Source organism: Amblyomma americanum, chromosome 3 (genome assembly GCF_052857255.1).
Source record: "Amblyomma americanum isolate KBUSLIRL-KWMA chromosome 3, ASM5285725v1, whole genome shotgun sequence".
Classification (NCBI taxonomy): Eukaryota; Metazoa; Arthropoda; class Arachnida; order Ixodida; family Ixodidae; genus Amblyomma; species Amblyomma americanum.
In genome coordinates this window covers 123,790,700-123,895,557 of record NC_135499.1, presented here as the reverse complement: position 1 = coordinate 123,895,557, position 104,858 = coordinate 123,790,700, and the positions used below count along the sequence as shown (strand labels likewise).

Here is a 104,858-nt window from a genome sequence, read left to right as displayed (position 1 = left end):
GTGCTCATATTTTTAACGAGTTTACATCTACTTTTGCTCCGAGCATAAAGTTCTCAAAGGATCAGTGTTTTATCATATCTTATATTGAGACAGTATTGGGAAAACGATATTTTGCGATTTCGAATTTTTTGTGAGTCTTCGATGACCGCTCCGACCAAGAAAATAAAAAACTTGGGTGTCTTCTTAACCACATTATATACAGAATGTAAGAGCATTTATGTTGCCTGCTAACGTGCATACATTAAGTGGCTTATGTTGTTGCGATGTTTCTTGCACAATTATTGCACAAAGAACCATACACCATTTTAAGCATGCAATGTAGATCGCGGGAGTATTTGTGGATATTTTACTGCGGCATCAGGAGAAAGCTGTTATACGTTTGAGGAAAACGGGAAGAGTAGCTTTTTTGTTTTTTAAAACGAGGCATACTTACGTTTTCTATGGAGAGTTGAACAAATTATGGATATGTTTTGCACAGCGCAGTTATTCGATTATATAGTTTTACGACCATAGTTTGTTCTTGCTTTAACCCCGGCAATAAAATAGTGCGTAAGCTGTACGCCACATCTATGTTTAAATATTTGTTTCATAAAGCGGCATAATAATGTGTAAAATCGGTGTGGCTAAGCAATGTTATTGAGCCGTGGAAATGGTTTTATGTTCAAAGATTCGTACAGGGTTGTTTTCTAAAGAGGGTTGATTGAAAAAAACATCACTTTGAAGCTCTTAGTTGTAACGCATAAAGACATTTATAGTCTACCTTGTTGCACGTTCCCCAGACTAGCATGTCAGGAGAGAGTGGATAAATGAGAAATACTATTGTTTCCTATCATCCAACGGCAAAAAATCTTTTAGTCTGTATATCATGCCAAGAGCTCCTGATAACTTCATTCCGATGCGACTTAAGTGCTGAGACCAAAATTCTCGATGTGCACAGTCCAAAGACTTCCAAAATTTTGAATGTTTGGAGGGTTTGTCGAACTTCCAAACTTTCGGGGTTCTCAGATATTTAATTTCGCGGTGGCTTAAGATTTGTCCACAGGTGTTCACGTGGTGTTCAGTTATTACACTCTCAATGGCATTCATAGATAACCGGGAGTCTTCAAAGCACTACTCGCGCTTTGGTGCAGCGGTTAAGAGCTGCGCCACTGCCCCGGATGGCGGCTGTTTAAAACTCAGACACCGGTGGAAGTTGAGACCCAGGTTGGCCTTACCGAGTTCCCGTAAAGCCCATGCGCAGCGTCGTAGTGGGCAGGTGACAAACGCATTGAATTCATTTGAAGTAATTGCATTGCCACGTTTAACGGAGTCAGGTAGCTCACAACCCGGAGGACAGGTTGCCACGTGCCATGGCTGCTAGTTTGTGATGACATCACAAGGTCGCATCACCTGTCTCGGCAAATCATTTGGAATTGGGGATTTTGCGGTGCTGTCTCATTGGTTACTTTTCGGTCACGTGACCATGATAACGCCAGCTCCCAGTTGACCGATCAGGGAATTTCAATTTTGGCGGTACTCTCTGATTGGCCAACGGGAGTCACATAACTCCATATCACCAATCAGCGAATTTTGCTACGAATAAACCGTAAACTGCGTCACCCAACCTAAATAATATTGTTAAACCAAACATTTAGGATTCAAAGTCGATCAGAAAGTCTTAAGAATAAAACGTTGTCTTTCACAATTGTGTGGACTGTGCTGTCTCTTCGTTTTTGCACTTGTTTTTCCTTCTGCGTTTTCATTTTTGCAATCGACATTTCGTGCTCGTCCGACTACACACGATAACAGAGTTTAATAACAAAGCAAACGTGAGAGCAGCATCTTATAAAATCAAATACGATATCTGTACGCCCCCACGTGGTCAATCGAAAGACTAGAGTAGTTGCTTTTTCACAAGTCAATAGCCGCTAGATTCTGCTATGCGCACACAACTATGAATAACGGCATGGTATGCGAGGAGCAGATGGATTGCTGTTGGGTAAAAGTAAATATTTTTCTCTATGCCCACCTCACATAGAGATCTTTCATGGAGGCCACGGACACGGCAACAGAAGTAATTTCCAGCTGGGATGCCTTCTCCTCGAGAGCTCTGACGGCTTCACGCACGGCTCTGAGTTCACGAGTCTCCAAGGAAACAGTCAGTTCGCCGCGTTCGTAGTATTCGGCGAATGATTCAGGCGCGGAGCCTTCCACGGCATTGAGCAGCTTGTCGAACGGAAATGCGTTGCGATCAACGCCAATGCGCAACTTGAAGCCTGCGTCTGCAGAATACACCACGTGGTTATGTGAAGCTTGTCAAGTTTAACTGACGCGTTTAAGAAGACACTGAGGCCAACTCCATTTATCGTTTGTTCTTAGTATAAATCTAGCCTGGCTGTCTTTCTCGTTATTTATTTATTTGGCACTTGCATCGCCTTTCGGCATTACAGCAGGGGGGCACTTTCACATTCACAAAACAAGAGATCATGCACTTAACGCGTGAAAAAAGGCTTCATTTGGTACATTACCAATATGTGGCGGCAAGGCATTCCATTCTCAAGCTGTACGCAGAAAAAACGAGTATCTGTGTACGTCACCTTTAAAAGGAAATTCATAAAGCTTTAAATTGTGGTCCCTTCGCTTTGAGACATAGAAAGGCGGATTCAAATATTTCGTTCCGTCTGTACGTCTATACGTTCATGTTTTTGCCGGTAGCAAGAGACGCGCTGCTTGCCGAGAAAACTGAACTTCAATATTTTGCTGACACTCAATTCAAGCCCGCGAAGCCGAGACAAAGTGTACCTCCTCCGTATAAACATGTCGAAGTGAACGGCGATGCAAAAATACCCTCAAGAGAAGTTTACACCGGCCACTAGGAGTAGATAACACAAAAAAAAAATTTGTGGGTAAAAACGGTTTTAACGCGCCGGAGTTTACTTATTTAAACACCCGGTGGCAGCTACGCTTGTTTTTAATTGTTTTAAACTTTTTATATATTACAAATGCTCCATTTTCAATACAATTACAGTCTTGCCACTAGAATACGGTAGTCTATATACGCAACGCATCTTTAGTTGGCCTTTAGTGCCTCTTTATTGTGAAGGCTGCTGCTGAATAGTGACACCTGCTGAATGCGCAGAACTTGCATTAGAATGGTTAAAGTTACTTTCTGAAAAATAAACCATGTTAGGCTTAGGGCTTGAAAATTTTTAGCTCCTTCGTGCACCCAAAAGCAAATATGGCTTTTGTGCAACCACGTTATTTTAACTTAAGTAAACACTGAAAAACTTCTCCTTTTTCATCCCTTCTTTTGACTTGTGACTGCACTTGGTGGCATCGTCCAGCATCCGCGAAGACAAAACCTAGGTACCTAATTTCTAAAAAAAATTAGTATTTTTTAACAACAAACATTATATGCAGTGAATTTCTTTATAAAGAATACCAACTTAACTGCAAGCGGGTAATGAACACTGAAGCGGAATATAACCAGAGCTTGAGATGCTCTCTGATATTGCTCTGAAGTTTTTCACAGTGGTTGCTGAAAAATAGTTAGAATTCAGGTGTAAACTTTTCAAAATGTAAAAAAAAAAAACAACAAATGAGCGCTGCTTCTAGAAAATTATCTGATTTTAACGAATATTTCGATGGTTTGCATCTATTTACAAGCCTCAGCTGCCGGCAAGTTGAAATTTCGCGGCTGCCTATCGCCCTCCTAAACTTGATTTTTTTCTGACACAGCTTCGGTGAACATCAGTAAGTTTTACAGACGCCCTTACAATGCATTTGTAGACAAAAAGAAAAAAAACAAGCTTTTGTTCACCATTTCTTCGCAAGACATTATTCTTGTTTCATACTTAGACCAAACAATAAACCATGCGTACAGAACGTTTCACCCTCAGCAGCTTGCATTGCTGAAACAAAATTAATTAGTTCGTGAACTGAGTAACCTAATAAAAGTTTTATATATGCAGTGAACTGCAAGGTTGCATCATCACTCCGCTTTTATTTAAGCTCATCATGTGGAGGTTATGCAAATGAGCTGCATGATATGTCCTAAGTTTCTAGAAAGAAGGGCTCTCATACCAAACAACACCATTTTCTGCTCAAAATGCTGTATATGTCATGAGGAAAGCAATGCATCTCGAACCCTTCGCATTTGTGATGATTCTTGCTGTTATTCAAGCGCTATGAAACAGAAACGTAGGAAAGAATACTGCTGAAAGGCAATACGTCTGGAAAGCTACAATCTTAGTGCCTCCATAGGTCGTATTTGCCATATCAGACTGAGACACGTCGCTAGCTGCGAAAACAACAGGACCAGAGTTCTCACCGGCACTCTTTGTTCGAACCCCATTGGCTGCCCGCACTAACTTGAACTACGACAGCAGCGAATATTAAGCTGATTCGCCGATAGGAACACGTTTTTTTCCTGTCCCTGTCACAGCTTCCAACAGTTTTTATCGCGCTATTTCAGACGTAAGAGACCAGCACGCGTTATTCATGGAAAGAACAAGCTATACGCACTAAAGGTGTTCTTGAGGAAGGTGGGTGAACCATCGCAAACCACCTTTCCTTGGGATAGGACAATTATTCTGTCGGCAAGGCAATCAGTTTCGGCAATTTCGTGCGAAGATATGATAACGGTTCGCTTTCGAGCGATGCTTGAAATAATGTCCCATATGTTTCGCCTCGTTTCGGTGTCCATTCCAGTTATCGGCTCGTCAAGAAACAAGATCTGTTTGGATAAATAAAGCAATAACAACGAAAGGTTAAAACACATGGGCCTAGGTTAACTGCGTATGAGGCAGACAAGGTTTTCTGAAGATGAGGCGCAAAAAAGACAGCACACAGACAAAGAAAAGCACGAGACAGGTGCTACTTGCATTTGTTTATTGAAGAAAGACCGGCTTATTATATAGCCAAGAGGAAGGCGTTGTGGAAGCGAAGACATTGAGGGAACCTTATTGGAGGCATTTGACGCCGGCAAAGTGCTCAAGAACTTTACGTACGTTGACGATTTTTGTAGCGATAGCTACATTACGGCAGCAGTTCGAGCCTTCAGCGTGGCGGCGCCTTGGCAGTGGCAGGGCTACCACCTGTGGCTGCGCTACCACCCTGTCGCTGCAATACCACCCTGTGGCTGCGTATCACATGGTTGGTCACGTGGTGCGGAGCAGCTTCCGGCGGAGAGGTGCTGTGGCTTATCACGTGGTTCGTCACCTGGCTGGTCATGTGACCAGTCACGTGGTGCGGAGCAGCTGCTGCTGCTGGCGGCGCGGAGCTCCGGCGAAACCGAGCTGCCACAGCCGTGCGCATGCGCCGTGTCAAGTGGGACGAAGATGAAGAAGGGACGCCCAGCGAAATAGAGTGGCGAAAGACTGACTTTGCAATTCAACTGAGCAAGCTCCACTCGACCAGCTGTAGCTCTCGCGTTACTCCAGGTTTAACCAGAGCTCAACCACCGCTAATTTTTTTAGATAAGTTTCGAAAGGGTTGATTCACTTTTGTACCTTCCATTGTAGTATCCTTGTCCTCATACATGGCATTTGTCTGTAGTTTGTCGTATTGCTTTTGTTTTTCTATTTTTTCTCCCCTTTCACCATGCCTTCCTCTTGGCTATATAATAATCCGGTCTTGAATTTGATAAACAGTTTCAAGTAGCGCCTGTCTCGCGTTATCTTTTGTAGGTGCGTTGTCTTTTGTGCGCCTCATCTACTCAAGCTATGCACCAACTTGCCCCAGAACGTGTTCCACTGCAAGGTTTACTGAGAGTGCAGCCATTTCATGATTGTCTATTTCGTTAGAATCCAACATCCTCTTTCAAAAGAGGATTGGGAAACGTAACCAGTTCGGGTGAATACATCTACAAAGTTTCTGCAGAGCTCAAGCGTCCCACATACCAGTGATTTCATTCCGTCTTTTGCACAGTACTGCCTAGCGGCGACGTTTGTGTTTTTTTCCCCGGAACTGCGTATCCACTGCACATGCCGTATCGTAAAGCACAGCCAAGGATCATAATTCTCAGATATGAAACACAATATATAAAATGAAAAAACCGTAAAAATAACATCAAGCGTTGTTGACTTTGCAATCAGCATTGAATTTGGTTCGCTGGAATCAACAAGGCAAGGGCAATATTTCCAACTTCCGAACTGCGTAGAATATACATGGTTCGTTAGCTAAATAATTGCAGGATTGCTGTAAACGTGGCTGTGCACATGGCCTAATGTATATTTTGTTTTGGTTTCTCGAAGAAGGCCTCAAAGAGCAACGTTCATAAAAACAACACGCTGGTGGCCGAAGGCCATCGGCGTAACGAGCATAGTATCTCATAATGATTTATTATATGTAAAGACAGCATTGTAATAGTCATTATAGATCTATAGTCAGTCCATTGATCAGCCTAATATACGAATACAGCTCAGGACAGAAAAGAAATAGAAAACGCTTCATACTGGCGTCGTTCGTCCATGTTGCAGCAATAAATATTATCTTACTTTTTACATCGTAACAGTTACACTATTGTCGGTAGCAAGGCCTAATTATCACAGGTTTGTATCTGCTATTGATGCCGCGAAACAATACAGTGGTAAATTAAAATGGCTATTATTATGTGAAAGCAATATATGGCGTATCGGCAACGAAACAGAGCGACGGCGTTGACCAGCTGCAGTGGTCCCAATAATCCCAGATGGGGTCCTCATGGTGTGAAAGAAAAATAAAATTTGTTCCTTCTTCGAAAAGGGAAGAGGAATTGAACGCAGGCCTTTCAGAAGACGAGGTAAGCACGCAACCGGTAGGCCACAAAGACACGTTGCTTTTCGGAAAACAAGGATAAACCGAATATATGCATTTACTTACGACTGAAAGCTGATTAGTAGGTGTGTCATTAGAAAGGACACAAAAAAATAATAATGAAAAGAAAACTTCGCTTTCGCATTCAAAGCCGTAAGTACTCTTAATGTCCTCCGTATTTTTTTTTTGTTCCCTGAGGCAATTCTGATCTAAGACCTTGAAAGAGAAGCTAAACATATCTGAAAATCCAAACATGGACAGCCAGTATATGCGACACAACACAGCCAGTATCGCACATCCATTCTGCCCCGGTAATTATATTTCGTTGGCCAACGATGGTCACTCGCTTCTCTCTCAAGCTGCTGCCGAAACATTCGCACACTTATAAAAGATTTCTCTCACTCTCGCGCACTTTCCGAAAGTAACCAGGTTGCCAATGGCTGATGATTTTTATGAAAAGGACGAGAAATAAAGATATGACTAGGCAGAGGATTTACATGAGGTTGCGTTATAACTGCAATGGCGATGCTCAGTCGGCGCTTCGAGCCATGGGTCAGGGCCGCAGGGAAACTTGCAGCTTTTTCCTGGAGTTGTGTGCTTTCCAGGCAATTCTGGATCCACTCCTGAATGTTGCGGAGAGAGCCGCCTCGAATCTTCAAAGCATGTGGACGCAATGAGAGCAAAATAAGCTACATCATATATCAGGCACAACTTTTAAATACGCAGGACATCGTTTCGAACTGTTCTTGTTAGAGAAGCTTCAAATTTAACTTTTCAAAGTGAAATAAAGAATATTCGCTTTCACACAATATATAATTACTGGGTGCTAAGTCCACAGTGTGGTGCGATAAAATTACCAGAGCAAAAATATACAATTTTTTGGCCAGCTATTGCTGTCTTTAGGACAGGTTTTATTTTTTAGTCTTTTTTTTTTGACGGAACCATGCAGCGCAGTAAAGGGAAACCTAATTAAAATTGGGTGATAGAATGATTGGGCGTTCTTAACAATCTCCACACGTTTATCAGTCAGACCTATGGAAAAGTAGTTTCAAGCCACACAAATTTCATCACCATTTCTAATCGGCACTTTCTGTATTAAAGACGAATTTTTTCCTTTACATTCAATTTCAATCCGTGCCACCGTAAAAGCTAGATCGCTCTACATGAAAATTATCACTTTAAAATGAACATAATCACCACAAATAATTTCATGACTTTAAAATCTATTTTAAACGTTTCATCCAAAATGCTTTCTTTATATTCTGAACGAGTTTGGGAGGAGAGAAGAGCAGACGCAAGTGGAAGTTTTTGGTGTGTTTTAAGCCCACGCTAAACGGTTCAAAAAAAGTTGCAGTTTCCGTTAGTCAAGATTGAGATTCCAAGTTTAGAGTATTGATGTCCTTACCTACACTTCTCTGCATCAACAGAAATTCCTAGATACACAGGACAAGCCTCGCGGTTGAAGCAACGTTACAACACAATTGTAGCGAAGTCAGAGCGAAATAAAGGGCGGCAATTTTGCTGCCCAACTACTTTCACTTTTCTGTTGGTGGTATAAACGAATAGAAAAGCAGGCTTCATGGTGCAGGTCATCGCACTCACAAGTGCGAAGTACGCCAGATGCTCCCACACTGTGAGGTCTTCAAAGAGGTGGTTGTCCTGGTGGCACATCGAAATGTTCACGGTCTGTTCCTGGTCTGCCTGCCCACTTGGGTGGCTTATTTCAACTCTGCCTTTCGTAGGTGCCTGCAAACCTGTATTATGACAGTAAAATCAACGTGCTGCGCCTCTCTGCTTATTTTACGACATGCATTTTTATCGCGTATTGTGTCGTCAACGTGATTTCTTTCGGTCCAGTCGTTCAGTGCGTATGTGACTGCACCTAGGCACCTGATCCCAGCCATTATTTCTTAAAACGACAGAAAGGTGGGCGAGTTGGTTGCGACTCATAGTATAACAGCGTAGAATACGAGGCCTAATGGCAGTGCCCGGCAGTGCAGCGGAGGCGGCAGTCGAATGCAAGAAAGAGAGAGCGAAGAAGCTTCTCTGTAAAGGACGGTGTTAAAATGGCAGATTGTGCCAAAGGTACTGTCTACCAGATACCCCTTTCTTGCGGTGGCTACTACGTTGGACAGACGGGACGTTGTTTAAACATCCGCCTTATGGAACACAACAAATTTTCAGATAGCGCTGCGGGATCTATTCTACCTATTCATTATCGCCAGCGAAATCACACACCTAACGCTCTTTTTCAAGAAACGTCAGTCGCTTTCACACATAGCGATAAGACGGTAAGGGAGATAGTCGAGGCTTACAATATTGGTTAGGGTGGTTCCTGGTGTGTCAGCAAATTGTCGTTATCACTCAGCGCTCGTGTTGTCTCGTTTTTCGTTTGTCCTCGTCTTCCGCGCTGTTACACTGTGGATGGCATTATTTCTTTTTATTTGCGCTGTCTCGCTTGTGATGATACGTCACGGCAACTACTCATGTCGAAAATGTACAATTTGATTTTCTCTGCCGTTTTTAACAACTAAGAAAAATGGCACAAAAGAATATGTATTACCTGAGAGAATTTTCAGGAGAGTAGTCTTGCCCGCTCCGGCTGAACCGGCCACCACCGTGACTTGAAAGGCGTACACGTTCAGGTCGATTCCATTCAGTACAGCCTTTCCACCAAGTTTCTGCGAAGGGCGTTGGAAGCAACTGTTAACTGCATACGAGTGTAATAACGGGCCGCTGGCCAAACCTCACAGCGATTGTTATTATCAGCCCTATCCTGGAATGCGAGAGGCCACAGAACGGAGAACACGCTACAGCTTTCGAAGAGGGCTCATGACAGAGTGGCTTATGCCACGTGCGGCTTTACTGCAGTATGATCTTTCAAAGCGAGAGCGTTAGTACCTCAATGTCGGAAAAAATTATCCGGTGTCGGAGCTGGCGACCGTCTGAAGCCTCGCAGCCGGAGCAGCTGGCCGCTGCGGTAACCTAGGTGGGCTGCCTAGGTCACGTGACCTTGTGGCGTCTTCACAACATGATCACCGGATTGTGAGCAAACTGAACATCATGGCAGATGGCAGTAATTAATGATTAGTCACGAGTAGTTGCTCGTGAGGAGCAACCCTGGTCTCACAAGCCCCGCTGGTGGCAGCACCTGTTATTGCAGGGCAGCCCCGCATGTGTTAAGTGCTGCACCACTGCGCCAGGAGTGGCATGACGACTCCCAGCTATCTATGAACGTAAAGTGAAGAATTAACAATTCCCCACATTTGGGATTAGCTCATTGACCCTATTGTGCCATAACCTTAAGGCGGAGATTAAGTGTCCTCTGCAGTTATATAATACTTTGCACGCCCTTGTGCCCAGCGCTATAGCCCCATTTTATAGCGATAGCGTTAAAGGCCCTGTTACACAAAAAATCCGGCATTGGCGTTATCGCCATTGTGAGCGACAAATAACGAGATTGACTCTGGCACGTGGTGCCCAGAGAGCAACCTAGGAGGCAGGTGGGACACCTGGGTCGCATGGTCTTGTGGCGTCTTCCCAACCTGCCCACCGCGGATGTGGTAGTTAAATTAATGATTGGCCGCTCGAGAAAAGCAACCTGATTCGCACAAGGCCCACTGCTGGGAGCACCTGCCATTGCAGCGCAGTGTCGCATTCCCTAGCAGCTGCACCGCTGCGCCAGGAGGGGTATGAGAACTCACAAGGGTCAATGAATGCAAAGTAAAAAGTGACCTTCTGGATAAAGGGGAATTAAACAATTACGCTATCGCGTCATACCCTTAAGGGCCGAGCCTAAGAGTCCCCTGCTATTTATGAAGCGTAAACCAGCCGCGTCTCCAGCTCTACTTTACATTCAAGGCAGCAGTAAACCATGATACTGTTATTGATCTGCTCAGCAGTTTTGTCTAAGGATGAGAGAATGCGTGCAAAGTAATTGTGCATAGCATATTATTTTAGAGACCACTGCTTAGACGCACCTTAGGCAAATTCATGTTTTTCTGTGGACAGAGTAGCCACTTTTAATAATGCCAGCAGGATGTCTGCCGTCCCGCTCAGATTAATAACTTTCTTCATTAACCTCTCTGCAAAACGTGGACGACAGCTTTACGTCTCTTTGAGAGACAACTGATGCAGCTTCAATATATTCTTGGAAGGCTACTAGGAAGAACGCAGAAAACCATACTCGCTTGACTCCGCTGTTTATATGCCTATCTTATTCGATGTTAACCCTTTCTGTGCCTTTTTCAGGGAGGTAGGGCTATGTGGATATGAATGAACGAGTTTTCTTTGTGTGCCTATTTTCTGACATTGCTTAGGTGTGTAAAATATAAACAAAGAATGAGAGTTGGCGCTAATTAATGTTTAGTCGGCGACTTCAAGAGAAGAACGAGTCGGGTCGCGAGGGCACACAGTACCCTGCTTCAGAGAGCAACGTGATCTACTTGTAAGCTGCCACCGGCACAAGCGTAAAGCAATGCGATCCTTAAAGGGCAACTGCATAGCTTTAAGAAATCAAGGAGTTGAAAGGAATGGAATGTTTGAGACTTGCAGGTAATACATGCGAAGTCCTTCTCGGCTAGCATTTGAAATGCTTACGTAACAGACGATTAAAATTCCGACGGGCTTCAAGCTTCTCCACAACGCACAAGACAAAGTGTGTGTGTGTGTGCGGGGGGGGGGGGGGGGGATGATGAAGTCATCGACAGTACCGATACATTGCCAATGCATGAACGCTTGCTTTGAAGGAACAAACCCAACGCCACGGAAGGCAAAGCCCGCCGAGCGCTGTTTTGCAGAGTTAGCACAGCGGGTTGTGGATGACGGTTGCGGAAATTTGAAACCTTACCTTATGTGACGTAACACCGAGCTTCTCCGTACTCCTCCAGTACTGTGAGAAGCCTAAAATTTAATCTTAGATTACGCTATTATTTTATCTGAAAGCGCAAAAACACTTGTCATGGCTTACACCGACAGCCTATATAGATTTGAATCTTTGAATATCACATATTTCTCAAGTAGTGGTAAAGCTCCCCTTTAATGTACTCAAGACGGTAGCTGCTCACTAAGCTCGGTTTCAGGTGCCTATAAGCAGAAAGGTTCACTGGTGTTTTTTTTTCTTTTAAGAGAGTATATGGAGCATAATAAAACAAAAGATCGTAAGCAGGATTTGTTCTAGAGAGGAACGTGTCGGCGACATGGGCTGATTTTTTTTTGTCTGGCAACATGACGCTTTCCTCCTAACATAGAGTTTTTAATTCTTCCGGTATAGTTTCTCTGCAATAAACGTAAATGAACTCACGCTGCTCCTTTAACCACAAAAATCGGTCATGAGAATTCATCACTGATGAGAATCATCGACGAATATATCGCGGAAAACGACAAATTTCGAAGCCGAAAATATTCGTGCCGACCTATACCGGTGAAATGTCGCGCATATTCCCTGCACTCGACCAAGGCTGGAGTGAAAAGCAATAGGGCCGTGATGCCGCAGTAAGGAGCACGTTGAGCTCCATCACGGCCATGTTTTTTTTTTGTTTATTGAGCACAACGTCCAGCGCTTCCTCTGTTCTTTGGATGCGGACTAGCGGAGCTTCTGCTGTAAATATATTTGCATTCAACGTGAGACTTATGGGTGGAATGATTGTCATAATTATATAGAGGCAAACATTCTTATGATCAAAGTTCGTAAATCATGAAAAATAATGCGTGAATCGCGATAAGAGCGGCTTCACACCTGCTGCGTGTTACGTGAACCCATCAGCATCTGAGGGCAATGCTGCTATGAGTCTGTAACGGAGTTCTTGAAATGACGGCTGTTTTAAGATGAAAGCAAATTGTATCCCACTTTATATTTAAAGCACACTAGTGCTAACAACGCGAATTAACAAGCTCAATAGGTGGGGTCAAAACAATGAAATACGCCCACGGTGTTCATGAAATTCGAATAGGTATATATGCGTCACCGATTACTTAGCAAGCTATACATTTTTGTTTACTCACTAATCATAGTGTGCGAAAAGAAATAAAGAGCAAGCGGCAAGCATGGCAGCGCATACAGATTGCGATACAAGGAACCGTCTCAAAGAAGCAAACAAAACAAGCAAGCATAATGAATAAATTCATATCCTTAGAAAAACAAGTTAACAAATGAAACGCGGAATTTTTAATACGAGCGTTCGAAATGACACTCCCGATTCATGAAGCCAACCATTAGGGTGCTGAGAAATAATCTAAACCAGCTGTGATTCTTTCGCAAGTATATACATCCCATTACAATAGAGCTTTTGAGTCGCGGCTCCATCAAAATTGGTCGTTGCAGCAGGAGATCGAATTCGTAGCCGCTAGCAGCGGATTCCCATTGCGTTTAGAAATCGCCGATAGTGAATCTGCTTTTTGTAGTTTAGATAACATAATTACAATATTTTAAAGGAAACCTCATAGAGGATATTACCTGAATAATACCTCTGGCTGCAATGATTCGTCGTAGGTTAGGAGGCTCCGGCTCAAAGAAAGGCGAATCATTCTTCTCCGCTTTATCCCCAGCATCGGTTTCAATCCGAAATGGAATCCAGTAGTGTGGCTTCAGATGAAAAATGTGGTTTGTACTATGAGTTCGTGCACTCACACAATTCAGATAATAGCGACATATTCGATAATCACATTTGTCCTTTAGAATGCTGCACCATGCAAGTAGTAAATAATGAGGTTAGTACATCGCTGACTGCCATCGCAAACAAGTTAAAAAGCGCTGAATTCCATGACAGTACGCGCATTTAAACACGTGATATGTGCTAACCGTGCATTTGACGGAAGACATTTAATGTTTCTGATAAAGAAGCATATGGCAACATCATACCATCTCCACATTTCGTGGTTAAGTAACGAGTTTATTTACCTAATATCCGTCACAATCATTGAGTGGTAGAGATAGTGATCAAAAGAAAACCCCCCCTTAGACCCTCTGAAGCGAATTGGCAATAGAGGGGAAGCGTCATCACCGTCGCCTCGGTTGTCGGTGAACAGGTGAACTTCACAAATCAGGCACAGGGCACCGTTCTTCAGGTGCCTTTTGTGATGTCCTCGCCATCTGAGGGCTTACTCCAAGAAATATAGTGAACCAACCGGACGGAATGGCCACTTTTGGCGACAGTCTCTAATTCAGAGGCTGACAAAGAGAATGGCTTAAAATGATGCATAATAATGGACCTCCTTGTCTTTGCATTACAGGCCTGCAAAATACGATATAGCATTGCTTAAAAATAGAGAGGGACGTCAGTATTATCTTCGGTATCGCTATCCACTGGTTTCAAGGTCACAGTCACTGCGGACAGCGTTTTGCATTCAGAAGTTTTATCACTGTTGAAAGCACGCATGAACAGTATCAATATGCCCTAGGTTTTTGTTTGTATATTTAAGAGCGAAGGAAGAGGCATTCGCCTGCATAGGTGAGCGATCTGAGGGAAGAAAAGCGCAGCAGGGATGGCAGAGTCGAGTGGCCAGATGAACGGGAAAATTTGCAGATATAAAGAGCATCCAGCTGGTTTAACATGTCATGTTTGGCATCCTGACTTTGTGGGGGGGGGGGGGGCGTAGACGTAACATCGAAGGAACGTTTATTCCTGTGATTTGGCAGCTCAGGTTACTTACTGACCGCGATAAGCCCGTACCGGCGGTCTTTTCATGCCAGCACGGGCTACCTGATGAGCGATAGACGAACAGTGCGCATGCGCATACAGCACTAGATAATACACGTGCAGGTGGTTTCGCGCGCACAGAGCAGAAGACAGGGTTAATTGAAGGTCAGTAGTAGAGGCCTTTGTCCTGCAGGGGACATGGTTGGCAGTATGATGATGAAGTATGCGTGAAAGGGGACTCACCGAAAGGAAAAATAAAGGATGATGTGGTGTAGTAGTCGCCCAAGGCAGTACATGGGGTAGGTACCAGATGAGAGCCACCGCAAGAAAATTGGCAAACAACATTGCTAACCATAACTCTAGAAGGGTGACATTATCGAGGTCTAAAGCTTTCTTTACTGCAATTTCCCAATCAATCTTTCCTGAAAAATAAATAAAGGAGAGTTAAAGGAGCGAGCATAGATCTCAAAACGATGCGTTTTGATAATATGTAAACAAGCAGTGCGTGAATGCAAGGAAGAATTAATAAGAGAACCATCTTCGAGGCACGTAATAGAGGCAGGAACCTCTACCTTTCTACATCCTCTCTTTTCAAACGCTGTCTTCGCTACAAAGCTAGCGGAAGAGCTTCATATATGCACGTCCGTACAGCATGACGCCGAGGTCACAAATTACAGGGAATGACGGTGTCCACACTTACTACCGCCACTCTGAGTGCCACAAACCATGAACCACTACTTGTATTGCCTCTATAACTAAAAAAATTCATTTATAGCGGGAGAGTAAAGTTTCTGGGGCTAGGAGAAAGAACGAGCTTCGGCACTGGAGTAGACTCCCGCTCGTTAATAAAATACCAAAATTTTCAGACTAGCAAGTTTCCAGATTACTTAAATAGATACGGTACTTGCACTACAGTACGCAAAAATTCTATTCAAACGTAAATTACCAGTGTGCTCTTGGCACAGACATTTGGACTGGAAATTACAATTAGCAATTTGTACCCCACAATCAGTAATAGGCATACCAATTTTTAGAATTTTGAAAACACGATTTCTGTCGTCGCTGTGGCTCAATAAAATTTGGCTATTTCGACTAGTTACTTGAGCAGGAGGGGCTGCTTTGCCTGTATGGTTCTCAAACGAGTGTATTTTGGCACGATGTAGCCAAAATTAGTTGAGTGACAGCGGCGAGAGTAATCAGGCTTTAGAAATTCGAAAAACTGATATCGATATTTCTGACGGTCGGTCACAAGTCGTTAATTGCGATCATGTGCCAGACTATTGGTAATAGTTAAAAACTTAACTGTTAGAATTTTAACCACTGTACTTGCTAGTATGCTTCCCCTGTTTTTGAAGTCAGCCAAAGCTGGTATTATTATGCCGCACTAAGCTTCACCTCACCTCAAAAATTCTATTTTCAAAAATGAGTGATCGGCTTCCATAAAACAGCTCGTATATCGGTCAGGCATCGCACGCTTACTTTTCTAATCAGAATAAGGATCGACACGAACGGCATGCATGAAAATTTCCGCCATTGCAATGCGTCTTGAAGAACAGGTGGTTCTTACCACTGAAGTCCTTGAATACGCCGATGATTTTCATAGCCATAGTGGCGGCTATGTTTGGGTAGAAGCACAGGCGCAGCTTCGATAATCTACTGGTACGAAGGTACGAACCGAGCGAGTCGAATAGAAAGTCCATTCCTTCCCAAGATGGCAGAAGAGTGAAGACAAGAAAGCCGACCATTTCTGACCACATGACTGAAAGCGAAAAACAAAATTAGCAAAAAATGAGACGTGTTCCCCCAAAAAGCGGTTTTCCCTCCTCGGCTACTCCAATTTGCATTCAGTTATTGACTATAAAAAGCTGGTGCATGGAAATGAAAGCTCGGCATGCCCTCCAACCTAAAACCGCAATACTTTTCGATGTAAGTTCGCACAGCGGCGATGCATTTCAACCGCCGTTGAATTGGCAGCTGCATCCGACTCTTGTGGAAAACGAGCTCGACTGTTGACGTCACCAACGGAACATTGCATTGGTGACCATTCTGTTGTACGCAAATCACGCAGCGTCTACATGTTCCCCTCACCTTGGGGAAACTGGCAGAAGCTGTGCGCCGCGATGTCTTAACAAGGTAGGTGAGATAAAACAGCGCTCTCGTATTTCTACAGCGATCTACATGGACTAGCGTACACCTGGCGGATGTGCATTGCAGCTGCTCGGGTCTGTATCGTAAAGCGACCTGACAGAAGAAAAAATGCTTTTATTGAACGACATCCTTTTAGAGCGCAAATATTAAGTGCGCGTTCGTGGGTTGAGCCGCGTCGCCGTCGCCATCGCCGTCGGTGTAACTGATCGCGAGAGGAGCGAGGGGAGCGAGATCGGTTGTGCCAAGAGAACGACCACCGCTTGTTCATAGATGGCGCCAGAAAGAAGGAAGACGGCGCCAGAGTGGTGCGCGCCGTTCGCGCCGTCGTCCTTCACCACTGCATGTGGGCAGGTAGATGGCTAGGCTATGGAGGTTAGTATGCGGCAGCACGCGCACCCACGCGCAGCCTCCTCGCAGTCGCACCACACTATGCTCCGTTGGCGGACGGTGCTTTGAAATGTGCTGCAGGCGATAAATTGTCCGCGTCCGCCACGCCGCTCATAACGTTGCCTGCCTAGTAAAATTATGAAACATGCATTGAGGGAGCAGGCTGAACATATCTCCATCTGTTTATCTGACCAGAAAGGCACCTTCATAACAATCAGAGACTGGGAGAGGAATGTTACTTAAAGAAAGAGTGTCCGCGGAAAATAAAGAGTGATTTGTAACTGCACATACATTCACGTGTGTCTCAAATTCTCTGCCTCAATATATCCCAAAATCAAAACACTTAAAGAACTACTCTCAAATTTCGCATTAAGGAGTAGCGTAATCGTCCTTTGAATTTTTTAATGCAATGAAATATTAAAAAACGGCTGAATGGCAAACATGAAATTTTCCGGTTTATCACCGTGCATGCGGGTGAAAGCTTGGGCGTTAAAAACGGTCTGCTTGAGGCTGTGCTGCATACTCTCCCCGAACACTGCTACAAGCAACATTTAAAATTTACTAGCGCACAACACACAAAAGAGCCTCGTAGAACTGAAACACCTCGCTGAGTGTAAACAAGCGACAATATAGTATATGAATATACTGACAGAACACAACGTCTCGCACAGTGAGATAGATTGTACTTGCTTTCGTGTCAGTTTTATTCATACACAGTCAACACGATTCTCCCATTAAGTGCGAACGCCATGCATTGTGACAAAAGAACAAGCAAATAAAATAAAAAAATCTGCAGCCCCAATGAAGTGTTGGATGACCGCCAGCGCCAAAGCGTTGACCTATGCTTTAGCTGCCATAGACTTTGAGTTTCGACTAGACTGAGTGTGTGAGCCACGTCTTCTTGGGTATCAAGCACCAGGTTACAAATATCCCAGTTGCATTCCGACTGTCTACTCTGTCCTTACCGCGCACACGCACACACATGTATTACAAAACCGCCGCGGCGGCCCGCCTCTACTTCGTAAAGGTGCATTTAGAGCAGCCTGTGAACATACTCCGCGCCATTTCATGCACAAAGTATTTTTAATCATCTGAGACATGTTTCCCACCCAAGCATAGCGATGGGTCCGTGAGCTGTCTCGTACGCAACGAAGGCGTTGTAACATGAAGTTCGAAGAGGAAAGAGGATCGTGAAAGTGAAAACCGGCGCGGAACGTTACACTGGTTGGTGATACCGTAGTGACTACACAAGTGACGTCATGGCAACGCTCAACGCTGATTTATTAGCCTCATCGCAGGTTTTTCTCATTGCACTGGTCATGCCGGACGCCCCTCTTACGTTGCCAGAAGAACGACCATGCGTGCCAATGCGATACGTAGGGTCGCACGTGGAAGCGCAGACGTGCATGACACATGTCTATCCTGCGCGCCTACTACCTCCGCCGTTCCACTACTTAAAATTACTGCACACTCAGATTGGCGTTAGCAATTTTCCCTACGCCAGCTATCGCTGGTCCTCGGACTAGCGCAGGGTTAGGTGTCCGGCGAACTTTTTTCCCCTTGGGCAGCAGGCAATAGCCAATGGAAGGCGGAGGCTTCCGTCCCGTGTCCAGGCATCACGCAGCACTTCCTCGTCTGCTCTGTTCTGCCTCACCGCGCCTACAGGAGATGTCCTCAGCTGTCTGTGCTGCCTGCAGCCCCTGGACGTCTCGTGTTTGAAGCACAGGGATGAAGCACAAGCGTGTCTGTGGTGTCACGTGACTAAAGGAAAACTCGTTGCGCTGGGGCGCAGCAACACGGTCGGGCGGATTTTTAAGAAACGCCGACACTTATCCTGAACAACGATGCAGTGCAGCGAATAAACTATTAGCAAACACTCCTAATGTATGTTGGCAAGCCCACACATTTCGGAGCGTATGAAGGACGAGGTATACTGGGAGAACATATACCTAGCGGCACAGCTGCAGACACAAGGAAGGCCAGCAGCGTGTGCGACGTGGAGAAGGCGAGGAAAGTCACAAGCACCAGGCCCACCTCCGAGGCGTCGAAGTATTGACGATGGGTGTCCCCAATTTGAGCGGTGAGCATTACACAGACCACGCAGACACTTTCGACGATAGCGAGTGCCAAGGCAGACAAGAAATGGCCTTTCCAGAAGGCGCCCAGGGTGAGACCGACGGCGATTTGTCTGTCCTGAAGGAAACACACGGCAAAACAAAAATGACAATTCGGACAAATGCCGAGTTATACAGCCAACAAAACTGTGACTGTTAAATGATTTTGTTATACAGTTGAGGTGGTGTCTTTTCTAAGGACATACTCCGCTTTCAAACGAGTTTAGAACCGAATCGAGTGCGTTGACAATGCACTGTGGACAGCATAAACCTCAATGGAGGAGCTTCGTATGTGTCATGTTTGATCTTTGCACTGTTTGTGCTACTGAGGTCGTTGGATGATCAGCTATCTACATTCTGCGCGACTCCTATTGCCAGCGCGAAGGTCTTCTGCACGAAGGCAGAAACGCTCAAGACGTGCATTGTTTCTATGGCTATTTAAGGCTCCTGTACTATCACAGCCATAGGCTTGAAGCCTATTCCGATGGCGAATTAGTTCATTGTAGACGCAGGTTTACACAAGGAACTCAATTGGTCACTAGGATGCTATGGTAGAATGCCCTAGTACGGCTACTGGTTGCACTTCGACAGCCCCCGAACATTCTCTGTGGGCAATAACCATCATTGTGCCGTGACCCCAGTGGATCGGACTAGGAATCTCCCTGAGGGCACCGTGTGCGTTCTGGGCCACCGCTGTTGCTGTAATTTCGCTGTGGGAGAGTGGCGTTTTATACACTCACACGGAGCCCACACATCAGGCGTGTGCGACTGCTGCTCAGAAAATAGCGATTCCAATTTAAGCTCCAAATGCTACAAATACTGTGGTTACTACTATAGCGGCTGTTGGTTGAGAGACGTTGTAAGAGATGAAAAGCGTCTGTGCCGTAGTGCCTCAAAGGAACACTCGAGACAACGGCATGAATTTTTTCTCCTGCTTAAAAGACGATTCGATGGCTCTTCCCGGCTATGTGGAGGTTAGTTCGCCAGCAAAAGACGCTTTTTTTTCTGGACACGCGATTCAAACTCGCTACGTGAAGACGAAGAAGGGCTCCCTGATTACAGTAAAAAATTAGAAATCAGTGCGGATATCCGCACTGGAAGAATGCGAAAGCGTTGACGCCTCCTCGACACTGGTCGCCTTTCAAATCTGGCGCCATGGTAGTTTTTTCGCTCACTTGATTCAGCATCCTGCTCTCAGCGACACTTCTTACGTTTTCGTTTCGCATGTGGCCCAGAGGTGGACGTCAAATCTCCACTATCCGACGCCGCAGGCATGTTACTCATGACGGCACACTACCATACAACGCACAATTATCGCCGCGTCGCCCAGCATACGGACAGCACGTGCGGGAGCGGGCGGCGAGATAGCGACTGGCGTAAGAGCGGCGCGCGGAAGCGGAAGCGGAAAAGAGCGGAAAACTCATTACACAATTTTTTTTTTGCTGTGCCGTCCCTAGGGGCTTCCGAAGTGGAGTCGCTCGGTGCCTCTGCATAGGCCTCCGAGGTCACGGTAGTGCGACAAGCTACGGCGGTCTCTCCTCTCTGCCACCGATGTCATCACATCGACAATTCGATATTACATCATAACGTTAAGTAATCAATCTTTAATTAAGTCATTAATTTGCCTTTATTCATTTGCTCAAACAGAGCCGCACAAGTCGATTTGTAATAGTGCGCACTCATCATAGCAGCTTCTAAAGCCACCTAACCATGGTGGCTTGCGTGAGAGCCGACGAAGTGTCCGCCTCAGGCGAAATGCACGTTCTCGTGTCTCTCCTTTGCCAGCTGGGGATACGATGCCCGCATTTGGCAAATGGCAGGGTTAATTGGAGAGGAATGGGAGAGGTCTTTGCCCTTAGATGCGCGTAATGGTGCTGCTTCTGCTGCTGCTGCTGATGATGATAATGATTATTATGATGATGATGATTTTGAAGCAACACATGTAGTTTTCAAGCCTCGGTTAATGCAGACTTTACTGTGCTCAGAGTACGAGATGCTGAGTTTAAAAGACAAGGTCATTGGAGTCTTTCGGGTGTCTCACCTTAAGGCCGGTAGCCAGTTCACTGGACACCTCGTGTATTCTCAGTACGAAAGGAGCCGAGAAAGCCAGGGTCACGATGACGTAGAATGCGTTCCGATACCTTACCGCTTCCGATATGGGCAACGGGTCGGGAAGCTGGCGTGCGAAGACGTGGTAGAGCTGAGAATAATTCGAGAGGACAGCATTACATGTTCCGTTCGCATGGTTTCGCTCTTGTCGCCGACATTGGAGCGCAATAGTTTACAGGCGTTAGGCACAGGTACCTCGAGAGTTACTTTCTTCCTGCATTAAGAAACAAACTTGTCTTGACTTCTTCACTTAACTGGGAGAAATATGAGCATGATTCGTTCAATAGGAAACTGAATAAAATAAACAACCCCCTAGTGTAATCATTGGTTGCAAAATGATACGCGTTCCCTGCAACATTGCTTGAACCTGTGGGTTTTCTCTTTGTAAGTTTTGAGCGTGCACCAAGGTAAGGTAATTTTTTTTTGCGGCTTTCTTTCAGTATTTCTTGATCCTGCAGGTGAACGATATGGACGAAAGAAAGTAGCAAGTTTAAAATTATACATGGACATGCCAGTAATCCTCGAATCCAGACAATTATCACGCCGCAAAAAACAAAATTACCTTATTTATAGGACGGATTTGGCATACATCATTCCGCGATAAGCTAACTGAATTTTTGAAGGTTCGTCTTTTCAAAATAACAGTTAAGATTTGCTATAAGAACCATTGGACGTTGCATAATAACCTCGATAGGAATGTTCATTTCTGAAGCAAAATCAGTAGCCGTAGTGTGAAGATCTACCTCATCTTTGTAACTGCAGTTTGACGACAATCCTCTATGCACCAGTATTCGCTTCGAATAAATACCAAAGAGGCAGTTGCTAACTGCATGACCGCAGTCCGAGCCCCAAAAGCAGTGGCACAACAAACGGTTCATATGACAATCGTTGATTTCAAGTGACCAACCTAAACATTGACATTGGCGTATCGCTATGCAGCGCAGGAAAATACAATGACAACAGTGGTTCTTATAGTGGTGTACAGGAGCATAAAAGTATAATATTGCTACGTAACGGTAAAAGCATTTATTATAAGTATAGCTCAAGCAAAATAACTGTTGTAAAAGGGTTCCACTATGTAATTACTAAACTATGACAACATATTAGGTTGATCCATGGGAACAAACAATAAAGTCTCAAATTATTATTCAGGGCAAAGTGCGCTACACCCATGACCTCACTATGTACAGATATATTGATACGTGGAATGGGAATGCTCACAGGTACATCGGTGCTCATGTTTCTTTGCAGGTTTATATGCGCCGTGTCCAGCGCCTGTTGAAAGAGGAACGCCGCGTCTGAAATGGAAGAAAAGTCGAGATGCGTTGTGCAGCCAACATATATTCACGACGACCCTCGTATCGTGTATATATACAGTCTCACTAAACTCTAAAGGAAAGCAGCTCAGTCCTCGAACTGACCAAGGGTGACTTTGAAGTTAGCAGGGGTTGTCAACCTTATAAACGGGGCAGGGCCTGTTGTCCGTTGCAATGTCACTGAAATGCTGAACCGCACGGCTGGCAGGTTCAGAACGCAGTAACAAATACAATTTTTAGGATGTTCCTAGCACAAATTTGTACAATGGGAAAGTTTTTTTTTTTCAGCCACCGCGATGGCTGAGTGGCTATGGTGCTCGGCTGCTGGCCCGAAAGACGAGGGTTCGACCCCGGCCGCGGCGGTCGAATTTCGATGGAGGCGAAATTCTGGAGGCCCATGTACTGTGCGATGTCAGTGCACGTTAAAGAACCCCAGGTGGTCGAAATTCCCGGAGCCCTTCGCTACGGCGTCTCTCAGAGCTTGAGTCGCTTAGAGATGTTAAACCACCATAAACCAAACCAAACCATCTTTTTTTCCTGTTTAACTGTTCAAAAGGGAAGAGGAGAGGACCAAAAAGAGGTAGGTTAAAGAAGGGCTAAAGATGAGAGGGGAATAGCGACAGGTCAGCGGAGGGCGAGGGTAATGGAAAGTTTCTGCCACACTCTGATTCGTCGGCGGGATCACAGTTCTTGTGAAGTCACCGTGTTTGGATTTCAGCCTTCAAAGCTGAATCCTGTCGTCTCAGTCTTCCTTTCGCTGTGTCATCCTTGGCCGCACGTGGTCGGCTGCAGCCATGGCGGGTGCGGGGTGCGGCACTAGAGCGTTGGCTCAGCGTCGGCCCCGCGCGAAATGTACCGTTTCAAAAAAAAAAATGAGTTCTCGCTTTAAAGAAATGCTTGGACCACGAAGGGAAGTTATTTGCTGCTCAAAAGTTGCGTTCTAACTGAATTCACGCTGTTTGTAATTGTTTCATCGCGACCGTATTGGTTATTTCAGGCCAGAAATATTTTAAACATTCTCTATTTTATGAGCTATAAGCCTGTACAAAAACTTTTCCACACTGCTCTGCAGCTTTTAAACATAATTTTAATTCCCAAATATCTGGTATTTATTTTCCAGTGTAATGAGCGAATTTCAAATAAAATGTTTTTTGTTAGCCTGTGCAATCCTTCGAGCTTCCATAATCCCTATTAAAAGTATTCAGAAATTTAAACTGCTTCTTTAAAAAAAAAAACATTGCTAACTGCATCTTTTACAGTTTTTATCGAAATATGGGATTTCCGTCAAGTCGTCAAGTAGATTTAAAGAAAAGTAAGCCGGTAAATGTATTATCCAAATGTTGCGAACATGCGTGATTTTTTCAGCCAAAATCTGTCATGGTCGAGAAAACGCTAGAACAGTTTGTGTAGAATGACCAATATATTAGCAAGCAAAGAAAGGCTACAAAAGAGCCTGCACAGCGTGTGGCTACTATTTCACCGTTAATAGAACAACTTTTGCATCGAGAAACCATTATTACGACTGTTGAATTGGGCAGCGCTAAAGAGGAAAATTATATTGGTACAACAGACAGAGAAACAAAGAGATCGACCTGTGTTCGTCTCCAAAAAAGTGTCCTCTTAGCGCTGTCCAATTCGACAAGTTGAATCAACTCGCCCCAATCTTTGCTATTTTGACTAATACGGCTGCTTATATTGTCCTATCGCTCGTGTTTATCGCCAAGCACATCTAAACTGAACATTGCTTTTGAAATATTCATTCTCAAAATTCATCATTTTATCCACTATATATGCGAGGAAGGACTTGGGGGTTCTTACCGAGTACCTTCTTGTCGAAGAACATCTGCTCCATGAGCGGCATTCGACCTAGCGGAAATTTCTCTGGTATAAACTCGATGTCGGGCACAAACGAGAGCAGGCTGTATTTCAGGCTCGCGCCACCTGACGCGTCCTGGAACAGGATGCACGGTAGGCGTGATTCGCCCGAAGAAGCCGCCTCGCACGCTTCCAACACGGCAAATTTGTCCACTTTCCCGATGTAGAAGTCATCTGGACGCTGTGCCGCTTTCAATAGTTCTGTGGAAGTGTTGGTCGCTTGCGCACCTAGAAAATGTATAAGTGGAATATTCAATAGAGGTTTAGTTTATTTGTGTTGCAATTTTCCTGAGTTCTTTTTAAAACTTCAGGCAAATAAAGCACAAAATCTACTAAGGTAGGCGCAGGAATAGAAGGTTGTAGAATGAACGTGCAAAGATTTTTACTGTACATATTTCTTGGCGACGACGGCTAAGTGCGTATTGTTCCAGCACCACTGTGCGCACACTACTTCTAGAACTCAACTTCTACCGCACCATGTGCATTGTCGCTCTCATTGGGCGACATATTACGTCTAGAAGTATACTTGGTCGATCAGGCAGCGTATACAGGAGAGTGGTCATTGCAGGTATGCGAATTTATAAGCGTACACCCCGGTGTTGGACAAAACGATGACGATGACGATGAATATTTATGGCGGAAGGGCAAATCAGGCCAAACAGCACCATGGCACAAGGTTTTCTCTTTTACTCAAGGTGGAGTCAATGACTCATTTCCCAGGCTTTTCACGCTAAGAAGCCTAGCACCAGGCAGGGGAAAGCTTGTACCCATTGCATCACCGGTGAATACCCGGTGACACTGGATATCGAACCCCGCACCTCTGCGCACCTTTGAGCTGGCGCCTTCCCTTCTCGACGGCGTTTTTCCTCAGCCTGACGTACGGGTCGTCGACGGAGGCGAACGCCCTCCTCACGAGCTCGTCGGAGTAATCAGTGGTAGGTGTGTAGAGTACGCCGTGCACAGAGGCGTATCCCAATGCCAGGCTGGCGGACTCCATCCTCCGGAGGTCAGCGAGAGACCGGGGCTCCGGAACGTCGGCTTCGAGCATCGCGTAGAAGCAGAGGGTCACGAAACCGACCTCCAGCAACGTGAGGAGCCAGTGGCGCCAAATCCGTTGGAGTAGAAGCGTGCGAGACGCCACCGCCGCCACGCTTCTCCAAGACATGGAAAGCAGGGCCGCAGAGACAGCTTTTTGGATAAATTATCGCCACTGCAGAAAAAACATAACCACCATGTGATATTGGGTGCGGGTGCCTTCTTTTACGAGGAAGGTAGATGATAAAATCACAAAACGTGGGCTACGCATACTGTTGAGTATTGTTACCTCGATGCAGAACTCTAAGGAACAGATGTCACAAGATAACCTGTAGGCATTAATGCGCATATTTTATCGCTTCCCTAGCACGTCATTACTCACCAATGTCTACGTGGTGTGTCGTAAGACATGAAGGCTTACAAACTGCCCACCTCATCCAATTTCTGCGTTTTAAACATGTTAAAAATGGCAGTAGCTTGTGAGTGGTCCAGACAATTTTCAAGACAATACGTCGTTATTTTTCTTGAATGATTGAAGCCATTAATAAGTTCTGAAAGACGTCTGGAAGGCAGGTATCTTTTTTATGGTTATCACTCGCAGTGTAACCGCTAGCCTTTGCCTTCTGTTTGCAGTTGTGATATAAGGCATCTACTACAGTTCCCCATAGATGGCAGCACCACATCCACATGCTTCTCCTGGCGCGCGGCAGGCGGCACCCCCTGTCTTGCTTGTGTGGCATAACCGATGACTGTCGTAGCATAGAGAGATAAATACCATTTATCCCCAAGCGTAAAAATCGTACTGCAGAAGTCTACAGAAGTCTTCCTCCGCAGCGTGTCGATCCGACGCCGGGATCCCAAAGGTCATGGAAGCAGACAGAGCTTTACCGATGATTTCACTTGCACTTTACTTTCGGGGTTGCGTAGTGGGGCCTCGCAGGTTTCTATTGTGTGTGCCATCATACAATGCTTTACAAGTCTACACCATGCGTACCATATATGTGCTATCTTACTGCAAAAGCAACATTACGGCTTGAAAACCTTCATGTGTAATTTATAAATAGAACCGGGATAGGAAAAACCACTACCTGCAATTTCCTCCACGAAACTCTTATTTTTTAATAAGCGTGCGGGTCCCGCCGAAAATTTCATGTACTCAGCCTGTAATGCTCTCTGGTTCCTCGATACATCTTGAGACTTTCGTTCTTACTATCCCCGTCGACCGGAAAGTAATACCTCGGGCGACCTTATGGGCTTCCTCATTCCCTATCAGGCCCTGATACGCGGGTGCCCAGATTGGCAAGAGGCGCTCCTGAGGTCCCCGTGTTCCATTTATCATATCTCCGGCTGCTGCCGTAACTATTCCCGATTCGTAATTTGTAATCGCAGTTTTGGAATCGCTGACGACCACCTTGACCCCGGGATGGTCATTCCGGGGTCAAGTGCTATGACAATCTCCTCCGCCTCTATTATCGTGACGCCTGTTAGAAAATAGAGCGACACCGCGGATCCGTCTTCTCCAACCGCAACCCCTGTGCAGGCGTTGCCCGTCTCGTATTCTGCTGCGTATGTAAAGAAATTTCATAAAGAGCGGAGACTATGCGAAATCTGGCCCCCGGAAATGAGCCTAGGCAGAGATTGCACTCTCTCCGATCAATGGCTCCAGCAGCGTAGGAACGAGAAGAACTAGGTGATGGTTATCTGCGCGTGCGAGGGGGAGGCGCCATTGTTTGTGCGCCGACTGCATATTTCTTCGTCTCTTTTGATCTTCGACACGGAGCTCCTGCGGTTTCTGACGGCGGCACGGTGAGAATTTTTTTTTTTTGCCGGACTACGGTAGATTTTAAGCAGTTTAGGCCGACTACACCAGCCGGTGTCTTGATTTGCGCAGTTCGTGATAAGGCGCGGTGCGGACGCTTTCTGGTCTTTCGGAGGTTCTGGCGCAGTTCGGGAGAATCCTGCAGTTTCTTACAATGGGAAAGTGAGAAATATCTTCTTTTTTTGCGAACTCCGCTGTATTTTAAGCAGTTTAGATGAGCACGCCGGCTGAGCCGACCGGTGTAACGAACTGCGCTGTTACAGCTGCGCGTCACAGCTGCCGGAAGGCAGCTGTGACGAAGTAGTCTCGCATTGACTCTTAAACGGGGACGCGACGTTTTCTATCGTGTCTGAAAGTAGCAAGGCCAAAAAATGTTTTGTGTATACATTGCATTGCAAGAAATTTAGACAGAGCACGGCGGCCCTGCCGAAAAATTGAAGGTTTTTGTGGAAAGGAAATGGCGCAGTAATTGTCTCACATATTTCGGCGGGCACCCGAACTGCGCCATATCTCGCCACTGTCATAAAGTACGCAGTTGGCGAAAGCGTGCCTTCTGGCTTGATGCGGGTGTTTTTGCTTTGACTCTTACGGAGACGTGCTGTTTTTTTTTATGGCCCTAATGCATAATTTAATTCATTTGTTGAGGATGGAAGAAAATGCATGGTCAAGTTGAAGAATATGGTCACACGTTTAGAAGATAAGCGTTTCCTTACAGTACTGGAGTGGGCTTTAAAAGACGGTCGGAGAAATGATAACGCATAGGAATAAAATATCTAAAACCAGGAACATTTGCGTCGAAAATTCTGTCGTCTGGGCTATAGCAAATGCGCACTGCTCCCCCGCATTTGTTCTCAGTCCTCACTGCAGCCATTGTGTGAACGCCTGGTTGGGAGTTCTGTTGTGGCCACCCGTGTATCCAATATTTTTGTCGAACAAAACGCGTAGACGACTGTCCATCTAAACCTTAGGGGGCAGAGACTAACGTACGGGGATAGCGAAATGCTTGGAAATCATTGGAAAATGCCTTCATCTTGTAGTATTCTATGTGGCGCATCAATGTTCCGCATGCGACGTGCGTAAACGCATGTCCGTGTTCGTAATTTCCTCGCTTCGCCGCTTTCGCGCATTTCGCCTGTTCGCGCAGTTTGGGCATGATTTATCAGACTGACACCTCCTCCTTATTTACAATTTTTCAGCTGGCGGTTCCCGGTGGGGGCCACAACCACTGCTATGTTCTTGGATGCCGTAACAGCGAACGCAAAAGAAACCCGCAAATACCTTAGTGATGTGCCAAATTGCGACGCCAGCTCTATAGGTTTTTTTTTTGGAGCAAAATAACTGTTCACTTCACAAAGGATCTGGTGTGTTTTCTGGATTACCGCTGTTTTACAAAGGCTGTGGCGTAGCTGCTTTGATAGCCGATTAGGAGCACCCATGATCTAATTTGTTTTCTTTTTCCGTGATCGAAAATAAATAGAAAACCAATAGGAGACCGTACTGGGCAGAAATAATGTGCCATCAGGGCGGTGGGTAGGCGCCGCGCATGATAGCATTCAAATTGCTCGCCTGAAATCGAAACCGGAAGTTGTTCCGAGCTTGTACTACAGCCGCTTGGCGCGCTACAGTCGATGGTACTTTTCGGCCTTGTGGGAGTGTCCGCTCTTTGTGTAATCTCTCTATAGTCGCAGTCTTCTGCAGAAGCCGTGTGTGATGAGTCGTGTGTGCGTCGCGCTGTGCTGTCTAACATTACATAGGCAATTATTCGAAATTAGTCGTCAGCCTTGTGCCTTCGCCCCAGCTACCGAGTCTCACACACTCAGGCCTAGCAGCGAGAGCACCAACCTCGTATCCTTTGTAAAACTGGGCACAGTAGTGGAAGAAGGCCTGAATACCACTGCGGATGCCTGCAAATCACTGTTTTAGGCCAACATTGTCTACGTAAGGTCAACTCAGTTAAAGACACAAGTAGAATGGCGACATGCTTTTGGAGGTGCTTTCTTGTATCGCGCTTCTTCTCGCGCACAAAATCGGTGTCACGTTTATATATGCAACGTTCATTCCGCGTTTGTTTCCTCTGTATTTGTGCAGTAACATGTATGAGAAGTGGTGGTGTGATAATTCCCATACAACGAGAAGCTTTGAAAAGAATGTGCTCTGTGGCCGCTGCCTGACTTACCAGAATTCAGTCTTCGTCTTTTCTTCTAATAGCCCGAGCACGCGCCGAACAGCTGTGGACCGCCACATAGGAGGTAAGGTAAAAAACGAAAGTAGATTTGAAAGAACGAGTGTCCAATTGCACAGTCCATTGGAGTGCGGCGTAATTATAATGCGGCAGATGTTAAAACTCGATAAGACTGTTGGTCGCTTCGCAAGGCTTTATAAAAGGTGGCGCGCAGAGCACACAGGAATGCAGCTCTGCTATTTTCGGGCCCCGAGCCCCATATCTTGTTTACATTGTCATTGGATAGCCGATCGAGTTTCCTTGCAAATGTTTAAATACCGTAAAATACCGAGCATCCGCCAATGATCGAATAAGGCCCACCCTCAATTTTTTCGAGATTTTGAATTTTCTTAAAACACCGAGCAAGCGTCCATGCGATTAAGGCCCGTATCCTGGAGGAGTTCATGAACACGGCAATGACACATCAAGTGCCCATTATTCAGTCTTTGCGACGCTTATCGCTGAGGTAAGGGAGGTGTGTGAACGAGGCCATGACAACATTCATACGATGCGGCTAATTTAAAGGTCAAGCAATTTTCAAAAGAAACCAAAGAAGGGATCCAACATAAGCTTTTGCGGCAAGAAGCCATGAACTTCGTGTCCAGTGCGTGGGCGGCAGTATCGGAAGGTGTGATAAGGGAATAATGGCTGCGGCATTCACACTTTCCTGGACGGCAGCGATGACGGAGAGCTCCATCAGCACCTGTAGCAGGAATGGGATCTCCATCCGTGCGTGAAGATCGCGGCGTCCTTACCGACGTGTGCTTGGACCTCATGATTTATGGGAGTCACAAGAGGGGTTCGACAGATTTAGTGACGAAGATTACCCATGCTTTACTCACCCGATTTTTCATATCTTTTAATAAACTGTTCAAATTCTTCCTCTCGCACATGCTCTGCTTATGCGGCACAAAGCCAACCCCCCCCCCCTCCGCCACCCCTCCGACCCCCCCCCCCCCCCCCCCCCCACGGCGGTGGCCTCCATCTTAATTTTAATGATCGGCCGTCGGACGAAGTAAATGGCCACTTCACGATGTGACCGTTCTGGATCTTCACGCCTGAATCTACGTTAATCGAGTCTGAATCCACGTGAATGTAAATTACAGCACATCCCTAGACAAGGACAGAGAAGAAGAATTTACGAGTTAAAGCGCATCCCAGGACAAGAAGAGAGAACAAGGATTTCTGAGTTAAAGGGCATCACAGGACAAGAGAGAACAAGAATTTCTGAGTTAAAGCGCATCTCAGGACAAGAAGAGAGAACAAGGATTCCTTAATTACAGCACATCCCAGGACAAGGACTGATAAAAAGAACAAGACACGGGCGCCTTTGCCTTTCACCTACATCGAAATGCTGCCGCCGCTGACAACGTTGTAGCAGACCCGCGGCACTGCAGCAATAGGCCGCAGCGTTCATTGGGTGACCAACCTCTCGCAGTAAATCATTAATTTAACCGCCACCTGGCAGAGTGGCCGCATTGTCTATCCAGTGTACGGAGCACAATCAACCTTACAGAGGCCAAGCCGCCCTCTACTTGCCCGATACACCACAGCTTTCGCTCTCTAACCAGGTGCAGCAGTTGTTGAACCGCCGCTAAGTTTTTTGTTCCGCTAAATGTGCGGGATATTATTTAAGCAACTAGCCCAATCCGCTGTAGCATAGAACCCGTTCTCAAGGAAATATGGAAGAATACTAATGTTGGCAGCGACCAAGCGCGGGCTGTTATACTGCCGCCTCAGATAGAATATCAGCCTTTCTGATCATCAGACCAGCCTTCTATTAACGAACCTGCAGCTGAGAGGCATAAGCCATCCCAAGAATCGTCTGGCAATGCCGGAGCAAGATGTTGTCATGTTCTTCCTGGACACCGTATTGTGACGCATGCACTGCGGATCGTTAAATAGTTAGCTTTACTGACAGCTTGGCAGATGTCCACTTACTTTCTTGAGACGAGCCATGTTAATCCTGTAGCACGTATACTACACTACGGCTTTGAACTCTCCGGTCCAGTAGCATGCTAGCGACCATCATCTGGCGCCAGGTAAGCCAGTTCGTTCACGGATACCGCAGTCCTCGCGTACGGTGTTGGAACGCGCTGTATGAAGAAAGCGAGGCGCCTGATTATGCTCAGATAGCGGCTTAGACAAGTCACCTTGGTGGTGTCTTATGCATGGAAATTGCGCGAAGTGCCGGTGTTGAATGGGAAGCTCGCGAACATTCCTTCAAAGGGCGACGTCTTTGTTGTCAACTTCCAGACTGCACTGCAGTCTTTATAAAACCCTTCGTAGAACCACAACAATTAGCATCCGGCCTTGGCCGTATCACTATGACCATGACCCCGCTAAGACCGCAAAGGCATCGTCCCCGTCCGCACGCATAGCCATAATTGGTATCTCTGTTCCTTACTGCCTTTCTTACTTCCTTAATTTGTGGCAGGCAGCCGCCGCGGTGGCTCAGTGGTTATGGCGTTCGGCTGCTGACCCGAACGACGCGGATTCGATCCCGGCCGCGGCGGTCGAATTCAGATGGAGGCAAAATTCTAGAGGCCCATGTACTGTGCGATGTCAGTTAACGTTAAAGAACCACATGAGGTCGAAATTTCCGGAGCCTTCCACTACGGTGTCCCTCATAGCCTGAGTAGCTTTGGGACGTTAAACCCCATAGCCCATAAAAACACTGTGGCAGGCAGAAGCTTCTCGCAGTGTACCACAAGGCTGAGGACTCTAGAAAATTTCTCAGCCAGTTGCATGATGCGAAGTTGCTGTTCGTGCCCGCCAAAGGGGTGAACGTCTTGGAAGGCTGCTTTGGGCTGTCATTGGAGCAGTTTCAAGGCCTGCAAGGCAGATCACTACCGCCAGCAACTGTGAAAACAAAGTAGATCTTTTAGAAATCACGAAATATGAGCGAAGACAGGAACTTTTACTGATATCTAAGTGCTTTAAATTCGACCGACACACTAAACACACCGCGGCGACTGAAGACGCTCCGGAGTTGGACCGCCACCTACTGAATCTATGGGAAGCTTGACGGAGCCTCACTAGACGCTGGAAACGCCAGAAGCATAACCGCTGCCTCCAACTCCGCATAGGCCAGCTAAACAACAAAATTCAAGCCTACGCTATACAGCTGACTAGTAGTAACTGGCGTCAGATTTGCGACAACCTTAACAGCCAATTTCGCAATGCCCCACGCTAGAACCTAATCCGATAACTCATCGACCCTAGTCACACTAAAGGCGAGAACTGCAAGACAATCGGACGGATCCTACATGCTGAACCTGCCACGGACACAGAGACCGTAGACCGAAAGTGGGCTCGATATGCTGGCGACCCCCCTTAGCCCCTAGTTCGCCTCCCCTCCGATTACTCGGAACCAGACAACCCAAAGCTCGACGCTCCCATAAATCAGGTGGAGGTCATCGCAGCGGCCCGATCCTTCAACATGAACACTGCTCCAGGACTGCGATCCGCAACGCGGGAGACGAGTGGATCAGCTAAATGACTCGCTACTTCAATATCTGGGAGGCGGAACTATACCCCTGGAGTGGAAGCACGCAGAAATAATAATTCCCAAACCAAGTGCCCACACATGGACAACTTACGGTTCATTTCGCTCACGTCGTGCGTGGGTGAATGGTTTGAGCAAATCATACATACCCGACTGACAGAGCACTTGGAGCACGGGGAAGTTTTTCCGGACACCATGTTCCGTTTCCGGAAGCATCTCTCTGCACAGGACATCATGCTCCAACTCAAGGAGGATATCAGGAGCCACATCTCATCCAAAAATAAAGGAATTATCCTGGCCGCATACATGAAAGGTGCCTTCGGTAACATCAGTCAGGAGGATATCCTCACCAGCCTCACAGACCTGCGATGCGAAGAGAAAATGTTTCACTACATGCGAAGTTTACTCACTGACCGAACAGCCATTATCAGCGTGGGCGCGCTCAAGTATGACGAACGCCCTCTCCGTGCAAATGCACACCGCAGGGTTCCCCCCTACTGCACAACGTTGTCATGGTCTCCCTCGCCCGCCTGCTTGCCGATCAGCCTTGCATCCACCATGCGCCCTATGCCAACCACATCACGGTCTGGACAACCACTAGTTCTACACGGGAGAAGGAAGTGAAATTACAAGCCATGGACACAAGCGAGGACTTTTCCCAGTGCTTCAGGATGAGCTGCGCTCCTGAAAAAATCAGAATACTTCGCATCCATAAAAATTCCTTCAGAAAGGAGCAAATCAGCCTTCATCTGCAAGGCCAGGAACTCCGAGAGGTCGAGACTATCCACATCCTTGGCATGTGGATTCAGACCCATGGGGAATGCCAATACACCATCGCAGGGCTCACCGGCGCCACAGACCAGATGCGCGGGATGACCTGCCGCATCACCAACCGGTGGGGCGATCTTAAGGAACGGGACACAGTACGCGTGGTTACAGAGCTCATCATTCCACGGTGGACATACAGCCTACCCTTCCCCAACACCACCAGGACGGAAGAGGACAAAATAAAAAAAAATTGCTTGCGGTTTAGCTCTGGTTGACCCTGATCGAAAGCGAAAAGTTGCATCGCCCTGGATACGTTTGTGGTCAGCGACTGGCAGTTTTCATAGATGGCCGCACTGACACACACAAGGTTGTATAGAATTTATTTGTTAACGTCTTGCTTCCTTCTAAGCAACATTAAAGCCGCTCACACAAGGCAGTATACTATATTTAATACAGCTTCGGTGATTTTTACAAATGTATTATAGCTCGTTGTATGCGGAGACATGGAACCAAATTCGGTTCCAAACGACACGCAAACCGTGCAGATATCAAAAAGCCAAATTTAAAAAGAAATCCAAAAGGTCAAAAGTCAAAGTCGAGATAGTTGGTGTAACAGGCGCTGGTGTCGCTGCTGTAGCTGACGTCATGTGAAGAACCTGACTACCACCAGTTCTGCTCATGGTTTGACCTCTACCTACATTCAAGGTGGAACTTGCGGTCCCGCTGACGGCTCGAAAAGCAGGCGTAGTGAAGCTTTTCTGTAGAAACTTAATTTTTTGAGTCAACGCTTCTTGCCATTCGTTACCGGAATCACCTCGCAAAAAGCGTGGCGTCTATAATTGTCCATGACACATTTGTTGATAGCCTGAACTATTTCCCGAGGATGCGAATGGTCATGGAGCTGCACATTTTTAACTGGAAATGACGTGTTTACTTCATGCACTACTTATCTGAATGTTTGCCTGTTATTGTAACAAATAACAGGGTAAGGTCTTAGTGTTCGAATTTCACAACTTTTCCCGTAGATTTTTATTGCACTGAGGTCAAGGAAAGCAGCTGGATAGCTGAGAATAATGGATACGCAAACCTCTACCACAAAAAATATGAAGAAAGGCACTAGAGCGGACGCATGAAACTGTCGCTTATTTGCGCTTAGAAAATTTCTTTTTCCTGCCCGCGATGAACTACACTATAATCGTGAAAGAGTCGCATCTTGTGCAATTCTCAAGACGCTTGGTTTCAGGAGGCGACTTTTACACTGCTACCATATATTGTGTCTGCAGAGAGGTGGGAACAGGCGCAAATAACTAAGTGTCCTGCTGCTTGTGGGCGTTGAAGAAAATGCTTTAATTGATCGTTTCTACATTATACCCTGGTAGCTACTATAGGTTTAAACCTTGATATATGAGGTCAGGTCGGCACCAAGAATTTACGCTTATTGTTGCCAATGGAATATGCCTGATTAGTTACCATAGCATTATGCTGGGTTCTGCGGGTAAGCGTTTTGAAATAAAATACCAGGAAGGAGGGTTTAAAAAGCTTTCATTCAAAAGCATTTTTCTGGGACATTAGTTTCAATGATGTCCTGTCAACGCGTATGCTTCGACCGTTGTTCTAATAAAACACACTTATTATTTGCACGCGCATGTGGTGAAATCTGTAAAAGTATAAGTCAAGAATGCCTTAACAAATTTTCTTCTTGTCTGCCCTTTTCGGAGGCGGGAGAGGTCAATGGTGTCCTATTCTTTAACTTGTTTCGGCCGCATAGGAAAGAGGAAATGATGGCGAATAAAGAACTTACCCCTACTGTAGTTCATAATGCTTCTGAGCAAGGCACTGTAAATTAGAATATATATAAGACGTTGGAACACGAAAATGCGTTACGAAAATTCGCAGAAACGATTCCTTAGTATTAATTTTTGAGCCCTCTTCCAGATTTCTTTGTGTTACGTCAACGTCAAAGGAGGGCGCAACCTATCCGAGACGCGCCAGGCACCCTTTCATAGGCGCCCGTATAAGCATCATGTTCTCAAGTGGATTTAGATGACTCGACGCCAACAGCTTGATCAGCACTGTATTACGGTATGCTCTTTATACACACTCTCATTTAGGGTGCTGGCATAAGTTGCGTAAATATGTCAGCATGAAAACAGGGGAAAACCACGAGAGACAGAGCGAAATAATAATATTCGTGTGCCAAACTCCTCCAGCGCACTTAACCATTGCTTTATCAAGTATCTAAGCTGCGAAGTATTCGAATTATGAAAAAAACTATCATCCTAGCTTGAGATAATCGAAGGCTTACAACACGCCATCTAAGCCCGTGGCATCGCGACCTGGTGCCGCACCGGGAACGACGCAGAGGTAGAACAACGTCTGCAAGCCGCAGTCGACGCGGTCCACCAGTACGCGAAAACCCGAAGCCTGCAATGCGCCCTAAAGAAATCCCAACTGCTCATACTCAAAAACTCGGGACAACCTCTTACCCAAAACATTTCAATCTGCACCGATACACATGAAACCCCAGGCCGTCCGAAATTAAAAACCTTGGCCAGTATATACCACAAGGCAGGCAAAACATCGCGAACATCAAAAATCTCGCAACAACTACGCGGCAGATAACCAGGATGCTCAACCGCATCAGTAATAAACATCACGGCATAAAAAAGGAACGCAGTTCGCCTGGTACTAGCTTTTGTTCTCTAATGAATAATGCATGAGACTGTCTACCTCCGCCTCTCCCAATCAGAAATACCAAAGCTGGAATCACTAATCCAGGTGGCTTACAAGACGACACTGTGTCTCACAAAAACAGCATCAACATTGTGCCTCACGTCTCTCGGTATCCACAACACGCAGCAAGAAATCTGGGAGGCGCAAAAACTGTCACAGCTTAATCTGCTGGCCGTCGCTCAGACAGGACAGACCCTTCTGAGCAAGATACATCTCACAGTGCCCTATGCGGTCGACCAAAGTGCGGAATTTTTTCTATCGATCCGCAAGAACATCTATCGCCATCAGATACCGAGAAATATGCATGTGACATTTAAAGCGGAGCGAAGAAGCGCCAGAGCCAGAAGCCGGCGAAACAAAAATGGAATAGCCGCCCGGACGCACTCTACGTCGATGCAGCTGGTCCACTCCAAGGGCGGACGGCCATCACCATAATGAATCTGGAGGGCAAACTACAACCTTTTTCCGTAAAGTTTCGACCACTGATTTATTTTCTTCTCTAGAAATGAATCCTGAAAACAAATGTTTGTGCATATGTGTAGCGCCATCTTTTCGGGATAACCTGAGCTATTTAAGGTAATTGCTGTGGCAGCCGCTAGATGACAATACAAATAGAAAAATGCGTTGCCGTTAGTCGCCTGCGCTTTCTACTCTGAGTGAATGTGGAGAGATGGACGTCCACCTCGAACAGCGTGTAAACAGGAAATTCCGTGTGAAGCTTGGCAAGACAGCTTACGGCAACGAGACATTATCGCGGGCGCGAGTTTTCGAGTGGCACAAGAGGTTCCTTTCGGGGAGAACGTCGGTGGAAAACGACACAAGGCAGGGGCGCCCTTCAACCTCACGGAATGAATACACCGTGGCTCGGATCAGGGAAATCTTACAGCAAGACCGCACCATTACAGTCCGCATGCTACCAGATGCTCTCGACAATAGTAAGACAAAATGATGCCACCAAATTTTGCTTGAGAACTTTGGGAAACGAAAGCTGCCAGAATTGTGCCGCACTCATTCACACAAGACCAGAAGGACACGCGGGCATCAGTGAGCGCTGATTTGCTCTCTCAGGCATAGAACGATGCTGCATTCGTCGACAGCATCATTGCTGAAGATGAAACAGTGTGTTTACAATACGATTCTCAAACAAAGAGTCAGAGCGCCGAATGGGTGTCCACAAGCTCTCCGGCGTTGAGAAAAGTTCAGCGACATAATACCAAAACAAAGACGATTCTGATAGCTTCTTTCGATGCCAGAGGTGTCATGCACCACGATTTCGTCTCACAACGGCAGACGGTGAATCAGGAGATTTATATTCGCGTGCTCCAACACATGCGTGATGCACTGCGACGCCGTCGCCCTGACTTATGGGCATCTGGACAATGGAGCTTTCTCCACGATAACGCAAGGCCGCACACTGCTCTCAGCGCGACAAAATTTCTCGCCAAGCACAGCATTACTTCTCCATCCGCCATACTCGCCTGACCTCTCCCCATGTGATTTTTTCCTATTTCCTCGTGTGAAGAGAGCCTTAAAGTATTGCTGGATGGGGAGCGTGGAGGCCATTCAAGACGCCACGACAAAGGAGCTGACAGCCCTGCCAAAAGAAGCCTTTTCCAACTGTTTCAAATACCTCAAGAAGCGTTGGAAGCTCTGTATAGACCGCAAAGGAGACTATTTCGAAGGGGGGCTGCACAAATGATTTCAATGTTAAGCGCATTTTCTTAATGGACTCAGTCTCGGAACTTTACGGACAAAGGCTGTAATCAACTGCGCATCAGTACGCACGTGCAACTTCACGCCGAGCAGGCAGCCATTGCGCTAGCGCTAGCTACCAATCCAATTGCGAATGTATTCACAGATTTCCCGAATTCAGGTAGAAATATTAACAAAGGAGTAATCCGTCAATCAGGTCTCACACTTTTTGCAGTTCATCCTCCTAACCAAGCCTCAATGATATGGTTCCCAGGACACAAGGAACACACGAGAGGGAATGATGCCACCCACTGACACGCCCGAGCTCTCTTACACCCTTAGCCGACGAGGCAGAGTAGCAAATTTCACAACCCATAACTTTGCCGAACATATCGGGCCCATGGGCCTACAGAGAGGCCAGACAGGCCCGGCAGAAATACCCGACACCTCACAAAAATTATACAAGGCGCAAGAACACACCCGTCTCGGACTACAAACAGACACTCTCATAAGACCACTTATACTCCACCAATGGCGCCAGCCGCTATACAAACTGAGTGTCCACACTGTGGAGAGATAGCTACCGGCTTTTCACATGGTGGGGGCATGCCAATTCAACCTCGCTATTGAGAGGTTTCGTAATCCAAATCTGGAGGAGTGGGAGGCCATTCTGCACAGCGATGACCCCGACCAGCAACTAGGCCTGGTTCGAAAGGCCCACGCTGCGGCACAGGCCAATGGGGCCGGAAAAGGCGACCATGCATTCAATAAAGTTTTCAATCAGTCCAATTACAGGGTTCCGTGCGCGCTGCCGGGCGCGAGCGAGCGTGGGAGCGTGGCGACGAAGCAGAAGAAGAACACCGACCGCCGGTCTCAAGACGAATTCTGCAGCTCCCATTAAACGGTAAGCAACTGCGTACGCAGTTCTTGAATCTATATAGTGACGTTCGCATGAATTGAGCAGGATCCAGTTGTGCTGGTTTGTCGGGTGGAAAACCCGTTACCGAGTACCCCCACACCTGACACGCCGCCGAGTCAGGTCTGGGGGTCCAAGGGCCGGTTTCAATCAACCGGTCTCCAAGAGATGCGTTAGCTCACAGACCGTCCGTGCCAATAGTACTTAATGCCCTTGTACGCGTGCGAGTAAGATTATCCGTAGGGAAAAGCCGCAGCAGGAGCCGGTTTGCTACTATAGCTTGACCACAATCACGAGGACGCACCAGAAATTAATTAGCCGGTGACAAGTGCGCGTAAACGGGCAGTCCTGGAGTTGGGGTGACCACGGTAATGCACGCCTGACTCTACCCGTTGTTCTCAGCTTCACCTAAGCGAGGCTTATCTTGGCGAAGGTGTTCCTTTGAGTGTGTCCTGTTCTTATATCACTGCTGACATGGCTGACGAATGAAAATTTTCTCCTGCTGTAGCTTCCAGCGCACGAATATTTAGTATTATGGAATGCTTATCCGCGTCGTAAAGCATCCAGGATTAGAACTCACGAGATCAGGATTAAGTTTACGACGAAGGCTACACAGAGTCGACGAGCTCACCCCGGAAGAGAAGATTAAATAGGTTACGTGTCTACTTCTCACCAATCGAAATTTTTTTTTGCGGTGTTCGGCTATAGACAGCTGAAAAGAAAGAAATGTCTGGCAGTTGCTCTTCACTGATTTCTTACCTTCATTACGGCAGGGTGCCCTTTATTGTTCACAAAAATTACGGTGATCAGGGTGCATACAGCTGTTATGTCTTCTTTTATTACCGACAAGTATGGTTGTCTATTGAATCCAAGCAGCAGTGCCTCGCGGGTCGTTCCTCCTCAATGTTTTCTACGGTCAGTTGGACGGATAACCAACACAGAGACGGGCTGCAAGGTAGGAGCGGGCTACACGCTCATCGTACGCGGTGGCGGCATACGCGTCGACGCGCACCTCAAGGGTGTGCGCAAGCCGGAGTCCAACTTTTAATCCCTCCCTTTTCAAAGCACTGGCTTTGCATGGCGCATTGGGCAAAATCACGGCGTCGTCCAAGCGCGACTACTACCTAAATCTCCAGGCCACCAGCACCCGCCACGACGTTTAATAATAACGCGGCGAGCGAGGGAGCGAGTGTGAGTGCGATGGTAGCGAGAAACAGATATCGCACACTACCGTCAGCTGTAAAGTACTTCCGAGTGGCATGAGGTTTTCGCACGACCTCGGCTGTCACTTATAATCGTATCGCCACGAAGATGAATGTTCGATGAGTTTTACAGCGGCAGCTGTAAAAGGCACATTTCCTCGTTCAGCGCCTTTGGCGTAACCTCCCACGTTGATCGGTCAGCATGCAGCGAGGTGGCACTTTCGTCAACGCGACGCGCCAATTTGGGCGCTGCATAGGAGCGTCACGCACTCTTTAGTATACAGGAAGAGATACACTCACACACACGAATTCGGGTCAAGCGCACTTTTTCAGCGGGAAATTATTTGAGCGCAATTTTTCGCAATTGCACCGTAACAGTTAATGTATTTTTCTGCTATTATCAGAATCACACCTCTTTGATTTTCTAGGGCACTGTTTACAACTCGGTGCGAGCGCAGGATGAAGTTTCAAAACCAACATTTGAGGGAATCGGCTTGTATCTGTTTGTTTTTTTGCGCCCACGCAGACGGACATGGGTATCGGCAGTCAGCTGATGGCCGTGCTCTGGAAGGAGCTGTGCTTGCGCGCCATGCTGCGCCAGGGCTGGCTCTCGCTGTCCGAGTGTCTGATGGGGCCGCTCCTTGTGCTCCTGTTCCTGATGACCACGGGAACTCCGTTCGCCGACCGCGTCCGCGACCCGCCGCTCACGGGAGTCCACTTGCTGGACTGGCCGTGCTCCGTGGTCGAGCACCAGGTGGTGTTCCGACGCGTGGCCTACGCGCCCCACGCGCCCTACTCGCAACGCCTCATCGAACAGACCTTCCGCGACTACACACCCGTCGAGGGCCTGGCGGGCTTCCCGGACCCACAGGCAGCCGTCGATTACGCTCACACCGAGGCCAACGAGTCAGCAGCCTTCGACCTAATCATCATCTTTGACAGCTTGCGGCGAGACGTAAGACATCTTTTGCACCAAGCTACTCCATAGGAAAGCAGGCGCGAAAGTTTTTAGCGCGAATGCGTTAAAGGTACCCTTGTACAAAAAATCCGGCGCCGGCGTTGTGGTGTCGCCGTCAGTGTCGGCTTTGTGAGCAAAATATCGCGAGTATGACTCTGGCAGGTGATACCCAGAGAACACCCTAGAAGGCAGGTGGGCCACCTAGGTCACGTGACCTTGCGGCGGCAGCACAGCCTGCCTATCGGAAAGTGAGCAGCCTGCCCACCGTGGCAAGCCTTAGTTAAATTATTGATTGGGATGAGCAACATGGGCCGCACAACGCCCACCGCTGGGAGCACCTGCCATCGCAGGGAAGGTGCGCATCGCTTATCCGCTGCAGCACAGCGCCAGGACGGGCATGAGGACTCCTAGGGATCTATGAGTTTAACGTAGAGAATGACCTTCTGATACATTGGAATTAACCCTCTTCGCTATTGCGTCATACCCTTAAAGCGGAGCTTAAGTGACCCCTCCAATTTTTTCTATTTTTATCATGCCAGCGCTTTCTCTCTCAGACATAGTGCCGAATAAACTTTTCTCTTGGAACAAAATAGAAGTTTTACCACTTGCCGTGTTTACACTTGGATTATTACACTGAAATATTCATTGGCCTTGAATAGACAGCAATCTTAAGTGCCTTCCTCGTCAGTATGAAATACGGAATGTGAGAGGGAGTTATTTTAGCTACAAGAAAAAGTAATAGAAGGTATGGCTAGTGGAGGCCCTTTTAAGAGAGAAGAAACGCAGCGCATGGACAATATACTGCCAGGCATTCATGAACTGCGTATCTTAACAGTACTCTTGACAACTCTTCAGGTTTTCGCGGCTCGAAATATCCCTTTCTTTTGTTAAAAAAATATGCGAGGAGAGCTGAATGCAAGGTGACTTTAAGGCAAGGCAACATGGTGAGTTATTCAATAAATAAAAATCATAAATTAAGGCAACTGGTTCCACTCCCCCGCTATACATTTTACGACGTTCGAAGCGGTGAGGAGAGAAAGATGAGATGACCAATAGAAGGACGCCGTTGAGAGAAGAAAGGCAAGAAGTAGAGGGAGGACATGGAAGGACGTTGTTACGGACAGATTCAAAGAACAAATAAACTCAGCGATGCCGCCCATGGCTCGCTATTCGGAGCTGCGAACGCTATCTGCCGAATGAGCCAGTCTTATCGATTCTGCGTCTTTGTCTCAGTGAACGGCTACAGCTCGTAAGCGATTTGCGCGGTGAGCGGGAGCTCACCCAAGGTTCACTCTACGGGCGGCCGGGGAGTCGAGATAAGAAATCTAAAAACCAGTGCGCGTTGATACCACAGCAGCTGCCCTTTTATTAGCCTTATGTAGTCTTCTGAAGAGAAAGAACAATATATATAGTGAAACAGGAACATAGCCGGAACCGGCAGATCTTTGCTGGATTTAAAGCCAATAGGAAATAAATAAAAATGACGCTCATCGCGCTCGTGTTCGCAAGGCTCATCGTCCACAAGACATAGTCGTGCTCGCCGCCGAGCGAGAAGCCGATTGGCGGAATAGACAGACCAAGGAACAGCGGGTGACGAAGACCTCGCAGCAGCAAGGGCGGCACCCGCGACAACGCATAGGGGGCGTACCGTCAACTTTTTGAACTGCTGTCTCGGACGAGTGAAGGCAGCTCTGTAGTGAGAGTATAAGAAGCGTCAGCGCAAGGCAGCCATCGCCACCGCCGCGTAGCCGTCAGCTCACGCCGATTGTTTAACTGCAATGTTGCCTATTCTATCGTTTTTTAGCGGGCTTTCAAATTTCCAGAATACTTGTGGGGTCAGGTGCTTATCTCTCATTTTGCCTTTTTGGTAAGAGCATAACACGAGGACACCACGACCTTGCGGTGGTTTAAAGCGCCATTTTTCACACAATCCCATTCCGAAATCTTTCTCGTCAGACAGGTCCTCCCATTCTGCCGACTGACGCTACTTGAAGAGAACAGTTACAAAGGATTTTCTGTTGAGCCTAAACTTCGAAGCCTCGGCAAGGAAGAAAAAAATTAATAGGTGGCGAACGCAATCCATGCGGAGGGTAAATCGTTAGCATGTGGGCTCCGATCTGTTCCGCGCTTTGCGTTTAAAAACTGCGTTCATTCCTTTTCTCGAAATGTTGGCAAGCTTCCTGGGACTTCCTCCTTCTTTGTACACATTATGTCGCAAAAATCCCATCTGCATACTGCCTCTCCACCATGCTCCATGTTCGGCAGATGGCGCTCCGTCTCCCATTTTAAGGCGTTATCTTTTTGGGTCAAACCCAAGCAGCACATGCGATAGTGGAAAGAGATGGTTTCACACTGGTTCTTAGTAGGGCCAGCCTTTGCTAATACATTACCAATATTGGGCCGATTATTTCTGCTCCTCGGGAAGTGTCCAGCCTTTGCTCTTGCCTTTTGTCTGACTCGCGTACGAATGAAAGTTAGATAATATAAAAAACACAGCGTGAGAGCCTGACAGTTTAAATCACGGAGACAAAGGCTGCGGCGTTGGCCGAGAGGTTTAAAGCAGGGCCAAGCGAAGCTCATCTGTCCAAATCCCACTAATTATGTATGGTAAAATTTCTTCGGTATCTGCTTTCTAAGAGATATAAGAGGCCGCCGGACAGAATTCGCCGCAATGGGGGTTTAATGCTATGGCATTAAAAAGTTCTCACTATGGTTACTGCTGAGTAACGTGAGGTTCATCAAAGGTTGTGTCGAGGAGCAACCCCTCAGATGGTTTCCGCCGTAAGAGCCTTCCTGTTATGCATTCCCTCGCTATTGCCACTCCCTCCACCCCCTGCTTGGCCTTTAAACACTTTCGGGTTACGCATTCGTTCACTCTCGCTACATTTCATTCATTCATTTTCATTTATTCATAATCTTGCCATACAAATTATCAAAACACTGACTGAACCCATAGCCAGAGGCTAGTGTGGGGTTAAGAAACGAAATACATAATGGCAAAGAAACTGCACTTGTGTAAAATGAAAAGCACAAAATCAAAGGCGAAAGACCAAAATACTGCATACCTTCTCCGCCTTCCAAAGCAGCCATCCACAGCGTAGCTTCCGTGAGCCGCCCTCTGGTTGTGCATTCTTCCGCTTTGACCATGCCCTCCTAATTCTATAGGAGCCCCCATCCGGGTTGTTCCTGTGACAGCCACCCTTCAGCCTTGTATTCCTTCACTGTCCCGTATTCCTTCACTGTCCCCATACCCTGTGGTGATCACGCTGCACTTACGCCTTCTACTTTACAGTCTAGCGCGAATATATCAGCCTGGATATTTCGAAATATTGGATATGTCGAACAGACATATTATCCCCCTTTAAAATTCTGTGTATAAGGATGGGATACTTGTTCAGTATAATGAATTTCAATGCCGCTGGTCGTTCGATATATCAAACAGCGCGACGCACTCCTTCAAGTCAAACTTCTCCTAATGGCTCTTTTCGATCACTTTCAGCTCGTTGAGGCTCGTCAGCTGCGCTGCCTTGGGCACGTGCTGACAGCAATAGCACTGTGAAAGCGCATGCCTTGTTTTCACTTGCGGTGCGGCGAAAGTAGGGTTACTTACAGGTGGCATTCGGTATCTCGTGCTCAATTTCCACGCCAAATAGCCGCCAAGCGATGACGCCAATCTAACAAAAGCCTAGCCGTCCCTCGCGTGGCATGCTTCGATACCGATGGAGCTGCAGAAACCAGCGATGCCTTAATTAACGTGAGAGCGTTCCCATACAAAAAAGTCCAATGTGCGTCTATGGAAAAAGCTTTGTCCGTCTATGGCCTTTTATGAACGTCTATAAGCACCCATAGAGGTGCTTATTGACAGCTATGAAAAATATATGCCACTAAAGCTATAGCTTTGGAACCGTACAACTGTCTTAAGCTCTCTATAGAAAAATATATCAGCCTGTATAGGCAGCTATAGACAGAAATAGGAAAGGTCTATAGCTATTTGGGCCAAAATTCCATAGCCGGCCATAGGACATTTTTGTATGGGTTAGTACCCCCTCATCGGAAAAAGTCCGATGTCAGTGGCGTCGACCGTTTGAAGCGTCGCACCAGGAGCGGCCGGAGCAACTGGCCGCTCCGGCTACCGTGGTGGGCCGCTTACATCACGTGGTCTTGTGGCGTCATCACAACCTTCCCACCGTATTATGAGCAAACTCGCCACCGTGGCAGGTGGCAATTAAATTAAGGGTTGTTCGCCAGAGGTTGCTCGAGAAGAGCAACCTGGGTCTCACAAGCTTCACCGAGCGAACTACGAATGAATGTAATGTCGAGAATTATCACTTCCGCATATATGGGCATCAACTTAATGCGATCGATTCTTACCCTTAAGGCGCAGCTTAAGTGTCCCTTCCAAATTTTTTAATGAGCGATTATTCTATTGATATTGCGCAGGCAACACGATCAAGCACCTCGTGATATGCAGTGGCTAGTACTAAAGCACACACTGCTGCGGCTTCGATGTGATGCATGCTAGGTCTAGCAACCTCTAGCGAGCGACGTGCTGCCAGTATGCATGCGGGCGGCACGTCGCTACAAGAAACGCATCAGTAGCGCGGGTACAATTTATTCTTTCTAAATTCAAAATAAGCTTGTGAACTGCCATTTTTAATATAAAAGTTATTGATATATCAAACTATTTCGCTATTTCCTTCCAGTTCCATATATCTGGGTACGATTGTACTGCTATACTGCTACAGCTACACTAAATCAAGGAAACGTTCCTCAAACAGCTGTAGTTCTGAAGCAAAATGTTCTACGAAGAATGTGGCGGGAACAGAAAAGCGTGTATTCTCAGCTTCTGTTGTGAGCGGGAAAATGCTGCAATACCAGTGGACAGAATGGTGAATACATGCTGCGCTTCCAGGAATCAAAGTCTTCTACAAAAAAAAATTGCTGCTGTTTAACTGCTGGTGAACCTGGTTAGAGAGCGAAAGCTGTGGTGTATCGGGAAAGTAGACGCGGATTCGCGTCTGTAGAGCACGTTCCGCACACTTGATAGGCAGCGCGTTCACCCTACCACCCTGGCACTTCAATCGTTGATTGCGAGAGGTCGGCCACTCGATGAACGCTGCGGCCTATTGCTGCAGTGCCGCGTGTCTGCCACAACGTTGTCAGCGCTAATGTATGCAGCCAACATATCTATCAGCACCGCCACGTACCTCAAAACGCGATTGAGGCGTCCACTGACCCAGGGAGCCAGTCATAAGCCCTTCCTTTCCTCAAAATCTTCACAGTCTAGAACGTTGTCAACGCCAACGCCAATGAACACCATGAACGCCGATAGCCTATAAAAATAGAGCCTAGCGCTCGGTTTCGGCTGCGGCGGCAGCGGCTGAGTGCCGTCATACCTGACACATGGTTTCTCCTCTATTTAAGGTCGAACTCGCGCAGACGGCGCACGACGAAAAAGCTAGAGAGGAGCAGTAAATCATTCGCTTTAAAATGTATCTGCTGAGTTATTGGTTCACTCAGAACAATGAAGGGGTGAACTTAGCTGCGACAGCGGCAAGTGGGGTAGAGAGATAGAGAGCAAACTTTATTGTCAGGAAGAGGGTGACTTTCTTGGGTTACTTCAGCCACTCCAGGTGGCCGGCAGTTTATGTCGGCCGGTGACCTTCTGCGCCTTTGCAGAGGCCCGGCACTGAACGTCCGGGTCCGAACTGGCGAGAACAGCTTCCCATTTTTCAAGCGCGGGAGATGTTAATTTCCCACATATTAGCAGGTTTTCCGAGATAAAAAAAATATTAATGGCTCTCCCGTATACCGCTATCAGCTGGTTTATAATCATGTGGGACGGCGCTTGAGCTGTTGTTTTAAGCCGAATGATGTACGAACGTGAGCAAGCAAGCCCCAGCTGGCCGACGCAGGACGAGCGCCCGCCGGAAGATTTCCGCTACACGCTGCGCTACAACACGAGCCGGCTGTACCTACTGGACGACCGCGACGACCGCCGGGGCTACTACCCGCTGAGGCGCGACTACGTGGTGCCTGTGATCTGCCTGCTCGGGGACGCCCACCTAAGGCTGACGGCGCGCGCTAAGGGTCGGCCTGAGCCAGACTACCGCTGGCGCACGCGATCCTTCCACGACAAGAGCCCCTCCCGTTCACGGGTCACACTGCACCGCGACCACTGCACACTAGCCTTCGAGCTGGGCGTCGTGTGGCTCCTGCTCAACTACGCCGCGGACACGGTGCGAGACAAGCGCCAGCGCCTTCGCGAGTTCCGGCGCATCATGGGTCAGTCCGCGTGCGTCTACTGGTTGGAGGTCCTGCTTCGGGGCCTGGGCCCGCTGCTGACCTCCTGCTGCGCCCTGCTGTACGTGCTGACCAGCGTGCCGGACCGGTTCGGTGTGTCGTACCTGCACTACACCGACCCGACCGTGCTTGTGATTCTGCTGTACGCTTACGCGCTGCATATGCTCAGCTACGTGACTCTGGTGACGGCCTTCTTTACCTCGGAAACGCTCACCGTGCTGGCTACCTGCATCGCAGCGCTCGTCGCCTTCCTCCCGTACCTGTTCTATGCCCACATGAGCTTCTCCGTGCGACTCCTGTTTTGCCTGCTTCCCAACACCGCGCTGCAGCTCGCCATGGACTTGATCGTCACCTTCGAGCGAAAGTGTAAGCCTCTTCAGAAACGCAGTGGAGATATGGCTTTGTGTGCCGATATTTTTAGGGGACAGATTTTTTTTTCTACAAGGACAGCGTTATCGTTATCGGTATCCAACTGATTTTAGGATTATTTACTGTCACGTATTGCGGGCCCTCTGTTCACTCAAGGTCAATATCTGTGCCAAACGCCGTAACTAAGTAAAAAGCGGCACCACTGTTTCCACTTGAGTGTGAGGTTATTTCCCACAGCAAGTACAGGGCATGTAGAAGGTGTGGTGAGAGAGGCGGCAAAAAAGCTACATCAAAGCAACTTGAATGGCCCCGTCTCCGCGTAAAACATGGCAGTAAAAACAGGACAGTTAGTAAGCATGGTACATATATATAAAAGAAAAATATTCAAGAGCAATAATTTTACATCAAAAATGATATACGCTTTGAGACGAAAGAAAACAATGAACAATACATTCCTGTAATTGCTTTTAGTCCATACAGCATCCATTAGCCATTTCCAATTATTTTCTTTATAAGAACGCCCAGCTGTTCTTCAGTTAGCCGGTATTTGCTTAGTGTTCTTGACAGGCTATTTTGAAACATTTTAAAACCGCTTGAAAAAAAGCCAAAAGAATGTGGAGAAAAATTGAATTTCTGGAATTTATGCCTCTGCAGATTTTAGCTAGCTATAATACCCAGTAATTGAAGCCGTACGCTTCCCCAGCTAAAGTGCATTTTCACTATCAAGTTGAAAATGTACACTAAGTATATCGGGCTAGTCGCCGTCAATGATACAGAATGTGAATAAAAAATTTGCTTTATCACACTTTCATAGTTCTGCGCATTTAAGCCAGCTATCAGAGCCAGTACTTCCAGCCCTGCGATCCCCCAGCTGAAAGGCATTTTAAGTGTCCATCACGAGGAAAACTACAGTAAATATATTATGCTACTATGCTGCACCAACTTGAAGAGCAGCGAAGAACGTTTAATACAAATTGACGAAATTAAAAAAACTAAATTCACTGCGGCAACCTTAGCAGTCAGAGATCACAGAAGGTTAGAGAAGAAACACAACTTAATAATGTCCTTCTTGCATTATGCATAACCAAAAAGTGGAAACGTACACGGGCTCTACAAGTTGGGCCAGAAACGAATAAACGATGCTCCCTTTGGCCCAACAGATCGGATTCCAAGAGAATTAAACGTAGGAGAGGGCGGCATGAATGGCAGCCAAGCTTAATACATTCTGCGAATAGCATGGCCGCAACGTCAGCTGGACAGCATTAATAGGGTGTCAGTGTGAGAAGTCTTTGCGCTGAAGTGGCAGCAGCTGGGCTGATGACGATGATCATAATATATTTGGGTCGATGGTAGTCATGTTTCATTCATAGAATTCTCGCCTTAGTTTTTCCGTGAAAAATCGTAGTTTGAAATCCCATGAAGAACCATGCTTTTTCACGAAATTTTATGAACCAAAACATTTGTATTTATACTTAAAATCCATGTATTTTCTAAACCACTGAAGAGAAAAAAGGGTCACAAGTAGGTATTTTTGGGTTTAATTAAGGAACTTTCTATTCTCTCATGGAACGTCGCCGTTCGATGGACGAAAATGAGAGCTCTCGTGTGCGCAGTGACCGGGATGCAGTGGGACCAATTGAACCTGATGTTTGCCGCTGATGTCCCCAGCCTGGCATCCGTGCTCGTGGTCATGATGCTTGGCATATGCTTCAATCTCACGCTGGCAGTCCTCATGGATGATCTGCTGCCACTCAGCACCAACGTTGACGGGCCCCGTTTCTTGAGTTTTTTAACGGTAAGCATCGATCTGTTACACCTGTATTCAGCGGCCATTACACTGCGCTCTTTGCTTTGTCATGTAGGCTTGCTATGATAAGTCGTGTGCTTTTTGCATGGGCCACAAGTCAGCCAGGGATAGCGTTTGCCAGCAGCATGCGCGCTGCTAAGAATGACGGTCCCCGGAAAAATCCCGCTGAGCTTGTATGTGATGAATCGTGGAGATTGAGGAGCGAGCTTTAGCACCACGGGTAACGCTACCACTTGCGCGACGCGGTTTTTACCTTCACGCTCCACCATTGCACAGCAGAAATCACGTGCACGACTGGTATTGGGTTGTCTATAAATGCTTCGTTGTAAATAGTAAACTGAAGGCAGTGGACATAGCTGTAGAAATGAAAATATTTGCTGCGTAATGTAAATGGATCGAGGGGAACATGAATACCAAAACAGAGTCGAGTTACCTTCGCTTAAAGCCAGAGGAATAACTGGGCTTGGTCAGAAAAAATTTGTAACGTTAAGATTAGATGGTTTGTTACAGTTGCGGAGTGGGTTCGATGACAAGTAAACGCGGCTGGTGACGACTGAGGGTCAAGCGCTGAGCTGATGATAAGCTTGTATATGATGGCCGCAGTATAGAACTGGACTTCGCCAAGCTGATTTCAACACAGTAATAAATATTCCGGTACCCTCTTTGTTGATGCTTATTTCCATCACAATTAGCTTAGCAAAGTTTCTCAAAATTTTTGAGCCCAGTTCGTAACCACGTCATCTTATTTTTAAGGCGCCATGCACCAAAGTGGAGTGTGATAAACGAAAAAGAAACGGTCCATAATTATGTCCGATGTAATAAACATCTGCGGGTCGCAGAGAATATAGTTGCCATTTCTGAGCTATATTAGATACTTGCTGTTCGTCGGAAGTTCCTACAACGCGAACTAACGAATGAGGTCAAGAGCGGTGAGGCGACACGCTCTGCGCATATTTCCGCGCAGCCTCCGCCTTGCTATCATTCGGCCCAGCGTAACACGGCCACACACTGGATTGCGTTACCGATAAAACACAGCGCCACCACTGCGTCACCCGAGGCATGTGTCACTGACGGTGGCTGCAAAAACAGGCTGCCCGGCTGCAGGAAGAGCGGCTTTCTTCCTTTCGCTACCGAGACGAGCGTAGCTCGTCCGCTGCCATCGCTAATCGTTTTTATGTTGGGATTCGTCTTTCATCAGAAAGTACATCCCACAGCGCCATAATGAATATTTAATAACAAAGCGATAAATACCACCCTTTGCTAAGTTGTCAATATACACTCGCGCTCACATGAAAAACACATAGTAGCTGTGAAATGATACTCGCGTAGCAAACGCTTGCACTTCTCGTGTTACCAGATCCACACAACCCAAAAATTTTAAGTAAACAGGTAAAAAATGATAACAAGTACCGTCTTTAGACCTGTAGATCGCCAAAGATAGGCAACGTCCTTTTCGTGGTATGGTGGCACAACTGTCCTCTTTTTCCACAACGTATCATTGAGGCTTCAAATATTTACCAGCATAGTTGGTCTCAATACACAAGACTCACGAAGAACGGTAGATATCCACGCGTCGTGCAGTGGATTGCAAGATACCTGTCGTCTGGCTTCATGTATCTCGCGAACCCGTGCCGCTAAAAACGGCTTTTTTTTTTAAATATGTACAGTGGCTCGCAGTGCACTGGCTTTGCGTGGCTCAGAATTTATGCATATTGTGCATATTTCTTACATGACGTTCTAGGTTCTTCAGTAAATCACAGTATGGGGCTGGAAGCTTACGCTATGTTTTGGCGCCGATTTTTCTAGTATTGTCATGGTTCTGACAAGGCATTAAAGGTCCCAAAAATGGGCTCCCAATGAAGTTGCGATACGTGTGGGATGTTAAAGAACACCGCCTCACAATTATCCTCGAGCAAGAATTATTTTAATGCGTTTTGTGGGAGCTGAGTTATATGCAGACGAAATTTGAACTTCCCCGTCTTGGTGCATTTCCCTCTCCTCTCGCACGCCTTAACCACAGCACTCCACCTTATGCCCCACTCACTCGGCCCCTCCCCTACCGGCGCAGCCTGCGTGACGTGTTAAGGAATTTGGCGGTGTGAAGCAATGACCACCCCCGGCTGCTGACGTCACTTGCACGACGTGACGTCGTATGCCAGATATCGCGCGAAAGCGCTGCCCCGCGTGTCGCCGCAAGGTGCGAAAGCGAGAATTTTTAAAAGTGTGTTGCAGATTTCCCGCTCGCATTTGAGGTATCATATGCGGCATGGACGCTCGGTGGCCCGTACTCTACATGGTGCAAGCATTTTAAAGTCATGCTCAAACACCCCTTTCTGTGGTTCTTCAAACATTATAATGCACCTGTGGCGTTACGTACGAGTGAGTTTATCTTGTTGCATCTCTAACCTTCATCGTTTCTTCTCGTGTTAGATGTGGCATTTGTTTCGGCTTCCGCGTAATGCAAAGCCGCCTTCTATAACTTCAGTCCGTAAGGATTAGTCTTTTTGTACCTGCTGGAATCTCACTTAATAAATTCCTTTAGTGTTCTATTCTCGAAAGAGAAGGCAAATAGATGCGGAAGTGGGCTGGATTGTGTGGAATTGTGAGTGTCGGGTCGTTGAGTGGCATTAGATATATCTACATGAAACACTTCTTCAGTTTGATTGAGAGATATATTCCTCATGGTGTATTGTGTGCCTCAGACTACGGGAGACGCGTGGATTTAATCCTCAGGATAATTGTGAGCTAAAAAGAGCCTTTTGGCATCCGCAGCCGAGCAAGCACCGCACCCCGTGGCAAACTCCAGATCCGGAGCATGAGCTCTTTGAGCCCAACGATCATCGACCTTCCGAGCCACCCGCCATCTACGTGGACCACGTGTCTATGGTAGGTTAGAAGGAATTTTTTAAAAAAACTGCAGCGTAGGCTGACCACAGATGCTACAGTAACCACGGCAGAAAGCTGTTTAAACAAAGTCTTTTTTTACTTCCTGTATGTCGGCCCTTGAGACTGCAGGAAGCGGAGAGCCACATTTAATCTGTACGCGGTTTGATATTTTCTACAAGTGGCGTTATAGTACGGAGCGTGATTTCGGTCTGGTTAGTAACAAATCACACAAAATGTTAGTTGGCCAGAACATCGGAACTAGTTTTCTGGCGCAGTAATGCAATAAACGCAGAACAAGACACAAGGTAGCTTTCGACACAAGCAAAGCGGTGTCTGGCCCAAGACATCAAATTAACGTTTTCCATAGCGTCGAAAGAAAACAAATCGCTGTAAGTTGTAAGAGGCAGATTAATACATTTTCATTTGAGCATTGGACGACCGTCTTAATGTAGCCATGGTCTTTGTCTTCTACTCAATTATGGTTTCCTAGCCGCAGCATATCAGCAAAGGAAATCCTACGTGCTATGTGAAATCGGCAATCTGCTAGATCCTGACGTCAAAAAGAGCGCCAGAATGTTAAGCGGCATGTAATTGATGTTACTGCCCTTGACAGTGAAATAGACGGCAACTTCTGGAGGGCCTCTGATATTTTCTTTTATGCATTTCACAAATCTGCTTCACTAGCCAAAACGCTTGAAATTGGCAAACATAAGATTCCGGTGGAAGCAAATTGGGATAGTCGCTAAGTTGAAGTTTGGCGCGCGTTTGTGAAACTAATTTTTCTTCCTCTTATAATGCTCTCACCCTTTGGTGTCACTGCTCGTAAAGCGCAGCCGATCACGTGATCACTGATGAAAGTACTTGAAGTGCTTATGTTTGCGTACGTACCAGCAGTGCCCTGTATTACGCCCCCTCACCCCCCTCCCCACACACAAACGCACAAACACACAGTCTCCGCTTTCTTCCAGCCAATACTAAGGCAAGTGAAAAAGACGAAAACAAGCCTTGCTTCAGGAATTGCTCACCTTCACTCAGTATATACTAAGAAATATTTACGAGGTCCCTGTCGCTGAGAACATTCCACAATAACTGACCCTGCCTTGCAACATGAAACGTTTGTCCATGGAGACTGACTGACTGCGTGCATTCGGAAGTAAATTTCGCAAATACGTGTAGTGATTTCGGCTGCGCTATCGTTTGCTTGGTTGTTTGGAAAATTTTGCGCTTTCAATTTTTTTAATTTAATGTTCGCTGTTAATTCTTTGGGTGATGAGTTCTGAACACTGGCCAAAATCAATAAAGATGGAAAGACGTTTCGGGAGCACTACAGCTTCCTTGTTCACTATCTAAGATAGTGAACTTCACTATCTTAGAATAGCTCTAGAATTGAATACAATAGAATAGTTTACTAAGATAATGAATAAGGGAGCCGTAGTGCTCACGAAACGTCTTTCCATCTTTATTGACTTTCGCCAGTGACCAATACTCTCATCACCATTATTCCTGACCAGGGGGTATATGCCGTCAAACCCTAGACTACCTAATTGTTTCGGGCTCATGTGTGTAAACTACGACTGTAACTTGAGACACAGTTGCACGTCACGCCTTCTTACAGTGACAGTTGAGAGCTTGTAGTTATGTGGCCGAGAAAAGAATAAAGAGTGCAAAACCATCAACGATGAAACTGTGCCTTGCTTCGTCTTCAATAGCTTGGAGTGACCGAATGTTAAATCTCAAAATAAAGCTTTAAGGCAACGCGAGTGGTTTAACCTAAAATACTTATCCATGCCATTGCAGTCAATTTAAATCACTCACAGGTACCGTCAGCATAGAAAAATCCCACGTGACTAGCTAGTTCCGCGTAACCAGCCATGTTGTAGCGCCGTGGTACCGAGGCAACTTCCGGGGCGCGCATTTGCACATTGTGGCACGTAGAGCGTACGAACGTCTATTTCCAAAATGTTGCACCTTGTCGCGTGACACGGTTTATGAGCACCCTGAAATGCCGAAAAATTAGTTTAGTCACACCATCATTCAATGAAAAAAGAAATTGCTCTGATCACACGAAAAAAAAAAGAAATATGTAACATCGAGCATGTCTAGATTGAACCAATGGTCCTGGACACCACTGTCTGTAACACCACACCATCGCGCTCATGGGTTCTAGGTACGTTTACTGCGCTTAGGCGTTCTTGGCACTATCGGTTACGCTGGTGGCTCTCCAGTCAAATGCTGTACCGGCAGTCATTTATAAATAAACGCACGAAAGCTCCTGCCGACATTGGTCGCCTCGCTCACAAGCCAACGAGAGTACTGCGCATTAACAGCAAAAAGTCTGTAACCCGCCCAAAGTACTTTGACTGGTGCCGATATCCAGGAGTAGTTCACCGTTGAAGTATGGATCAATTACGGGAGCGAAATTATTGCAAGTAGAAGAAAGTTCCTTGAGAACGTCTGTTTTTTCTAAGCAAACCCAACCGCGGCGCTTTCAAACCTAGCTGGCGCGGTCATGTGCATGCCTCTCGCCGAGGCCATCACTACCGACCATATCCGCGTTAGAGAGACGATAGTAGCAGTGGCAATTTACGCGTTCACTGGCGGGCCACACTCCTCATCTACAATATTCGAAAATGCTCTAAAGATGCAGCCACGAAGCTAGCGTCGTGTACGTGCACGCAGAAGAAATTTCCGCTGCCTGCACATGGTGCAGAGCCTGCTGAGGAGTTGGCGCACGCCACTTGACTGGCTGGGCTAGCAAGTGATATCACGTGACTATTCAAAAGTCTCAGATCGCTGTCACTGGATAATTGCCGACCTTATGTGCGCAGTAGTTATAGATTTAAACAATGCCCCTACCTCCTGCCCGCCATGCTTCTGCATGTAGTTTAACTGCATACTATACAGTGGAAAAAATGACCGCATTTGGTAGGCTTATGTTAAACTCTATCACGTCCAAAACTACGAGCTTGAAAATTCATTCTAATTCATCAAAGTAAAATAGGGCTAACTGCGCGAAAGGGTAAAACAACAGGAAGAAACTCAGGCGACACTTAGAATCGCAGGCTATGAGTTTGATTTTTCAGGGAAACGCGAGGCGTATTTAGGGGTTTTCTGTGGAGAGCTGATAATTTGTTAAACGCGTCATAACGCGATAATTTGTTAAACGCGTCATCATGACTTCCTAAAGCCGTCGATGGAGTGTGCCGTGCTGATCTTACTGAAAAAGTAAATATGGCGGGAATCAGTTGTAATGCGATACAGTCGATAAGCGCGTACTAGTCAAAACGAGCCCAGTATGTAGAGATTAATGGTTGTAGATGAGGTCACGCGGGTTTCCGTACCATGTGGTGGGGACCGCAACGCCGGATTTTCCGCCTCATGAGCCATTGATGCTCCCGCATTTGAAGGCATCAACTCGGGAAACCGAAACACAACGCAAAACCCGTTCGTCAGCATTAGAAGGCCACTTCATGAAAAACGGTGCAATGCAGTGAAAAAAAGCCACCGAGTCAAGGAACTAAAGCAAAACAGAAACTGTGCAAGAACTCAGAATAGGGACGTCATGTTTAAACACGGTGAGAAAAGAAAGTACTAGGACTGGAAACCTACCAAAACAAGTATTACCCCCTGCGAACAGGGCAAGAGCACGAGCAGCTTACGAGGAATAAACAGTTAAAAACAACAAGTCAAAAGCTGAAGCAACCAAGGAATAACGTTTCCGAAAAAGAATTAAAGAGAGCTTCGGAGAAAACCGAGCCCAGCCTGAAAGCCTCACATGAGCTTCTATATAAGCACAGAAGCTAAATCAAACCGCACAAAGCGCTGAAGAAAGGCATGCCATAAGGGTGGGCTACACGAAGCCTTCTAAAAGAGAAAATAATTTAGACGTTAGAGATATGGATTTCATGCAGATGCATTTGTCAGATGTGCTCATCTCACAACTGCATCTAACAATACCTCTCTCTTTAGTCATTTTCATTGCATTAGCATTTAAACTGCAAAGTTGAATACTGAAAAACATGTCCTGCCAAAAATTATCGTTTATACCATAGCGTTTGAAGTAGGGCACAGGCTACAACGTTCGGTTCAAGAGCACTGGGAACTTTTACGTGGCAAACGCGATTCAGATCATGCCTATGGTACAGTTCATCGTTTTGTTTTCTTGGTGCCAAAGAACTGGCCTTGTTTGAGAAACGATCAACTGGACATGTCCACTCTACGAACACTTCCAGAATGAGCACATCGGTGCTCATGTGCAACGCAGGTGCAGGGTCGTCGCGTCGTGCTGAACTCTGTGCGCCTGCGCGTGTACGACGGCGAGGTCATGGCTGTGTTCGGTCCCAACGGCAGCGGGAAGACGACGCTCGCGCACATCGCCGTCGGCTTCGAGGCCCCCTCTGGCGGCGACGTCTTCTTGAACCAGCACAGCGTGCGCAGATACCCGCAGCTGGCACGCCGTCGCCTGGGCTTCCTGCCGCACACTTGCATGCTGTTCCCCTACATGACCGTGAACGAGAACCTCTACTACTTCGCCAAGGTAACGGCGAGCAGTGGGCATTCGTGTGACGACCGCTTCTCTTCCTCCTGTTCTCTACTTAAATGACTTCTTCTCTTGTGCCATCTAATCTCTTTCCTCTTTTTTTTAGGGCATCTTAAAACTCAGGTGCTACATTTAATTAAGGAACTGGCGGTGGCCGTGAGGACTCCTATATTTTTATCATGGACTTACTTTCTGAATGCCAGTGCAGTAGAGCAGTCCAAGTCGACCACCAACTCACTCCTGCTTTACATTTAGTGCATTAGCATTTTAGTGGTCATACCCGCCATTTAGTAATTGTGTGCTTGTTTATGTGAAGCCTGCTTTACGGCAGGCTGTCTACCTGCCCATGGGGTTTTCGGCAACCTGCTAGGCGTCTATATATATATATATATATATATATATATATATATATATATATATATATATATATATATATATATATATATATATATATATCAAGCAGACAAGGTAAAGTAAATGAAGGGCCCGTTAGACAAACTTATGAAGGGAGCCAACAGTCACCGAAACCAAGGTGCATAGGGGAAATCTTTTTTTTAATGTGTTATGCTTATCAGTGGGATAATATTACTTAGATAAATAAATCGCTTAAAGAAAATTACTTATATAAAGCAGCAGAAAAACAACCATGTCGCCGGTGGGATCCGAACCCACGACCTCCGAATATCGCGTCCGGTGCTCTTACCAACTGAGCAACGACGACGGCTGTCCAATCTGCTGCTTTCTTGGGTATTTATGTTTACTGGGAGTAAGCGAGCCTTAAGAGTGTTCACCAGCGCCACCCTCGACCATAGCGGCGGACGTAGCACGTCCTGTATTACCGCGAGCGTGGCGTGGAACGTCATCTAACGGCGAGGGCAGAAACTGTGCGAGAGCCCTCTTAAGCAACCTGTGGCATCAAGACTGCCAGAACCGAGACCCTCGTTAAGCTATTAGCAGACAAGGTAAAGTAAATGAGGGGCCTGTTAGACAAACTTATGAAGGGAGCCAACAGTCACCGAAACCAAGGTGCATAGGGGAACGTTATCTTTTTTTTTTAATGTGTTATGCTTATCAGTGGGATAATATTACTTAGATTCATAAATCGCTTAAAGAAAATTACTTATATAAAGCAGCAGAAAAAACAACCATGCCGCCGGTGGGATTCGAACCCACGACCTCCGAATATCGCGTCCGGTGCTCTTACCAACGAGGTTTCGGTGACTGTTGGCTCCCTTCATAAGTATATATATATATATACATATATATATATATATATATATATATATATATATATATATATATATATATATATATATATATATATATATATAGCACAGTGACAAGGTCACTACTGGTTCGATTATCTAGGTTTATTCACCAACGATTTGAGACGGTGGACCGTCCGTCATCAGGGTTTTAAGTCGAATGAATACACAGATCTGCGCATTTACAGTCTTACATGCAGAGGGAGAGGAGGCACTTTCTCTCTCTCTCCCTCTCGCTTTGTGTGTCTGCGTCAACTAAGGGGAAAGGGGAATGGTTTTGAAACAAGTTAAAAAAAGCTAGTTAAAATACAAAGGTGACAGATATGTAGCAGAGCTGAGAGGGTTGGATTTTCGCCGAGAAGACTTAAGCAAGAAAGGTTTCCTTCTGCGGAAGCGAGAAGTTCGAGCACAAGGGGAAAATAACGAGAACACGGAAAGCAAGAAAAGAACAAGAAGGAAAAAAGCAGTATACACTGCTATATATATATATATATATATATATATATATATATATATATATATATATATATATATATATATATATATATATATATATATATATATATATATATATATATATATATATATAGAGAGAGAGAGAGAGAGAGAGAGAGAGAGAGAGAGAGAGAGAGAGAGAGAGAGGTTCTCTGCTACTGACCCGAGTGACTGACGCGGGTTCGATCCCGGCCGCGGCGGTCGCATTTTGATAGAAGCGAAATGCTAGAGGCCCGTGTACTCTGTGATGTGAGTGCCTGTTAAAGAGCGCCAGGTCGCCGAAATGTCCGGAACCCTTCTTTACGGCAGCCCTCAAAGCCTGATTCGCTTTGGGACGTTAAACACTCATAAACCAAACCAAACCTTTCTGTTTCTTGCTGAAGCTCCTCGTGGGAGTTCGTACAGGGAAGGAGACGACTAGAATTTCACTGCCGCAAGTGTAACTATATGCGTAAAAGCGTACGTAGAAAGACACGATTTTTCGGCCTTCTTGCCGCTTGAGGCCGCCATGAAGAATAATCGCTGGGGCACCATGGCTCCAGAAATGCTGGCAAGTGGTTCAAACAGGTGCATGAAAAGAGAAGAGGCTGGCAAAATGTCAATTGTTAGATTAGGGGCAGCATCAAAGGAGAGTGAAATTGGGGGGATAAGTTATTCAAACACGCAAGGTTGATGGAACTCCACCGAAGTTCAAGATTAAAGGCTGTTGGCAGTGCGACCCGAAAACTTGTAAGATTTTGAATTGCTGAAACGAGACCTCGCTACCGAGAAGCGATTGTTTTAGTTCCGATTATTAAACACAATTGTGAATGACATGAAATCCAATTAAAATGATAAAAGAGTAAGGTAAAGAGAAATGGGTGTTGGTTCCGTTTTTATCTGACCGGCGGCCTTTCTCGCCGCTTACTTCAGAGTGCAATTTTTCGTCTTTTCCGGCGAATATTATTTCGTGCAGAACGTTTAAATTTTTTTCTCACAAACTGGTTGTCCCTATGATGTCAACAGTCATCCAGACATTATCTTTGGTTTTTATTTGCACACATGAAAGCACTAAGAGTGGAGCTTGCAGGACAGAATCCTGTCGTAAATAGACGTTTTTAGCATACCGGAGACGTATTAGCGTAAACGTATACTGGTTTGCCGGACTCCTCCTCCGCACGCACAGTGGCATTGTTGAGGTCAGGCGAGGCCACTGCGCATGCGCAGGAGTCCAGTATACGTTTACGCTAATATGTTTACGGAATGCTAGAAACGACTAATAAAAATGTTACGATTTTGTAGGAAAACGAGACAAACACGTAAGCGGAACATTATTTACGAAAATTGGGTCATGCACAAAAAAAGAAGCGGAAGTCAGAAACAAAAGCGCGAAAGCAACTGGTGACATGCACACGTATATAATTGCCTACACTAGACAAATGGAACGGTGCCTTTTTAAACATTCACCTTGCCGTCAAAATCGTCTTATATGGTTATAGTGAACCCAGGCGTATTTCTTGGAAACGACAATCTGGTCACTGCTTCAGTCACGAAGATAACTACGAAAGCACAAAGGCTCCACAATGAGAGAACTTCTGGCTGGAAAAGAAAGTAATGATCATTACGTTCATGTTATTTCGGATGATCAGCGCTTGCTCGTACACCTCACGATTTTATAATTGTCGCATAGGCTTTAAATTCCGCTGCGACGAATGAGTAGGTGGCAACTCTGTTTTTGCTTTGTCAGGGTCACAACGAGTGCATTATGGTGTGCGCAGTATGTGGTCATGGACTTGAGCATATTTTCGAACTGCGCCTTCGCGATCAGTGTCCCGACAACTTTCATGCTATGTTCGAATTGCCGCCCGCCTGTGGCTCTTTTGGTCCCGCATAAGTGAAGCTTTCATACCACGACGCCCGCTTCGCCACTACATTCGCATCCTTCCCGCAACGCTGCTAATGGGCCATGTCGCCGCCGGCTGATTTATCGTAAATGCTGTAGCTGTTAGCGGCCAGGCGCACAGGATACTGCTTCGCGCAGACCTTCTAAGGCGATAGCCTTTAATGGCTCATATACTCGCGGTGGTGTACGTCCGTCCGTCCGTGACACTCTTCAACTCGATAAGAAAAAAAACTTTGGGCACGACTGGATTCGAACCACCATTCATCCGGTCCGCCGCTGAGCGTGCTAACGACTACGCTACTTCCTGCCAACGCATATGCAGTTCTCCTTGTCTAGTACGCTGGAGATTGTTTGCAGAAAGGCGTCAAATTAGACGGATGCCTCCCAACCGTCCTCCAGTGTCTCCAGCATTTAATATTCACAAACAATTGTGTACTTAATTAACATCTTAACCACACATCAGTGACACAAGCAGCAACACCGCGCCAAAGGATTTCGCCTCACCGCACTTTAGGTCAACAAATTTTTTAGGATGTTGTCTTGAGCGGCGCTTCAAGGTGTTTGGCGCCGTTTTGTTGCAAGCTCGCTCCAGCTGATGACAACGAAGTTAGCGCTAAGCGCATGAGATTAGATTTTTAACGACAAACGCGGTAGACATTACTAAGGCTTTTTTGGGAGCCTTAAGCTCTTCAAAAGTGGTGACCGCACCTCAGATCTAAAAGGACCTGGAGCGCCGCGCTTCACTTGGTGCCATTTGAAAATGGCGGAGATGGAAGTGGCCCCGTATGACTGCGCAAGCGAAATAACTTTTCTAGCCTCTTATGTGTAGCTTCGTGCTAAAAAAAGGCTTGTTATGGTTACAAGCGATGTCATTTTTAAACGCGAAATACCGAAACCTGCTTAAAGTGACCCTGGCATCTCCATACCATTTTTCTTCATTGTAAAATTTGGTTCTATGGCTGTGTCTGGTTGCGTTAGTGTTTCTTTGGTAGAAGAACGCGCGTTTATGGTTGAGAAAACCGGATTTCACAATAGTGGCGTCAAGACGGAAAAGGACTCCAAGTTTATCGATTGGAATCTAATGGTAGTATTCCGTAGCCTCGCTGGTCGGCGCGGAAAAAACTGACATGGCGTTAAGTCACCACCCTTCACTTCGGATTGCGCCGGCCGTGGCGTCACCTGCTTCATATCACCTCTTCTATCTTATCAAAATAATTGTTTCCAATGGAAGCAGCCTCTCCGCCATTGAAACGCGGTAATCTATTGACAGTGGCAAACTTCAATTTTTCGTCGGCATCCCTTTAATCAGGCAACGCCCCTAACCAGGGGATAACCCTTGGTCAGCAGACAGCGCTAACTTGCAGCCGAGGGAAAAGGATGCGTAGCCTCCTGATGTGCAACGCCGTTCCTGAACTCATAGAGCAATAACTAAAAAGTACGTTCATACTGCTTACACAAGTCTCGTTGTCTCATTTCGCCCCTTACTTCCGCACTTTGTTCGACTTCTCTGACGATCGAGTGTAACTAGTGCATAGTATCCAGTTATAACTGTGGTACGCGTGTTTAGAGTACTCACGGTTTTACCTTAGTGTCTGTTTTCCAAAAATGAAGCTGGCGCTCTTTTATGGCTGGTCTTGTTGAAACAATAAGCTACAACCTTTAACTACAACCCACATGAACCTGAAAGCAACGAAGCGCGACATTCCGATCGCATCGTTTCCAGCCCTTGAAGTTTGAACGGGGCAAGTATACTCCCGTTTGGAACAGAGCAGACACAAGTGAAGGTCATAACTTGGTACTCAAAGTCAGGAATGCACATACGACACCAAAGGCGCGCCATACTGTGCAGGTGCTTGAAACGAAGCCTTTTCTTGAAGTTCTGTAAGTTTGGACAAGGCACATGGCTGTTTGTACAGAACAACTTCTTGACAATCTAGCCGCACCGTAAGCGTCCTTATGGACGATTTTTAAAGAAGCACTGGTCTTCGAGCATCAAGTGCAATAAACTTAGAAGAAAAATAAACCCTCCCTGTGAAAAAAACCTGAGTAAAAGAGTAACGTCCATGCTAAGCTGCTGTTATTCTTCCAGAAAGTCTCTTAAATTTAGAAGTACAACAGCCGTCATGAAAAGAGTCGCCCACTGTTCTCTGCCTAAGAAAAAAGGTCTTGGTGTTATGTTGATGGTAATAACCTGTGATGGTACTGATAATCAAAATCATGGGCGCCGAGAATTCAGGGGTTTCTTAACAAGTTAGACGTATTGTCAGCCTGACACACATTGCAGATCTTTCAAAAGTTGTTTTTCAGGGTGCTCTCGAGTAGCCGTTACATTTGGCGGCGTTGGGTGTTCATGCGCGTGCGCAGATGAGCAACGAACCGGTGTCGCCATCGCTGGTGGCCGAACTTCTGCGGACGTTCTTCCTGTACGCTCGGCGGAACGACCTGGTGTCCGAGCTTTCCGTGGGACTGCGCAAGTGCGCCGGGCTCTGCGTCGCTCTCATGACGGCCCCAAAGGTGCCATTTCAGCACGCAAAGCATTTCCTCTGAGCCACTGAGAGAGTCATCGTAATGCCTAACTTCTCAAATAGAATAGTGACAGGTATGCTGTGTAGTCTCTGGCGATGCCACACAAGAATAAAAAACTTATGGTTGATTGAACACTGTTGTAAAAAGTTTTAGCTTTGTGCCTTTCAATTCCTGAGGTGATGACAGAGAGGGGCCATATTGCCAGGTGCCTATAGTTTGCGTGCGTGTCTTCCTATATTTATGGTCTCCTGGGACCGGAGCAAAAATTTGGTATTTATGCGGAAACAAAAAAAATATTAACTCTCTGTGCCCTCGTAAACTTAATGTAACCATAAGTCCAATAGGTTTTCCTAACGACCTCATTCCGTGTTCTGTTCCGCGAGTCTCTATGCCTTCAGAAGCATACAGTAACGCTTCGGGGCACATATCTAGAAACGAAACACCGTGAAACTGGTCCACATTCACTAATACAGATAATGCTGTTATTAACTGTTCATTTTACAGGTCACTTGCTGGACCGCCTCGACATAGACTCGAGATTTCTAGATAACTTTGTCGGCGTTACTTTCATGCTACAGCCTGAGCTATACAGAGGTGTGGGGCAAAAACTTCCGAATATGTTCAGCTGCCAGAGCGGTGTATGCAAAGCAAAATACAAATGATATCTTTCTACTATGTGTACTCGCACTTTGGACGATGCTATTCATTCATCTCAGTTTATATGAGAATAAGCGTGATGTAGTTCATGTTTCTGCGTTTGCCGAAAGTCATCTGAAACTTCTCTGCCAAACACACACGTCGGAGGAAATGTATGGATTAGAATGTGTGCCCTTAGTCGCATGTTTAATGGTGGTCCGTATTCTACGAATGCGTGCCCCCAGGTGCTGGTGCTGGACGACCTGACGAGCGGTGTGGACGTGATGCTACGGCGGCGCATGTTGAAGCTCATCAAGACCATCAAGGGCCAATGTGCCGTGCTCCTCACCAGCCACAGGCCGGACGAGCTGGAGTTCGTGGCCGACAAGGTGCGCAGTATGAGTTCATGAAAAATGTTCTCACTCAACAGGAAAACTTCACCCTTAAAATAGTGACCTGCACAAGGATTTAATGTAGAAATCAAATACTACGGAAAAAAGTTGCTCATGCTCAGAGTAGTACAAAACGCTTTCTGGCAACATAGATGCTAGGGATAAGAGCATAAGCGAGTGATGTGGCAGGTTTGCTAACGGGGCGAAATGGCCCTTGTTTTCGGCAGCGAGTAATATTGTGTTAAATGTCCCGCTTAGGGCGTAATGTGGTGAGCCAGCCGCTCTAAGTCTGCACTTGGTCCTGTTTTTCTCAAGGTTCTCCACGTACACCGTAATGCTTCAGCTATTCTCTGTGCCTTACTTTATTTTCTTAACACCGTTTTAGCCTGCAATGGTGTATTGATTTTAAATTCTATTTTATAAAACCGAAGGCTTGGAATAATAGCTACAAGTGCATTCCCCTGATTGGTCACAACGCACGAAAAAAAAAACCTAACCGCAACAATAAAGGCACGTTAACCTTGAGCAGAACATAAATAAATTTCAAACGGACCACTGTTAAATCGCTGCTCTCCCTTTGGTACAATGCTCCACATTTTAGCACTACTGATGCCAACTGCTCACGTCTGGTCTTCCAATTTTTATCTGTTAGAGCGAGAACGTGGTTCGAGATGTTTCGGAAAACAAAAGAAAGCCGTTTCACAGCAGATCACAACCACAAGAGGGCTGTATAGACAACTAAAGCACGTTCGCAGCTTGGTAGTGTTTGTTTACAGCACACTGTGGGGCATCAAAGGCAAACATACAGAAACAAAGAACTGCACAAGTGCTAATTTCCTAGAAGTTTCATCGTACAGAAGCACACATGTATAGTGCATGATGTCGTAGGTTAAGCAGAAGCATGATGAGCCAGAACATCCCGACACACAACCCCAAGATATGTGCGGGGCAGGTCTATATCTCAATATTCTAAAAGAGACCCTTTAATCAGAAAGCCACAGAAAGAGCCCGCTTGCTTAAATACTTCCTAATCTGCGAATCTTCTCAGTCTGAGTTATTTCTCTCGTTTTCATATATATCGCTTCTGCATATGACAACTCATTGTCTGAGTGATTCGAAATAACGAAGTCAAGATTGTTTACAGAGCAGAACATTAAATTCTCCTCGCCCGTTTTTCGCATTTTAGGCTTGCTTCTCGAATGGAGGATACATACAACGAACGGTTCAGCCGACTTACATAACCGTTAAGGCACGACAAAGAAATATAATATAAAAGACATTCACGGCATGTGGACTATCGATTTTTGTTTATTTTCTGCCCTTGTTTAACCAATGTTGGCGTGTACGTTGGAAATGCCAACTTAAATTGTTTAATTGTGAGCAATCCTACATACCTTGAGTAGGTAGGATTACTCTACCAAGGGTACTATTTCTAATGTTGAGCCGATGCCATCAACACATCATCGCTTCTATATGCTGGAATGCGAGCCTTTTTCTCGTGTTCTTAACTTATTATTTGACAGCCATATCAAAATATATAGCCTCAAGCTTAATCTATCAACATTTGTTGCACTTGTTTGGCGATCCTTGTGGACAATAGGTGTTGACCACTGGTGACAGTAGTTTAACGAGCTTCTGCTTTCTGCTGCTCAGCGTACTCCTCCGTTTTAAAAAAAAAGCACCTCTTTGAGACCGTGACTTTTTATAAGCGAATAGTATGTTCCAAAAGTGTCCTTTACGCGCACGTTGGCAACTTTATGGTGACGTAGCGAGAAATTTTTAATAACTAATATATGAAGTAACGGAAAATGGAAACGGACAGACTCCACCATGCACTTATCCATTTAGTTCGCACTAGAACCGATCTTGAAAGAGGACAACCTGTTGTGTTGCGTAGCTATAGCTATGCGTGTTTTCGTCGCAATCGCCGTTGCTATGGCTGCGCTGTCTTCCCCTTCAGGTGGCCATCCTGGCTCGGGGCGTGGTGCAGTGCGTCGGGTCTCCGTCGTTCCTGAAGGAGGCGTACGCGGTGCCCTACCGGTGCCGGCTGACGCGAGACACGACCGACTGCCGGTCGGCCCTTGTCGAGGCACAGCTGCGAGAGTGCCTGCCCAACGCGCGACTCATCTCGAAGGTACGTGTCTCCTCTTGCGTAGTTACTGGCATGCTCTCCCTTAATTGGCTCTGCTGAAAACGAGGTTACCTGTTTCTTGAACGTCACAGAAATATGGGCAATCGCTTCTAGTTTGTCCGGTTGGCATCGCACGCTGCATGACACTCAACGTCAAAGATTAGCGCGGCCATTTGAACATTTGGTACGCCACAGTGATCTCCTATGGCCATCAGAACTAGTTGGTGTCAGCGCTAGAAACATCCTATTGGTTAGAATCTGCGGCGTGTTGGAAGATCAAGTCATGAGTATCATCATCATCGCGCACTGTCTTAACGCATGCTTTCGTTTTTACTCGGTTACGTATGAAAATATTCCCTCTGAGTTACTCGTCTTTCGCTACTGGCCGCCGACGGATGGCACCAGTCAGAAATGCATAACCCCTGCGGTAGCACATATTCTGATCAAATGTAAGAATCCCCAACCCTCAGTGCAGAAGGCCGCCGCAGAGCTCCTACATGCACAGGAGTTTACGAACAGCCAGGGCGCTGCGATTAAAGGATAGGTGGAGAAGGGCAAATATTAGACTAGGAAGGGGAATAAGAAATTTGGCATTGAATCGAAAGGAAGTTCGCATTTAAGAAATTAGCCACCAGGTGAAGATTACCATCATCTGTACATTGAGGGGGTGTTAGTTATTATCTATGGATTCAACAGGAGGAGTCCAATCTGGGGGACCGTGGACAAACGCTTTTAGTTTTCGCAAGTGCCATCACGCACCGGAAAGCGCTGTTCGTGAAAAATTACGGCGGGAGTTTTGGTTGTTTTAGCAGAGCGCATTAATTTCCGGAGGCAGTCAGAACCAGTAGGTGCGAGCACATGAACTATTTTACAAGCATGATTTTGAAGCCCTTCGGAAGCGTAGGTCGTTGCTGTCTACATACTGGCGCAGAATCTGGCCCCTTTTTCTAGTCTCTCACAGTGAATGTGGAAGATACGCGAATAAGTTCGTGTAATTTGGCTACAGGCAGTCGAGAGATGGCGCTGTAAAGTGAGATTTTGAAAGTTACGCTGTTGGCCGCACAGTGCCTCGGTTATTTGATTTCTTGTGTCGTCAGGCAGGGTGGTGGAACAGTCCGCGCAATATCAGTGAATACAGAAACCTGCCGTGATTGACTGAGTATGTCGGGTCAAAATTAAAGTCTTCAAACATTACCGCCGCAAAGCAGCGGCTAATACCTGCGGAATTTACGTAAATAATAAACGCACTGTGTAAAGTTTTTATCTTCGGGCTATGGCTGCAAACTACAATTTGAAGGTTCTTGAGCACCTCTAGATATCACACACCGCAAACGCTTTTGTGCTTCTCGTCACCTAAGTGCCTAACATTTATTTAAGAACAGCGAGAATATATTTGAGCATGGCCTTGTTAAGGAAATATCGGCAGAATGTCACGCGGTTCGATTCCAACACATAGCCGTGAAACGGCTCACTGCTGAGGCCATCGAACCCGATAAGTTTCAGGATTAGCCATCGCAACTCAGCCTTCTGTAGTGTTCCGCCTGGCGTATTGTTTCAGGCTTAAGGCGAAGATTCTCAACTATGTATTTATTTTACATTAACGCAACATCCTTATATGTACACCTGAGCAGCACATTTTCTTTTTTATGGACTGAGCCCCATCGCCCCTCTTTCCTTGTGCATCCAACCGCAAGTTGTGGCAAGCCCGATGACCACAGATGTTACACTCTCGGATCCCCCATATTTAATTGCTTGGGCTCTATTATGCGATGTTACGTTCGCAGAGCAGTAGAATTATGTAGTTATGAATAACAACATAGTAGCCACAGCGACGTCGCTTACCCATTAAAACTTATGTACGCTTACATGTACACCATCCTTCTCTTATACTCTTCCCTTGCATCTTCCATTCTCAGCATATATAGTGTCATTAGACAAGGTTGCTTAGGTTTTTCGACAAATGTGTTTTTCTCTCTTCCCGTGCAAAAAAAAAATATCCGGAAATTGGTGGTACAGTTATGGAATATCATGGATCATATCAGTAACACTTATCATATAAGTAAAAGTAACAATATAGGGATGTAAGTAATCATATAAGTAACAGTAGCATAAGTACCTTTTGTTATGGAACAGTTCTGGCTGCAACGGAGCTGATGTTTCAAGCAGGTCATCTGTAAATTCAATACCTGCACCTGAATGAACTATCCGACTTTTCAGGCTGCCAACGAGCTGCTGTTCTCGCTGGGCACGCGGAAGCTACTCAACTTCGGCCACACTTTTCGCGCACTGAACGAGAATGCGCCGGCCATGTACATCCGCGACGTCGGGTTCCCGTACCTCAGCCTCGAGGACGTGGTGGTGAGTTCCGACGCTTAGAGAATCAGCCTGGCAGCTGTTTCGGGTGTTGCGCAGCGGTTCCGTCAGCACTTGTTATTTTCCTGATTGGCTGTTGAACCGGAAAGCCTGGCACCGCCTCCTGGTGCTTACAGCGCTAAAAAAATGGCAGAAGCGACGTAAGCTTATTTCTTCAAATCATAAAGGAGCCACTGGTTGGGCGTAGGCTGCTGGCTCGCCACGAAAGTCGAGCCTGTTGAAGGTCAGAGCCTCTGTTTTAAGACTTTAAGCACCGTTCTCTGCCCCCTACCTCGACCTCAATCTGTCAGTAAATTTCATGATTGCGCAAAATTCTCGCACCCTCAAGCAATCAAATTTGGACCTTGTCACCTTTGGCATTCCTTCTCTGTAACTAGAAGATTGCTTTCTACATTACGTGACCAGCACTATTCCTCTTCGTAATCCTAATTCTTGCTAGGAAATTACGAATCCGGCTCTTTTTCCCATTTTCTCCTGCTCTCTCCATATGTCCGCTCTGTAGCATTAATCGTTTTGCTCCCTGCCTCTAGCTGCGCTATACTAAGCCTTTTCAAGCTTTCACAGTGATAGTTGCTAATTGTTCGCGACACAAATCCACGGCACCTGCGGCCGATTTTTCGTGCTTGCACCGATGTGTGGTGCAGTATGAAGGATAGTGGTATAAGCACGATGATTCCGTCCCCTGTCCAGCCCTCATTGGAATAAGAAAAGAATTACTCATTAGCACCCACCTGCGCCTGCAAAGGACAGATATACAGCTTCCGTTGAAACATCGACTTTGGGAGAAAATCTGTCCTGGTCTGGGCTAACTACTGTTGAGTGATTGCTCCCTGATTGTCCATTTCCTTCAGCTTGGGGCATTTCCGAAGTACACATTGGACTAACATCGTTTCCTCTTCGAGTTGTTATGTTGCAACTTGCTTCTTGCCCCTCCATCTGCAAGCTATCTTAGTGAGCTCATTTGGTAGAGCGGCTGCCACGGATAGGAGATGGTCTCGGGATCCTACCCCGGACCGGGACGAATTTGTCCGCAACTCCGAAATTTCTGTGAAAGCTTTGTAGCTATCCTTCATAGCTTACGGGTGCGCCTGGTGGATGGTGATAATTGAGTGATGCCCCTCTTATTAAAAATTACTCAGCATTTCGTATTCCCCTAAAACATATTACATTAATCCGGACCGCAGTGCGGAAGCTCAAGGAGTGGTGGCGTGTGTGCGCGCAGATGCGCGTGAGCTACATGTCGGGCGAGGCGGTGGTGCCCCCCGGCGGACTGAATGTGCCTCCGGGAGCCAAGGCCCACGTCGCCCGCAGCGGGGGCGTGCTACAGCGGGGTCTGCTGGCGCTGCAGCGCTACCGGCTGGTGCACCTGGGACGTCACGTGTTCCTATACACGCTCCTCCTCCTGTTGGGAGCCATGCTTTTCCTGGCGTTCTGTGATCGCGTGGCCAGCGTGCGGATGCCCTTCCCGCGGAAGCTGCCCCGCACGTCCCTGGACACCCGCGCGATGCGCGCAGGTATGTACGTGCTTGCCGCTTCTGCTACAACTGGCGCGCCAAACTGCCGCGCGGAATGAAACCTTCTGAGAAAGCAGCCGAGAAACACCTCATAATAAGGCACGGAACGAGGGCAAGAAATGGGTATGATGTTCTACAGACCGATCCGACATTTGAATACGGTTGCCCAGCTTTGGTGGGGCTAGCGCTAGTCGGCATTTCAGGCTTAGTAACCTACATAGAAAGACTCGGACACTAGAAGAGAAAAGAACATTCATATCCACTGTCATCCTGCCTGGTGTGCGTTTGTTTTTGAATTATTTTACCTCAAATGTTGAGGCTCATCCTTTTCGTTCGTGACAATTTTACCCGCCTGCCTGATTCGTGTGGAGACGCAGACAGAAGGAAAGAAAGACAAAGAAGTTAGCCAGGCAAAGCTCGGTATATACCAGGCCTGAGACCGTGCCTGACGTGTTCTGGCTGACGTGTTCTTGCTGGTGCTTGGCTTCGAGCTCAACTGTGGTTCCCTGGTGGTGCCTACGTGGTCATCTCTGGTGAGGCCGTTCTCTGTGGGGGATTTGGCCAGGTCTCAGGTTAGGTCTGTAGGCCAGGTTAATGTGCATTTGAGGGTGCGTTTGGCTTAGGTATGTCGCTGACCTCCCCGGGTGGAGGGACGGCAACCTGGTTTGCCAGCTTGCCCACCCAAAGCTTGCCGCTAGAAAATTTTCGTAAAAATGGAATTGACATCATCCCTGTGGCTTTCGTGCTGATCGGTGAGGGAACGATCAAGATGAAAAGCCCCAAGGTCCTTCAGCAGGAGCTAAGATCTCTCACTACCCACTACCTCCAGATCTCTGAGGTGCGACCGTTCGGCCGGAGAGGCATTGTTTGCAGGTCCGCTGACATTGATTGTGTCACAGACCTGCTCCAGTGCAAAATATTTCAGTCCTTAGCGGTTAAAGCCTTCATCCCGGAACAGCTCGCATGTTCCAAAGGTATTGTTCGTGGCGTGGACCCAGCATCTTCCCCGCAGGATATACTGAAGGAGTTTCAGGATGCAGGTGTGGGGGTTCTTTCTGTCTACCGGTGCAGTAGAGAATTCAATGGTGTGCGTGTTGCGACAGAGTCAGTTATCACTACGTTTGCTGGTTCCTCCTGTCCTTCTGAACTCAAGGTTTGGCCGATAGTGTATCGTGTGGACCCTCTGCAGCCCCGTCCTCTTCAGTGCAACAACTGTTGGCGTTTCGGTCACAGTGGTAAAGCGTGTAAGTCGGCGACCCGCTGCCGGGTTTGTGGAGAAGGGCATTCAGATGACAGCTGCGCCTCTGATCAGCCCCAGTGTTGCCTATGCAAGGGCAACCACTCAGCTGATGATGTCAACTGCTCGAAACGAGCCGATGAACAAAGCCTGCTCGATATCATTCAAGCGAAACGATGTTCGAGAGCAGATGCTTACGCACTTCTGGATCGGAGGGGTAATACATATGCCAGCCGTGCGCGAAGCTCTGTTGCTGATATACCGTCAAGTTTGACTACTTCAATAGTGTCCTCAGTAGAACAGGCTCTTTCTGTGGTGGTCGAGCGAATGCTGGGCAGTTTCACCGAGGCTCTATCTCAACTTGTTGCTGGCCAATCTCTGCCTACTGAATCACATGTTTCGGCGGCTTCGCCGGCATCACTCCCGAGTGCTGCTAGTAAGAATCATTCCATGTCGCCTCCTACCGTGCCCCAAGTACCGCCTGCCAACAGCGCTCCTGACAGTGTCGCTCACGTAGATCCTTGTAGTATGGACGTTGAAATGCTCACCACTTCCCAGAAGCGTCGAGCTTCTTCCTCACCCTCGAAGTCAGCTGTTCCGCAAGTCAAAGCAAAGAAAGGACCCCCCAAATTAATTCCCCAGACTGATGTGCTGAAGGAGGCTGTTGATGCCTCTTTAACCAGTCGATAATCATGGCGGGTCTAAAAGTTATGCAGTGGAATTGTCGCTCCGTACTTTCTTCTTTACCGGATCTTGAATTACTTCTTCATAAACATAATCCAGATATTGTGATTTTACAAGAAACGTGGCTCTCACCACTTAAATCATTCACATTTAAAAAATTTCGTGTTTTCAGGGTAGATCGCGTTAATGGCAGGGGTGGTGGGTTAATAACTATGATCTCTACGAAAATATGTCACCGGGCATCAATCTCGCAGACAGTTATGCGCCCTGACTGTGAGTTGTTGGCGGTTGAAATCTCCCTTCCACAGTGCGCCAAAGTCACTATTGCTAACGTCTACTTCCCAATCGGTGTTCACAGGACAGACTGTTTGGACACCTTACTGAGCGGCGCAAACAGCACAGTCATCGCAGGAGATTTTAATTCGCACCACAGTGCCTGGGATAGTCGCTCTGACTCCTGCGGCCAGCTTCTGTGGTCCTGGATGTCAATGAATGCAGTGCGCTGCTGTAATTCCGGAGCAGTAACCTTTATGCGTGGAGGATCCCGTTCAATCATAGATTTAACATTAGCATCTCGTGGGGTTGGCGTATCTGCATGGTCAACTGAAGAATCAGGTACATCTAGTGACCACTTTCCAATAACCTTTTCTATTATATCCTCGCCTATCAGAAAAGGTGGTGCAACCATGAAATTTCTAAACCACATTATGTACAAAAAATTGATATCTGCCTCACTCCCCTCCATAGTTAGCTCAGGTCGAGCACAAAGAGCTCAGCGGACAATTACCTTTCTGCAAGATGCTGCTGAGAGTTCTGTATTCTCGGTGTGCACTACTGCTCCTGCCAGACAGCCGTCTCCTTGGTGGACGGAGGAGTGCGAGAAAGCTTATCGTCGTAGAAAAGCAGCCTGGAAAAGCCTTTCCTATAATCAGAGCCCAGCTAATTGGATAAATTATAAGTTCTTCTCTGCATGTTTCAAACGAACTGTTAAAAAGGCAAAGGAGGATTATAATCAAAATTTAAACACGTATCTCTCAAAACCCCAGAATAAGAAGGCTCTCTATAGATTCATGGCGCAGAATAACAGCTCTCCGGCCTCCAATCGCATAAGGTCAATGGTGATGTCTCCGCAGGAGGCTAAGCAAAACCTTGAACGCATCGCGCAGGGGCTGGCCTTACGTTTCCAGGTACAGAAAGCAGAACCTTTGCACACTCTCACCCCCAGCTCGGACTATCCTGAGGTCGACGTGTCGGAGCTCCTGCAAATTGTTTCCTCGATGCACTCTGCTGCTCCGGGATCTGACGGGATTACTGTGGGCATGTTAAAGATTTTAGCGCACGACTTTCCAACTCACCTTCTAGATATTGTAAATGCGTCATTGGAAACCTCTTGGATTCCTCACAGTTGGAAAATTGCGAAAATAATTTTACTTTTTAAAAATGCAGACAATGGATTTCAATTAGACAATATTCGGCCGATTGCTTTAACCTCAAATTTAGTAAAGCTAATAGAAAGAGTAGTACACAGTCGCCTCACAAAGCATGTTCATCATATTAACGGCCTCAGCCCCGCACAGATTGGCTTTCGTCGCGGTTGTTCCATATGGTCCGCGCATGTGGATCTCGAGAGCCGAATACGACTCTCAATGCGCCAGAGAGAAGTTTCGGCCTTGGTGACGCTTGACGTTGCGAAGGCCTATGACAGCGTGGAGCACACAGTCCTCATTAACAAGCTTGCTCAACTACAACCACCGCATTACCTCTACGCCTGGATTTGTGAATTTCTAAAAGATAGATTTTTCTTCTGTACAGACGGATCTTTTTGTTCTAATACCTATGGTCAATCAAGAGGTGTGCCGCAAGGCTCTGTTCTTTCTCCGCTGCTTTTCAACATATTAGTTCGGGACATCCCCATTCATCCTAACGTTACAGTTTATGTATACGCAGATGATATAGCTTTTTTCGCATCAGCAAATGATATTCATGTGCTCTACGGGTATTTGCAGGCATATCTGAATGCTCTTGAAGTCTGGTTGGACCAAATCAATTTATCACTTAATGTCAGCAAATGCGGCGTGCTGGTATTTCCACCCGACGCTCCTATGTACATCTCGCTAGCCTACCGCTCCACTCCAATTCCGCAGGTGGAGTCGGTTAAATACCTAGGTGTTACTTATGACCAAAATTTGGACTGGCGACACCATATTAAGAATAATGTTATTAAAGGGGAACGTGCACTGGGCCGTTTGACCCGAGTTGGCAATAAAAAGTTTGGCATGCGTCGTGACACGCTACTGTTGCTCTATAAGGCTTATATGAGACCGATTCTGGAATTTGGTTGCCCCTTGTTCTCTGGTAGCGCGAACTACAAGCTGCAGCCATTAGCCTTACTGGAAAGACGTGCCCTGCGGCTATGCCTCGGGCTCCCAAAATCAGCTTCCAACGCTGTCCTTTATCTGGAAGCGCGTATCCCCAACCTCTATTCCCGCTTCCAACTTCTAACAGTGCGTACTTTCCTCAAGTCTTTTGACCCGGCCCCAGGCGTTAGTGTTCCAATTTTTGTATCCCAACCACACCTTTTTCTGACTAATCACTGGCCACGTTATCAGCTTCCGCAAGTTAGGTTCACGCAGAATCTGTTAGCTCCGCTTCAGGTTGATGTGATCTCCTTGCAACGAGTTGCTGACACGCAGGCTGATCCCGTCTTCTATTACGACTTTATTTTCCCGTCCCATGCGAAGGATATGCCCGCACATACCCTAAATGGCCTTCTTTCTGAACACCTACAGAATTTTCCACATCATACTGTTCTCTCCACTGATGCCTCCGGCAGCTGTGAGAAGGCGGCGATTGGCATATATTCGCAGGATCTAGATTGGAGCTACTCCGTTCGTATCCCTGATTATACTCCTATATTCTTCGCAGAGTTTTTGGCCATTGGTTTGGCTCTTCTCAAAATTCCCAGACATGTCGCACGGGTTCTTATTCTCACAGACTGCCTTTCAGTTATTGTCTCTCTCCAAAATTCGGAAAAATCTTTCTTGACTCGCTCACTTAGGTTTTTTGTTCCGAGCACAGTGCGCGAGATCCGTTTGGTCTGGGTACCTGGGCATTCAGGCGTCTATTTTAACGAGGTGGCTGATTTATTGGCAAGGTCAGCTCTCAGCGCACCTGTAATATATCCCGTCCCTCACCTCATTCTGTTAGCAGCTTCACGTTTCCAGCGGTTCCAACATATTTCAGCCACTTTGAGTGATCCGTTGCTGAATACCGTGGACTTTCAACACCTAAAGTACCCATGGAATATCCGGTGGTGTAAGTCAAGGCTTTGTGAAGTGTCCATGACGCTCCTGCGATGTAGAATCCCTCACTTAAACTTGTACTTATGCAGGTGCGGGTTCGCTGCGACAAACCTTTGTGTATCATGTGGGCAAGTTGAATCAATCGATCATTTTCTCCTCTCTTGCCGGCGGTTCGCGGTTCAGAGAAAGCAATATCTGGAGGTTCCTCTTTCGAGACTAGGACTGCCTCTGTCTCTTACAGTTCTTCTATCGTTCGGTGCGAGTGCCAAGGGATTCCCGTTAAGCAGTGTATGCGGCTACCTTCACGATTACATAAGTGCAACTAATCGATTATCCTGTTAGCTATACACAAAATTCTTTCGCATGTCCAAAAAGGCTAGATTGATTCTATTCCGGATGACTCATACCTCTTGAATTCATTTTATTTTTCCCAATTTTTTTTTATCTTGATTCAGTCTTCTGACGTTTCCTTCCCCGCGCAAATGCTTCATTGGCATTCTACCCTATACCTTGGCCAATCCCCCCACGTGGGTATGTGCCATATTACTTGAGGAGAAGAAGAAGAAGAAGAAGAAAGCTCGGTTGGCTAACTTAACATGTGGAGAGCTGCACAAAGGGAATAAAAGAGGAGGTAGAATGAGAAATTCAGTTTAGTTCTTGGAACGAAACATGTTCATGTTGTCCTTACGGTATCTAATAGAAATCAATGCTCACAATCAGTCTACAGTATGCCGTTCAAACCAGTTTCTCGTAAATAACATAGGAAAGCCTGGATGTATTTCCTAGCTGATAATGGCGTGGGCCTCACAAATACTGCAAAGCGCGTGCATTGTCGATGGCCTGAACAGTTTTCTTGAATGTACCGAACTTGTTGATTTCACAAAGCGGCATTATTAGCGCTAAATTAAAGTTGACACAAGCTCTATTGCGACGGCAGACGAGACATGCTTGACCAAGGACAGCGATTTGGGAAGAAAGGCTGTAGGGGTTAAGTGCTGGTAGCAACACACCCCACCCGCTCTTACACAAGTGGCGAGCAATTTCAGAGCTGTAAATAAATTCGCCGGGTAAATCTTATTCAGAATACTAATACTCACGCGCTCATGCAGTGTTTTCATGTACCGTTAAGTGTAGAAAGCGATGAGGATGGGAAAACAGAAGACAGAGTCCTATACTAAGCGACAACTTTCATTTGCAATGAAAAGGCTACAGGAAGGAGCGGAGCATCTTTGAATGTAACTCGGGCAAGAGTTCGGCCACAGGACGGCTGCTTGGCGCATTACTTTCCGCGTGGTTAATTGGCTCCGTCGCTGTCATAGCTGTCGCCATCTATGGAAGATCTTTTAAGTAGGCGTGTCTCAATAGTTTTGTTGTAAGCAAAAAAAAATTTGGCCATGCACAACGCACACTACGCTCAGAAATATGCCTTTAATAAGAACTAGTACGAATATACTTTCCGTTCAGAGGAATCTATTTGATGAAACCAATGGCTGTATTCCACTGCGTAAGACCAGAGGGCGTGGTTGGGCTCTATCCTTAACTCCATGGTTGCAAGAAACTCCTTTGGCTTCGACCGGTAGGAGCTCGGCCATGCCAAGGCAATGAAGAAAGAGCTTACCAGCCCTGCAGTCAGAGCCAGTAACGTCAACAGACTCTTCCGGAAGGGAGCTCGCATTTTAAATGGATAGATGGAGGGGATACACCACTGCGTTAGAAATAAGTGAACAGTACCCTTGACTCTGGGACCACTGCTTACTATATCTGCTTAACTCAAGCATACACCAGGATCAGTACGTCTGAGAAAAAAGGGTGAAGACTCGTGGACTCGATAGTCGCAACATTTTCATGTGCTCTGCTGCTGTCGCGTTCACAAGAGAAAATAGTCAATGGAACAAACGAGACGACTAAGAGGGATTAGGTTAATTAAATCGAGGATGCTGACAAAACACGAGGGCTTATTTAGTAGAAAATGTTATTCTGTTTTTGGAGAGGTGCCTATATATGAAGCGAACTGGCATCATTTTCTTTATTGAATTAGAGCTTCCATAATTGTCCTCACTTCCCTAACCCCATCGTTCGGCAATTCAAAGCAGGACTTTGGCATAAGTTGTATTTACGAAACATCTTTAAGGCTGACAGTATATGTACTGCTATTGAGATCGGGTGCATGCGATGGCTCCAGTTATTACGGGACGTATAAACACGACGCATTGAGTACTTCTATGCTCACGTGCAGGCGGCGAATGATAATAGCAAGCCAGCGCCAATTGTCGAGCACGCGCGATTGCACGCAGAAAGAAGTAAGTGGCTCACTGCCAAAATAATACACACCGAGGGAACTGAAAACTTCGAATCCTTCGGGTGGGCCCTACTTCGTTTGAATTAACCATGGGTATTCACCACGATCGCCGCCATGAAATCCTATAACGTAGCCGCTTTTTGCTGAGGCATACGATCGTTTAGTTAATGACGAAACGTCTTTTTGCAGCACGATGAAGGTAAGAAAAAAAGCCTTCGAGATTTTTTTTTTTTTGCTTAAGACAATTTTCAGAATTTAAATTCGGCCAATTCCTTAAAGATGTCAAGGATTTAAGTTGAAGTCGAAAGCGTGCGACGAATATATTTCGATAACAAGCTTTTCTTTAGTTGTTATGCATTTTCCCTCTTCCCCAAGTTTTGCTGGGTCCCTACTTGACTAACGAAATTGCCGGCAGGCGACTTGTTAACTCGCAAGCGCCAAAGTCTACATTAGACCCTTCACTGTTGGCCCCGGCATGCAGGCTTGAAGCATAGTAATAATTCTGTATTTTTTTTACGGTCTGTCTCTCATGACTGCATGAAACTTCGGCTTACATTAGGGTTGTTGCGTGCCGTTTCAGTGTTGCAAAAATCTTGCTGTAGTGTAAGCAGGAATCATCTAAATATGAAACAATCAAAAAATATTTTTTTGAGGTTCGTCAAAGTTTCATCTTTGTAGCGGGATTTTCATTCGGCTGTAGTGGTGTAAGTTAATAAGCTGTTACCAGCGCTTTCATCGCGGTAAAAGCTCGAGTCCTCATCTAAACAGGTGTGCACAGAATAAAAAAGTCGCAGACTCTCAATGAGATTCTTGCGACGGAGGATGCGTGGTGCGTGGCTTGATCCAGTTCATCAATCGCAATTTGACACGTCTTATCCTCTGTCCATTCGCCGAATCCAATCGAGCAATCACAGTCTGCCGCGCCGTACTCCATCGCCCCTCTCCGGTCCCCATGTCTTAATTTGGCGACCGTGGTTTCCTCCTCGCCACCAATTGCCTCCCAACGGATTGCCTTCTATTTCTCTCTCTGCTTTTCTTCTTCTGCAACGTGGCTTCACACGCCGCCAAAGCCGCACAGTTTATGCGCTAGTGGGGGTTAAAATACGTAGCAGCTGCAATTTCAGGTAAGGCCTCGGTGCTCTAACCGCCGACGAACTCGGCTCGACAACAGCCAGTGTAATGTGGATAAGGACTTTATTTGGAAGCCGAAATGCCCAAAGACTGCTTTTAAGAAACCGGGTCTTTTTCTTTTGTGGTTTATGTTCCTGTGGCGTAGGGTACTTGCGCTACGTGAGGGAGACCGCAGAGCTTGCCAAAACACTGGACGACCACGCTGCGAGGCGTGGCATCAGGATCGCCGGAAGTTCTCACGGGGTCGCTGACTCTCTCGCCTATGGCAATCTCTCAGCACGCTTTGCCATCGAGCTCGGAACGAAGGTCAGTAGAATGATGATGTTTTGTGTGCCCAAACCTTAAGAAGACAAAAAAGACAGTGTGCACGCGCTGTCTTCACAACAGGGTTTTTGGAAGGGAAACGATACAACAATGGCAAAAATAAAAGCACTCAACAGTTCAAGCTCGCAGATAAAAAAAAAATTTTCAGAATGTTGGAAGGTAGCTATTTCTTTCTCCGAAAGCAAGGATGATGGCTTGCTAACGCAATTTTCCCACGAGTCTATGTGGCATCCTTCCATAACTCTCTAGTGTGCAATTGAGGACGCTGGAACAAGACATGTGTCTCTTTGAACATAAGTCAGTAATTTTGAATTTGCGGCAGTGTTCACGTACCCTCGAAGTGGTGTCGTTGTTAAGCTCCCTGAGGCTTCAAACGCTGCCGTCTGACCTATGTACGCGAGTCCGCACAAGAAGGGAAACCCGTAAACGACACCGACTTGACTGTGAAAAAACTTCGCTTTCTATTTTAGTTGACAGGAGCGAGAAACCCGGTCTACATTTCCAGTCGTCCTTTTGTACCAGAGGGCATAATCTTCCTCACATTTAGGGTGTTGAGTGGGTTACTTTGACATCGCACCTTTTCTAACGCATCTTCATCCATGCGACAATCGGTGCATATATGGGATAATAGCATATTTCCTCTAGTCAGCTTGCGTGATGGACAAATGGCATTTAGTCCATTTTATACCTTTACTAATGATTTCCCAGTTAATTATTTGAGTAACTTCCATCTGTCAAGATACTTGTGCATTAAAGCTATTGTGCAAAACACGGATGCAAGATTCTGCTAAGCTAATTCGGCGACATGAAACAGCAATACCTTTCTTCACGATTTTGGAATTTTCAAGAAATATATTTGAGTAGACATTTTGTCCATCTGAACAAACCTGCCAACAGACATATGCGTGAATAAGATCAAGCTTCATATGTAAAAGCTTCAACTCTTCCGCTTCTGGCATCTCTAGGGTAAACTTGAAGCTTGAGGCACTCTCTTCGAATGCTTTCAATGTGTTCACAGCACGGTTGCTTAAGCCAGCTCTACCGACTACAACCAAAAAGTCCGCAACGATAGGAAAGGATCCTTGTGCATACCTTCCAACTTCTGGGTAAGTCTGCTATCAAGTTCACACAAAAATATGTCTGTGTATGGCTGCGACAGGGCACTTTATGTAAATAGCAGACTACTGTAAATAAACCTTCTTTCTCTGCCCTACGATTCCGGAGCGGAAGTATATTCTCAAGTTTCTAGTAGCCATTTATCCCCACCAAAGCTAACTCCATGCAATACGTTATCCTATGGATAACACCACATTTCACTGTCGCATAGTTTAAGACAGGTAGCAAAAAGATATGATGTAAGAGTCGCCCACTCCGCCCTCCCTAAGTTTAGGAAGATAATCACCTCTGGTACAAAAGAATGCAGGAAATGCAGACGGCGTTTCCCGCTCTATTCAAATAAAACACAAAGCGAAGTTTGTGCTCTGGAAATGTGGCGTCGTTTACAAGGTTCTTTCTTCGTGCGCACTAGCGTACATAGGCCAGAATCGGCGGTCTTTGAACATTAGTCTCACAATGCATAACAACGACACCTCTTTCGGGGTAGTTAGCTGTGACGCTAATTAGCAAAATGCAAGCCTATATATATATTTCATAAAACGCAAGTCTTGTTTCTACACCCGCAAGACCACAAGAGAAAGGTGATAGCAGCATTACACATCACTTCATGTGGAAATTGCATCAGCAAGCCATCGCTCTGACTGTCAGAGGAATGCCTATGTTCGGAGATTCCAAACTTTTATTTCGTTTTGAGCTTGCATTAATCGCCGTTAGTTTTTTTATCTATGTTGTATATTATTTAAGTATCAATTGCCCTTCGAACGAAACAGTTGTGAGAACAGCGTGTGCTGTGTTTTCTTTCTTTGTCTTCGTAAAATTTGCCCCCACAAAATAGAATGAACAGCATCCATCTTACCCAGCTTTTCCTGAGGAGACAGCGTTAGAGCAGACGTTCGTAGGAAAAGCCGTGCGCGTTGTGGCAATAATTCAGGAATCGGCGAGAGGGTTCAGACATCGCACGTTTAACTGTAGAATGAAAATGAGTAAAACTCGAGTTCACTTGTGACTATCAGGTCGCAGCTTGCATGAAATGCAATCATGACTTGTAAGAGTGAAAAGAAAATAGTTACACTGCAAAATTGGGTAAATAGCTGAAAAATGAACCCACGATCATTGGGTTGCAAGTAAGACAGGCTGGCCCCAGGCTACTGTGGCGCTTCGGTCGATTTGCTTAAAGAGAGGACTTGTGTGTTTTGTGGCGTATCACGTGGCCTAGTACGTCTACTGGTCTACTGATATTTGCAAATGAGCGTGTGTAATCATATATATATATATATATATACTGCCTGAGAAAGAGAGGAGCAAATAACCATTAATGCTGTCGGGTAATACCCTTACGGCGGAGCTTAAGTGTCCGTTTGGTTTTTTCATTGGAATTTGTTTCGTGAACGCTGATTTGTCAGCTACGAAATATGTCCCTTAGGCTCGGGCGCAGTTTTCTTGCGATATGATGACGTCATAACATGCACGATAATGCCACTTCACCAATCACCGCAAGTGCGGCTCCCTGATCGCGCGACGTCACGCGTTTGCGTTGTCATATGCGGGAATATGATTCAGCGCTGGCACTGCGACGACATTCTTCCTTTACGCCTAAGGCATCATCCTTTAAACATCCTTGATTTCTCTAAAACGAATTATGGACAGGCGGTCATGTACACTTCAGTGGGCTGATAAGAAATGCCACTCCGTGGAAAATAGCTCGCCTTGTCAACTCCCATAACAGGATGACGGTCAGGCAGGGAATAGTCCGCTCTTCTTATTTACAGCACGGCCTGTGCACACCGATCTGACCTCAGGCAAGATGTTCCTGTATTTGGCCATCTTTCACAGCGGGTCACCTGCACGCTCGCGCAAACTGCACCGCCTTCACTCCACGCTGCCATATCTCTCAGTTAACTGTGCACCTCAGAGAGGATGTCGTTGGCGATGCGACAAAAACCGCATGGTACTATATTCCCCAGAGGCAATTCTTTGGGTTCTATACTTATTGCAGACGCTGTTCACTTAGTTGATTTTGGCAATAATATTGCCGGGCGAAATTTTTGGTAGCAATGATCTGTTAAAATCCTTCTCGCACTAACCAGGCAATGGGGTTTGCTCCCTAGCCATGTAGCGAAACACCTATGGCGCCCTTTAAGCTCTAAGTCGGTGTAATGTAAGGAGAACCCTATTGGTATTTTTGGGTACCCTAAGGGCTGCACAATACGGCCTAGAAGCAGAGCCCATTGCCCGGTTACTTTTGAAAAATGCGATTGTTTATCGTTAATGAGAAACATATGTGATAGTTCGGTGTGCAAAATACGAATGTTTATCGTTAATTCCAAACGTATGTGTTAGTTCGGTGTGCAGATAAACATCAAACAACGACACAAAGACGACGTCTGACTTCGACACGTGAAACGCCGCCACAAGTTCGCTACTCAGAGACCTACCCTTTTTTTAAAGATATGCCAAAGTTCGTTTCTCTTATTATTCCACTGAACAAATCAGCGTTCATTATAAAGCTACCTTATTATAGATAATTCTGCCCTTTCGTGCGGAAAACGTACCGAACAAAATCAAATCAAAATCAAATCTTGCCTCGTATAAAGTCTGAAAATTTCCCGTAACAGCCCAAGCAAACCAATGTCAACCCTCTTTGCAGAACTAGGACCGAGATGCTTCCTGTGTGATTCTTGCAACTACATTAGCAGTTCACTTCGAGAGATCGAAATCAAGTGTAACCTGCTTGCTCGAGTGTGATCATTTCGTTTTCGGCGGAGGTTTAGCGTCACTGTGGATATCAAAGGTTGGTACCAAGCGGACCTACATCGCCATTCGCTACCCGCAGTATCCTTCCCCAAGCAGCATAAGTAATTGGCCCAACATTGGAACTGTATTGGCAAAGCTGGCCCTACAAAGTACTAGAATGGGACCATCCTGTTGCAATATTTGGCCGATGACCTGTGCTGCTTGGGTATATATGGATTGCTGGCAGCTGTCTCGATTCAGTGAGGTTCACAATGACGTGACGCCCGCCTTTCCAACCGTGTAAACATTTCGTGTTATCTCTTACCACTACAACGCGGTCCACTGCAGGCACTGGTGGCCTGGTACAACGTCCAGTCACGGCGGTCGGAGGCTCTCTCACTGCTACTCCTTCAGGGAGCCGTGCTGCAGCACATCACCGGCAACATCGAACAGCGTATCGAAGCGGCACTAGACTTCCTCCCCGGAGGTGCCTCTGTGAGCCCCGTGAACGTGTTCTCTTGGCTCTCTGACGTGGAGCTGAAGCTGAGCGGTGCCACGTTTATACCAATCTCTCTGGGTCTCTTCACCGCCTCTGCGGCCCTATTCCCCGCCCTAGACCAGACCGAAGGAGGCCGGCTTCTGCAGCGGCTGTCTGGAGTGCCAGGAGCCTTGTACTGGCTTTCCAACATGCTCTGGGACTATGCCGTGCTTTACCTGTTGTACCTGCTTCTGCTAGCTCCCATGGTGGTCATCTGGGGCTTTGGTGACAGCCTCGAGTTCTGGTCTTCCGTGGTGCTGCTGTTTGCTTCGTACGGATGGGCAGCCATACCTCTGTCTTACTTGACGGCACAAGTGGCGGGATCCCGGCCTTCCAGGGCTTTCTCTCTGGCGATCGTCATTAAGTGTGTCTTTGGTGAGCTTCACCATATCGTCGAGCCCTGGAGGAGAGAAATGAATTATGCTGGTATTTATTGCACTAAAGATGCAAATCCTAGTTACACCTTACGCTTATTTCGTCAAACCTTTGCAAGAAGTAAGCAAGCCACCATTTAAAGGCACCAGAAAGGAGAAAGGACATGTAAAAGTGACTTTTGCAAGCTATAGCATTGCTTACTTTTAGTAATATCGTATACATCTGACTAAAGGCCACGCTCGTGTGTTGGTGACTCTCACCATAAAGGAAGTTAATAATCTGGAAAAACAAAACCGCAAGAAGCAACTCGGTTTCATGTGTGTAAATGTTCTTCATGAGCTCTGTGGGAAGCTGTCATATAACGACGGCTGCCAGCTGTTATCATCATTTTCCAGCACACACAGCCGTGCATCTGTGCGCGATTCAATGCAGAAGTCGGACATCTGTACTCAGAGCAGATTGCAATGAGCACTCAGAAGTTAATTCTGACCGGAAGCCTAAGAATAGCATCACCACAGGTCATCTGCTTGTCGATTTTGAATCTGTGGAATGTGGTGCGCCGGGACCTTGTTAAATGTTTCTATGTAAAACGAATCTTCAGTGCTGTGGGTAGAGACGATGTTTTCTTTTACGAGGGTGGAGAGATGTCAGGCCCGAGCAGTGGCGACAATAGTATCAATGGGTACATTTGAACGTACAAGCAACCACACGCCAGGTAAAGCGTCAATCTGTATGATACAACAAACCTTTCCCGAAATAGAGTATGCAAAATTGAACTTAAAAACGCCGCTTTTATGCAAGAAACTGACTCTGCAGAAATCGTAAAAAAAAGGTTGACGTTAGTCGAGTGCGTGCGGTATATATTCTGGTTCTGGAATTTCTCTGCAAGTCATTCTTTCAGGTTGGTATATCCTCCTGGCTCATAACTTTTGCATTTCACTATGATTAGGGGTCGAGAAATAGCCTCTTTCAAAATGACATAATCTTGTTCGTAGCTGCACTATCAATGTTACCGGTACTGAAACATTGATGGACATCGATGCGAGCTAACGCATACAATACATACCTTGACACAACAGGACGCAGCTGGGGGAGGGGGGGGGGGGGGGGCTGACGAGAGCACAGTAGCAATTGATGACACAGAAGGCGGGTTAGTTGATGGCTTGTACAGGAGTGCATATTGTAACCACGCAAAGAAACAGGGACGTAGGTGCGCACTTTTTCCTGTCTATTCTTTCCTACGTCCCCGTTTTCCCGATTACATAGTGCATTCAGGTAGCATTTCGTTTCCAAAGTACACCTTACAATGAGGCCTGTCCAACATAAAGGACACAACGAGACATCGAAGAAAGCAACAGTACACACAGATTGTTTGGAAAGGCGCACTTAAACTAATGTCGACTTTTGGAGCCTCATTGCCTGACTGCTTTACGCGCGACTAGGGAGCTTCGTGCTGCGCGTGCTTCCTTTCCTCTTTGTGCAGTCGGCATGTGCTGTCGGCAGATCATCGTCTGTGACGCTCACCTCTGAGGAGGTGGCATCTTATAACAGCTGCTTACCTCTGAAAATTCCTTATTTCGCTAGGCTCTGCAGACAGCTTCAGCGCGGGATGCCTATAGGTGTGTACGGTGTTTGCACAGGGGTCCTGGCCATGCTGTACGTGATACGGTTGCACATGGCGTACTACATGGGCGAGGAAGATGTACTGGACAAGCACGTGCTCGAGCTGGTCACCACCATACTGCGCACGCTGCCCACTGTGTCACTCTCCTGGGGACTGGGCCGGGCTATGTGGCTCACCTCTCTCAACCAGCTCTGCCACATGGACAACGATGCCGACTTCATGCAGGTGACCGTGCTAAACAACCACCTCAATAACTGCGCGCCCGCATTATTCTCCATGGATTCGTCTAAAGATATCTGGTGCACTGCGATTTCCAGGAAAAGGGGGATTAGCAGCCACCCAGGGTGCAGTCGCATATCTTTCCCTACAACGGTGAGGAGTGATAAATGACTTTTACGATGAGTGAACGTGTACCGTTATAGAACCTGTGACAGAAAGGCGAAACTCCTAGGAGTATCTGTGGTTTAGTGTCACCTGTTCAAATACACAGGGCAGATCTGGAAAAAGCGGTAATGAAAAAGGTAAAGCATGAAAGCATTGCTCTAGTCTTCCTTCATAACGCTGCTAAACACGCGCGCGGCTAAATGATACTATTAACAGGATTTTACGCATATTGAGTCCTTTCCTGCTATTTTCAAATGATGTTTCAGATGCGATACTCGGCGCTCTTATGCATACTTTGCCGCTCTTCAAAGCGCAACTGCTGCAGCTGTCACAGGCAACATAGCTAGTGAACTTAACGCGCTGTAAGGTGACTTTGGGACTGTGGGGGTTCCTCCCTTTTTCAGGCGTGTCGCATCCTGAACGCGACCGAGTCCCCTAGACAGATGGTGCGCCGCTATTGGTTCCTGGTCCGCTGCTGCAATGCGCGGCTGGCTTGCATGGCCACATCTCGGCGCTGCGTTCTGCCGCGTGCCCGCCTGCTGTCGTGGAACCCGCACTCAGTGTGGCCAGAGGCTGCCAGCCTGCTGCTCACCGGCCTCCTCTGCCTGGCCGCCGTGTGCTTTTCGGAGACCAACGTGTGGTGGTTGCTGCGGCGCGTCTGTGGGTATCAGCCGCACCTCTACGTCAGTCGGCCGCCCCAGTGCCTGATGGATGAAGGGGAGAAGGAGCGGTGAGCACCCGGCCGAAGCATGTCTCGACCTCAGCGTGGCGGGGCAGAAGACTTAGTTTGAGCGCTTCCATATGTATATTCCCCTTTCACTTCCTAAACTTGCACCCGCAACGGCACCGCAAGTTCGCGTATGATTGTACAAGGAACCTTTTCTCTGTGAAGTAGCCGACCGATTTTTCGGATTTCAATAACTCATACTCGCAGGATGTTTCGGACGTCACTTAGGTGGCGTCATGCACCTTATGTAATAAGAACGTGTACATATCCACTATCGATACTTCGGCTCCTGTGGAATCCGAAAGATCCATTTTTCGGGCTAAAATTGACGCCAGCAGTGCGGTAAAGATTAGTTTTTGCGGCCAACAGTTAACTTTTCGGCCCAATCTCGAAACGCAGGTGCCAACGGGCATTTCGTCGCAAACCATCAGCTCTTCTCCTCCATGGAAGGCGGCTCTTCGATTTAAAAATTTTAACTGAGGCAATCTGACGGGCTGGCTTGGATTAGTTTCGCTATTGGTTGCTCATTGCTGCCGCTTGAGTTAACATTTCGTTGCCGTCGAGGTAGCCGAAGAACAGAACAGTGTGTTGTCGCTTTGAAATCTAGACAGCGGCAGCATACGCCGCGTTCTAGACTCTGCACGTGGTGCAGGGCAGATGGAAGAATGTTCATTCTTTTTCTTTCAGTCGGTTCCTTCTTTCGGTCTTCAGTTGCTCATGGAAACACATAATTCTCCCTTCGCACTGCACAGGAAGTGTACTGCGGCATAACCTATGGCCACATCGCACTGCCCAGTTTTTGGTGACGTGAGGTGGTGCGGACATGGCCAAAGTTTGACTCTGGCTTGAATACAATCTTGTGTCATCACTTGAAAACCGAACGTGGTCAACAGTGAAGTTCGCAATTTTTGAAGCTGTTTTTTTTTTGAAGCAAAGTGATTTTTTTAAGTTAACGGATTTTATGAACCGTTCGATAATTCGGACCATTTTTCGGGCCCCGCAAAGTCCGAAATATCTATTGGCGAGAGTATTAGTTACATAGGAGAATATCTGATCTCTGCAATGCATCTTAAGTTCTCTGGCAGCCTTACCTCGCTCATGACAAAATTCACTTGTGTACTCAGCGTTGAACACGGCACAAGTTACCTGGTGTCTCAGCGAACACTTTCAAAAATTATTTTCAAAAAAGAACATTTTTTATGGACAATATGATAAGGCACCGGACGCTAAGTACTACAAAATTTGTCCTAATTACTAAACTATTGATATATAGCCAACCCAAAAACTATTTAATTGACAGAGTCTGCTGGTTAGTGCCAATTGGGGACTTCGAAGCCATGGACAAGGCGATGTCATATCGGTTTCTGAAATTAATAAAAAGCCTTTTTTCTGAAGCTCTGCAACACGATAAAAGGGGCGCTTTTTTCAAGAAAAAAGAAAACAAATGCGCTCTTGTGGCGCGCATAAAACGGGGTGAAAACGCAACTCCCACTAATGACCTGTTGTATTGATTATGGCGCAAAATTTGAGCACCCTGCTTCATTTTACCCTCCCGTGCACTTTCTTCTGCTCTGTCGCTCTCAAAAATAACGACACGCATTTGGCGATGACTATGCTTTCCTTTTACTCAGCGTCGAAGCATAAGTCCGGGCACGACGTGCAACAGTGCATGCAGATCGAATCAAACGCAGTAGGCAACGCAACATGCCTGTACTGGGCTTTGGGGACTGACACAATTCCTTCGTTTGAAGAACTGATATGGCATCGTCCCGTGCATGGCTTAGATCTCCCCACTGAGCCTAACCACGTGACATGTGTTAAATAAAAGTTCATTGCAGTAAATCAGCCACATAGCTAGGATGCTTTTTAAATGTAACTGACGCCCATGGCTGAAGGTTTGTTCCTGAAGAAGTTTTTGTTTATAATAATGCGAAAGCATTATACCTGAAAGCACAGAAGCCGGCGTCCGTCACCGTCCATGACACGAAATTATTTGGTGACGTGGCATGCTCTCGTATTTCGTCAGCAGCAGACCATAAGATAATGACGTCTAAAACAAAGAAGAAAAATTTTTTCCGAATGTGCGGGAAACTGAACCAAAAACCTTTAGATTGCGAGACGAACACGCAACTAACAGGCCACAAAGCTTAGTTACTTCTTAGTGAATAAAGGTGAACCTAGCGTTTGCGTTACCTTACGACAGTATGCTAATTAGTAGGTGGGTCGTTAGAAAGGAAGGAATAGTTAATGAGCCTCTCAACAGAGCTCGCGATGAGACAATGCTTTCGCATTCAAAGAACGTAAGTAGTCTTAAGCGCACTCCGTAATTTTTCCTAACTCCCTTTAGGAATTTTCGAAATCTTCACTGAAACGTGCGGTACAGTCGCTCCATTTGCAACACAATGTGAATGCACTTGGACTAAAATTCACTGATTAGTGAGGCATGCCCATAAGCTCTCAGAATAGCTGCGCAGAGTGGCTGCACAGCGTCACTGTCCTACGACAGCTGGCGAATTTTTCAGCCCACGTGCTTTCGTTGACGCCGGCACAGAAAAGGCGTGATCAGTTTAGTAAATCTACAGAGCTAATTTAGCTTCCTTTCTTACGGCCCACGTCTCGCAATGGAAAGAGGAGCAAACAGCGTCGGCCTTTAATATCGCAAGCAGCAGTTGCCACTGATGTGACTCGCGTTGTGTTCAGACTAAGGTCCAGGCTCCGCATCGACGAGACACTCCGAGGCCTCTTCTTATTGGGAAGGAGGAAAAAAGAGACTTTATATTTACATTAGGCACCAGCACCTGAAATCACACCATGCAGAGATACGCGTCTTTATAGGGGAAAACACCACTGTAGGAGTCTATGCTTGCCCGCACCACACGCGTCCACCACGAGTCCACACCATCTTTCGTTTGGCGCAGCCCTTATAATGCGATGACGGTTCCCAGTATCTCTAGGGCTCTTAGGTAGAGGCCAGCTTGCGCACCTGCTGGTGGCCACTTCAAGGCGGGGAGGCGGTGTGCTTGCAGCGAGTGATAAGGATGGCGTGTTCTGCCTGGTGGACATTCGCCCTGTCTCCACTGGCACGTGCTCCGCACACCGCCATTTTCAAACGATTCGATTTCCATGCACACTGAGCACAGCGACGCCACCGTGCATTCGATGAACCACTCCACCGGCGAATGGCGTTCATTGGTCGCCTGCACGCCCGGTCATAACACTCCGCCCCCACCCTAAGAGGTCGCAAAGGGGCTGCAATGATCCTCCTCCCTGAAGTGTCCGTTACACATGTTCGCTGAGTACCCAAATGCTCGTTACCGTAGCCTTTCTTGCTCTGATGCTGGTTCGGTCACAGCACCACATATGGATGTATATGAGCAGCTGGAAACGCACCCAGTTCCAATCTCATACGAACTCCCGTCAGCTCTTCACACTTTGTTTACGCAACTTCACCAAACATAACTATGCACACGAAAGCAGTATATACTTATCTCCAGTGCCCTAATGTAACTTAAGGCTCAAGCACCTTTTGGATGCATGTCAGAGTGTCGTGAAACGTTGGAACCCCCAAAAGACAGTCGCAGACTCACTTTGCATTGCTAAAGTTTCAGGGGACATGGATACATAGCCGCTTCCTCTTGCCAAAAACAACTTGCTCGCTCTTTGCGATTGGCTAAACGGCGTTCCGAGCGCTTCGCGGCCGTGTTATCTGCTTCGCCATCTCCTCCAAACTCAACAATTTATGCTTGACAGAGCGGTGGGCATTCACCTTCTTTCAAAAAACAGAATCTGAGTGTTGACCAATACATCAACCTCTTATAGGCCAGGTAACTACCCACCTCAGCAAACGCAGCGTACAAAGAGAGCTGCTGCGGTGGCTCAGCGGTTATGGTACTCGGCTGCTGACCTGAAAGACGCAGGTTAGATATTGGTCACGCCGGTCGCATTTCGATGTAGGCGAAATGCTAGAGAGCCGTGTACTGGGTGATGGCAGTGGACGTTAAAGAACCCCAGGTAGTCTAAATTATATCAAGCCTTCCCTTACGACACCTCTCATAGTGTGGGTGCCTTTAAACTCCATAAACCTAAAGCTAAATCAGCTTACAACGTACATCGCTGGCGAACAAATCGTTCTCCTACTGCTGCTGTCCCATTACCTATCCGAGGTTCCTGTCGCATTCACTTATACTAAGCGGAACACGCAATACCTGCATGAGTTCTGGACCTCTGGCACCCTTTCATCTGCATGAAATACTGCGACACTAACTATTTTCCCCAGCCGGGCAGAACACTCTAATTCGGTCATCGTCACCACATGTCTCTCGCGTCCTGGATTGGCAAGCTCTTGGAAAAAAATCGCACAATTCCCAATCCAGAATATTCTCTAGGACAACTCTCTCCTTCCCCTCACTCTTTAAGGCACAGGGCCCACATCTCGACCCAAGATTGTTTTCTACAGCTGAAAGAAGACGTCCTGGAAAACTTCAGTCTTCCTCAATATCGAGCGGCTCTATAGCTGCAGGCCTCCACCGTACAATTGGCGATGTCTGTCGCGACATCATACTGACCTACCTGGAATCCAAAATATGTGGCTCGCCCGTATATGTCTACGACCGCAGCTTCCTCTGCTATTGGCGTGCAATGCTGCATTAGACCCCGTTAGGTATCCCCTCCTTCCTCGGCTGAAAGGGGTGCACCCTAGGGCTGTGTGTTCGTCATTCCATGTGTGCGGACGACATAATGATATGGGCAGTTAGGGGTCTCTGGGACACATTGCGGCTCAACTGCGGCTTCTAGATGTCACCTCTGCCTCGTATGACAAGGCAGGCGGTCTAACACGTTCACCATACAAATCCAAAATTATCATAGTCGCCAAGCAGCGCCATCGTAAAACACCCCTTGCCATTCTTGTCGCCATGGGAAACTCTGAGTCCAGTAAGTTAGATTTAACTAAGAAACTCGAGTAATTGTACCTGTCAGGGTACGTAGACTTATTCCACCTTTACTTTCGCTATTTTAGTTATGTAGTTACTGTATGTGTATATAATACCACTGAAGCTGTATGGGGAATAGTGGGAAAAATAATGACGGAAGATGAAAACAAAAGAACGCTGGGGGAAATAGTGTAAATGTACTCTCAGGCCGGAATGAAGCGTCAACATGCATATCCCGCGTTCATGTTTCACAAAGGAATATCTCTGTGCCGAAATATTTCCTTAAAATTGGATTATAAATATTTACTTTGGCAGAAACATCAGTTGAAACTCAGCGCTGCTGTTTTCGTGTTCGATGCGTCTTCGTACTTTTTCGCGCTATTTTTACAATGGACGCCTGTAAGAGCTTGACTTACGAGGCGCATATTCGCCTTTCGACAAACCCTGTTATGCTGGAAACAGTGCAGTCAGGCTCCGAACAATTTCTGGTATGAAGCTGAGCATAAGAAGTGGACATTTCAGCGTTTTCGAGGTGAGGCGCTTGCGGCATAAAATAAGAAGTCTCTCGCAAGCCGTTTTTGTTTGCCACCTTAATTGGGGCAAGACTAAATATTTCCATTGTCTGGATCAGGAACGCGTTTTGTATTCGCTCCTCTGTCGACCGCACTACCGCGTTGCATGCAAGTAGCTTATCTTTGTTTTAAAAAATGCGGCTACTATTAAAGGCGTTGATTTCCACTGCTACATCTTGTGGGCCCAGCTAGGCGCTGCAGTTCCAGCTTATTACGGCGGAGGCCTTGTCGTTGGCGAATCCATCTCTCATACTAGGCCTAATACAAATAAAATTATAACTTTGAGCACGTAATCACCGTATACTGTGGGTAGGTGGCCGGCCAGGCTACGGCTGCACCTTTTGAACACTAGGCCGCAGTGTTCGCGTACTTAGCAAAAGCAGGAGCCAGCTCCGCTAATCCGTGCTTCCTGTCCTGTTGCCTGCATTGATTTCCGCAGAGGAAGCTTCCAGCTGCGTTTCTGAACCCGCTGCTGCCTTTGAGCTTGCCTATATAGCTTCTCCGAATATTCACCCGACCTTCTAAGCAGGTAATAAACGGCGAAAAAATAGGCGCCACAAACAGCGCCGCGTTTGCTCTGGCATTTCTTCAAACAGAACGCCGGTGATACCGGAAATTCTTCCACAGGAAGTGCTTTGGAAAGCCCCAGTGTGTGTCGGTTTAGAGCTTGGCACACCTCTTCACGAGTGCAAAACAGGCGCACGTTCAGCATGATGCCTCTTTTGTAAGGCGTCCTAGGCAGCTCAAAGAGTGTATTTTGTTGCCCGCACGCGGTGATTGCGACCATTTGCTTGCCGAAGTGCGGCTATTGATTGGTTCAGGACAGTGTGCTTGTTTCATTTGTGTAAGTGACCTACTGCCTGCCGTGAGAAATGACAGCGCTTCATCACGTTTGCAGCCAGGTGCGCCACTTCAAAGATAAGACACTCCCGTGCCTGGACACGCTGGTGGTGAATCACCTGCGCCAGGAGGCCGGCCCGTACGCTCCGCTGCACAACCTCAGCTTGTGTCTGCACCGGCGAGAATGCCTGGCAGTGCTCGGACCCACGGGCAGCGGCCGATCACTGCTTCTGCGCGTGCTCACGGCCCAGATGCCCATCTCGGACGGCAACGCGCACCTGCGGGGTGCAGACCTGTTCGCGCACCCGACCGAGTTTGTGCGCGCGTTGGGCTACGCGGGTGAGGAGCGCAAAGCCGTCGGCTGGCTCACCGGACGTCAACTTCTGCGCCACGCAGCCCGCTTGCGGCGCGTACCGGTGCCAGGCGTGCAGCCGTTAGTCGAGCAGCTGCTGCGCATGCTGGACCTGGTTGAGAAGGCCGACAGGCCGGCGGTCGAATACAGTTCGGGCGAGCGCACAAAGCTGGCCGTGGCACTGGCTCTAGTCGGGGCGCCACCCGTGGTGCTTCTGGACAAGCCGACAGAGGGGCTGGATCCTATAGCCAGGAGGCGCGTCTGGCACTGCATCATCACATTCGTGAAGAAGACCCATATGTCAGTCCTGCTGGCCACTGACGAGTGAGTAAAGGAGCGCTTTAATTTGGTGAAAGCAGCCAGGTTGCGTGCTCTTTAAAAAAAGTCCTTTTATACACTCCCTTTTACCTTTGTTTTCTTTCGCTGATTTTGTTCGAGCAGAATTACTTACTGACACAAAGCAGGTACTGCTGGAAAAACTTAAATGCCTTCACGACACGCGAAAAACGGCCAAGAGAACAGATGTGATGCCTGTCAACTACGACCTCGTTTTACTGTCACAGATTGCAGCACGTGAATCCAGCCATCTACTTCACAATTGCTTGTCGAGCCACTCGTCATTAACAAACGTATCTGCATTGGATTCCGCTCATGCGTGCTGAAGGCCTTTGTACCATTCAGTACATTAATGCTCTGTGTGATGAGCGAGGCGGCGTGCACCATTCGCGTGAATATGTTTAGCAATGTTCCATTGCGTTTATTTAAGGAAAGTTTGTAGAAATGCCTGCAAGGAAAATAAGAGCTGCATTTCCTCATAGCTTTCATTTGTAAATCTGTATGTCTAATGCATGTACACAAAAGAAATTGCGCTGATACAGCAAATCAGGGATCACTGGGGTATGGCTTTGTAAGCAATTCTTGTAACACAGGACAAATGTTTTGAATGACTTTTGAGCTCGGATGAAATCTACAAGGTTTCCGGTACCCAAAACACAGCGAGAGGTGTCGCCAGCTGCGGAATAAGTAACATATCACTCTTCACAGGATCGGGAACACCATCTTGGTTTGTTAGGCATCCTTCGATGCGCAAAGGAGGAAAGAGGGCGATGCTCGAGCTGCACTTAGAGCTACTGTTAGATACTTGCGAAAACGAGTTTTTCTATCACTTCTGTCCCAAAACTGAAAGCTAGAGAAATGGCAGCAGTGCATTGAAAACATTCACGCCGGCTTCTGGTTCTCCCTCGTAGTGTAACAACGAGACATTATTCTGATCCTCACACCACGTAATGATGGAACAATGTCGATGTTTAGGGTTTCGTCAAGTGACGGCTTCTTCTGCATGCATAACAGAGGACTGCTTGACCACCACTCAGTTTGAGCGATTTCTTTTTTTCCCCGGGAACATTGCATGCTTGAAGCTTGCTGATGTTTCTTCCTGTGTCACAGCATCGAAGAGGCCGAGTCGGTAGCCTCTCGAGTGCTCTTCCTGCACCGGGGCCGTGTTCGGCGCATGCTGAGTGCTGCCGACCTCGATCCGGCTGCCGAACGTGGGTACGAGATCACCGTGTCCCTGGATGGACTGAGCGGCTTGACGGCAACCGCCGCGATAGAGGAGATCCAGGAGACGGTGCAAAGCCTCTTCCCTGGCCGCACCCTCGGCGTCACCAAGCTCACGGTGAGCACAGTTTGTTCAGGAGGCTACACACCGCAGCAGACACAGGACAGAGGGAGGTGACGGCACAGGGCGGTGTCTGCTGCGGTGTATAGCCTCGTGATGTATCACCAACTGTCCGACGCATTTATCCTCCTAAGTTATAGTTTGTTCGTTTCCTATTTTCCCCATTGCTCTCGCATTCGCGCTTAGGTCTACTTTTTGAATAGCGAAACTTCAGTTGAAGTGGCCAAGCAGTTTCTCAGTAGGAGTTGCGATAGATTACAGTAGAAGGCTTAGCAACAAGTTAACGTACTCTGGAACACGTGAGTTGAGTTCCTTTTACCCCTTTCTCTTCTTTGATGTCAGCCCGAAGGGGAAAGGTAGAAGTTGTTGGATGCCGACATCTTGAGGTTCTAAACTTGCTCAGTCACATTACTCGTGGGACTTCAGGAAGTAAACTGTTTAATCACACATAAAATAGTTAAGACAGAACGGAAGGTACAACAAGGAGAACAACTATGTACATAGTGATTGATCCGCAGAGTGACCAGACGTAATCAATCCCCGGTCCCACCAAAACGTCTTCTTTTAATTCCTAAGTCCCCGCCCTCAGTGGGGACACCAACCAATTAGGTCAAAACACAAGCACGCTACCAATCAAGGACCGGGGAAAGGAAAACACATCCAATAAAACAAATGGGAGAGGAAAACACATTGAAAAAGAGACAGAGGAGCGTAAAACACGCCCAATCAAAGATTGGGGAGAGGGGACATGTCATTGTCACGAATACTAACAATTCCCCTCTCGGATCACTCCATCCTACCCCGCGGGGCGGCATGTTTACTCGCTTAAAGAGCATGCGAGGGCCGCACAGATTGTCGAAAGCCGTCCGCGAGGGACCACTTAAGGCGCCACCGCTCCCCAATTCTTCCTGATGCCCCCACGTGCACAGGAAGTGCCTGGCAGTCATATGGAGCTGATAAGCGCTCACAGTGAACATGAGGAACGCGTCTCCAAAATTGCCTCCTAGCCACACACTGAACGACCGCCGCCCGGGTAATGGCCTTGGGCAGCGTCACCGCGGTAGGGATGAAAGGCGACGCGCGCCTTCGTTGCTGCTTCTCGGAGCGGGGCTGCGAACAATGGGGCCCGGCCAAGCTGGGTCGCCTGCGCACCCCGAACTCCCCTCCGTCGCCGTCCGCTTGACTCATTAGTTCCATGTGGAGTCAAAAGGAAATGGATCACAGCGTACGCACTCTTGTCCACATACAGGCGGCGTTCCGTACGTGATTACTTGGGGCTCCGGATGTGTCCAAGCCAGCCGCGCACGACAACGTGGTATGCTATGACGCGATCTCCCGAATTGAAAACCTGGCTTATGAACATTACATGCCATGACTTGAATGCGACCCGCTTTATATGCTATGATTTCGGGCCCCTGATGCTGCTATATTTCTCTGTCTGCGACTGGAGAGATCGTCTATCCAGTCACATACGACTTGGGATGGATTTTTGTCCAACTGGAATTAAATCGTACCGTACGTTTTATTCCTCCTATACTAACCAAAATGAAGCTTTGTGACTACGTGTAAGCTGCCGGTGGAAGCAGCGGAGTAGTCAACGCGAGCACTCTGAGTGTGCCTGAAGTTTGTTGACAATGCAGATATTAAGCAATCATCCCTGTGTGTCTCGCCGACCCAATTAGCTGGATGTGCGCCACATGCGAAAGCATTCAACGAGAATCGCGCGGTAGCATCAGCGATTGTGCCGAATTTTCTCGATCCCGAACCACCATATCATCGCTTAGTTTAAGCATGCGCTTTTTGAGGTCTAGAACAACAACGGGATTACTGGGAGCGTGAGCTCCCCAATCTAAGATAATCTTTCAAAAGGGATCTTAAAGTGCTTTTAGGATAGATATGATCATTGCAGAACAATGCATAAGAAAATAGTTCTTACAGTATGCTTGTCTTTTTTTGACCGTTTCTAAAGGCGGGGAATATTTCAGCATACTGCTTATTTTCTTCTTGGGAAGCATACTCTAGAAAGTGCGTCGCTTCAGTTTTAGCCATATCAGGCGTTACTACCGAAGTGTTAAATGGCAGGCAACCTATTTTCCATGCTGCTTGTTTCCACGAGAAGCTGTGCCGAAACTCCTAGATTACGGGATGAAACCACGTGAGGTTTAAACTATCTTATTCGGTAACCGAACGCAAAACCTAGAAATGGTGCACAGATTGTTTTGTGGCAGCCATTATTATTATTTAGATTAAGACCGCAAAGGCCCGCCTTCCCAGAGTATGAAGCACAAATTTGTTGTAATTTTAACTCTTCAGCACCACTAAACCTTCGGATCAATCATCAACTGCGCTGGGCGTCTTTTGAAAGACCTTTAATCAAGAACAAAGATCTTTATAAAATATCCCGTGCGTTTGTGTAGTACATTAAAATAGTTCAAACTATTTTCAACCTTCGCAGTCAAGCAGCTGAATGGTTGTGCCTTTTGAGAAAGAAGTGAAGTGAGGCGACGAATGCACCGTATATCGCTGAGATTCAGCGTTTTGAACAGCCGGTGATTCGGAGTGCATAATTCACAGGTCATAGAACATGCTTTAGCATGCCCAATTTACTGGCGACATATCCGGCAAACCTTCAGTATGGGTGCCATTTCCAGAAATTCCAGACAGCGCCCAGCCTGTGCGGCCAAGCCTAGCGGCCTATCACATTCTGATCTGCAGCCACTCGGTCTACTTTCTTCCTTACGTCACGGATGATGTCGGAGCAGTATTTTTGCATGTTGAAGGCCATGGCCGCCAAGAGAAGTAGAAATACGTCGCCCGGATTCCTTCTATGTCAGTGAGCAGACAAAGGAAGGGAAATAGGGGTTCGTAAATAGAAACACTCCCTTCTGCTGCTTGGTTTCTGTTGCTGTTGGCTTCCTTCATATATATTCCATAATTAACCCCTCATTTTTCTTCCCTTGTTTGCTGAGGAGCTTAACGAGGGCCTTGGTTCCGGTAGTTCTGATGTCATACGTGTTATAATAGGGTTATCGCACAGCTTCCACCCTCACCGTTCGATGACGTTCCACGTCGTACCAGCGGTAATACAGGGCGAACTCTTCCACTGCTACGGACGAAGGTGGCGCTGGTGAACACTCTCAAGATTAGGTTACATTGAACATAAGATACCCGCAAAAGCAGATGATTGGACACGTTGCAGTAGCTCCGTTGGTAGACCACAGGACACGAAGTTTGGAGGTCGTAGGTATGGATTCACCGGCGACCATGCGGTTGTTTTTTTCTTCTGCTTTCTGATCATTTTTTTCTTTAAGCGATGAAATAATTGCATTCTTAATCTCTCTTTAAATAACTCCACAAATTGAAAAAAGAAGCATTCCCTCACGATTCTTGGTTTCGGTGGCTGTTGATTCCTCCATTCTAATGTTAGGGTAAGATCCACTGTCAGAATTCTATACGTTCGTTATAACACAAGATGAGCGTCGCTAATGTCCCATGTGGACTGCTGGATTCGAGGCGCTGAACCTGTAGCGCCATTTTGTAGCAGCGCTTTGCTCAGCTCTGCGTGGCGGTTGACGCAGTCCTACGTGCGCTTCCGCGTGATGGACGACTCGGTGAACTGGGAGCTGCTGGTCGACGCCCTGGACTCCCTTCGGCGCGACCTGGGCCTGACCGACTGCCGCGTGCTGGTGACCACGGTGCTGCAGTGCGCCTTCTACCGTCGTCTCGTGGAGCCGCCCTCGTCTCCCGCTCCGTCGATGCTCATGTCGCCCATGTCTCCCCTGCTGGGACCGGCCGCCGCTGGAGGAGCCGGCGAGCTCTACGCTGGCCCACCGCCGCGCTCCGCCTTTCCCAGCCCCTACGCGTACCCGACGACCAAGAAATAAACACGCTGCCGCTGCTGCTGCATGCCATCTTCAGCGGTGGGCTCTGTGGCGTTGTGAGGTTACGCTCGCGAAGCGTTCGGTGCTCGCTCCGTATTGTCCTCACTCACTCCTATTACGCTTTCTGTGGCACATTCACAAGCGGTTCATAGCGAAGCAGGAAAAAATAAATGCGCTTCGGTGTGGCTTCACTTAAGAGTGAGCGCACACGTTTCGTAGAGCTACGTATAATTTGTTCATCAAACTCTGAGCCTAGCATCGGGTGAAAAATCGGCCGGTAATAAAATTCGCCCATTGAAAAGAGGGAAACGATGACACCAAAAGGATAATTCCCATTAGCTGGAGAAAAGCGACGCAGGTAGTGTAGGTAGGGAGGGTAGTTAGGGTAGGGTTGAGTCGGTAGGTAATTAGCTGCCGCTGCTTGTGCATTTTTTACAATGTCTTCTTTTTTGTACTTTCCGTTTTATGAGCTTTTAACTCGTTGCACCCTTGAGCTATAGCCGTCATGTTTCATTGGACTTTTGGCTGCTTGGTTGATTTCTTTTGTTGCGCGCTCTATTAGGTTTGAACTAAAATAATAACTTTTTATGAGGCCTAATTTGCGTACAAACTTTATTTCGTCATGTATTAATTTTTATTTCTTTTGGGCTTATTGAGGTAGTCGTTTAAGTTTCTTCAGTTGTACAACTTATTCGGTTTTTCTGATTTTATTAGGCGTTCTTTGCTTTAACTTTTATTTGAGGAAAGAGGAGAAAAAGTTTTATTTGAGGTCGGCATTAAGACCCAGAGAAGAAATACGTTTTAATTAAGGATTACTCTTCGCCTGTTCCCCGGTTTGTCATTAATGAATTTCCCATCTCCACTGCCGTTTCTCCATCCGCGTTATGTCTGCGCCCTTCTGTCGATTACTGGCCCAACGACATATTGGTCTGGCGCTTGGCTAAGAGGATTTTCATGTGCACTCCGCTCACCAAAAGTTAACACATAGCGATGAAGTTAGGTGGCCGTCCAGATCCGAGATGTGAGTCTACTGAATGAATAAATGGCAGTGATGTGTCGGCAAGCTCGAGAACCTATTCTTTTCTTCATAAGCATATTTCTTAGCCAGCTGGGCGCATCTACTTTTTAGACAGCTTGGTGACTGGCACAAGCAGTGCAGTCATCGCAGGAGATTTTAATTCTCACCATAGTGACTGGGGAAGTCGTACTGTTTCCAGTGGCCAGCATCTCTGGTCGTGGCTGTCTGCAAATGCTGTACGCTGCTGCAATTCCAGAGAAATAACCTTTATGCGAGGGGTTGCTCGCTCAGCCAACGACTTAACATTATCTGCAGGTAGGCTAGAGGTGACTGATTGGTCGACACAGGATTCGGGTACATCTAGTGACCACTTTCCTCTAACTTTCACTATCCGGTTATCTCCGCTCAAAACTATAGTTGTGTAACCCATAAATTTCTCAACCACAATATTTATAAAAATATGATGTCCGCCTCACTTGCCTCTATGGTTAGCACAAGACGGGATGACAGAGCTCAGCAGACTGTTTAATTTTTGCAAAATGCAGTAGACCACTCAATATCCACTGTGCCCGCAGCAGCCTCTAATAAACAGCCGTCGCCTTGGTGGACAGAAGAATATGAGAAGGCCTATCGTCGCAGAAAAGCGGCTTGGAAGAGGCTATCCTACAACCAGAGTCCAGCTAATTGGTTAAATTACAAATTCTTCTCTGCATCTTTCTAAAGAACAATTGCAAAAGCCAAGGAGGAGTATAACCAAAATTTAAACACATAGCTTTCAAATCCTCGTAATTGGAAGGCCCTGTATAGATGCATGTAAGGTAACAAGAGTTTTGCAGTCCCTTTCCTCACTAGTTCAACAGTGTTATCACCACAAAAAGCTCAGGAAACCCTGGAGCGTATTGCTCAGAGATTGGCGTTACGTTTCCAGACGCAGACAAACGTCCCTTTGTTCACACTCTCACCCTCTTTGGTTTATACCGAGATTGACGCATCAGAGCTCCTCTCAGTCCTGACAATTTTACATCCTTCAGCTCCGGGACCGGATGGTGTCACTGTTGCTCTTATTAAAATTTTAGCCCAAGATTTTACAAGCGACCTCTTAGATGTGGTAATTGCTTCATTGGAAAATGCATGATTTCAAGCATTTTGAAGACAGCGAAAGTTATTTTGTTGATGAAAGATGCAAGGAAAGGACGTCTTAGATAATATTCGGCCAATTGCGCTGGCTTCAAATTTAGTCAAGTTAATAGAAAGAATAGTGCACATTCGCCTCGCAAAATATGTTCATGACGTCAACGGTCTCAGCTCAGCCCAGATTGGCTTTCGTCACGCATGTTCTATATGGTGCGCGCATGTGGATCTAGAGAGTAGAATCCGGCTCTCGCTACGCAGAAGAGAAGTTTCATCTTTGGTCACTCTTGATGTAGCAAAGGCCTATGACAGTGTAGAGCATACTATTTTACTTAACAGGCTTGCTCAGTTACATCCTCCAACCTACATTTATGCGTGGATATCTGAATTTCTGAAGGACAGATTCTTTTACTGCGCCGAGGGAACCCTATGTTCAAATACATATTATCAATCAAGAGGTGTGCCGCAAGGATCGGTGCTATCCCCTCGGCTTTTTAATATTTTGGTCTGTGGCATACCCATTCGTCCTGATATAACAGTTTTTGTGTATGCAGATGACATAGCTTTTTTCGCCTCGACCAGGGATATCCACTCCCTTTACCACATTCTGCAGGGATATTTGGATGCTCTTGGACTATGGTTGCAGGGTATTAATTTATCCCTGAATGTTTATAAATGCGGTGTTTTGGTATTTCCTCCAGACACGCCTTTGAACATTTCATTAGTCCAACTCTCTAACCAGATTCCACAAGGGAAATTCGTTAAATATCTAGGTGTCACTTACCAACCAGCATTAGATTGGAGCCTTAATATAAAGATTAATGTATATAAAGGAGAACGCGCTCTAGGCTGGTTGAATAGAATCGCCAATAAAAAATTTTGGATGCGCCACGATTCATTATTGTTACTACACAAAGCCTATATAAGACGTATAATTGAATTTGGTTACATTCTGTTCTCTGGTAGCGCAAAGTACAAGATTCCTTTAATCTTACTGGAAAGGTGCGCTCTACGTCTCTGCCTTGGCCTCCCAAACTCAGTTTCAAACGCCCTGCTTTATCTGGAAGCCCGTATCCCTGATCAAAATTCCTGCTTTCAAATACTACTGATGCGAACTTTCCTCAGTTCGTTGGACCCGGTGGTTGATGTCAGTACTCTTTTCTTGTGTCTCAGTCGACCTTATTCTTTTCTCATCATTGGCCACGGTATCAAAGGCACAAATTATGTTAACACAGAACTTTTTAACACCGAGTGGTGTGGATCTCAGTTTTTTGCAGTGGGTTGATGACACGCCGGCAGCAGCGGAATTCCATTTTGACCATATCTTCCCATCTCATGCGAAACACATGCCCTCTAACATTTTAAACGGGCTTCTCTCTGATTACATAGAGGAATGCCCCTATCATAGGGTGCTTTCTAGCGATGCCTCCGTCAGCTACCAAGAAGCTGCAGTTGACATCTTTTCGCAGGATTTGGCCTGGAGCTATTCTGTCCGCATCTCAGATTATATGCCTATGTTTTTTGTGGAATTTTAGGCTCTTGGAATGCCCCTGCACAAAATTTCATGTCATGTGTCTCATGTTATTATCCGCGCTAATTTTTTGTCAGTTTTAGCCTCCCTTGAAACTTCACAAAAAGATTTTTTGAGCCGTTTCCTGCGATTTTTTGTCCCATGCACTTTGAAGGAGGTCCGTTTTGTCTGGGTCCCTGGCCATGCAGGTATTTATTCAACTGATGTGGCTGATTTCTTAGCAAAGTCGGCTCTTGACGGGTGAGTGACACATCCCGTCCCGAATTTCAACCTGCTGGCAACTTCCAGGTTTCAGCGGTTCCAACGCATATCAGCCAGGTTACGTGATCCCTTAGTAAATACCACTTATTGTCAACACTTAGCATATAATTGGAATTTCCGTTCGTTTAAAACCAGGCTGTGTGAGGTATCAATGATGCCATAATCTCCTATGAAAATTTCCTTGCTTCTGCCAATACACCACTTATTGTCAGCACTTAGCATATAATTGGAATTACACCTTGGCCGATCCCCCTTTGTGGGTATGTGCCATGTCTTAAGGCGACGACGACGACGACGACGACGACGACGAAGAAGAAGAAGAAGAAGAAGAAGAATATGTGTGTGTGTGTGTGTGTGTGTGTGTGTGTGTGTGTGTGTGTGTGTGTGTGTGTGTGTGTGTGTGTGTGTGTGTGTGTGTGTGTGTGTGTGTGTGTGTGTGTGTGTGTGTGTGTGTGTGTGTGTGTGTGTGTGTGTGTGTGTGTGTGTGTGTGTGTGTGTGTGTGTGTGTGTGTGTGTGTGTGTGTGTGTGTGTGTGTGTGTGTGTGTGTGTGTGTGTGTGTGTGTGTGTGTGTGTGTGTGTGTGTGTGTGTGTGTGTGTGTGTGTGTGTGTGTGTGTGTGTGTGTGTGTGTGTGTGTGTGTGTGTGTGTGTGTGTGTGTGTGTGTGTGTGTGTGTGTGTGTGTGTGTGTGTGTGTGTGTGTGTGTGTGTGTGTGTGTGTGTGTGTGTGTGGTATGCTACATCGGATATAACGAACATTACTATGCCACATCGGATATAATGACCTTTCGTGTTTTAACCGTGAATATAACGAAAGTTTGTCTGCTAACGCATACAAACGGTCCACAAAGGATCGCGTAAGTGTTAATTAAACGCTCCTTCGGCGATGCACCACGTTTTTTTCATGTCAGATATTCTGTTAAAGATGGTACCTTATTCAGGCAAAATGTAAATATTATTGCTTATTTACCGAGCATGCTCTGAGTGCCTTCTTAAGTACGACTTTTATGTCTTAAATATAGTTCATAACATAGATTTCACTCTAATCCGAAAGCATTCCACCCAAAAATATTCATTCAGAAAAACTGATATGGTAATAATGCTTCACTAAGAAGCAATCCTAAGATAAAGACTGCGTTTTATCCAACCGTATCAGATGGTAGGGCCTCACCGATGTGACTCCTTTTAAAAGAAATCGCCCCAACAAGTACTTCTTTGCCTTTTTTTATCCGCGGAACTAAAAACAAATGGCTTGACCATTTGGCTTTCTATATTGTCATCCACCATTTCCCACATGTCGTTTCTTCTCCGTAATTTTGGCCCTTTTGACAAATATTGAAATGTTTGTTGTTAAATAAAAAACAACGCGAAGACTCATATCAACTAAAAGCTAAAAATCCCATTAAAAATTTAGCGAAAAGTATGCAAAAAAATTTGTCCACAAATTTAGACTATATTTAAAATTTTCAAAATCGTTCTCCTCTTTCTATACAAAACGGTACCGTCCATCTTAAACTTTGCAGGCCTGAAGGGCAAATCAGTACGTATCTACGCGGCGAAATAAATTTCTGCGGTAAGCAACACTTCTTGTACAATAATTCCCTAAAAACACTCAAATTACGGCATTTTCTTAAATGTCGGTGCATGATCACTGCATAATTTTTTTTCGTTCAAAAGAGCGCCCCTATACTTTATCCGAGCTTGTCCTAACTTGAGAGGATTTTTTTTTCTCGGCCAAATCTGAAACCTCTCAAAACAGACGCGCCTTTTTTCGCGTGGAGCGGCCCTCATGACACCAACACTTATAAAGTACCGTGTAAAGAGAAGCGCAAGACGTAAATACATGTCCCGCTCCTCAGGC

The 104,858-nt window shown here is 46.6% G+C and overlaps 1 protein-coding gene across 1 annotated transcript; it reads left to right on the top strand.

The window, feature by feature from the left end:
- Positions 1 to 38,930: 38,930 nt before the first annotated feature.
- Positions 38,931 to 99,167, top strand: LOC144124881 (phospholipid-transporting ATPase ABCA3-like). Its single transcript, XM_077657814.1, has 18 exons — positions 38,931 to 39,040; positions 40,781 to 41,209; positions 47,128 to 47,881; positions 49,498 to 49,679; positions 52,464 to 52,577; positions 56,842 to 57,114; positions 63,124 to 63,273; positions 64,167 to 64,310; positions 66,274 to 66,447; positions 68,662 to 68,802; positions 70,040 to 70,331; positions 79,130 to 79,290; positions 83,506 to 84,070; positions 85,711 to 85,919; positions 86,483 to 86,808; positions 93,207 to 93,824; positions 94,947 to 95,175; positions 98,757 to 99,167. The coding sequence occupies exons 2-18, from the start codon at positions 40,787 to 40,789 to the stop codon at positions 99,060 to 99,062; spliced, it is 5,061 nt and encodes a 1,686-aa protein (XP_077513940.1). The 5' UTR covers positions 38,931 to 39,040; positions 40,781 to 40,786; the 3' UTR covers positions 99,063 to 99,167.
- Positions 99,168 to 104,858: the final 5,691 nt, after the last annotated feature.

Excerpts from the sequence above, each read along its gene's own strand:
- LOC144124881 (XM_077657814.1), top strand. The coding sequence starts at position 40,787 with ATGGGTATCGGCAGTCAGCTGATGGCCGTGCTCTGGAAGGAGCTGTGC. Across the intron at positions 47,882-49,497 it reads CGTCACCTTCGAGCGAAAGT|TGACCGGGATGCAGTGGGAC; the intron begins GTAAGCCTCTTC and ends TCGTGTGCGCAG. Across the intron at positions 93,825-94,946 it reads GTCCTGCTGGCCACTGACGA|CATCGAAGAGGCCGAGTCGG; the intron begins GTGAGTAAAGGA and ends CCTGTGTCACAG.